General features: G+C 51.5%; 1 protein-coding gene across 2 annotated transcripts; it reads left to right on the forward strand.

The window, feature by feature from the left end:
- Positions 1-24,751: 24,751 nt before the first annotated feature.
- On the forward strand, positions 24,752-111,438 carry EEPD1 (endonuclease/exonuclease/phosphatase family domain containing 1). 2 transcript variants are annotated; one of them, XM_004606956.2, is made up of 8 exons: positions 24,752-25,105; positions 26,089-27,049; positions 84,581-84,632; positions 105,669-105,779; positions 107,196-107,315; positions 107,902-108,040; positions 109,619-109,813; positions 111,036-111,438. In XM_004606956.2, exons 2-8 carry the CDS (start codon positions 26,196-26,198, stop codon positions 111,227-111,229), a joined length of 1,665 nt encoding a protein of 554 aa, XP_004607013.1. In that variant the 5' UTR covers positions 24,752-25,105; positions 26,089-26,195; the 3' UTR covers positions 111,230-111,438. The 2 variants fall into 2 exon arrangements, with proteins under 2 accessions (XP_004607013.1, XP_054979577.1); XM_055123602.1 differs by having other exon boundaries at positions 24,752-25,086.
- Positions 111,439-135,103: the final 23,665 nt, after the last annotated feature.

A 135,103-nucleotide genomic window follows, 5' to 3' on the forward strand; every position in this document is an offset into this window, starting at 1 on the left:
GTGCTATCTCTCCATCCCCTGCTATGCTATCTCTCCATCCCCTGCTGTGCTATCTCTCCATCCCCCTGCTCTGCTATCTCTCCATCCCCTGCTGTGCTATCTCTCCATCCCCCTGCTCTGCTATCTCTCCATCCCCCTGCTGTGCTATCTCTCCATCCCCTGGTGTGCTATCTCTCCATCCCCTGCTGTGCTATCTCTCCATCCCCCTGCTGTGCTATCTCTCCATCCCCTGCTGTGCTATCTCTCCATCCCCCTGCTCTGCTATCTCTCCATCACTTTGCCATGTTATCTCTCCATCCCCCTGCTCTGCTATCTCTCCATCCCCCTGCTCTGCTATCTCTCCATCCCCTGCTGTGCTATCTCTCCATCCCCCTGCTCTGCTATCTCTCCATCACTTTGCCATGCTATCTCTCCATCCCCCTGCTGTGCTATCTCTCCATCCCCCTGCTGTGCTATCTCTCCATCCCCTGCTGTGCTATCTCTCCATCCCCCTGCTGTGCTATCTCTCCATCCCCCTGCTGTGCTATCTCTCCATCCCCTGCTGTGCTATCTCTCCATCCCCTGCTGTGCTATCTCTCCATCCCCTGCTGTGCTATCTCTCCATCCCCTGCTGTGCTATCTCTTTATCCCCTGCTGTGCTATCTCTCCATCCCCTGCTGTGCTATCTCTCCATCCCCCTGCTCTGCTATCTCTCCATCCCCTGCTGTGCTATCTCTCCATCCCCCTGCTCTGCTATCTCTCCATCACTTTGCCATGCTATCTCTCCATCCCCCTGCTCTGCTATCTCTCCATCCTCTGCTGTGATATTCCTGCATCCCCCTGCTGTGCTATCTCTCCATCACTTTGCCGTGCTATCTCTCCATCCCCTGCTGTGCTATCTCTCCATCCCCTGCTGTGCTATCTCTCCATCCCCTGCTGTGCTATCTCTCCATCCCCTGCTGTGCTATCTCTCCATCCCCTGCTGTGCTATCTCTCCATCCCCTGCTGTGCTATCTCTCCATCCCCCTGCTCTGCTATCTCTCCATCACTTTGCCATGCTATCTCTCCATCCCCCTGCTGTGCTATCTCTCCATCCCCCTGCTGTGCTATCTCTCCATCCCCTGCTGTGCTATCTCTCCATCCCCCTGCTGTGCTATCTCTCCATCCCCCTGCTGTGCTATCTCTCCATCCCCTGCTGTGCTATCTCTCCATCCCCTGCTGTGCTATCTCTCCATCCCCTGCTGTGCTATCTCTCCATCCCCTGCTGTGCTATCTCTCCATCCCCTGCTGTGCTATCTCTCCATCCCCTGCTGTGCTATCTCTCCATCCCCCTGCTCTGCTATCTCTCCATCCCCTGCTGTGCTATCTCTCCATCCCCCTGCTCTGCTATCTCTCCATCACTTTGCCATGCTATCTCTCCATCCCCCTGCTCTGCTATCTCTCCATCCTCTGCTGTGATATTCCTGCATCCCCCTGCTGTGCTATCTCTCCATCACTTTGCCGTGCTATCTCTCCATCCCCTGCTGTGCTATCTCTCCATCCCCTGCTGTGCTATCTCTCCATCCCCTGCTGTGCTATCTCTCCATCCCCTGCTGTGCTATCTCTCCATCCCCTGCTGTGCTATCTCTTTATCCCCTGCTGTGCTATCTCTCCATCCTCTGCTGTGCTGTCTCTCCATCCCCTGCTGTGCTATCTCTCCATCCCCTGCTGTGCTATCTCTCCATCCCCTGCTCTGCTATCTCTCCATCCTCTGCTGTGATATTCCTGCATCCCCCTGCTGTGCTATCTCTCCATCACTTTGCCGTGCTATCTCTCCATCACTTTGCCGTGCTATCTCTCCATCCCCTGCTATGCTATCTCTCCATCCCCTGCTGTGCTATCTCTCCATCCCCCTGCTCTGCTATCTCTCCATCCCCTGCTGTGCTATCTCTCCATCCCCCTGCTCTGCTATCTCTCCATCCCCCTGCTGTGCTATCTCTCCATCCCCTGGTGTGCTATCTCTCCATCCCCTGCTGTGCTATCTCTCCATCCCCCTGCTGTGCTATCTCTCCATCCCCTGCTGTGCTATCTCTCCATCCCCCTGCTCTGCTATCTCTCCATCACTTTGCCATGTTATCTCTCCATCCCCCTGCTCTGCTATCTCTCCATCCCCCTGCTCTGCTATCTCTCCATCCCCTGCTGTGCTATCTCTCCATCCCCCTGCTCTGCTATCTCTCCATCACTTTGCCATGCTATCTCTCCATCCCCCTGCTGTGCTATCTCTCCATCCCCCTGCTGTGCTATCTCTCCATCCCCTGCTGTGCTATCTCTCCATCCCCCTGCTGTGCTATCTCTCCATCCCCCTGCTGTGCTATCTCTCCATCCCCTGCTGTGCTATCTCTCCATCCCCTGCTGTGCTATCTCTCCATCCCCTGCTGTGCTATCTCTCCATCCCCTGCTGTGCTATCTCTCCATCCCCTGCTGTGCTATCTCTCCATCCCCCTGCTCTGCTATCTCTCCATCACTTTGCCATGCTATCTCTCCATCCCCCTGCTCTGCTATCTCTCCATCCTCTGCTGTGATATTCCTGCATCCCCCTGCTGTGCTATCTCTCCATCCCCCTGCTCTGCTATCTCTCCATCCCCCTGCCGTGCTATCTCTCCATCCCCTGCTGTGCTATCTCTCCATCCCCTGCTGTGCTATCTCTCCATCCCCTGCTGTGCTATCTCTCCATCCCCCTGCTGTGCTATCTCTCCATCCCCTGCTGTGCTATCTCTCCATCCCCTGCTGTGCTATCTCTCCATCCCCTGCTGTGCTATCTCTCCATCCCCTGCTGTGCTATCTCTCCATCCCCTGCTGTGCTATCTCTCCATCCCCTGCTGTGTTGTCTCTCCATCCCCTTCTGTGGTGTCTCTCCATCCCCTGCTGTGCTATCTCTCCATCCCCTGCTGTGCTGTCTCTCCATCCCCTGCTGTGCTATCTCTCCATCCCCCTGCTGTGCTATCTCTCCATCCCCCTGCTGTGGTATCTCTCCATCCCCCTGCTATGCTATCTCTCCATTCCCCTGTTGTACTATCTCTCCATCACTTTGCTATGCTATCTCTGCATCTCCCTGCTGTGCTACTCCTGCGTCCCTCTGCTTGATTTTGTTTAAAGTCTCCAGGAGCCTGTGATGTGAAGTGACAAGTTACTGCATGATATTTCTGTTCATTGATGCTTTAACAGTAGAGAAAATCTTCAAGGGCATCCTCTCTTTAAGAGAATGGGAGAAGAAGTCACAGACTTTGCTTGGGAGGAAACTATTGGTCAAGAACACCTCTGGTGAAGGATTACTACCCCAAATTTACCCCAAACCCTTGGCACTCAGTAATAAGAAAACATGGGCTGGAGCCATAATATAGCAAGTAGGTGCTTGCCTTGCACACAACTGACCCTGGCTTTACCCCTACTACCCTGTATGGTCCCTGGAGCAGCACCAGGAGTGACCCCTGAGCAGTACCATCGGTGGTCCTCAAACACCCAACAGCAGTAAGGAAACAAAAATAACAATTAAAATTAAGCAATAACCTGAGCAGATACCTCACCAAAGAAGATTCACACGTGGCACATAGCAGATAAAAAGATGTTTGGCAATGTCAGTCAAGAGAAAGTGACAAATTAAAATGACTTTCAGCACTCGGGCTCACTGGGAATGGCAGCTGTCCAGCCACCCCCTGAAGACACCCAGGCCCATGCCAGACTGTGGCAGGAGCCTTTCAGCCATGGGCCTTGCTGTCAGGTTCATCTACTGCTTCCTGCGCTGCCTGATTGGGTCCTGGCCAACCAGGAGAACTGAAAAGAAACGGGAAGGAAGGGAACCATCGTCCCTGACCCCCCCCCCCAGCCCCCACACCCAGGCCTGCCCACTCAGCCACTCCTGCACTCTTCGTTACCTCTCTGGATCATGTCCTCAGTGACAGTGACTTCCTCTGCTATCACGAGCCCTCGGTTTCTTCCTGGTGACACAGATAGATCTACAGCCTCTGCATGGAAGACCCCCCCCCCCTTGTAACACAGTCTCTGTAAACCTGGGAGCTACATAGTGTGCCTATCGGGATGGCCGCAATGCTACAGGCATGCAGAGTCGCAGGACATCTCTGGCAGAGTGCTGCAGCTGCTCGAAGGCGGCGCCGTCACTCACAAACATACTCTTGCCAGGGGCTGAGGACATCGTGCCCTTAGCACTCACACAAAGGCTGACCACAGAATCCCACTTGAAAACATGTCTCTGGATGCTTGTGGGAGTTTTATTCTTAATTGCAATCAAGATACCCTTAAATAGCCGAGTGGGTACACAGGTCACACCAGTCGATGGAGTATCATGCAGCACTGAAAAGAAAATGAGCTACCAAGCTCTGAGGAGAGCAAATTAGGAAGAATTGTAAATGTGTATTACTAAATTGAAGATGCCAGCCTGAGAAAGCTATGTAGAGGGTGATTCCAATTATGCAGCATCTGCGAAAGGAAAAACCATGGAGACAATAAACAGAGCATGTCTGTCGGGGATGATGAAGCATGGCACAGAGGCTTGTGAAGGCACTGGGGCCGCTCTACGATACTCTCTAGTGACACGAATACATGTCATTGCACATTTGTCATATGCCGCAGGACAATCATCTGGAGTGAACCCTGAGGCAACTATACACACGGAAAAACTAATAAGCCAAACAGAACTAAGAGGTAAAAAACCCACGGGAGAGAGACATTATGGGAAACAGGGAAAGGAGATTGGAGTAACTCAACCGCCTTTAAAGTATTAGTGACATCAAAGTTCCTTCAGTGAAAAGTCGTCTTCTGGGAAGAAATGCTGGTGGCTGCTGGCAGCCTGGCACGTGTGCTCAGAAAAGGGAGCGCGTAGAGCTGGGTGTTAGGTGGTGAGAGGCCTGGAGGAGGGGGTGCTGTGGACAGGTGGGTCGTGCTACCACAACCTTGCATTCCTGAAACAGTAACATTAATTAACATCTAAAAAACACTAAACAAACAAACAAACAAACAAACAAGGTGCCTTTCGGGACGGAGAGACAGTAGCAGGTACAGCGCTCGCTGTGCCCATAGCTGACCCAGGTTCAACTCCCAGCACCCCAGATGGTCTCCCAAGTTTTGCCAGGAGTGACCCCTGAGCACCGTCAGGTGTGGCCCCCAAAACTAAACAACAACCAAAAGCTGTCTTCCAGTCAGGAAATGGAGAGGCATTAGAAGCTGCAGGTGAGTGAGAGAATGGGGACTCACTGACCCCATGGAACATTCTAGAAAGCTGGTTTGAGAAGCATGAAAAGGGATGAGAGAATGAGGTGTGGCTGGACTTCTGACTCTGCCCAGAGAAAGATTCCCCATGTGATGGTGGGGAGGACATCCAGAGACCCCAAAGAAGGGTGCCCTTGTCAACCCACTTCTCAAACCTCCGCTGATGTCAGTCCTAGGCAACCCCCTTACATTCTGGCTCCTGTTAGGAGCAGACAGGAAAGGAGGAGTGACAGGTGGCAGACCCCCCAGCTCGGCATGAGAGGAGGCCAGCCCTCGTGCTTCTCTGTGACTCATCACAGATCCTGGAGGGACTTCCTGGGATGTGCAGGGGAGAGAGCAGAGCTTCCTGCCCGGACTGGGTGCCCCTGCAGGAGAGCATCCCGACTGTGCTCTGGGCAGGGGGCCGCATCTCTGCCACTCCTTAAACAGGAAGAGCACGGCCAACAACATGTGGAAAGCAAGGCTTCTAGAAAACGCTGAGGTAAGGTGCTAACTTGCCAAGATGGACCAGGGCTTACACACAAACAAAACAACAGCAAATGAGACCTCTGCTTGGAATGATCGCACGGAGGTTCCTTGAAACATGAAAACCAGAATTCATATAGGATCCAGAAATTCTTCCTACATATACACCTGCCCAGGCTGAAAAGTACAGGACACTTCCCAGATGTTTCCAGCCCTCAAGCACGAATGTGCCAGGGGAGCAGGGTCAGGGGGGCCCTGCGAGGCCACTTGCTCCCCAGCACCAGGGCTGTGACCCTCTCGGCTCCCAGCCACCGTCAGGCCTGCACTGCTGGGAGTGACCCTCAAGTCCCCAGGCATTTCTGTGGAGGGCCTCCCCCCAGTAACAAAATAAATAAACACAGGCTGGGCTGGGGAGGCTGATACACCGCCCAGCACCTGCGTGGGCACCCGTGACCTCTCAGGGCTGGTTCTGGCCCCGAGCCTCGGCCACACACGCTTCTGTTTGTTGCCTGGTGCTCTCCCCAGGACCAATGACCAATGTTCTGGTCTCCCTCTGCTCATCTCCCATCTGATCACAGGCTTGAAGGCCACAGGGGCACGTTCCACAAAGTGGCAACCTCACTGCCAGAAAAAATACACCGCAGTTAAGAGGCTTGGCTTGTACGTGACCCACTCAGGTTCCATCCCCACCACCAGGAGTGATGCTTAGTCACCACTCCCCCTCAAGTAATATTACTCAGTTGTACCGAGGAGGCTAAGCCCCGGCCATGCCATGTGGCCGCAGCCAGGAAAGACTGGACAGACAGCTCTCACCTACGGGAGGCCCTGGGTGCCAGCTGTCCGTCCATCATTCCAGCAGGGCCTTGCGGGAAGCATCAGCTATGATTTGAATGGAGGTGTTGGCAGGGCCAAGTCCTTATGAAGCGTCCTTCCCTGTCTCCTACGGTTTCTGGAGCTCCAGCTATTTCTCACTTTGTGCCAGCCAAACTCCAATAACAGCCTCCATCTTTCATTTTTATAATTGAGTTGCCGTGAGATAGACCCTTACAAAGCTGCTCATAACTGGGTTGCAGCAATACAGTGTTCCAACACTCATTCCTCCACAGTGTACATTTCCCAGCACCAGTGTCCCTAGGTTCCCTGCCACCCCCAGCCTGCCTCTGTAGCAGGCACTTCTCTCTCTCTCTCTCTCTCTCTCTCTCTCTCTCTCTCTCTCTCTCTCTCTCTCTCTCTCTCTCTTGCTCTCGCTCTCTCTCTCTCTCCCCCCCCTCTTTCTCCCCCTCCTTTTGGGTATTGTTGTTTGCATTTTTTTTTTTTTTGCTTTTTGGGTCACACCCAGCGATGCACAGGGGTAACTCCTGGCTCATGCACTCACGAATTACTCTTGGCGGTGCTCAGGGGGACCATATGAGATGTTTGGAATCAAATCCGGTCGGCCACGTGCAAGGCAAACGCCCTACCTGCTGTGTTATCGCTCCAGCCCCTGCATCTTTTTAATATCATTTTCTTTTAAAATTTATTTGATTATTTAATAATGTACAATGGGTTTTAAGGCATACAATATACAAGACATCCAACTCTACCACCTCATGTCGTCATTCTTCAACCACTGACTCGACTCCCTTCCTCCTGCACCCTGAGTCCTTCCTCCCACACCCTGTTCCATTTTTTAGTTATGTTGCATAGTTTGGGACCCATGCTCACAGCAGTGCTAGATCTAGAGTTTTTTATAGTCACAGACACTTTACCTCTGTGCCATAAAAGGGCCCAATACCCTTGCCCATGTGTTACCTCTTGCTCCTGCTCACCATTTCTCTCTTTCCTTGGCATGCTTGTTTCTGTAATGTAGAACTAATACTTTCCCACCTTTGTTAATACCTACCATCCATACACATGTCATTCTACGTACACAGATTAGTAAAACATACCTGGTGTTTGGCCTCGTCCTTCCGACTTACTCCGCTTAACATAAGATCTTCCAGTTCTACCAAGTTGTGTGATTCCATCAGTTCTTGCGGCTGAGCATCATTGCATTGTGTGCATCTACCACAGCTCCTCTGCTCCTCTGCCTGTGGGTATCTGGGCTGCTTCCAAATAAGCTGCAGTAAATGTAGGAGTGCAGATACCCTTTCGACAGAATGTTTTTAGAGCTGGTGGGTAGACACCAACTTCACTGATGATCACTGATGCAAAACACTAAGGATAGAGTTACCAGTTGACCCTGTGATCCCACTCCTTGGTATTTTATTATTATTATCATATTATTGTTAATATTACTATAACTAACATTGCAGTGGAGCAGTATAGAGGTTTCTGATGTTTATAATAGTGAATCAACTTCAAAGGTGAACATTAAGCTCACCTTCAAAAATCTCTCGTCACCATACATTCGACCCATTTTATCACTGTTTCCCAATCTCCTTCTCTCCTCTCTCCTAGTAACCGCTGAATACTGAGTACTGAATTCTATACTTGAAGAGCCCATTGAGCAGTGCTCAGGGACTGTGTCAGGCAGACACAGCCATGCTCCTTACTTGGGCCTGGCCATATGGTACTGCTCTGCCCAGTGCTCTGGGGACCGGCAGGGCCACAGCCCACGGTGGAGGAGGTGGGGAGGGACGTGCCGGGATTGAACGTGAGGCATTGCACGTATCCCACTCCTGAGCTCTCTCCAGCTCCTGTTCTTTTGAAGGTCTATTTCAGTTTGCTTGACTCACGCACTGTTAGGTGCCCTCGGAGTGAAGTCTTACAGTGTTCAGGCCTCCTGCCTCCATCTTTAGGTTCCCAATGTCTCCTCTGCATCTAGACTCAAATATTCCCATTCTTACAAGGATGCAAAAAGTATCTAATGTCCTCTCCTCTCTACTGCAAGAGCACATTCTGGAGTCTTCGTGATGTGGGATTTACAGGCCATCTGGAGTCTGGTTGGAACCTTACCCCCACCCCTGATGGCTCCGAGACTCTGAGCATGATTCTGACCACTCTCAAGTGCAGCTTCCTCCCAGTCTGATGCGGACAACTCCGGGTCCACTCTAGGGACTCATAGACTGGGGGAAGGTCTTGTTCCCCAGAACTATGTGGCAATATCTGCAGATAGTTTTGATGGTCACAGGGAAGAGAATGCTAATGGCAACTGCTAGGCAGAGGCCAAGGAAGTGACTGAATATTCAACAGTGCTGAGAGCCCAGTAATGATCCAACCCCAAATGTTTATAGTTAGTCCTAAGGCTGAGAAGCTCCCGTCTCTCTTTATGGAACTGATAATTAGCTTTGGAAATCAGTTTTACATGTTCCACCATAGACTCAGACCAAGAAAAGGCCCAACTGGGTTTGGAACAAAGCAGAGGAGGACAAGCTGTGACAATTCCAACAAGATGTGTCAACTCATTAAAATGTCCAGAATATGAAAATTAAGGGGAAAAACTCTCAAACCCAATGTCAACCCTGAATGAATACCTGAGAAAATAAACAAATTACTGGTGAATAGTGAGGCATAGAACAGGGCTGAAAATACTAATAAAGCATTTAATATGCCGCATGCTTTTTCACTGACTTCACCTCTTTGAACCCCTTCACTTACGTTCTGTGGTAAGAAACTTTTATTCCTACTTTATAAGTGAAGAAGCTGAAGCTTGTGAAAATTTTCTCCCTGGCCCCCAGATTATTTATATCTAAGTGGTAGATCTGGTATTCGAACCCAGGTCTCTGTCACTTGGCCATGACTCTGACACCCCACCCTGGTTCCTGCTTGATTATTGCCACCAATAAATTCATCAGCCATGAACCCGAAGGTGTGGGTGCTGCAGGAGACCCTGAACCTGGGGGAGTCAAGAAGCAGACACAGGGTTCTCAGGGGTCCGTAAGGCACCCTCTGCCAGATCTCCTCTGCTTCCCTGCACCCGAGTCCAGGTTCCTGAGAGACTCTCCCACTTGCACTGCCAATGTCCAGGCCCGAGTTCCAGGAGCAACGCGAATATTTAAACATGAACCCCTTTGTTCTCCCTCCCTGCCCTCAGGGTCACAGACTACAAAGGAAGAATTGTGATTTTCTCCAAGATGTGACTATAAAAGCACAGAGCCAAAAGGGAAGAAATGGAAGAATTCTTTGTAAGGTTCTTAAATGTGGTTGAAGTGCCATAAAATCACATGAAAAGAGAAGAGTGTTAAATCAAGGACGTACACTCGAAACCCCTGAGTAACTAGTGATGTTTGTGGTGACTAGTACAAAGGAGAGAAGATGGAGTCATAAAAATAATCAGCCCACCAAAGAAGATATATAAGTGGAAGCTCATGAAGAGCTATTCCGCATCATAACACAACAGGAAAATGTAACTCCAAAATCACAAGATGCCACTTTGAACCTACCCAGAGGACTATAAGAAAGTGGTAGATACTAACAATTATTGAACAACATGGAAAAGCAAAAACCCTCGTGCACGTGTGTGGTAATATAAAAGGGGCAGTCTTTGGAGGAGTCTGATGTTGCCTCAAAGACTTAACATGGGGTTGCCACAAGGCCTAGCAATTCTACTCCTAGGTATATAAAGGGGAACAAAATATAGCTATAAAAACTTGCCATAAATGTTGATGGCAACATTATTTAGAATAACCCTAAAGTAGAAATAAGTCAAATGTCCCTCAGCTGATGGATGGATAAACAGATATTTATTTCCTAAAAGATGAGGGAGTATAGATACCCCCAATGTGCATGCATCGTGAAAACGTTATGTGAAATGAAAGGAGTGAGTTACACAAGGCCCATATTTTATGATTCCATTTATATGATGTGTCCAGAATGAGTAAACAGAAACAGGAAGTTAGTGATTGCTTAAAGCTTCAGTATGTGTATATGTTGGGGGCAATGAAGGATTCAGGGGTGATAGCTAAAATACACAGCTTCTGGGGTTGGACTGAAGTAGGGTAGGTAGGGCATGCAGGTGATCCAGATTGGATCCCTAGCACCACATATGGTCCCCTGAGCCCAACAGAAGTTATCCCTGAGCACAGAGCCAGGAGTAAGCCCTGAGCACAGCCAGGGGAGGCCCAAAAACAAAAACAAAAAATGTTGAATTGAGTAACATGTGAATCCATCTCAAAAATCCCATTGCCCAAAAGTGGGTGGAAAGAAGAAAAACTGGAGCAGAGGGGCCAAAGATGAAAAAGAAAAAATAGAACCAGGGAGATGGTCAATTTCAGTCTAATCATATTAGTACTCATACTCAACTTAAATGATTTAAATGCTTCAATTTAGAGATTCAGAGAATGAAAAGAAAAGCAACCAACTCTCTTCCTCCTATAAAATCTCGACACTGAGTGAAAAGACAAATAAGGGGGCTCAAGTGGCTGAGCATAGACCTCACATATGCACTCCCAGCCAGGCTGGGTCCCAGCTCCCATGTGACCCGAAGCACCACCAGTATCCACCGAGCCAGGAGAGTACCCCCCCACTCCTACCAACAGAAAGAGAAAAAGGCATATATAGGTCAGAGGTAGAATGATAGACTAAGATATGCCGTAGTTACTACGGCATATCTTAGTTTTGTTTGTTTGTTTGGGGGCCACACCTGGCAGTGCTCAGGACTTACTCCTGGCTCTGCACCCAGGGATCACTCCTGGCAGTCCTAATTCCATACCACATGGGACACGAGGGATTGAACCTGGGTCAGCCGCCTGTAAGGCAAACACCCTTCCTGCTGTATTATCGCTCCAGCCACACTAACTGTTCTTTAAAACTGATGGATATATTAGTATCAAATAGAATAAATTTTAGCAGACTATTGCCAAGGGAAAGAAAGTCATGTTCATAATGATCAAACAGTTAATTTGTCAAGAGGATATTACAATTGTGAATATTTATGAGGCTGATAACAGAACTTCAACTTATATGAAGTCAAAGCAGACAGAACTCCAAGGAGAAGTCTTTTTGAAATCTCCAATTATATAGGATATTTTCATTTAACCACTTGTCATCCAGTCACTGAGAAGGACATTTGGAAGTTGACTTACCCTGTCCAGTAGAACAAACAGTAACCAGAGAAGTCAGTGGAATCGCTGAAGGCCACTTTACACACTGGTGCCGGAGCCTGGCCCAGCTGTTATGACGACCAGTGTCACCAGGTCTACCAGGTCAGACTTCCCAGTGAACCTGGAGCTGTGCTCAGAGCCAGCACCGTGAGCTAGGAGAGCCACTTTTGTGGGTGGCTTCGTGTGAGTGGCAGAAGAGAGCTGGCTGCCTCTCCACCCGCCTTGGTCTTCGGGCAGTGCCTGAGGAAAGCCTCCACGGATGAGTCTGTATGAGCCCCCTTCAGGCACAGACCTCCTGTCTCGGTAGCCCCAGCAGTGGTCACCAAGCCGCGCCTTGCTCTGCCTACAGTGGGATATTCTCCTTGCTGTGCAGTTTCTCAGAGCACTGTGGGAGTCAGCTGGGGCGAGGGATGCTCTGCAGAGAGGAGTCAGCTCTGAATCCTACCCAGATAGGCTTCCTGGGTCTGTGGCTTCCTTCACGGAAAATAACTTCAGGAGGAGGTAAGCTGTGAAGTGGAACTGGTTTTTTTTAGACATTATGAGGGTGGAAAAGGAGAGAAAAATACCTCCCCCTGGGCTTCTCCTGAGGGCAGAGCAGACAGTACACATCTCGGAACTGGGAAACATCCTCTTGCCTTGGCAGAGTTAGTCCCATGGGGTTTCTCCCCGACTGGACGTGAGTCGTTGCCAAAGCACTGTCAAGGGGCTGAACATGGTCCACCCGGTGTCCTGTCACGGCCATTTGTTCCTGCTGGAGCTTCTCTCCCAAGGTGGGTCCAGACTCAAGGTTAGTTTCAAACTCAGGTTTTGAGAATGCTTAGCAATGCTTAGCTATGCATTCGAGTCATCTGCAAGTTTAACAGATAGCCACACTCTGCTCTCCCCCACCCCAAAATGTATGAGAGCATTGCTCTGGGCATGGGCTCTGAGCTGCCAAGGTTGAGGAGCCACCTCCCAAACCCAGTCTTCACCCCTTAGTCTCGCTTGCACACCTTCCCGCTCTCCTGTCCTGTCTGAGCCCCATCAGGACCAGGGATGCATGTCTGCATAGGAAACTGCTGTGTCTTTGCCACAAATGGAAGACAGCCAAAAAACATAACCTTTCTCCCAGCCAGAGAAAAGCATGAAATTACATTCTGGCTCGATGCTGCTGCCTGCCAAGATTCTGAGTCTGGGGTCAGCTGGTTCTGTATGGGGAGAGAGGAACAAATGTGAGAACATGCTTAGAGCCCAGGGGCTGCAGGCTGAGTTTCTCGCCGACACAATCAGGAGAAATAAAGGGGGGGCAAGGAGAGGGGAGCGAGTCCCACTGAATGGTTTAATCGCACTAATGCTGCCTCTGAGCCTCCGTGTTTCTCCTCTGACCCCACTCGGCACCACGGGAAGCTCTTTAAGGTCTCTCAGGATCTCTCCTTGCTGGGGCCTCTCAGGTGGTTCTCAAGAGGTCTGGGAACCTTCTGGGGATTCTCGGCAACTGGGTCAGGGGCTCAGTGCAAGGCCCCCGAGATGCTGCTTCCCTCCCCCACCCCCCACCCCAGATCTGGGGATGCCCAGCAATGCTGGGAACCTCCAGGGCTGCGCCCAGTGAGGCCAGAGGACCACGGGGGTCCAGAAATTGAACCCAGGCCAGTCATGTGCCAGACATGTGTTCTCACCACTCTCCTCTCTCCTGTTACACCTCAGGCAAGGATGAGCAGTGGTAGGGCAGCTTTGTCACCACCACCAGTTGTGTGGGAGGGCAGTCGGGGCAGGTGAGTGTTACCTGCTCTCTGTGTACTGGATTCTTTCTCCCAGGCTCCGGCCTGACCTGCACCTGGCCAGAGGGTCCTCCCCGCCCCACCTCCAGACACTGTATTGATTTACCACAAGAAGGGAACCACTCCTGCTTCTTCTGCCCCTAGAGTGTCTGCAGACTGACGCGTACAGAGGGCAGACACTTTTTGGCATGCCACTGAGTTAGATCTGCTGCACTCCCAAGGGTCCCCCAAGCACCACCATGGGTCACTCCCGAGCACAGTCAGGAATGGCTCTTGAGCACTGCTGGGTGTGACCCAACAACTTCCCCCAAAGGGGAGAAAAATCAAAGTAACAGGCTCCACCAAGTAATTGAGCTCCACGCTCAAATTCAATAAAGAAAAGTAAACCACTCTCTGGAAAAGTGGGAGTCTAACTGGAAATTTTTCTTCCAAGAAGAAAAATAGAAGCTTGAGTTCCTAAGCGTGATGGCAATAATCACAGCACCTTTAAAGATTAATGAATATCATTTTTCTGTAATAACTATCATTCCTTAGGGAGGCCCCACACCCCTGACGAGAAGCGAGCTCTGTTTTGTTGCAGCCAATGAAGCCATCTCTTCTGTTGGGTCTTGGCCACAATAACCACCGGCCAAATGCACCATTAGAAATACAAATGCATTTATGCTGTCAGGCCTTCAATTCAGTCATGAAAAGAAGCAATGTATCAAGCAAGACTCGAGTCTTCAAGGGGGACTCAAAGCAAGGAACCCCAACCTGGTACTGCCAAAACTTCATTTCTGCCTTATAATCCACTCTCCTGGGAGAAGGCCAAGTTCTCAGAAGGAAGGAGAATGAGTGCTGCGGGTTCCTTGGAAGCCGTGAATGGAGGAGCCTGCTTCGGAGCTCTACTGTGAGGCTGATTTCAGAGACGTTTAGTAAAACTCAAATAGACAGGTTCACAGGTAAGAAAGTTGGGAGTGGTTTCTTCCTTAAAATCTCTATGTCTTGTATCAGAAAAGAGAGGTTTTTCTCAGCAGTGGCCCCTTACCAATATGCAGACACATCTTCAGGCAGACAAATAAAACCTATACAGAGAATTCCCCCCACACCGCCCCACAATTCTTTTTAATTAACTTATTGTCATGGAAATGCTTGAATTATCTTTAAAAACCCCATTTTTAAGGGAAAAAGTATTATACAATAGATAACTTGAATAGGTCTATGCCTATTAAAGGAATTGAAGAATAGCAAAAGCTTTCAAAATAGAATGCACCAGGCCTAGATGAGGTTATTAGAGAACATTACAAAATATTTAAATAAGAGATCATACAAATTATCTATAATTTCAAGCAGAAAAATATTTTTGTCTTCTCCTCTTCCTCTTTCTTTTTTGGATGAAAGGACCAAGAAGATGGTTCAGAGTACTTGAGTGCATGATTTGAAAACTGAGCCCCTAGTCTGATATCTGGTACCATATGGTCCCAAAACCACCATCCTGCTCTCTTCTCCCCATTCAGTATCAAGCCAGGAGTGAATCCCTACACCACTGAATATGGCCAAACACAAGTAAGGGAAGGAAGGAAGGAAGGAAGGAAGGAAGGAAGGAAGGAAGGAAGGAAGGAAGGAAGGAAGGAAGGAAGGAAGGAAGGAAGGAAGGAAGGAAGGAAGGAAGGAAGGAAGGAGGGGAAGGAGGAAAGGTCCTAAACCCAGGCAAAAACTTGACAAGAAAATTACAGACTGGTTACTATGAAAAATATAATTGTAAAACCATCACTGTATCACTGTCATCCCGTTGTTCGTCGATTTACTCAAGCGGGCACCAGTAATGTCTCTATTACACTCAGCCCTGAGATTTTAGCAACCTCTCCTTACTCGTCTTTCCCAAAAATTGGAGGCTTTTTCAGGGTCAGGGGAATGAGACCTATCGTTACTGTTTTTGGCATATTGAATATGCCATGGGTAGCTTGTCAGGCTCTGCTGTGCAGGCAGGATACTCTCGGTAGCTTGCCAAGCTCTCCCAGAGATATGTATATATCTGTTACTGTATTTGGGATATGAATACACCATGGGGAGTTTGCAAGGCTTTCCCATGGGGCAATAGACTCTTGGTAGCTTGTCAGGTTCTCTAGAAGTCGAGCGGCCGGGAAAGGCAACCTGTCCCCGCCCCCCCAGGACCCCAGTGAAGACAGCCAGGTGCGGGGGCAAGAGACTCTGCGTCCCTCTCTTCCAGGAGCTTGGTCTTATAGTCTCTGGATGTTGGCTGTTGGTGGGATTACATGGCGCCAGGGGCAGTTAGTGGGTGTGGCTGCCAAGCTACTGGAAAATGGGGGGTCTGGGTGGAGAAGGCCCAGTCCCAGTCTGAGCAGGTTTGGAGATCTCAGCCCCGGGTCCCGCACACCTGGGTTCCTCTGCCGGTCCCTTCATGTGTGAGGCTCATCTGAATGTGTGGAGAGTGGCCTTGAGAATGGCTGTGGCTGTGTTCCGGAGGTCTTCAACTGTCAGGGCTCTGCTTGGGGTGGAGAGGGAAAGGCAACCCTTAAATAATTGTAAAACCAGTCAATAAAATATTAGCAAGTTAAATCCAACTATGCATAAAAATAACTATGTACATTGATCATATTCTGAGCATGCAAGACTCTTTCAACATTCAAATACCATCTACTCCATCACAGAAACAAGCTAAAGAAGAAATTAAAAGTTGCCAGATTTTATTGTAGTTGCAGAAGCATTTGATAAAATCTGATGTGCATTCAAGACTAAAAATTAAAATTCTTTAGTAAACTTGGAATAGAAGAAAACTTCGTCAAAAATAAAAACTCTTTAGTAAACTTTGAATAGAGGAAAACTTCGCCAACTTGATAAAGAACACATACATGCAACCCCTTGGTAATAGCATGCTGAATGTTGAGGAAGTAGGAGCATTATTTGATAAAAGCAGAAACAAGGCAAAAATGTATCTTCTTGGGGCTGGAGCAATAGCACAGTGGGTAGGGCGTTTGCCTTGTACATGGCTGACCCAGGTTTGATTCCCAGCATCCCATATGGTCCCCCGAGCACTGCCAGGAGTAGTTCCTGAGTGCATGAACCAGGAGTAACCCCTGTGCATCGCCGGAGGTGACCCAAAAATAAAAAACAAACACCAAAAAACAGAGGTGGGTGGCACCGGCCCTCCTGCCGCCGAGATGTGACTCCGCAGCTGCACGAGCGTGAATCCAGACCCAGCTAAACTACTTTCGGCATGGGCAGCTCCTCACAGAATGTCTCCAGCCTGAGAACTAAGCCGCGACCCCATGCCCGCCCAGGAGGGAAAAGGTATTTCTCTCTCTTGCCTCTTCCTTTCCGGGGATGAAGGACTTGGTGCGCCATATTATGATGACCACAGATGGGGTTTACAAGCTTGCAATGATCCAATATCTGGAAGAAATCTCCCTGGACTTAGTTGTTAAAGTATAGAAATCCAAAACCACGAGACCGGTACCGTGACCGTGACCGAGACCTCATTTCTCTTCACAACAGGTCTGACTCTAGTGGGGTACTCCTAACAATAGTAGTGAGGTTTGTGTTGAAATATTGAATGTAACCAAAGTAAACAGAAAGTAAAGCGAAACTTATCAGTTACATGGCGGGGGGAAGGGGTACGCAGGGGGGGGGGGGTGGGATGGGAGGTGTACTGTGTGGGTTTTTTTTTTTTTTTTGGTGGTGGGATTTGGGCACTGGTGAAGGGATGGTTGTTTCAGCATTGTATTACTGAGACTTAAGCCTGAAAGCATTGTAATTTTCCACATGGTGATTCAATAAAATAAAATTCTTAAAAAAAAAAAATGTATCTTCTTACCACTCCTTTCAAAATTGTACTGAGCTTCTGACCAACACAATAAGACAAGAAAAGGCTCTGAAAAGCATATGAATTGGTAAGGAAGAAATAAAATTTCTTTGTTCACAGAAGACATAGTTGTCTATGTAGAAAAATTCAAAACCATGCAAAAATATTTTGGAATTAATAAATGATTAAAGAAAAGTTACAAGACATGAGATTAATATCCAAGTCAATTGATCTTCAATATTCTTTCAAGGAGCAAGTTGGTTTGAAATGAAAAACAAAACTATCTATTTTAGTACCCCAAAATTAAATGCTTAGCTATAAGTTAAACAAAATATGTGTAATATTCATGTAAGGAAAACTACAAATCTCTAATGGAAGAAATATAAGAAAAACTAAATAAAAGGAAAGATAGTCCATGTGCATAAACAAGAAGATTTAGTATTAAACATGTCAATTATTCACAGTTTAAATCTCTAGATTTAATATAACTCCAATGAAAATCCCAGAAAGTTATTTAATAGGTATTGAGAAACAGATTATAAAGTTTATATAAAGAGCCAAAACCCCCAGTCTCACCAACTGAATATTGAATAATGACAAAGTTGAAGAGGCAATGCTATCCTACTCCAAGGCTAATGGTAACCAGGAAAATATGGCATTTATTTTGTGGATGTCACCACTTTAATAATAAAAGGAAAGTGTGATATTAGTGAAAGAATTGAGTGAAAGATCAATAGAGGGGGGCTGGAGCAATAGCACAGTGGGTAGGGCGTTTGCCTTGCACGTGGCCGACCTGGGTTCGATTCCCAGCATCCCATATGGTCCCCTGAGCACCGCCAGCGGTAATTCCTGAGTGCAGAGCCAGGAGTAACCCCTGTGCATTGCCAGGTGTGACCCAAAAAGCAAAAAAATAAAAAAATAAAAAATAAAAGATCAATAGAATTAGAAATAAATCTAAAAAAGGAACTTAACCTATCATAAAAATTAATCAAAATGAATCATAGACCTAAAATAAAATGAAAAACTATAAAACAGAGATAATATAGAAGAGAGTCTATGTGATCTAGGCTTATAGATGAGCTTCTGAGACACCAAAAAGTTGTAATCTGAAAAAAAATTAATTGGGGCCTGAGAGATAGCACAGTGGGTAGGACGTTTGCCCTGCATGCAGCCGACCTGGGTTCAATCCCTGGCATCTCATATGGTCTCTCAAGCATCGCCAGGAGTGATTCTTGAGTGCAGAGCTAGGAGGAATCCCTGAGCATCGCTAGTTGTGACCCAAAAAGCCAAACAAAATAAAACAAAACAAAATTAATTGATTGTGCCTATTATAAATAGTGCTTCAATGAACACTGGAAAATTTTTTTTTAACATAGTGTTTGTCGACTTTTGTAGTAGATTCTGAGAAGTGGAATTGCTGGGTTATACAGAAGCACAATTTTTAGATTTTTGAGAAGTATCCATATTGTTTACCAAAGTGGTTTAACCACTCAACGTTCCCACCAACAGTAAATGAGGGCCTCTGTCCCTTACATTGACCCTAACACTAGTTCTTTTTACTTATTTTTTTAATGTGTACCAATCTCACTGAAAGCTCATTGTTTTTGTTTGTATTTCCCTAACAATAAGTGATGGAGGGCATTCTTTAATCTACTCATTGGCTTTCTGAATTTTTTCTTTAAGGAAGTTTCTATTAATCTCTTCTCCCCTGTTGGTGGGGTTGTTTGTCTTCATGTTAATTTTTACAAGTGTCTCAAATATCTTAAATATTATACCATTGTAAGGTGAATGGTGGACAAATACTTTCTCCCATTCTGTGGAGTGTCTTTCTATTCTAGCTATTGTTTCTTTTGTGGTGCAGAAGGCTCTAAATTTGATGTATTCCCATTTGTTTGTTTGTCTGTTTGTTTGTTTTTGCTTGGCCAATGGCATTGAGTCATTGAGGCTGTCTCCAGATTCAATGTCATGAGGGTTCTTCCTATATTTTCCTCAGTATAATTAGCTTTTTTATAGATTCAGATTTGGAATTGAGGTCTTAAATCTTTTTTTAATTGACTTTTGTGCATAATGTGATCCCTCTTATATGTGGGATATAAAGAAACATAGTATGGTAACAACAAATAGTCAAAGACAACAGAATCTGAGATTGGTTTATAGGACTGAGCTGACTAAGCAGTGGGGGTGGGTAGGAGGGACCCTGAGACAATAGGGAGGGAAGCCGATACTCAGGGCAGGGGGTAGTGCTGGAACGTTGTATACATGGAAATATTTCATTAACAATATTGGAGATCATGGTTGCTCCAAATGAAGTAAATAAAATTTTAAAAGTAATTGATAAGTTGGAATTTATGAGTATTTAAAATGTTTGCTCGACTGGTAAAGGGATGGGTATTCGAGCATTGTATAACTGAGATTTAAACCTGAAAACTTTGTAACTTTCCACATGGTGACTCAATACAAAATTAAAAAATAAATAAATAAAATGTTTGCTCATAAAAAGCACCAAGAAGAGAATTAGTAGCAAAGACAAAACAGGAGAATCTACTTGCACAAGCTATAGCTGATAAAGTCCTGTTATCCAACAGTTATGAAGGGATCTTTCAAACTCAACAAGAAATACAGCCTAATTCAACAATGAGAAAAAGATCTTAAGTTTTCAAATGAGACTTGAAGTTTCTTCAGGTAAGCTCTTCACTCATGGTTGCAGGTGAGAGGAGAGTTGGCACCTTCCAGGCCAGCAAAGCACAGTCTTCAAATGGCAGTGGAGATGAAGGGTTGCCAAGAGCAGGACATTGCGGGTGCCTCAGCTGCAAACCTAGATTTCGGGGTGAACTTCGGTGACTCGGCAGCTTTCCTGGGGCACTTGCCCTGTTCTCTGCGCTTCTCCATCTCATCTTCAGTTGGGGGTGATGGAAGGGCATGACCGTGTCTCCACACAATTACAATTTTTTTCTTGTGTTCAAATTCAGTAGAGTTTGTTGTTTTGGTTTTGGAGCCACATCCAGTGGTACTCAGGGGCTATTTGTTGCTTGGAGGCCACGGCTGGCCAGGACAACATGCAGTTTAGGATCTGATCCAGGCCTCCTAGGGCCAAAGCTTAAGTGACAGCTCTTCAAGCCATCTCTCCTAAACCTGAATGTGATACTGTTTTAAAAACCACCTTGCACTTCTAATATGGTTGTTATAAGATTTCACAACAGGATGCCTGTGAGTTCTTAAAAATTCTGTGATCCTTTTGAAAAACACAAACAAAAAAACAAATCTCAACCTTCCCTCAAGGGCGACAAAGCCTGCAGAGATTGTTCTAAGAAGGGAACACATGTCTGCACACTGTAAATCTGGAAAAGGTGGCCTTGTCTGATCTTGCTAGGAAAAAAGGTCCTGGGCCATATCTACATGACAAATATTGCTGAATCAACCACTTTAGCACTGATAAACTTTAAACAATGACACTGATTCATTCTCAAGATTCCAAGGTGTGGCTGGGCTCAATGGGTTGTTTTTCTGTTCTTTGTAGTTTGCCTAGCTCAGTCTTGCATGTTCATACAGCAGTTGGCTAAACTGGACTGGAAGGTTCTGGAAGGTCCTTGTGCCTGTGAGCTCTAATGCTGATAGTACACAGGGTGCCTTAGTGTATCTCCAGGCGGTCCCTCTCTCACAACAGGAGAGCCAGAGCTTCACCTCAGCATGACATGACAGACAACTCCCCTTTTTTTCTCATTCTAGCTAAAGTCCCACTATGTGAAACATGTCACATGACCAGGCCCATAGCCAATTCGAGATGGAACCTCACAGAACAAGAGTACTGGGGGTTTCATTCACCTGTGAACAGTCTGTCATATAGAGATGAGTGGCAGAATAGATTCCTTTAGAGAACTGCATGAAAGTGCTCCTGGTGGGATTCATGAATGAACATCTGTACACAGGAGAAGCAAAGGAAAAATAATTCCATGCCCCAGTATAGAGGATAGAGCTATGTCTGTTGACACTCTTCATAGTGACTCTTTGTGGTCATTTTATGCTGTCCCATGCTGTAACTCCCAGGGAGACAGGCCCTGGTTTAGAACGTTCAAGTTTATTGTCAATAACTAGGGTTTCATCAGTTTGGGAATACGGGAGACTGGGTAGAAAATAACAAAGCTACTCTGGAAATCACTCCAACAGTTACACTGCTAGCACAGCATCCAGTTTGGTCAATAAAAATGTGCTAGAGTCATCGTAGCTGTGTTGACCAGATGATTGTCAGCATGCCCTAGAATGAGGGGTTGGCAGGTGGGGCTTCATTCTTTACGCATCTTTCCAATATCATCCTAATTCTTACTTCTCATGGAAGTCTCTTGAATTCTGCCTTTTTCATTCATAACTCTAGCCCCTCTCTTTTCCTTTCTATTCTAATGTGCATTACTCTTACTGATTTAATGTCTACATTCTTGCTGGCCTATCATTCTTGCTGGCAAATAGAGGAGCCATGCATCTTGTTCATTGTTGTATTTCCAGTGTCAGCACCATCGGTGTTGATGTTGAAAACGAAACACTGCTTTTCCTTCTTCCCTTCCATGGCCTCTCCTTTCCCCTGGTTGCTATTCACCTTTGAAACTGCTGACTAAGAAGCAGAAGCCACTGACCTCAGTTTCTGTGACCAAAACCAGAGGTGTCAATTCTGGGGTAAGGAGTAGCAGCCACAGGATGTAACAGGGCAGATATGATCTGAAACTTGCCCTGACAGATTCTTGGAACTCCATACCCTCACTTCCTGTCCTGTCAAATGACAACGGCAAATCCCATTCCTAGTGTGATAGATGCCCTAGTCAACTTTTCCGTCTTACTGGGGATTCTTTGTAGAGGTGGATGCCATCAGAGAACAAAGAAAGTAAGATAGACCACCTGATATCTGTAGTCTTCTGATACCTGGTCTCTGAGTACTCCAACCCTGCCAGGAAGTTTCGCTGTTTCTTCTGCCAGCTCCAGATTTAACTTCTTCTTTGTCCCTTTGCTTCTCTTCAGCCCTTGAACTTCCTCATCTTCAATCTGAGTCATCTACTTCTCTTGCCCAACATCTTTCCAAGTTCAAAGAGAAGTCCTTTTTATCTTTTGAATATTTCCCTCCCAACCTTATTGAGGAATAATCGAACACCGGACAATACATATTTCAAGTTTGCATTCTATCAGTTTTGACATACATCCATGAAACTGGCTTGAGAAACATTTCTATCACCTCCTCCCACTCCCCAAGTTTCTCTATGTTCTTGGTTCCTGTTTGTCTGTACTTGGTCCATACCCGGTAGCCACTTCTGGGAGGCTACTCCCAGCTCTATGAGCACACATTGCTGACCCTGTGGGACCACGTGGTGGGGGGGAGGGTGAAACCCGGTTTCCGGCATGCAAAGCATGCTTTCATTCCTTGGAGCTATCTCTTCAGCCCCGCCTCGCCTCCTTTCTAATTCATCTCTTCCTCTATCCCCAGCAATAGTCTCTCTATTATCTCTAGATTAGCTGATTTTTTTAGAGTTTTGTAAAAATGCAATCAAAATTCTCTTTTCTTAGTTTTCTTTTATTCAGTATGATTTGAAGGTTCTTCAATATTAGATATTAGTAGTTTGTCTTTCGAACAAACTACATTTTTCTTTCTTCTTCTTCTTCTTCTTCTTCTTCTTCTTCTTCTTCTTCTTCTTCTTCTTCTTCTTCTTCTTCTTCTTCTTCTTCTTCTTCTTCTTCTTCTTCTTCTTCTTCTCCTTCTTCTCCTTCTTCTCCTCCTCCTCCTCCTCCTCCTCCTCCTCCTCTTCCTCCTCCTCCTCCTTCTCCTCCTCCTCCTTCTTCTTCTTCTTCTTCTTCTTCTTCTTCTTCTGGATAGATTAAGGTTTCCAGTTTTGTGCTATAACAAATAAAGCTACTATGAACATTCACAAACAAATCTTTGGGTTTCATACTTTTGTTACTTTTTGCCAAATACTCAGAGTGGTTGTCTTATGGCAGACGCATGTGTGCTTTACTCTTAAAGAAATGATTAATCTAATTTTTCAAGTGGTTGCACAACAATCTTACAATTCCACCAAACAGTATTTTGTACCCTCACCAACTTTTGGGATGGTCGTTATAAATTTATCCATCTCATTTTGCTTTGATGCTATGTCTAAATGCATAATGGCTTTGCACTTCTTGGCTGCATTTCTGCCAAAGGAAAAATAAACTGAGTTTTATGGGAAATAAAAGCAGCCTGCTCTCGTTGACCCAGGGAGGCCAATACTGCCCATTCTTACCGTCTGACGCATGCTGGTGTGCAGAGTAGAGTAGGTGATTTCTCCTCTTGCAGCCTAACTGACCAGGCCCATCACTTCCAAGTCCTATTGAGAACCTTTGCCTAGTCTTTTCTCTCCTAAAAGCATTTCCATACCGTAGCCAGCTTCCCCCTAAAGACAGTGCTCCAGGAGGGAAGGGGAAGCAGGAAAGGAAGCACCCGAGTGGACAGAAGAGGGAGGTCCTAAGAGGTCTGAGGACATCATCTGAAGCCCACGTAGCATGCTCGAGGCTCTAGAAGCTAGCTAGTCCCCAGTTGTTCTTGCTGACCTCGCCCTGGAAGTTTAAGACAAGAGTGGAAGAGACATTAGATGACACTCGGACTCCATGTCAGGTGAAGCTGTCGGTGGGCAGTGGAGCCCCGCTCGGCTCCTGACCAGCTGGAGCGCACGCACACAGCAGGCTGCGGCGTCAGTGCTGGGTCCAAGGCGGTTACAAGGGCACGCAACTACCTTCCCTTCTACGACGGAATCCTGCGCACTCAGAATCCCTGTGTACAGGTATACAGGGATCCTGAGTGTGCACGTGGGCTGCGGTGCCCACGCCCCAGCTCCTGCACCGGAGCAGGCTGGGCCAGCAGCACGGTCCTGGCACTGCTCTAGGTCCAACTCACAGCGGGAGAGGGGCCCAGGTGCAGTGGGCAGTGACGAAAGATCCCACTAGGGTTCGCTCCTAGGCCCCCTCCACAGTCCCAGATTTGGCTGCAGTGGGCAGCGATGACTCCTCTATCCGCCAGGGACACCAAGGAGTCCCTTATGCCGCCTCCAAAGTCCCCTAAGGAGCTCGACGCGGGCTGGCACGTCCCTGGGGCTCTGCCAGCTGGGAGCAGCTGGGCGGGCTGTCCCCGTGCAGGAATAAACGCAGGGTCAGCCCCAAGTCCTGGGACCCCGCCGGGCTCGAGCACAGCGGCCTCAAGACTCCGCACCGCAGCCTCTTCAGTGCTGACGTCCCATCTCTCGGCTCGCGCGAGGGATCAGCGGCGCCGCACCAGCCGGGTCACGGGCGTCTGTGTCCCGCACTGCAACCCGCGCCGTCAGGCCCGGGCCCCGCCCCACCCGGCCCCGCCCCCAGCACCACCGGCCCCGCCCCTCGACGAAGTCCCGCCTCCAGGGCGGAGGCCCCGCCCCTACCCCGCCCCTCGCCTCCAGGCCCCGCCCCGCGCCCGGGGTTCCGCGCTCCCGCGCCGGGACTTCTCGGGAGGGGCGGGGCGTGGCCGCGGGCTGGCGGCGCGGCAGGACTTGGGCTCTGACACCAGCGGAGATCGGGCGCCCGGGCTGGCTTCTGGGGGCGCCGGCATCCAAGTGGAGCGCAGGACTTTTCGCCGAGGTCCAGAGTTCCGGCGCGGCCGCTGGTCTCCGGCTCCGCCGCCGCCTCCGCTCGGCGCCGCAGCGGCTGCCGGCTCCCAGGGCTACTCGGAGTTTCGCTCCGGGGACGGCGGGCGCGCGGCGTGGCGGGCGGTCGGGGCCGGGGCCGCCCAGCGTCTGCCTGGACTCGGGAGCCGCAGGTGGGCCGGTCCGAGAGAGGTGAGGGTCTGGGAGGGTGCCGGGGACCCACCGTGCTCGCGCGTGACGGCAGCACCCCAGGTCACGGGAGGCCGGGGTGCAGAGGCTGCGCAGGACACCCCCAGCGAGCGGGTGCGGGACCGGGAGGGACGTGCCGGGCGCTGCGGAGTTGGGGCACGGTGCAGAAGGCGGGTTTGATGGGGGCGCAGAAGCCCGCACTAATGATGGGGGGCGCAGAAACCTGGTCTGTTGATGGGGGCTCAGAAGCCCGGTCTGATGGGGGCGCAGAAGCCCTCTCTGATGATGGGGGGAGCAGAAGCCCGGTCTGATGGGGGCGCAGAAGCCCGCTCTGATGATGGGGGACGCAGAAGCCCGCTCTGATGATGGGGGCGCAGAAGCCCGCTCTGATGATGGGGGCGCAGAAGCCCGCTCTGATAATGGGGGCGCAGAACCCGCTCTGATGATGGGGGTGCAGAAGCCCGCACTGATGGGGGTGCAGAATCCCGCTCTGACTATGGGGACGCAGAAGCCCACTCTGATGATGGGGGGCGCAGAAGCCTGGTCTAATGGGGGCGCAGAAGCCCGCTCTGATGATGGGGGCGCAGAAGCCAGGTCTGATGGGGGCGCAGAAGCCCCGTTTGTTGGGGGTGCAGAAGCCCGCTGCTTTGACGGGGGCGCAGAAGCCCGCACTGATGATGGGGGCGCAGAAGCCGGGTCTGATAATGGGGGCGCAGAAGCCCGCTGCTTTGACGGGGGCGCAGAAGCCCGCACTGATGATGGGGGCGCAGAAGCCCGCTCTGATGGGGGCTCTCTTTGCCAGAAGAAGGGGCGGTACAGCCCTTTGACCCTACACACACGTCGGTGGTCTCAGGAGGAAGCCCCTGGGGCCAGCCTTCTGTTCCGTGCCTGTCAAGCAGCGACGGACCTCAGTGGTACCCAGGCTCGGGTGGCGGCGAGGGCGCGGAGGGCGAGCTAGCTATTCATTTGTGTGTTCTGTCTTCCAGGTGGCCGCCGGGCCATGGAGAGCGAATGTCTGCGGTAGCACGCACCTGCCCTCCTCACTACATCCCCAGAAGCGCCTTGCGTGCCTTCCTGGGCCCCCCGGCTGGCCATGGGAAGCACTCTGGGCTGCCACCGCTCCATCCCCAGGGACCCTGCGGATCCGTCCCACAGCCGCAAGTTCAGCGCCGCCTGCAACTTCAGCAACATGCTGGTGAACCAGGAGCGGCTCAACATCAACACGGCCACGGAGGAGGAGCTCATGACTCTGCCCGGGGTGACGCGCGCGGTGGCCCGCAGCATCGTGGAGTACCGTGAGTACATCGGGGGCTTCAAGAAGGTGGAGGACCTGGCACTGGTCAGCGGCGTGGGTGCCACCAAGCTGGAGCAGATCAAGCTTGAGATCTGCGTGAGCAGCAAGGTCAGCTCGGCCCAGCACTCGCCCAGTTCCCTGCCTCCGCCCCCCCTGGCTACCTCCGCACCCCTCACCCCGCGGGTCAACATCAACACGGCCACGCCGGCGCAGCTCATGAGCGTGCGCGGGGTCACGGAGAAGGTGGCGGCCAGCATCGTGGACTGCCGCCGCGAGCACGGCCCCTTCCGCAGTGTGGAGGACCTGGCGAGGCTGGGCGGCATCAGCTCAGCCCTCCTGGACAGGATCCGGCACCAGGTGTTTGCTGAGCGGTCCCGGCCCCCGTCCACCCACACCAATGGGGGCCTGACCTTCACCGCCAAGCCACACCCCAGCCCCACCTCGCTGAGCCTGCAGAGTGAGGACCTGGACCTGCCCCCAGGGGGCCCCACCCAGATCATCTCCACGCGGCCCACTGTGGAAGCCTTTGCAGGCACCAGGGACGGGCGCCCAGTGCTGAGGGCAGCCACCTGGAACCTGCAGGGCTGCTCGCTGGAGAAGGCCAGCAACCCCGGGGTGCGAGAGGTGGTATGCATGACGCTCCTGGAAAACAGGTGAGTCCCCAGCCCCAGGGGCCTCATCTTCACTGGGCCACGGTGGGTGAGAGTAGTTATTAAGAGTTCTTGAGGCTCCCTGACATGTGTCCTGTGTCTTGAATGTGCTGTCACTGAGATGAGTTGGTTGTCAGGGGATACTCGGGACTAGTACTGCATTGGAGAATGCTGACCAGACTAGGTGCTCACAGAGTAGAAACTGTGGAGTATTTGCAAGTGAACATGAGATTTTGGCTCCTCTTGGTTTTGGTGGTGGTGGTGTTCGGGGTCACACCCAGAGGTGCTCAAGGCTTACCCCTGACTCTGCTCAGGATCGTTCCTGGCAGTTTCTCGTGTGGGGGTGGGGTATGCAAGGCAAGGCCCCAACTCCTGTAATATCTCTCTAGGAAGACAGTCAAATTCGTGGTGAAGGATATCACTTTTAGTCCACAAAATATGTTTATTTATGTGCACAAAATCATCTTTAAAAAAACAAGCAGGTATTTGCAAATGTATGCACTGTGTGTATTTACCAAAATCTTGTGAATGAATCACTCTTCTTTCTTTTTCTTTATTTAGCCTGACATTGGTCTTCAGGCCTGCAATTACAGCCCCAAATATATGTAACCTCTCCTGTCCCTTAGCAAGAAAAAAAGTCCAGCTGACCTGTGGTGAATGTTGGCCCGCCTTTCCCCTCTGGAGCCCCTGGAAAGTTGTAGGATGAGCTCTTACTGCAGTGCTTTTCACAGCACTGCTCCCGAGAGCCCCCCAAGACACAGCCGCCTTAGCGAGGTAGCAGCTCCCGCTGTCAGTAAAGCAGCTAGATTAGGTCTCGGCGTGGGAAGGGAAGGATCCCTCCTTGGTCCCTGCCAGGCCCTGGAGCCTGCACCCTGCTCTCAGGCCCGCCCTTCGCCGGCAGGGGTGCTGTGTCTCTGGGGCCCTTTGCTGATGGGTTGATCACTGTGCAGGTGGCAGCGCGTCGGGGTAGGAAGGAGACAGGCAGGTCACTGTCCCATTCGTGCCCATGCAGGATGTTTCCTGAAGAGCTGGTCAGAGCACTGCAGTGGCCCTTAGCCCCCCACCCTCCTGTGGCCCCGGAGCACGGTGTCTTGTGCCACCTTTCTCTCTCTGCAGAATTGCCTGTGTGCCTGAGAGAACTCGGCCATGGGAGGTGTGCGCCAGGGAGGGCGCTGCAGCTCGGATGTCTGTCTGGGAGATGGGGAGCCCCCACTATTGGGTTCCTGAGGCTCCCTTTGCTGAGCCAACAATTCTGCTTGCTGGGGCTCCTGCTGGGGACATCTCTTCACGCCTGCAGCAGCCCCTGATCAGAAATGGGGTTTCTGTTTCATGTGCTCGGGGTTCCACTGAGCCCAGATGCTTGTGGTCCTTGAGCCACATGTCTCAGCAGCTGTCCCCAGAGCTGCTCTCACAGGTGCCTTCTCCCTGGCCGGCTCTGGTCATAGGTCAGGATTATGTGTGGAGCTTTCCAGATCCTTGACTCTCTTGGATTGTCCACGGCCTCCCTTTACACTGCGTTCTTCCACCTCCTGCCTGTACCCCCCGCTCCTGTGTCTCGACCAGCCGCTATAAGCACTGGTCTTGGACTTTTCCACTCGCAGGCCGGTGCTGTCTGTGGTTGTGGTTGTAGCCCTTGCTGGAGCTACTCACCTCAGGGCATTCTTTATGCCTGGACCTCAGGGGCTGGCTCAGCCGGGGCACCGGAGTGCACATCGGAGAGCAGGCGTGTGAGCAGGAGGCCACAGCCTCGTGGGGTGTGTGCTCTGATGCAGGTGGCAGGTGGCCAGGGGCTCTGAGGAAGGGGCAGACCATGCGGTGAAGCAGCGCTGGGGTCGTCCCGGCCTGCTTCTCTCTGGATTTGCTAGAGGAAGGTGGTTGTTGGCAGGCAGTTAAGCGCGGGCTCAGGCGAAAGTGCTGGCAAGGTGTCTCCAGGCTGGGTGAAGGAGAAGGGGCACCTGGGAAGGGGAGCGGTGTCCATCACAGCTGCCACCACACCTCTCTGCTGCCCCTAGGGCCGCAGTGTGCTCAGCCCCCGAGGCTTCTGGAGTGCTCATTCGTGTTGGGTAAACATGAGATAAGAGGCTTAGGGACCGGTGTGGGCCCCTGGCCTGTGTGTCTGTCTGGGACGCAGGCAGAGGGGCAGCTGGTGTGGTTGACGGCCTCGCGCTTTCTCACACCCTTGCGCGTTCCCTGAGAGCTGTGTGTGTTTTTGACTCACAAATATCTCCTGCGTTTCCCCAGCCATCTCACTGGCCAGAGGGAGCAGAGGCGGCTGCAGCAGGGACGGGTGCGGGCGGATTCTCTAGTCTCCCTTCTCGGGCCCCTCCAGCAAGAGTCCCTCGACTCCAGGGCCTGCCGTTGTTTCTCCCAACAGCTATTTTTCTCTCATTTCTCCCCCAACTCTGGGACATCGCCGTACCTGCTTCTGTGAATCTGTCTTCATTTCTGGGCGAGGAAGCAAAAAGCCAGAGGAAGCAAGTGGCTCGCCTGTGCCAGGTCATTAGCCACTCAGCTGGAACTTGGACCCAGAGCTTCAATTCGAGGCTGGGCTCTACAAGTGTACCACCTGGTTCAACCATGTGTCAGGTGTCCATGCTGGGCACGGTTTACTGCTGGGCCCCTGTTTTGTTTTGTTTTTAACCCCTTGTAAAGACATTTTAAGGAAAAACTGGTAGAAACTTTCCATCTCTTCTGGGCTGGTGAATCCCACAAACTCTCCCGGTCTCAGTGCTCCCATCTGCTGAATGTGGGCGATGCAAACAAACAACAGAAACCAAACAGGAGAACAGGAACTGATGTCTGGTATCTGCTCCCGGGCTCTGGCTGGCGGGTGGGTTTCCATTTGGCGAGTTTGCTTTTGCGGGGTCTGCGTCTGGTGGGAATCGGGGTGCCCGCTTCTCCTGAGCTGCTGTGTGTTGGTGAGTTTGCTGGTGGAAGTGTGTGTTGGAGTGCCAGTGTAGTGGCACCCGTAGCCTGAGGTTGGAAGACAGAAAGGTCTCTGATTCTGTCACCTCCAGGACAACGAACTGGGGGATCCTGAACTCCTGGGTGTCATCAGATCCCTTGGCCCCATCTCAGACTTAGACTCAGTACTGACAGAGTGAGACTCAAGAGCAGCGTCTCTGTAACATCCTTGCGATGTTTTGGGGACGGTCTATATAAGGAGTGAAGGTGGCTCCGGCTTTGGGATTTTGCTGAGGTGTTCTGTTTCAAAAGGCGCCTTTGGTTCCTGATGGTATAAATCCTGTGGGAGCTGACAGATAATCTTTACAAGAAATAAGGTTCAGCAGCCCACTCCACCCACCTTCCACGTGGCCTACGTCAGCAGGCCTGTTGAAGGCCTTTGCTTGACAGCGGTCTAGACCTGTTCTTGGCACCTGTCACCTGCAGGACTGGAGCAGAGGTTGGTGCCGCCTGGCAGCCAGTGCTGACTATGAAGAGGAGGTCTGCTGTCTCTGACCGGTTGGTAGGATCCATGTGGGCACAGTCTGCCTATCAGTGGGCTGCATGGATCGAGCGGCCGCTGCAGACACTCCCATGCTCATGTCAGGAGCAAGCTCGGTGACTGGGTCACTCACTGAGTTAAATACCTACAGAGAAGTGGGTTGGCTCCATCTCAAGGAACCTCCATTTGGTATTGTAAGAGAGAGAGAGAGAGAGAGAGAGAGAGAGAGAGAGAGAGAGAGAGAGAGAGAGAGTGTGTGTGTGTGTGTGAACATGCACACATGTGTGTGAGAAAGTGTGTATGCATGTGAGTGTGAGAGAAAGAGAGTGAGAGCAAGAGTGAGAGAGTGAGAGTGAGAGTGAGAGTGAGAGAGTGATAGTGTGTATGTGCTGTGAGTTTGAGAAAGTATGAATAACATGACTGTGTATGTGTGTGTAAGAGAAAGAGAGGGAGAGAGAGGGAGAGAGAGGGAGAGAGGGAGGAAAGTGGAGGGGGGTGGAGAGGAGAGATCCTGTGTGTGGCCGATCTGGTTCGTTTTTCTCATATGAATGATTGGCTCCTCCCTGGGGATCGAGGTTGGTGGACACAGCCTGGTGGGACACTTAGTGACAAGATGCCCATTGTTCTTCCTGGAGTAGAAAGTGTGAGATTATTTTGACAGCTGTGGAAACTGAGGCTCAGACAGATCCATTAGCATCCATGTGCCCTTCAGAACTGTCACTGCTATGAAGCCAGGCCTTTCCCAGGGGGTGGAGGTGCCAGCTCCCAATTCCTTGTCTCTCGGCTGACCCTGTGCCACCTGTGTGGTGCCAGGATCTGTGGTCTCGCCGAGGTGGGCCGGGCCTCAGGGCCACAACAGACCCCAGGTGCTGAGTTTGGCTGCGTTCCGTCCCTGCGTTGTTTTCCCAAAGGATGGGCTTATGTCCAGAGAGTGACAGCACCCACTGCCAGGCAACCAAGACTGGTTGCAAACAGCCTGGCCTTCAGCTCGGGGCCATGGGTTCCTGGAGCCGCAGAAGGCCGGGCTGTTTGCAGAGTCGAGAGCTGTGATGGAAGATGGTGTGAACGGGGCACGGGTCTCTGCAGGGCTTTATCTCTCCTTCAGGCGCTGTTTTCTGTGTTTCGAGAAAGTTGGGCTGGTGTGGGGCCTGCTTGTGTGGGGGGGGTGACACACTGGGTGCTCCCACCAATATTTGTTATTCAGTCTTTCATTCATTTGCTCATTTTGGCAGTCTAGACCCAGTCTGCCTTAGGCCCTGGCAGTCAAGGGAGAAAGTGTCTCTGCTCTTGCGGCCCTTCCAAGTGAGGCAGGGTGGCGGGCCCCATCATAGGCAGGCGTGGGTGACGAGCAGCGGCGGAGGTCGGGAAGCATGGTGGTCAGTGCATGTACTCGAGAAGTGGCTGGGGGAGGGGAGGGGAGGGAGAAGAAGCTGCCGAGAGGCTTGTGGAGCAGCCCCAAGAAGTTTGTCGGGGCTGGCAGGGCAGCGTGTGGGGAGCCCTGGGGGCGCCAGCTCCGGGCAGAGCCGAGCAGCAAGAGGGCTGTGTGCAGTGGGGCCAGAGTCTCGCAGAGTCAGGTGGGGAGAGTGACTGGCAGGCAGGAAGGCAGGGCTCTCAGTGAGAGGGTCACTGGTGGATGTCCAGAAAACAAGCTCTGCGGCATCTCAGAGACCCCAAGCTGGTTCTTTTGTGCCGCATTGTGAACTTCACATGACCTCCTGTGACCTCCACATGACCTCTGTGTGACCTCAATGCGACCTCTGCATGATTCCACGTGTTTAGCTCAGGCTCGCTCCGTCTGCTGCCTCCCTGGGGTCCTGGTCACAAGAGGTGCCGGGTGCCTGGCAGGGGCCAGGAGGGGCCCGCAGGGGGCCGCTTTTGCTCCTTGGAGCCCACTAGGGTAGCTCGGGCATAGGGGGTGTCTGTCAGGGCCCTGTGCTCACTCCATCGAGCCCTGCGAGGGCCCCAAGCTGGCCGGACCCTGCAGTGCTCAGATGGGAACTGAGCAGTCGCAGCACCCCAGGAGCAGGCGTCCCTTTGGAAGGAGCAAGGCGACAGCTGCAGTCGGCTCTGTCTGACATCAGCACACCCTGCCTAAAGGGCCTGGCGTGGACCCCAGGCAGAGCACACGCCATCCACATGCAAGGCCCCAGGTTTGATCCTCAGAACTGAACTGTCGGATGTAGCCGTGGTGTCCCCTGAACACTGCTGGGGAAGTTCTTACAGTTCTTCTGTAAGAAGAATCAGGCGCCCCGCCTTTGAAAGGGTTTTGTTCCAGGGTTCCCTGGCAATTCTTTCCCAATCGCAGCTGCAATGTACGCTTCTCTAAAGTGTGGTGTGTGCTTCACGGAGCAGAAATGCCACGCCAGTGACTGATCGGGCACGACTGGGAGACGCCATCAAAGTGCCCCACGCAGACTTCCAGTTCCGAGCAGATCTCAGGACCCTCGGCAGCTCCCTGGCCAGCCCCCCCGGAGCAGGGCAGGCTGTGGTGTAGATGGCACCTCAGCAGCTGGCGCCCAGGCCCAGGCCCAGGAGAATCTGCCCTGTAGCAGGGCCGGAACCCTCGCACCCTCTCGCATGAAGAAGGTCCAGGCCGGCTTTCCTGAGTCCAGCTCCCAGCTCCGATGCTCGTTTCCCATAAACCCTGTTTCCTGCAGAATCTATTTTGGTCAGGCCATTACCTGATTAAGCTATTAGGCTGGGCCATCAATTGTTTTACCTCGTGGTCACTGTAAACTCCTGAAATGCAGGACATCAGCTGGGAGAACGCTGTTCACTCTGCCAATGTGAGGTTGCTGTGTTTAGGGCTGGGGTCTGCTTTTGCTCGGCCAGAATCAGAGAGTGAACTTGGAACTTTCTTTTTCTTTTTCTTTTTATTCCCCCATTCCCTTCAATTCGGGGTCACACCTGGTAGTGTTCAGGACTTACTCTTGGTCCTGTGGTTGGGGATCATTCCTGGCAGGACTTGGGGGCCATACATGACCATATATGATAGGACCCGGGTCAGCTGCATGCGAGGCAAGCGCCTTCCCTGCTGCATGTCTCTCCAGCCCTGAAGACCCACTGCAGGACTCGGGAGGCGGGGCTGGAGCTTGAGTACAGGGGCATGTCTGCCGTCACGGAGGCTTCTCCACAGTCTCCGAGCTAGACTAGACGCCCACTTTCCCCAGCACGGCTGGAGTTCCGTAGAGCCTCAGTTTCACCAGTGCATTGATATATGTAATAAGTAAATACATGGTATATAATACATATGGTAGCCTGTATATTAGTACGCAACATGACATATAATATGTATCTCCACATCTAGTATTCATTTCCTCAAAGAAGTGAGAGATTTCTTACAAGGCAGTCTGGGTACTGGGTGCTATGTCCTTAGTCCTTTCCAGACTCTCATATTTGTCTCACCCACACTTAGTTAGCAGCTGTTTCTTTGAACAACTTTTTCATGAGTGTTTTCTATGCATCCACTTTGCTTTTCTAAGAAACAATGTATTTTTCTGCTCTTTCTTGTTTTGTCCATGGTGGCAGCTGTCAAGCTCCCAGTGCTACAGCGAGCTGACATTCTGCATGGGCACCAGCCAGGCTGAGTCCAGGCAAGCACATGTTGTGTGTTTGCAGGCTCTTGTATAGCCAAGAGCACCAGTGCCTTGGAAATTGGTCCCTCGGCATATCTCATGAGGGGCGTGGGCTGGGCTGGCGGGGTCTCAGCTAGAGTCCGTAGGAGAACATTTATTGTGTGTATGTTCTGACGCTAGTGGTTGAGCCTCAGCCTGGGCCTAGATGGTACTTGCTGCGTGTATAGGTGTCAGGGATATTGGTGTACCGTTATGTTCTCAGAAGATTGGTGCAGTCGTAAGGTCAAGAGTTTGTTTGGTCAGTCTACTTCACACCCCTGTCCCCCAGGAAGTTTCTAGCAAATTCTAGAAATGAAAAGGACAAATAGAGGCTGGAGTGCAAGGCTTGCATGTATGAGGCTCCGAGTGTAATCCCTGGTCCAGCATCCTCCCCTCCCCCACCCGACACTGGCTGTGGTGCTCCGTCCTCCTAGCACCAGCTCCGTGTCGTTTGACTGAGTCTGAGGACCTGAGCACTGCTGGGGAGACCTCCTGCCCCCTCCCCATATTTCAAATGTGATAGAAGAGATAAGAGGTAATGAGGTTTCAGAGAGTCATGGGCTGGAGCCTTTTCTTCAGTGGCTGCTTTCGAGGGCTGTGACTGGCGTGGGGCTGGAGCAGGCGAACACCTTTGCAAAATCCCCCCAGCAGCGGGCCTGCACCACCTTACTGAAGAACAGACGTGAGCTGAGGTTTCGGGTTTGGTCTTTGAAACGCACTGGTGACCAAACCGTGTGCAAAGTCAGTGACATGCAAGCAGGTCAGTGACCACGTGGTGTTTGCTTTGCGGCAGATGCAGGAGCCGGGGTGCTGCTGGGCGTCAGCTCTGTGGAGCCCTGGGCCACATCCAGCTGCCCTACTCTCTGCCCGCTTCTCCCCCACCGCCTCCGGCCAACTCCCGAAGCGCCTGGTGGCTGGCGCCGTCCCGTGCCAAGGCAGCGGTTCCCCTTCGCCAAGGTCCTTCTTTGCCCTTGGCTGTGGGCACTGTGCACCTGAACGTGTCTACCCTCTAAATCCTGGGCTGCTGCCGAAGGGGACAGGCCGGGGGCCGGCTGCCCCGAGTGGCACGTCCCCTTCCTTGCCCTTCCCTGGAGCTGGTCGTATCCCCCGCACCATGAGCTGCCTGTACCCATGTCTTGGTCACAGTGCTGGTTGCCGTGCCCACATGCTGGGTCTGGCCGTGCTGCCGTTGTGTCTGCACACCCTGGCTGGTGGGGCATTCTCTCCCTCTCATGGCTCGGGGCCCAGGCAGCCATGTTGGCACACAGCTCTGCACGTGCAGGTGGCACCATGGGTAACCCTGGGCTCAGGTTCTCAAGGCGGGTGCTTTAAGCCACTGTGTCCCCTGAATTGAAGCCATTTGTGCAGGGAGGGGCGGCCTGGGAGTGCTTCGGGGTTCTTCCTGGTGCTCAGGAGTGAATGCTGGTGGTGTTGGGGGGCCCCTATGTGGGGTCAGGGAAAGAACTGGGGCCGGCCAGCACCTTAAGCCCTGTACTAGCTCTCCACGCCCCGACCACTGTGTCCACCCGCCCAGCTGGGGCCTCACCCGTAGGTGGCTCCCCTTACAGGAACAGCCCCTCTGCAGTTGGCTCCGGGTGCGGCCCCAGCACCCTTAGACACCCCAGCACACAGGAGTTTGCAGGAAGGAGAAATGACTGCTGCCATCGATCGACTGTTTACTTTGCCCCATGCATGCTTGCTCAGCCCTTCACACTCATTAACCAGCTTAATCACGGACCCTCTCGGAGAGGCAGGCAAAGGTCTGCTCCTTACACAGAGGGGTCCTTATCTTTGGGGATTTAAGCAAACCCGACCCAGGTCCCACGCTCGAGTGTGGCACAGGAGTGCGCGGGCAGGCACGGTCACTTGGAGCAGAGCGGGGAGCCTGGAACGGGGCTGGCACACGGGCTTTCTAACCTGGCGTATCTAGAAAGTGCACAGACATAGTTGTGAGGAAGGTGCCCCATCTTCTTTGGGTACTCCCTGGAATTACGCTTAGCAGGCCTGTAGGAGATCAGTCATTTCTGTGTCCAGTGAGGTCAAGAACATGGAGCCCTCAGCTTGCTCTCTCGAGCCCGTGTTCTGTCTTGGCACATAGCTCTCACCGCTTTTTCACTCTGGCAAAGCCTGTGTTCTCTCTCGAACATGTCTCTCCCCTCACAGCTTTCTCAGCAAATTTTATTCAATAAAAAGAATTTTTATTCACACACACAGAATATTGACTTTGGGGGAGTCCTTGGACTCCTTTAGGACTTTGCATTCTTTAAAAAATTAGGACACAATTTCCCTGCCACGTAAACAGCCCTTTGGAGCACCCGTGCAATGGTCGTTAGTATGCTCACAGAATTCTTTCGTGTGTGTGTGTGTGTGTGTGTGTGTGTGTGTGTGTGTGTGTGTGTGTGAAGCAAGACAGTTTTAATGGAAGCCTATTTAGGAGATCTGAGAGGAGAAAAAGGGAGAAGTTCATATTTGAGAGAGAACACAGGCTTCTGCAGAGTGGAGATAGGCAAGCCAAGAGACAGAGACAAGCCAGCGAGAATGCGGGCTTGAAGAGCAAGCCTGCTTGCAGAATTCCAGAAGCATCTCCACTCCTCCTGGCCCCATGGCCCGATGGGGAAGCTCCCTGCCCGCTAGCACTGGACAGCCACGGTTCATTGATGTTTCCTTGAGGCAGCCCACAGTGTGTCCTGTTGTATCTGCTGCTGTGACTTAGCTTCATGGTTTAAAACTTATGTGTTAGAGAATGTACATTTTTCTCCCTCCCTCCTTTTTATTTTCTGGTGCCAGGTAATTAAGCCAGGGACACATACAAGAAAGACACATGTCTTAGCCCTTTGCATATTCCCTGTGCTTAATTGTTGAATAATATTCCATTATTTTGATATAGCACATCATCTTTATCCAGCCATTATCTGATGGTCATTTGAAGTGCTTCTGTTTGGCTATTATGAATCACAGTACTGTGAACATGTATGTGCTGATATTGTGTGGACATGTGTTTTCCTTTCCCATGGGTTACCCCGTGGAGGGTCAGTGGGTGATTCTGTTGGAGAGGTTGAGGCGTGTCAGACACGTTCAGCAGGGCTACGTGATTTCCCACCCCCTAGAAGTGGATGGGGGCTCCCATTTCCCAGATCCTCTCCAGGTCTTCCTACCATCTGTCTTTTTTTTTTACCATACTGGTGGGCTGGTGGGCATGAAGCAGAAGTCGACTGGGTGCCCAAATCGTGTTTCTCTGATGAATAATGAAACAGAACATCTGAGCTTGCTGCCACGTGTATAAACATCTGCAGTCTGGGGGTGGGCTGCCTTCAAACTGGCTTCCAGGACATCTGTGTGCTCACTCCTCGCTCTTCCTTGCCCCTGGCTCAGGAGTCACTGTATCTGATCAGAGCAGCTACTTAGTAATAGGACAGGGGGATGTGCCCCTGCATCCTATGCCACAGACGCGCCATCCGCAGGATTGCATTGATGCTTTGTGGTTCAGTCGAAGTGGCAAAACTGCAGCTGCGTCCCTGGAACATAGTTCTGTTCTCTGGCTTAAGTTCTTGTTGTGGAGGGAAGTGTTTCACTTCTTGTCTAAACCAAAGGTAGCATACGGTGCTCTGAGATTTGCAAACATGCTGTCTGACATCCTGTCTGGTAGCTGCCCCTCTGCAGGCCTGACTGTGCTCCCAGTCTGGCCGCCGCTGTGGAGTTTGTGGCCCAATTCTCTGATGCTGCAGCGTGAGTCATTCCGTGCTTCCCTTTTTGCGTTCCACGTCAGTCTGTGCAGGGCCTCCTGCTTTCTCACTTTTCTTCAACAAAGTCTTGTGCACCCCATCCTCTTGTATCATGTGGAGGACCTGAGATTTCGGGTGCAGCGTGTCCAGGAGGTCCTCAGCCAGCGCCTAGGAAGACAGTGTTTGAAACCAGTGAACAGGCACGTCTTTACTTTCCAGCTGGTTCTGGGCTCTCAGTCACTGGACACGTAGGAGCATGTGGTGTGGCCTGGCCAGCTTCGTTCCCGCCAACACCCTTCATGGTCACCTCGGCCTCCCTGCTGTTGGCACCAGCCAGGCTGCAGTTCCAGGTCACTTTGGGCTCCCCTTAGGGACCAGTTTTGCCCGTTATGTTAATATTCTGTGCTTTCACTTGAGGCGCTGCTTCTGAAGGGCGTGCAGCTTCACTCATGCAGAAGCCGGGCCCAGTGGCACTCAGCTCCTGCCTGGCTCTGCCTCATGGTCAGTCCGCCCTGCTCCACACACGTTCTTCATCATGATGTTGTGGGATGAGTCGGTTACCCTTGGGGTACCTTGTACACATCCACTGCACCCCCAAGTTAAGCTTCCACTCCCAGTTCCTCTGACTTTTGTTTGCTTCCTCCCAGTTCTAAGAAATCTTGGTTTCTTTATGGCTTTTTTATGTGCCCTGCCCTTCGTCGTGGCTGCCTGGTTGTGAAGGCCGAGGGCAGCACTCACAACTGTTCCCACGGTGGCACCCTGTTAACTGTGGCATTCACACACATGCCCTGGGTGCTAAAGCCAGCATGGCTTGCATTTCCCAGCAAGACTGGGATGGCACATGGGGCATCCCTGGGCCCCAGCCTGTGACCTCATACTTTTGCAAAGCAGCATTCCAAGCCACAGAGCTTTTGCTCTGGGTCTCAACACTTTGAGATCTTCACTGCTCTGAAGTTTATTTTTGCATCTGTATGAGTGAGAGTGGAACTCCCCTGGCCTTCCTCCTTCCCCACCACAGTCCACGAACTCCTGCCTTTGTCTTGCATGTCCCTTGAGTTTAGTGGCCTGCCTGTGTGCTTCTGAGCAGTCCTGCGCTTGTTCTAACACCAGGATAGTGTCTGCTTGGTTGCATTTTCTTTGTCCATCTCCTTTAGGATTTCCCAAGAGCAGCCAGGGATGTCGCTTACGTGGGAGTCTGATCTCTGGCACCCCTGCCCTCTGAGCATCACAGAGAAAAGGGACCCTGTGTGAGCGCCACAGATAGAACTTTCGAGGGTCAGAGACACAGGACAGCGGATGGGGCTCTTGCCTTGCACTGTCGGCCGTGTTCAATGCCCGAAACCCAGATGGTCTCCCAAGCCCTGCCAGGGGAGACCCATGAGTGTAGAGCCCTGAGCACAGCTGGGTATGGCCCCAACAATAAAAACAAATAAACAAAAGACAGAACCTTCTAATTGTTCTATTTCTAACTATCAGATTTCCTGGTCGGTTTCACTTTCTTAGAGCACCCTGGTGGAATTTGGTTTGCAATTGCCATTGACTTTCTGGGTGAGGTCTCAGAGCATTGTTCATTCTGTGTTAGCGGGCATACCCAGGGATGCCGAGGGGCCCAGGCTTGCTCTGGGATCACAGCCCGCAGTGCTGGAAAACAGAACATCTTTACTGCGACCTGTGGCTCTACCTTGGCCTTCCATATTTCTTCACTTATTTACATATTCTTTTGGTTTATGTTTTGTTTTGTTTTGTTTTCATTTGGGGGCCGCTATTGGTTGTCCTCAGGGCTTCCTCCTGGCTCCTCGTTGAGGAAACACTCTTAGCTGGGGTCAGAGGACCATAATTTGATAACAGGAATAGAACCGGCCCCGTGCTAGGCAAACTCCCTTCCCGCTGTCTATCTCTCCAGCCCCCAGAGTATTTGAGGTGTGTGTGTGTGGTGGTGGTGGGGGGTGGAAATCTTATAATAGAACTCAACACATTTTAAAATGTGCTTTCCTAGGAGGGCCCAGTGCGCGCTTTTCATTTAGTGAATCTTCGATGCTTTGATTCTAGTTTTTAGAATCTTTGAAGGATGAAGTTCCAGGCTTTGGTTCTGTTCCACACACAGCCGTTTCACTGTCCTAGTTGGTCCTGGCTTTGCCGGCACTTGCTGACACTCTGTCCTTTGCAGTGAGGCCCTGGCTTTAAACATTCCAATCAAACAGACACACAACAAACATAGTTTTAGTCGTAGGAGCACAACGTAATGGCATGATTGGCATTTGTACCTACTGAAAGATGATCTCCACAATAAGGCTGCATAGCATTCCTCACCATATACAGTTAAGTTTTCTTTTTCCTTGATGAAAACATTAACATAGGCCGATATTTCTGAGTCTTTTCTAGCAGGAGTAAAAGTCTGGAGACCTCAATTCAATTTCGTTTCCTTCTGCCTTATATTCCTGCCCTGAATCCTTCAGTCCATCTTGTCTTTCTCTGTGATTCCCATTCTTCTGAGTAGAAGTGTGTGTCTGGCTGCTCCACTGCACACCTTGCTCCTTTCTGTCAGAACAGGTGTACGAAGTTGAGAACCGCCTGTGGATAAGTCATAATTCATGTCAGTGGCTTAAAACAAACAATCTCTCCCTGATTCAGAGAGCCTAAATTATAGCTATTTCAATTAAAAATTAATTTTATTGGCAGAGAAAGGCTCTAGTGGTGAATCAGGTATTTTCATAGGTTAAGTCTGAGATCACAGGCCTCGGAATGATCTTTGGTAGCACAAACGGCCTCTATTGGGTCTTGTCTTGCTCAGTCTCACACCACTCACACGTTGCCAGGTTCCCATGTGTGTGACCAGAGACATTTGCCTGTACTTGCCTCCGCCCACGGGGTGTCTGGGGCCCTGCGAGTTCTAAATATACCCATCGTTTAAAATAGATCTTTATCGTGCGTGGTAATGACTTCTTTGCTGCCTCCACTTTTTCGGTACCTATGTGGAGTTGGAGAGAGGCGGACCGCGCTCCGCCCTTCGCCTCCTGACTCATTGTCTGCAGGTGCCCCCCATCCTGGGTTTGAGCCCGGCCCAAGGGGGCCTGACACTTGATTTCATCTCAGAGCAACTGAGGCAAAACCAAAAAATTTATTTTTCTTATACAAGTCAGTTTCCAGGTGGCCTGGCCACTGCTAGCATCCCTTAGGCCCCTTCCAGGACTTGTCTCCTTTCTGTAGATCGAGGCCACCCCTTGGCATTCAGGTGGGCCCCTGCTAGTCCATGCGGAGACTGCTGAGAGCCGAGCCCGGATGCCCTTAGCCGTGCCTCCCCCATTGTGACCTAGCTGGGAGCTGCAGGTGCCCACTCTCCTGACACCTCAACAGGAGAGCCGAGCGCCCCAGAGAAGGTCTCTCCTCGTTTCTGACTGGGAACGTCCCATGTGGCCATGCAGGGCTGTGGAACATCCGCTCTATCCTGCAGGTGCTTTCACAGGATGCTCCTTTGGGGGCGACAGTGCAGCTGGAGCCAGTGAGAGGGGCTGGACTGTCCTTCCCGAGGGTCCCTCCCTGGGCCCTTTGTAGCTTTCAGTGAAGCATTTGTCCTGCCTCTGTCAGCGCAGTGGGTCTCTGTCTAACAGTGAGAAGCCAAGGCTGCCTACTCTGTCCTGGACTGGTGGTTTGAAACTCTTCTCTGGGCCAGAGGGGTGGCTTGAGGCCTGGCCTCACATGGTCCCCCGAGCCCCGAGCCAGGGTAACCCCTGAGAATTGCTGGTTTAACATCTGCATGTGTGTGTGTGTCAAACACATGTGCTCATTGGGCCTTCCCTAAACACTGTCTCATGCAGACACACAGCTGTGCAACCAGTGCAAGGGAGACACGCTGGGCTAGGCTGCAGAAAAGTACAGCAGAACCCCCTGGGCATGCATGCACACAGCTGGCCAGAGCTGCCGCAGCCAGCAGTGCTGTCCAGGGCCTCACTGTCCACTCCGCAGAAACCTGGCCTTCTCCTTTCCTCTCACTGCTTTCCCCGGCTGCCCGGTCCATGTGCAAATGCCCATGGGAATGCCCGGCTTGGGGCATTTTTAAAGTGTCTATGAGAGTCTACAATAAAACCTAACTCAGTTTGGGGGGGTAGGGGGCTCCTTCTGGCAAGTTGCTTGGGTTTTGATCCCAAGCCCAGGGAGAGCTGCCCCTCAGCCGTCTCCTCAGCACCCTCCGTCCATTTCCCTCCTTTCGTAGTTTGTTTCAGGGCTGTACCTGGAGGTTCCCAGAGTTCTGTACTCCTGGCTCTGTACTCGAGAATCATCTCTGGCAGAGCTTGAAGGATTATGTCGGATGCCAGGGATAAATCGGGGTCATCCACATGCAAAACAAGTACCTTACCTGCTGTATTATCTCTCCGCCCCCCAAGTCTGTTTTGAAGGTGAGACTGGTAACAGTGACCTGCTAAGGCTGAACTTTGCCTCTCATGCTAGGAAGGAGGTGTTATTAAGGCATGTCTCTCCACCTTAGAATTTGACTTGTAAAACCCGTTTTCCTTTTGAGATTATTATAGACCTATTATAGACCCTCATTCTGCTGACACTGGGGGCTGTTAATTCTGGCTCCGTCCTTGTTGACTGCTCAGTGTGTGCCAGGAGCTCCCTTGGTCCCAGACGGAGCTGCCAGGAGTGTCTCCATCCAGCTCTGAGTGAGTTTTGGAGCCCTACTATCACCTGTTGGAAGTAACTTCTCTGGAGCCTTCGATAAGAACAGCACAAAGAGCAGGGGGATGGGCCCAGCTGGGTGCGAAGAAGTGGGGGTGGGGTCCCCGGGAAACAGGTCCCCTGAGACTGAGAAGGACAGGAGACCCCCTAGAGCAGAAAACCTGGGTCTGCAATGCAGCCAGTGGTCATCTGGGCCAGTAGGTTGGGCAGGACGTGTGACATGAGTGATGATTTGAGCCCAGGGTCCCCTCAGCACCCTGCTCTTCTCCGGGAGCAATGGGATGGGGGGAGGAGGAACTTGGGAACTCCCCATTGAGAGGGTGGGCGCTGATGGGGTGGGAGGGGAAGCCAAGGCCTGTGAGGGGAGGAAGAAGCTTCCAGAATAGTGAACCTGGCAGGAGGCTGCAGTGCAGGGAAAGCACTTGGGGATCAGCCTCGGGGAATCCCATCTCCCTCTGCCCCGGGCGGGGCGGGGTGTGGCTCTGGAGGGACAGAGGTGGTCTAGCCACTCATGCTTGTCCCTGGCTCGTTCCCACACAGAAGCACATCATGCGCCTCCTCTACACGCACCTCCGGGCAGCCGGCTGAGGTGCAAGTGAAGGCATTTCCATCCGGCTGCTGGAGGTGCCACACACGCTGCTGTGGACAGGTGGGCAGGAGCTGGCAGTCTGGGGACACTCAGCCATGGCTGTCTGGCCTCCACGGTGGCCTGTACAATGGGAGCAAGTGCTTTGTGCCAGTAACTTATCAAATGAAGTACCCTGTACTTGACTCGGATCCTGTGGACTTGATATGGGTGTGATTCCATTAAAAATCTGATTTTATGCAAACACAAAAGTTCATAAGTTTGTAACTGTACATCACAGTGATTCTCTAATAAAAAATTTTTTAAATCCATATATATATATATATATATATATATATATATATATATATATATATAAAATCCAAACAGCAGAAGAAGAAATCATTGTCAGCAAGGAAAAGGAGGTAGGAGGGAATTAACATAGGGGATGAAGTTGTACAGCCTAAAAATAAAACTGCCTATTTCCTCCCAAGTAACAGGTACTTTGGGTAACTTCAGTAGAAGGAGAATTAATGCATACAGAAATGATTCCGTGTATCCTGGCTTGAAATCCCTCAGAGATTGTCGGAGCTGGAGAGCAGATCAGCTCCTGGGCCAACAGACGGACATGAGCAGCCTCAGGGAACCTCCAAGTGCTGGAATCTGTGGATTGAGGCACAGAACCCGGCACAGCCCAAGAGTCACTAAAACCTAGGGATTTGGATGCTTGCGATCTTTTTGTGGGGGTAGGGGGGTTTGTGATGCTTGAGCCCACTGGTGCTCAAGGGTTGTTCCTGCCTCAGTGTTCAGGGAGCTGTGAGGTGCCGGGATTGGAACCAGGGCCATGGGCCCCGCAGCAGGGAGTTAGGGCTTCCTTCCTGTACCGTCTCTCCAGCCCATGGGTGGGTCCCAAGGGTGTAAACCTTATGGCACTAAGGCAGCATCTTAGATGGCATCTTGCTTGATTCCTCCACAGTTTTGCTGTTTCTTTGTCTCCCCGCCCTTTTGGCCAGGGTCTGGCGTGAGTCATTCAAACCTCGTCTCCTGGAAAGTCCCCTCTGGCTGTCGAGAAGTGACTGGAGTTGGTCACTGCAAAGCACTCACCCTGGTTCCTAAGGCTGCAGCTATGACAGCCACATTGTTGCTTGTTGTTCGTTTTGCTTTACTTGAGGCCACACCCAGAAGTGCTCAGAGCACCGCATGTGCCAGGAATGAGCCCAGGCCTCCTGCATGCAAAGTGCTCTGTCAGCCGTCCATGCCGTCCCGTGCGGCCTGGCCATGTCCGCTCTCTGGGCCAGGTGCCTCTCTCGGCCTGCACAGCTCTGCAGAGCCCCTTTGCGCCCTCCCTGCACGCTAGTGTGATGTTTCAAAAGGACAGCTTAGGTTCAAGTTTACGGCACTGATGTACAGAGTCACCGCGCCCACCTCCACCTCGTGCTCTCGATGCTCTGCCATGGTCCCTGGGTCACCTCTGGCCTGGTCTTCGTTCCTGGTCTCTGGTCTGTTTGGTAGTTTCAGGTCAAGGGTTTGCCATTGTTTCGTACCACCTTTTATCTCATTCTGTTCAGTCTGTGTCCACAGATGAGTGAAAAACAATACAACAATGGGTAGTTGTTTTCCCGCTGACCAATTTTGCTTCATATGATGGGCTGGAGGTGATAGCACAGCAGGTAGGGCATTTGCCTTGCACGCGGCTGACCCGGGTTCGATTCCTCTGTCACTCTCTGAGAGCTCGGCAAGCTACCGAGAGTATCCTGCCTGCACGGCAGAGCCTGGCAAGCTACCCTTGGTGTATTCGATATGCCAAAAACAGTAACAAGTCTCACAATGGAGACATTACTGGTGCCCTCTCGAGCAAATCAATGAATAGCGGGATGACATTGCTACAGTGCATGATGCCCTCCAGCTCTGAGAATATTGTGAGGAACTGCATGATCTCATCTTTTCTTATAGCTGCATAGTGCTTCATTGTGTGTATATCTCAGTGCTTCATTGTGGGTATATCTCACACTTCTTTATTCTCTGCCTATCCTTGGACACTGGGTTGGAACCAGATGACATTCCCCGACAGAGGCTGAGGGTTCCTTCCTCACCAACTCCCTGCTGATTGTCCTCCCCCTTTTTTATAATGTAGGAGCACTGCTATTTATTCAGCCATTGATCAAGCTGATTGAATTGGCATGAACTCCACATTACTTTTTTTTTTAAATTCTATTCTGAATGTTCATCATCACTGTATCACTGTCATCCCATTGCTCATCGATTTGCCTGAGTGGGCACCAGTAATGTCTCTATTGTGAGACATATGGCTACTGTTTTTGGCATATCGAATACGCCATGAGTAGCTTGCCAAGCTCTGCCATGCGGGCAGGATACTCTCGGTAGCTTGCCAGGCTCTTCGAGAGGGATGATGGAATCGAACCTGGGTCGACCATGTGCAAGGGAAACGCCCTACCCACTGTGCTATTGTTCCAGCCCATTCTGAATGTTAACTTTATTTTATTATTTTATTATTATTTCCCCCCTAGTTTTTGATTCACCATGAAGTACAGCTACAGAGCTTTCATGTTTGAGCTTTGGTCACATAATCATTAAACACCCATCCCTTCACCAGTGCATACTTTCCACCACCATAATTCCCAGTATTCTCTCCCCAGTATTCTCCACCTGCCCCTCCCATTCCAATCCTTCTGCTTGTGTGGCAGACAATTTCCCCCATACTCTTTCTCTATTTGGGTGACATTTGATATTTTGACACAAGTCCTACCATCACTCAAATCTGCTGAAAAGGCAATGCTAGATGATTTGTTTTGTATTGCATGTTATAGATAGAACATAATGTCCAGGAAATTCTGTGTCATTCTCTTCTGGGAGCTTTAGTTTACAGTCTCTGGGCCTTAGACATTGATGAGATTACATGGTGCCAGGGGCAGTTTGTGGGTGTGACTGCCAAGCTTCTAAAAAACTGGGGACTTGGGGGGAGGAGGCACAATTCTGATCTGAGCAGGCTTGGAGATCTCAATCATGAGTTCCCACATATCTGGGTTTTCCTGCCGGTCCGCTCTTTGGTGAAGTTCATCTCGTTTTGGGTGAGGCTCGTGCCCTCTTGGGTGAGGCTCGTCCGAGCATGTGGAGAGTGGCCTCAGGCGTGGCAGGGGTTGGGTTCTGGAGGTTTTCAGCTGCTGGGGTTCTGTTTGGGGCAGGGAGGGAAACTCAACCCGCCCCCCTCTGAGGTGCCCCTGTGAAGACAGCCTGGCGCAGCAGCAGGGCATTCTGTGGCACTCTCTTCCGGGAGCTTTAGTTTATAGTCTCTGGGTCTTGGCCATTGATGAGATTACATGGCACCAGGGCCAGTTTGTGGGTGTGACTGCCAAGCTACTGGAAAACTGGGGACCTGGGGGGAGGAGGCCGAGTCCTGATCCAAGCGAGCCTGGGGCTCTCAGTCACAGGTTTCCACCTATCTCTGCGCTACAGGCCCTAACTGCATCTTTTGATCTCTATCGAGATTTATGGGTCTCTGAAATCAGGCCAATAAATGAGCTTATGTAGCTGAGCCAGAGGTGGTTTGTAGGTCTGTCTCCCACATACCTAACTTTTGACTGTTTAATTCTTGGTAAACTTGGCTCCAAGTTGTTGGGGTCTGGCCAAAGACACAGCAGCAATTTAGGGGTATCTGGAAGTCTGAAGACATTATCAAGCTGCTAATGTACTTGCCCAACAGGTTTACCTGCTGGTGGCACCATATCCCCTGTTTCCCTTTTTTTTATATTATACCACTTCACTGGGCTGGAGTGATAGCACAGCAGGTAGGGCATTTGCCTTGCATGCGGCGATCCATGTTCAATTCCTTTGTCCCTCTTGGAAGGTCCAGCAAGCTACCAAGAGTATCTCGCCCGCACAGGAGACCCTGGCAAGCTACCTGTGGTGTATTCGATATGCCAAAAACAGTAACAACAAGTCTCACAATGAGACGAATGGAGATGTTACTGGTGCCTGCTTGAGCAAATCGATGAGCAACAGGATGACAATGATACAGTGATACAGTGATACCATTTCACTGGTGTGAGATGATAATATGTCATTTTGATTTGCATTTCCCTGATAGTAAATGATAATGGACAGTTTTTCATATTCTTGCAGTCCACCCATAGGTCTTCTTTGGGGAAAGATCTATTCGTCTCCTCTCCTAGTTTTGGATATTTTTGGTTGTTGTTGAACTTCACGAGTGCTTCATCTCTCTTGGACATTATTTTTATCTGAAGTATGGTGCGCAAATATTTTTTTCTCCTATAGAGTAGCTTACCTTTTAGTTTTTGCCCGAGCTTCTTTTGTCGTGCCAACCTCTTTTATTCGATGCATTCCCTTCACTGTGCAGCCCCACCCCCAGTCCTGCTTGGTACCTCAGGTCTGTTGGCAAAGCCTGAGGGTTTGTTTCCCTTGGGCCTGTCTCTTCCTTGCTTTGTTTCCCACATGCTGCTCTTGAGTGAGACCATCCGCCGTTTGTCCTTTTGACTTCTACGGCTTAACCCTCTGGTTCTCTCCAAGCTCTCACGAGAGGCGAGATTTCCTCTGTTCCCACAGCTGAGGAGGGCCGTGGCTTTCTGAGGAGTGACATGCAGTTCCCAGGCCAGAGCCCGGTTGCCTTCTGGGAGTGTGGAGGCTCTGTACCCCCTTCCTGGTCTCCAGACCTCTGGCTCCCCAGCCTCGCACTCCTCAGGCTCCCCCATGTGGCCTGGCCAGACGCTGGGTGCCAGCAGCTCATGGCTTCAGGGAAGCCAGCTCTGAACCCAGGTGAGACCCTCCAGCTGTGAGCCTCTCAGACTCCCACAACCCCCAGTGGCATCATTACTGGCACCCTCGGTGTCCCCAGGGCAGGGCATGGCTTTCTGCTCTTCTACCACATTCCTTAGACACCAGCTGTGACAGTGCCGTGGCCAGTGACTGGAAGAACAGGGTGCTTTGTGGGAAGCCTCAGGTCTTCGGGTCTCGAGCCCTTGCCCTGGTCTCTGTCCAGGGAAGGTGCCTTTTGTCTTCCACTGGCAGAGTAGAACCGAGCCTGCTGATGACACAGGAGGGACAGTGGGCACAAGCCGACTTTGATAGCTCTGAGTCAAAGCTCTTCTTTCTTCTGCATGGAACCAGCATATTACCCTTTCACTGTCTGTTCAGGCCATCGACTTGGCCCCATAGAGACCCTCTGGACTTTCTCTGCTCTTCTGTTCTGGAGAGGTCTTTAAGCTCAGCAGCCTTCCAGGTTCTGTCCGGGATCCGGGAGCAACCTCTCTCCCGGGCCTGTGCTGGCTGGTCCCAGCGCCTCTCTCCAGATGCCTCTCTCCTCCTGCCTTGCGCTGTGCCAGCCGTCTCACAGGGTGATGGGAAGACCACTTCTCACAGAATGTGTCAGTAAGTCCTATGTACATGTGTCCATAGACATTGGGGGGGACTGTGAGCAGGGGCTCGCATGGTGCCATGAGGGGGACTGAGGTGGGGCCTGTGTTCTTAGAGTCAGCAGCAGATTCATAATGACACGATAATGCCTCCCGTGGGCCGCTCCTGTGTGGCCGAGAGCCCCTCCTGGGCCCGGCTCTATTCCTGGCCGCCCCGAGGGGTGCACTGTCCCCACAGAAGACACAGAGATGCAGAGGACTCAGCACAGTCCCTGTCATGTGGCTGGCACAGGCCCAGGGTGGCTTTTCTGCTGTCAGGGGTCGGCCCACTTCTGTGGCTGTGGACTCTTCTGCGGAGAGCCGCCCGTGCCCTGCCTCTCCTGGCACAGCAGGTGGAGCCGCCACAGGGGACTCACCCTCGGCCTGGGCGCTTCAAATATAGATTGATTTTTCTGCTATTAGCTGTTGTCTGAATTATTCCAGTATTGACCAGTGCTTGGATTATTCTGGTATTGACTGTTGCCTGGATTATCCCAGTATTGGCCATATTCTAGATTATTCTGGTCTTGATTGTCACATTGACCTTGAACCTGCAGTCTTTGTGTAGATTGGAAATGTCATTCCATTTTAACCAGGTTATTTCTTACCCTCTTTTAAAAGTTGTATTATGTCGTTTATGATAGATTCTCAACTCATCGGTCCGTTCTGTAATAAGGCTGAATGTAACGAAGAAAAAAGTTTGTGTCTTGGAGTCTTCTACCCCTCACCCAATGAGTTTTTATTGTTTTGTTTTTAAACATTTCTCAAGTACAGGGTCAGCAAGTTTTCCCCGCAAAAGGTCAGATAGTACATTTTTTAGGCCTTCTGGGCCTCGTACTCTGCGGTTACCCCTTTCACTGTTGTTGAGAAGCCGACACTGGCAGCCATCAATGAATAAGGTTTTTGTCCACTATAACTGTGGGGACTGGTATTTGCCTTTCCTCTCATTTCCTCTTGTCATAAAATTTCATTCTTTTGATATTTTTCCACCTTTAGGGAAGAGAGTGTCAGAAGCTTTCTCCATTAGGGCACTGCGAAGCAGACCTTTGCTGACGTCTGCTCGAGGCTCTGCTCTCTCTAGGGTGCTCTGTGCTGAGTGACAGTCACAAAGCCAGGGTTCGTGGGAACCTGCGGAGTGCCAGGCCTGGGGCTGCGCCACACTGTCCCAGGAGTTTGCTCAGTGCCAGGGCCATGCTCAGGGGCACTCCAGAGACAGGACATGCCGCCTTTCCTTGTCCCCGTCCCCTCCTCAGCGGCAGCCCCAGTTGGGCCCTGAGAGAGGATATTCTCCCGCTCTTGATCGCATGCTTTATATTTGCTGACACTTTGGTTTTCTTACTCATTAGTTTCATTCATAGAAACAGAACTTAGTTTCTTTGGTTTGGGTTTGATTTGAGGGCAGTACCCAGGGGCGTTTGTGGGGCTACTCCCTGATCAGTGCTCAGGGGTCCCTCCAGCTGGGGCTGGGAGGGAACTGGGATCTCCTATGTGCAAGGCAGGTGCCCAGCATGTCGAGAATCTCCCACGCCCACAGTTCAGCTTTAATGCTGACCAGAGAAGTATAATTTTCTCTCTCCAACATGACTGCCTGTGTGTGTAGCTGCTGCTCTGTGCAATGTGGCAGCTCTGACTGGGTCATAGTACCGGGTCTTCCCGGTGCAGATGGGGGGCTTTTGGCAACTCTGAGTCCCAGGTTTGCTCACAGTGAATAAAAACTGAAACTTTAGGGCCCCAGAGAGACAGTACATTGGGCAGGGCGCTTGCTTTGCTCATGGCTAACCTTGGTTTGATCCCCAGCACAGTTATGGTCCCGGAGACCACCAGAAGTGACTCCTGAGCTCAGAGCCAGGAGTAAGCCCTGAATGCTGCTGGCTGTGGACCCCAGACTAAAGCCAGCAAAGACACCTGCAAGTTCAGGACCAGAGACATCGTATAGGGTTGAAGGCATCGGCTGGCGCGTAGCCAGTTTAGCTTGGACCCCAGCACTGAATACAGTGCCCCAAGCACTCAGGACTCAGCCCAGTGGGGCCCAAACCAAAAAGAAAACAGTAAACTGGGTTTTCGTTAGTTTGCTTGTTTGTTTTCAGTTTTGGGGTCACACCCAGCAGTATTCGGGGCTTACTCCTGACTTTGCACTCACATCACTCCTGGTAGGCTAGGGGGCCATAATACGATGCTGGGGATTGAACCCGGGCTAGCCAAGCACAAGGCAAGCATCCTACCTGTACTGTCACTCCTGCCCAGAACACACTAAGTTCTACATTCTGATTTCTTTCTTTATGTTTGTCTTGTTTTGATTTGGGGGCCATCCCTGACAATGCTCAGGGTTACTCCTAGCTCTGCACTCAGGAATCACTTCTGGCAGTGCTCACAGGACTATAGGGCATGCTGGGGATCCAGCCGGGGTTAACTGCATGCAAGACAAACGCCCTCCCTGCTGTACTTTCACTTCGGCCCCTGCACTTCTGACCTCCATACTTCTCAGTGCAACACAGAGATCTGGACTTCGGCTATGAAGGGAAGGCAGGAGTGCGCATGCATGGTGAAGAGCGCTGCTTGCGTACCACAAGAAAAGGCGGTGCCCGCCAGCCCAGCTCAGCTACCCTCAGGTGCCAGCCCCGAGGCCGCCGAGCTTCCTCCATGCCGGCAGCCGCCCCTGTGCTTCCCTCCCAGTTAGAAGTGATCTGTGGTCTGAGTTTTGACACAGTCCAGCTGAGTTGCTGTGGGCGTGTCACAGGTTGGATGGATGCCACCTCTGCCATGCACAGCTCCTGCCCTCCCCGTTTAGCAGTGCCCATCACCCCTGGACGTCTGTGCAGGCCCCCCAGCGTGTACAGGATGCGGAAGAGGCACGTTGGCCCATGGGTCCTCCAGCCCGTTCCTCCAAAACCTGCCCAGTCAGCACCAAGGAGTTGGGGCCAGGGTGCCAGGCAGCCCCCACGCCCAGGGCCCGGGACCCCACCAGGAAAGCTGCCATCTCTGCACACGAGTCGCTAGGGTCAGCTCACTGCAGTGCACACAGAAGCAGCAAGGCTCCTCTGAACTGCAGAGTGACATGTGTGTGTGCAGAGCCCACTGCACACACATGTGCTCAGAGCCCATGGCACATGCATGTGCGCATGGCATACACATGTACTCAGAGCCTACAGCGCATGCATGTGTTGAGAGCCCACAGCACACACATGTGCACATAGCATACACATGTGCTCAGAGCCCACAACCAGAGCCCACAGCACATGCATGTACTCAGAATCTATAGCACACGTATGTGCTCATGGCATACGCATGTGCTCAGAGCCTGCGGCACACACATGTGCTCAGGGCCCATGGCACATGCATGTGTTCAGAGCCTACAGTACACACATGTGCTCAGAGCCCATGGCACATGTTGCACCTAGCTGCCATCAGGTGTAAGAGCTGCCGTCTGCTGGCTCGAGGCCAGGCCCCACACCAGGAGAGAGGACGGGCACCTGGTGACCCCGTGCCGGGGCTGGAGCCTCCCCCACAGCTGGTCGCTGGGGCCGCGCCTGCACACACACTGGCTGGCCTGATTCTGTGACTGTCCCTGTCCTCAGAGACAGGTGACAATTTTAGGACAAGTCACTAAGTTGCCCAAGATGATGAGACACAAACCAGTTCTCCCTGATGGCCGTTCCCCTGACAAGACCTTGGGCACCTTGACCCCTGGTGCCACTATGGTCATTGCCCAGTGGCCTCTTCGTCCTCACTGCTTATCTGGGAGCAGGAATCACAAGTGCCGGCGTACCAGCAAGTGTGGATTCAGGCGTTTGCTCATGCACCCGGAGGCCTGTTCCTGAGGAAGCTGTCACTTCCCCAGGGTGAATTCAGGGTCCCCATGCGGAAGCTGAGGCTCAGGTGTGGAGCGTGGTCCCTGAGCCAGTCGGTGGGACAGCTGGGGCAGGAAGCAGCTGTGACTTTGTGACAAACCCGACACACTCCAAGAGGACCCAGGCATAACCCCCGGGCCCCCACGTTCAAGAATGGACTGTTCCTGAGGACCTGAACACGCGGGGTCCTGCTGCACCCACAGAGGAGGATAAGAGCCTCACACAGCCAGAGTCCCCTGCTGCAGACCCAGGAGGCCCACCGGGTTCTGGCTTTGGGCCCAGGGCCCAGGCTGAGGGTGGCACATATATGCTTTGGAAACACCAAAGGCAGGAGCGGCTGCATGCTCGTGGCCTGTGCCCTGGGGCCAGGGAGTGTGGGCAGACACAGCACAGGAGGGCCCTGAGGCCGAAGTGGTTTTCTGGCTGAAGGAGCAGCCCCTGCACTTCTCCTGGGAATCCCAGAGACTGTGGGAACCGTGGCAGAAAGGCCGGCAACCTGCTTATTAACAGGAAGCAAGTCTGTAGATCTCTGTCCTGGAGGGAAAGCCGCTGAGAAAGGCGGGGCAGAGGCACTCCCCTCCCCCGGGCCCTGTGGCCCCTGTATGCCCACCTCGGCCGGGGGGGGGGGGTGCGGGGGGGCAGTCGGGGGAGCAGGCATGCTCTCACTCACAGAGCCTGAGCGGGACAGAACCTGGGTCAGCAGCATGACATCATCCCTCAGCCACGACTATTTCTGTCCATGGAAGCTAAAGAAATATCTTCTATGTACAAAAATAGCTGTAAATGTGGCAGATGGCAGGACATCTGCATATAAATAAGCTGCTAAATTTGATGCTAGAGTATATGTGTATATCTGTGAGGAGTACACAGAACAAATGGACTCACCCTATTAGAGTAGGGGGAAGAAGAATTACTATATCAGTCTCTGGGTCCATACCTCGTCGGATCACTTATTCATACTAAATTATTTTGTACATTATGTTAGCCTCTGAGTACAAAATTACTTTTTTTTTCTTTTTTGGATCACACCTGGCGATGCACAGGGGTCACTCCTGTCTCATGCACTCAGGAATTACTCCTGGCGGTGCTCAGGGGACCATATGGGATGCTGGGAATTGAACCTGGGTCAGCCGTGTGAAAGGCAAATGCCCTACCCACTGTGCTATTGCTCCAGTCCCCAAAATTACTTTTAAATGGTGGAAATTTTAATTCTACCTTGGTGCCCATTTTTCTTTTTTCTTAAATTTTTGCTTGTATTTTTATGATACTAGTTGATTTTTTTTAATCATAGTGGCTCTATATTAGATTGGAGATGATTAGTTCTTCCCAAATTGTTAAGTTTGCAACCTAAGTCAATATTGATTTTATTGAAGGCTCTCTTAGCTTATAATCATGTAAATGTATAATTGCTCTATTAGTGATGAATTATGTGGACAGATTTTTTGCTGTGATTAAACTCATTCTATCTTGCTTTATGTAGAGATGAGTTTGACATGAGTTCAAAAGCAACAGTATATAATTTTATTTGTATTGGCTGTGAATTTTAATTTAAAACTTCTATGTTTTTACATTGTTACCAAAAATGAGCTTAAAATATCAAAAAAATCTGCCTTGAAAATATAATGCAGCAGATACATTTTTAAAAAATAGAAAAATTAATGTCTAAGTTTAAAATGTAATATAGGTATCATCTATCACTGTCACTGTCATTCCGTTGCTCATCGATTTGTTCGAGCGGGCACCAGTAACATCTCTCATGGTGAGATTTATTGTTACTGTTTTTGGCATATCGAATACGCCACAGGGAGCTTGCCAGGCTCTGCTGTGTGGGTGCAATACTTTCGGTAGCTTGCCGGGCTCTCCGAGAGGGGCAGAGGAATTGAACACGGGTCAGCCTCGTGAAAGGCGAAAGCCCTACCGCTGTGCTATCGCTCCAGCACATAGGTATCAAACATTTAATAATATCATTATTATTTCAAGACTAACTAAAACCATGTACTAGGCTTTTTTCCACCCTAGGATGTGGGAGTTTTAAAAATTCCATGTTTTACCACCAGAGGTTCTGTCCTTCATAATTCAGATCAGCATTTACCTTGAACTGGGTTACCAACCTGCAGCATCTTTCTGAGGGTTCCCTGGCAGTCACTGGATAGGACCCTCTTTCCATGCTGCCCACATGGATGGGGAGAGAGCAAGGGTTCTGCTCCCCATACCACACACACATTCACATACACACCACACACACAGCACACACTGCACACTCATACACACACACCACACACACATCACATCACATACATATTGCACATGCATACACACACCACACACACACAAATACCACACACACATCACATCACATACATATTGCACATGCATACACACACCACACACACACAAATACCACACACACCACACACACATCACATCACATACATACCGCACATGCATACACACACCACACACACAAATACCACACACACCACACACACATCACATGCCACACACAAATACCACACACACCACACACAAACACATACCCCACACAAACACACACACCACACACCAACACACACATGTACATTCATCACATGCATATGCAAACACACATAACACACATACACACACCACACATACACACAGGCATACACCCCCACACATACACCCCCCTGCAGAGGCTGGACCATTTCATTGGCACTGGCCACTACGTTAAACTGTTCAAGAGTCACTGTGTCTGTCAAACTCATTGCTGAATGGCACTGCATTTTCCAAGTTTTAAACAGATATTATTTAATGTGTAAATCAACATTGGCTAAGAAAGTGTTATAAAACATTTCCAAATTTGGTATAAGTCCTTGATAACATTTAGCTTTCCCGAAATAAGTCACAAAAAGTAACGAGGGATCCTCATAACCATTTACTCAACAGCCACACATATTTTAAAATAAATTGCTGGTCCAGAGAAATAGTACAGCAGGTAGGGTATTCGCCTTGCAAGCAGCTGACCCAGGTTAGGTCCCTGGCACTCCATACGTCCCTCCCAAGCACCATCAGGTTCAGTTCCTGAGTGTAGAGTCAGAGTAACCCTTGAGCATCACTGGATGTGGCCCCCAAAACAAAGCATTTAAAAATAATAATAATAATATTATTAAATTGCGATTGTTAGACATTTACATAATTTTTTTTGTCTTTTGTGTCCACAGTCAGCACACTCAGGGAGCCTGGAGGGCCCGTAGGTACCATGTGGGGTGCCTGAGACGGAACCCAAATCAGCCACTGCCAGGCAAGCACTTTCCTCTCGGTACTACCCTCCAGCCCCTAGAGCTCAATTTTTTTTAAAAAATGAAAACTACTTATTTCAGGAGACTAGTAGGAACCAGGGCAAAAGAAAAAAAAATAAACTCTACTTGTTGGGAATCTCATAAGCCTTTGAGATTGCTGGGTCTTCCCGCCCCGAGGACCAGGTGCAGCGGCTTGCCTGCCTATCTCTGTTGCATTCTACCTCTCTATAGAGTGTCTCGAGAGCAAACACCATGCTCACACCATCCAGACCGGTCTCTGTGCAGGGTGACAGGGGCCAGGCACACTGAACAGTGCATACAGTGACATCAGTGCAACCCAAAGCCAGGAGGACAGGAAGTGCCTCTCATTCTTGTTTCTGGCCTCACCGGCAGATGCAATCATTATTGCTGTAGTGATTATCAAGGCAAGTACATGCGCTAAAACTCCCGCAGTGAAAATGAGTCAGAAAGAAAGAAATGGGCCATTTAAGGCGGATACAAATTTGTGTCCAGAGAAAGAACACAGAAAGTAACAATTAAATTTTTGTGAATGCCAGCAATTAAAAACAAGTTTGCTCCTAGGAAATAGGAAATCAGAACATGAAGGACTGGACCAGCTGTCTGGACACCCACGATTACTCCCAGCAGCATATTTGCAAAGAGCCAAAACACAGAAACAATTCATGCATCTATGAGTGATGAGCAAAATGAAGCAGGTACAGAAAAGGAATATTACCTGGCCTTGAAAAGTGGGGAAATTCTGGGCCTGGAGAGATAGTACAGGCATTAGGGTGCTTGCCTTGCACATGGCCGACCTGGGTTTGACCCTCAGTGTCCCATCTAGTCTGCCCAGCCCTGCCAGCTGTGATACCCGAGCACAGAGCCAGAAGTAAGACCTGAGCAACACCAGATGCGGCCCCAAAGCCAATTTCAAAAATAAGTAAGCACATTTAGACACATACTGCAGTGTGCATGAATCCAGAGGGTATTATGCTAAGAAATCCAGTAACAAAAAACCAAAAAATGAAGACCGTATGACTCCACCCTGCTGCGGAGAAGTGGAGGTGTGAGGTGAGATCCGAGACGGGTGGTGGTGGGGGCCGTCTAATAGTGAATATATGGCTCATGCTGCTGAACTTGAAACGGTTCAGATGCTGACTTTGGGGCCAGCGTAAGCATTTGGGGGAAAGGCACTTGCCTTGCATATGGTCGACCTTGGTTCGACCCCCTGTACTCCATGTGGTCTCTGCCAGGAGTGCTCCTCGAGCACAGAATCAGGAGTAAACTTTGAGCACAGTCTGGTGTGGCCGCCAAACAAAAATTAAACCTCAAATGAAAAACATGAACAAGTGAAAATGCAAATGTTATGTTTCAGTTTGGGGAGTTCCCCAAGTCGCGCTTGGGAGGCCCTGGGCCGCACTGGCGACTCTCGGCCAACCGGGTGGTTCAGTGGAAGGGTCCGAGGGTGCTCTTGGGGCCTTGCAGTCAGGGTGCTGTGGGCCCGGAGTCACACTCGGTGTGCTCTAACCACTGCACCTCACCCAGCTCTCCTGTTTCAGAGTGGGGAAGAAAGTAAGACCTCACTCTAAGAATTTAGGAAAAATTCCTAGCAGTCAAGCTGACCAGACCGAGGGGAGGAGCTGTGTGTGCTGGGTTCCACGCACAGTGCACAGTTGGTGAGACAACACACAGCCACTTCTGGAACACTGCAGACCCCGGGGTGAGCCAGGAGCACGGAGGGAGAGTCCACCTTCCTCTCCGGCCAGGTCGTGCATGGTTGCAAACTCATGAGAGTCAGGGAGCGCTCAGCTTCCTGCGTGTTGATCCCCCTCCACGAGTCACACCCAGGACGGTGTCCGAGCAGCGCCTGTGGCAGCGTGTGTCTCGGTGAGCAGCCGGCAGCCGCCGTCTCCGGCAAGGCTGGGGGATGGTTTCGGGCCACACTTTCACCAGCCTGAGTTTGCAGAGACCCGAAAGGCCGCCAGGACTGCCCACATCTCCACCCACACTCGTGCATTCTCTTCTTGGCTCTTTTGTTTGTCTTGCTTCACCTTGGGGTAACACCGTAGCCTGCTCAGGGGCTGCTCCTGGCTCTGTGCTGGGGCTGGGATGGGTGGCGGCTCCTGGCAGTGCTCAGGGAATGGTAAGAGATGCCGTGGTGATCAAACCCAGGCCTCCTAATTATGCTCTTAGCCCATGGGACTGTCTCACCGCACCCCCATCTCCCCCACCGTGTTCTTCCCTGTACTTTTACTGCAAATCCCTCTAAGTTGCTTGCCGAGAGTCATTCTATTCCCCTGGGGTCACTGGAAGTTTTTATTTCATCGTGTGGAGAAAATCAGTGGTTCCTGGATGCTGTGGCTGTCTGTTCATACTGTCAGGATGTGTGAGGAGGGTGCCTGGATGGGGGCAGGGGGTGTCCTTGGCCCCACGTAGACCCCCCTGAAGGTCTGGAGTCTCCAAGTCCCACTCAGGACCCAGGCTGATCCCACGTAGGATAAATGTCTGGGTGCAGAAGAGCCAACTGGCTATTCTTGACTTCACTGTGAGCCCTGACAAAGTAGAGCACAGGGAGATACTGGAGGGGTGGGAGGGGAGGGAACAGGCGGAAGGAAGACAGAGACGTCAGGGCAGGAAGGCCCGGCTTGTGCTACAGGGAGGCCTCCAGAGCCAGCAGTCACCGGGCAGAGCCAGGGTCAGAGGCTGTTTCTCGACAGCTGTCAGGAAGAAACCAAGCTACCATGCAGAAGCAGAACTGCAAGAAAGTGAAGGTAAATGCGCCTCAAGTATCTCTGAAGCATCACGGGCGGTTGGACCTGTGCCTATGGCCGAAAGTGGTCTCGGGGGCAGGAGCAGGCTGATCTCTGCTATGCTCTTAGGCCAACGTAAAGGCTTCCAGTGGGTTTTAGAAGGAACTTGATAGGGGACATCTGAGTCCTGCAAAGCCTAACAACACACCAAACAAACATGCCACCAACACAAAGGGTCTGAGTGCAGCATCGAGGCTGCTTAGAAACATGAACAGACACATTGCACTTTGTCCCGCACAGGCCCCACCTCCAAGCCAGGGGGTGTGCATTGTCCTGGTGACTTGCAGCAACACCCTGGGGACCTCGCTGCATCCTCTGGGGGACCTCGCTGAATCACCCTGGGGACCTCACTGCAATAGCCCTGCAACCTTGCTGAGCAGGAAAGGAAGCAGAGAGCTGCTCGACAGCCCAGCCCGGGGATCGTGTATGCACGGAGGAGGGAGGCTAATGTGACCATGTCATAGGATCTATTAGCCGTTCCGCCTCGACTCTACTCCCCAAACAAATTGTTCCCCACGGGTACCAAGACACAGAAAGGATATTGTTGCAGGAAACAAGAACCTGGAAATAATCTAAATGTTCATTCACAGCAGAAAGTCAGTCATAGCAGGCTTGAGCTATAAACACACAGCGGGTGGGGCGTTTGCCTTGCACCCGGGTTCGGCATTTCATCTGGTCCTCTGAGCGCCTCCAGGGGTAATTCCTGAGTGCAGAGCTAGGAGTGAGCCCTGAGCACCACTGGGTGTGGCCCCCAAGTCAAAACAAAACAGAATAGAACTCTCCAGAAAGGCAAGGAGATGATGAGCACCAAGTCAGCCATCACTGTGTGGGTCCTGGGGGTTCCCCCTTTGCTCCTACTCTGTGGTAGGTGGCTGCTGCTCAGTGCATAATTCATATTTCACACATACAGTGTGGGAGGCTTGATAAGTAACACGTTTAATAAAAATGACATTTTTAAAGCTATTTATCCACCAAGGAGAAGAACACAATTCTGCCACCTGCGGCAATGTGGAGAGGGACCTTTAAGTACATTATGCTAAGTGAGATAACCAGAAAGAGAAGGAAAGGAGGCTGGGATTTCTTTTCTATCTGGAGCAAAAGCAAACCCTGAGCTTATGGGTACAGAACAGACCGGTGTGACCAGAGGTGGGTGCCAGGGAGTGACGGGGGTCGGGAAAATGAGTGAAGCCAGCACACAGACCCCAGCTACTAAAGAACCGGGTGTGGCGTGTTGCATAGACAAGCGCTGATGGGGTTGGGCTTGTTGTTAACATTCACCGGTGCTTTGTGTATCTTGACCTGAGCCCTTTGTCACTAAGCTGTGGGCGAATATCCTCTCCCTGTCTGTGGGGTGTCTTTTGGGGAGCAGAAGCTTCTTTGTTTTGGTTTTCGGGCCGCACCAGGTGGTGCTCAGAGATTACATGTGGCTCTGTGCTCAGGGGTCATTCCTAGCAGAGTTCAAGGGAACATGTGGGGTCCCAGGGGTGGAATCCGGGTCAGCTGTGTGACAGGCCAACCAGCGCCCTCCCCGCTGTCCTGTCTCTGAGCCCCAGAGCATGGAAGCAGGGTCTCCCTAAGCCCAGGACATGCTCGGGTCCTTTCTGAACCTGAAGGAGGCCGGCTGGGACCCTCCTAGAGGTGGGTCTCCTGCATGCTGGGCCTGCCCAGGAGAAACCACCACAGCGTCCAGCCCTGCTCTCTCTGCTGGGCCCATGACAGGCAGGGCCCAGGGCCCAGGGCCCAGGGCCGGGCTTGGGCTGGCGGCTGAGTAGTGCCTTCCCAGGGCTGCTGGCCGATGCACACTGTGGCCAGGAAACCAGGCCAGTGGCTGGGTCCGGAGGTGCCAGCAGAATCTGTGGCGTGGCTGTCAGGTCCCCATTCTGCGGTCATGTCCGCTCCTTTGCCCCTCCTTCCTAACAGGTGGCCCCAAACTCTGAGTCCATCCACCCCAGCCCCTTTGGTTTATCCTCCCCCCAGCCCACCATTCTTAAAGCTGCTGGGCCAGTGTTCCAGGATAGGGCACAGGCTCAACACCAGGTAAGGCCCTCCGCCCCCGCCAGGGCCATCCCTGTACACAAGAGCCAGGACTAGCCCTCAGCACCACCAGGTGTGGCCCCAAAGCAAAACAAAGCAAAGGGCCAGAGACGGCACAGGAATGAAGGCGCCCACCTTGCATCAGACCTGGGTCCAGTGCCTGGCACTGCATCGAATCCCTGGAGCCTCCCCAGGGTGGGTCCCTGAGCACAGAGCCAGGGTTTAAGTCCTAAGCACTGCCTGGTGTGGCTCATAAGCCAAACAAGCAAACAATAAAGCTGGTTCTCTGAGACGCGAGAAGCTGCGTGGTAATTAGCCGTTCTGGAGAGACATATCATCACTCTCAAAAGCCTCCTCCGGGGAGTGATCATCGTCTGCAGTGGGGGGGGTGGAGAGGGAACAAAAATAGACCAGGACCCCCACGTGCAGAAACCAGCCAGTTATCGGCGGGGTAATTAGGCCACTGGTCGAAAGTGGCTACTTCTTCAATTTTAATTAGGAAAAAGGGTCATAAAAAAAAGAGCACGTAGAGCTGTGATGATTTAGAGTCAGAAAAGCAAAAATAACTAAGAAAAATCACCCTTAATACCATTGGAAACAACTGCTCTTCATTGCTAGATAAATCGCATTTGCAACCTGCATTTCCTCTGCTCAGGGGTGTTCGTCCTTCTTGTCATCAGGCCATTGCATAGTTTTATAAGATACTATTTTTATTTTAATGAAGATACCCTGACTTAGTTATTCATGACTGAGTTTCAGGCCTAGAGTCCCTTTCCCAGTACCCACTCCCCCAGCCTGCTGCCATGACACAGGAAGCAGACCCCAGGGAGGTAGGGGTAGGGGAGCGTGGACCCCTGGGACAGTGGTGGAGGCCTGCTATTGGGCTGTGTCGGGCATGAAGCCGTGCCCTAACCGCGTGTCCAGGGAGGCAGACGAGCCCCACCTTCCCTTTCCATGCAGTCGCGTGTCGTCTCCTCCTCCCTCCCAGTGCCTCCTCGGGGTGGGTGGATGCCCAGGCCAGGGTGTGTGGATGCCCAGGCAGGGCATCGTCTTCACTGGCACCAGAGAGCGTGGCCACGACGAGCTGTCTGTGTGGGGCGGGGGCCGCTGGCGCCGTTCTAGCCTTCCCTCCCGAGTCTGCAGCCACACAGCCAGTGAGACGGTCTCCGCGCTCCCCTGCCAGCCCGAGCTTCACGCTCACGGTCACCCTTCTCCACCTTTGGTCTGTTTATTTTCATTGTTATGGGCTCGCCCTGTGGTTGGGGGGAGGGGAGAGGGGGAGTCACATGCCATGCAGGACTTGGACTCAGGCCTTGCACACGTGTAAGAAAAAAACACATATGTTCTTCCACTTGTCTTTTTCATTTAAAAAAAAAGGGGGGGACCAGGAAGATAGCTCAGGGATGGGGAGTATAGACCGTGCAAGCACCAGGTTGTGATGTGACCCTGCACTGTATACCTACCTTGGCCAGCCACGGGTGGTCCTGTTGGCCCTCAGACACTGCCCGGCTGGCCCTGGGCCCCCACCATGGCCGGGCCTGAGCAGTGTCCCACGGTGGAACCACAGCGTTGAATTTCCCAGGCAGTTAGCTGAGGGTGGTGCCTGGCTCGGAGCACTGTTCGGAGATCATAGCTTGAGGAGGTCTCCCTGGGCCCAGTCCCCGTGATGCCCCTCACCCCTGCTGTGGTACCGCAATGAGTCTGTGAGTCTTCAGCTTCAGTGCAAGCTCCCGACTGTCCTGGCGTGTCTCCATCCTCAGTTCTCTCACCTGGGGCGGGGACTCCAGGCTGGAGGTGGGAGGCGGTAGCTGGCCAGGATGTCACAGAGTGACCAGCAGTCGGGGCGGGAGCAAGTCTGGCCCTGGACCCAGGTCCCTCCGGAACCCATCACTTGCTTGGCCCTTCCTGTGTTGTTGATGGGCCTTGTTTCTCAACTAGCGTCTCCCAGGTAGAACGAAGATTTCTTGTATGTTGAACCGTTTTTGTGTCTCGTGGTTGCTCATACATGGGGAGTCCTGATGCTTTAAAGCTGCCTGCTGACTGTGTTGGTCAACACCTGCGGGTGGATTTTACAAGAGGCCAAAATAGACTTTGGAGGGACTACAAGCCGATGACCTGGACTCGGGGCCACAGCGAGCAGGCCCTTGCAGAAGGCAGGGGTGGTTTGGGTGTGGGTCCTTTGGCTCCTGTTGTACCCTGCACAGCTTGGTGTGTGTGATGCCACCCCCTTGCTCTTTGCAGCTGTTGGGGTCCTGAGGCTGGCAAGCATTTGGGACCCGCCTGGGGCCCCCCACGTTCTGGGTGCCTCCAAGAGTCCTGAGGTGGCTGGAAATGACCGGGTGGCACTAGTTTAAGAACAGTCGTCACTGGAGAGTCCCCCAGTGACTGGGGACTAGCCTGGTGCCAGGTTCTGTGTGGACGAAGGAGGTGGAAGCGGCCGGGGTGGCCCCTCGGGAACTGGGTCCCTGTTGTGAGACAGGCTCAAGGTCGGCCTGGACACCGCCATTCCTGCCCCTCTCAACCACTGGGAACTCAGGGGGTCTGAGGGTCTCTGAGGGCCCAGGGTGGGGTGGTCAGGGGTGTTTGTCCTTCTTGTCATCAGAAGGTGGGAAGAAAACTGGCGACCAAGCAGACACGCAGACACATGTCTCACATTCCTCGGGAGCAAGGGAGCACTAGGGTGCAATTTCTGTCCCGTGTGTGTGTGTGTGTGTGTGTGTGTGTGTGTGTGTGTGCGCGCGTGCACGCACGTGGGCGCGGGCGCCTGGCATCTCCGCCATTTAGGAAGCTGAGAAGAAGCTCCCTATCTGAATGTAGTGCTGCGTGTTCATCTTCAAGCTCCCCCAACTTTCTCACCTTTCACATCCCTACGTCATCCCCGCCCCCCACCAGCACATGTGTCTGCAGGCAGGAAGGTTGGCCTGTTCCCACGTAGGAGCAGAGAGTGGCTGCAGGATATTTCTGATCTCTCTTGAACTTGGATATGGGTTTTTATTTTTTTATTTATTTGTGGCTGCACCTGGTGGTGCTCAGAGCTTACACTGACTCTACACTCGGGAATCACTCCTGGAAGGGCTCAGGAAACCACACAGGGTACCAGGGATCAAACCTAGGTCAGCCTCATGCAAGGCAGACATCTTAACCCCTGTGCCATCTCTCCAGTCCCCTGGGAAAGGGTTTTCCACTTCATTGCCAAAGCAGCCCACCCATTCGCCCCCGCCCCACCCCTATGCTGTCTGGGGGCCAGAGGGAATGAGAGTGCGTGAGAAGACAGAACTGTAGCTGGAGAGCATGAGACTCTGAAAAGAGCATGGAACTCTTTGCCCCAGATGAAGCAGCATTTGATTGTGAACTGTCCGCTGCACCTTCCAGCATGGTGCCGACTTCCTGAAGGAGCCGCCAGGTCTGGGCTGGTCCTGAAGTCTTAGTGGCTCTGCGCAGGGCAGGCGCGAGGGCAGCAGTGCGGCAGAGACGGCACGAGGAGAACTCGCGCTGACTCTGGGGTCTTGGGCTGCTGACCTGGACCAGGGCAGCAAAGTGCCCTGTAAAGCACCCCAGCGCCCAGCCTCGGGGCAGGCCACAGTACCCGCCCGCCCGTGCGGACACGCTGGCCAGCTAGGCGCTCTGCATTCTCCCTCACGGGCGCTGAGCCCCAAAACCTGGCTGGACAAGGAGCCACAGGGCGGCTCCCCACGCAGATCTGCTCCCTCAGGACCAGAACCACGCCAGGAGCAGCCCACAAGGCGGGGCTGGCTAGCACGCTGGGGTCCACTGGAGACAGCACGAGGCCACACAGACCACCTTGAAAGCTCCAGGGCACAAGTTGAAAAAGCAGATGGCATGAACCCTGCCATTTCCTTCAACACAGTATCTAAAAACTGTCAGTGTTGAGAGACAAGTGTGAGCACGGCCACTATACGGTTACTAATGAAGTGTTTCGCATTCTCTCTTGTGTGCTCTGAACTCAGATGTGAGTTTTGCCCCTGGCACCACGTGATGGCCCTACCTGGTCGTGTCTTCCGGGCTCTCGGCCCTGCGAGACTCGTGGCTGCTGCGCTGCAGACATGCTTTTAGAAACGGATGGTTCCCCATGGTGACAGGTGGCGCCTCCCCGTGTCCGTGGGAACACTTTTTTGCCCCAAGAAGGGAGCTGCAGACCGGGCCCTTCCACTAGAGAATGCCATCCTCTCCCTTCCAGAAGGCCCGGAGCCCATCTTCATCTGGGGGTGGTGGAAGGGACAGTTGGGAGGGAGAGGAGGCGGGGCGGGGGCTGAGAATGACCCCAGCTCTAGGTCCCTTTCCCGCCTGTGTAGTGTTGATTACAAGGCACGCGCCCCAGTGCTGCCTGCTGTGTTCTGCCCAGCTGTGCACATCACGTGCAGATGGAGGCATCGGTGGTGGATTCTCGGGATCTGATGAAGGGACCGCAGAGAAGCACAGGACATTTGAGCCCAGGCTGGAGCCCGAGTGGGGCCGTGCCCCTGGATGGACGCCAGGTCCCCCACACTCAGCGCTTTTATTTCTATCCAATCAGCATGTTCCTCCTTTGACAGCATGAATCCCAGTGACCCGAAAGTGCTGTTGCCTGGGCCAGCAGGACCAGGTCACTCCTGTTCACAGGGGCTCTACCACCGGGTCTTGTGTGACAGGGGTGGGCTAGAGTCAGTCCGGTCAAGGAACAGAAGTGGCTTCCGGCCTGTCAAACTGGGGAAACTTTGACTGAAAGTAACACCCACGCACCCACTCATCTCACCCCATCCTCCCACACACACCCCTAATGCCCTTCAGGGTGCCTTTATGAAGAGCAAGCAGCGCTGACCCTCGGAAACACAGGCCCAGGGCCGGAGCCATGGTACAGTGTGGGTTGGGCTGACCAAGGGTTGATCCGTGGTATCCCATGTGATCCCCCGACGCTACTGCGACCAAGTTCTGAACACAGAGCCAGGAGAAGCTTCTGAGCATCACTAGGTGTGGCCCCAAACAAGCAAACCAACAAACCCAAAGTGCCAGGCTCGGGGCTCATGTGTCTCGGTGTGGACCAAGCTCGGCCCGGGAATGAAGCTGCAGAAACACTGCTGTGAGGACATCGTCATTGTGGGCTCCATCCTGAGCTGGGCGTGGGGGCTGCGTGCACTTTCCCTGCCCGCCCGGCTCCTGGGCAAAGGAGCGGCCGTGTCAGAAGCAAGAGTCACGTGGCCACTGCGTGAGCGTTGGCGGCAGCGCTGTGTGCCCTTCCCCACTGCAGCACGGCTCATAGTCCTGTATGGGCGTGGATCGCATAAGCTGCGTGACTAGACAGCCATGTACGACAATAGAACTACATGACCATATGGTCATCTATGACTTTATAACCACGCATGACCATACAAGACCATTTCACCATATCTGACCATATATGACAACTATATGATCACACATAAATATATGACTATGTAAATATGTGACTATAGAACTATGTGACTGTGATCATATGTGATATATGAGTATGTAACTATGTGACTGTGATCATATATGACTATATAACATCCATACATGATTGATTCTATGGCCAGATGTGACCATCTGTGTCGATGTGACCATATATGGGAACATAAGATCACATGTAACTATATGACCATAGAACTATATGGCCAAATAGCCTGCAACAGTGAGGATCCTGTGACAAGAACTTTCTCTGACTCTCCACAGTCAAGCAGCTTTGACCCCAGGTCTGTCAATGTGTGAAGTTGTTACTCATTTTGTGATTAAACTACCTGCCCTTACAAACCCAATCCATTGCCCTGGGAGGGCGGCATATCCGGCAGAACCCAGGCTGCTCGGACTCCAGGGCCATCCGGACCCGGCACCCCCAGGGCCAGCTCGGAACAAGAGGGGGATTTTATTTCTGTCTGTCCTTATCGAGGTACTGGGATTTGCAGGTCTGCCCCTGACGTGCTGGTGCAGTGTCCTAACAGCACAGCCACACGAGTGCCCGCTTCCTGCAGCAGTGCCCAGGGACCCATTCCGCCCACCCCCACCCCGGATCAGCTCTGTTCTGCAGACCAAGTCCCCAGTATGGGAAGGATTCTACGCCTAGGCTTTGCCACCGGCACTGTGACGGACGCGTGTCCTGTGTCATCTGCTGCTGCTAGCAACCTTCCGTCTCCTCACTGTGTGCTTGCGATTGTTCCCTGCTGCTGGGGACGGGGCTTCTGAAGGGTCACTCAGAGACCCTCTGGGCTGCTGGTGCTCAGTGCAGATGACCAGGGGCAGCGTTGGTGTGTGGGTCACACCTGGGCCAGAGTGAATGTGCCCCTTGATCTGCATGTCCATGCACGTAGGACTCTGTTCTGGAGAAGGTAGCTGTTGGGGTTAAGGATTAAAGGACCCTGAACTGGCAAAGACGTGGCAGCTTCACTTCCCCTGGGTCTAGCACGTTCACTGGAGGGGTCAGATCAGGGGTCAGACCCAGAGGTACAGGGTTTACTTGTGACTCTGTGCTCAGGAATAGCTCTGGCTGGATTCTGGGAACAGATTAGGGGTCATACCCAGAGGTGCAGGGCTTGCTTGTGGCTCTGTGCTCAGGAATCACTCTGGCTGGATTCTGGGGACCAGGTGTGGATCAAGCCTGTGTTGCTCTTATCAGTATGTCTGCTGTGATAGATTTTACCAACCTGTAGCCACCCCATACTGTCATTCTCAGCACACGCTTTGGTTTTGTTTTGTCATTGGGGGGCTTGGGGATCATACCTAGTGGTGTCCAGACTTAATCTTGACTCTGAGCTCAGGAATCACTCCTGAAAGTGCTCTTGGTGCCGCTGATAGAACCTGGGTTGCCTGCTCGCTAGGCAAGTACCTTACCTGTGCTATGTCACCAGCCCCAGAAAATAAATTTATAATCAATTAATTAGGTTTTGATTTGGGGTCATACCCAGGGGAGCTCAGGGCTCACTCCTGGCTGGGTTCTGGGACACTGTGCAAACCTTACCCGCTGCGCCGTGTTCAGGGCCTGCCTCCAGCCCTTCCGATTGTCAGTAGTGCCACAATGAGTAGAGTGCACTGACAAGTTCTTGAGTTAGAGTTTCTGAGTTCCTTGAATAGACAGAAATAGGGTTGCTGCATCCTACATGAGTTCTACCTAGAAATGTTAGAGAAATTTCTGTGTGATCCATAGAGGCTGAACCAGTTTGCATTCCCACCGGCAGGGATGAAGTTTCCCCTCTCTCTGCACTAGCATTCGTGGGTCCTGGGGCTTTGAAACATGCCATTCTCACTGGTGCGAGGTGATATTCGTGATGGTTTTATTTGCATCCACCTGGTAAGCAGTAACATGAGCACTCTCAGGCACACTGGCCAACCGTGTGTTTCTCGAGGGGGAGCCTGGTCAGCAACTTCATTTTTTTATATTATTGGGGTTGTCTTGTGTGTGACTTACAGACATTGGGGGTCAGCTTTGTCAGTTGTAAGCATGTGAATAGTTTCTCCCATGAAGTAGGGTTCTGTTTGTTTTTGTGGTAGTTTCTTCCACAGTGTAGAGGTTTTCTCTGCACGTGATGCAAGCCCAAATGTGTTTGGTTTTATTTCCTTCCCAATATAGTTGATCAGCAAAGACACCACTGGAGCTAATATCATGGTGTATTTTGCCAACTTTTCCTAGGAATTCTATGGATTCAGGCTAACATCTGAGCCATTAGTCTATTCCCGTTAACCTTGGTGCCTGGTGTGAGATATTGGTTTAATTTCATTCTTTTGCATGTGACTATTCAGGTTTTCCAGCTCTGTTTGCTGAAGAGGCTTTCCTTCTTCTGTTTTACACTCTGCTCCTTTGTCATACATTAGCTGTCCTTTTATATTTATTTAGGAATCTCAATTCTGTTCCATTGGTTTGAGTATCTGCTTTGATTCTAATACCCCACAGTTCTGATTATATTAGCTTTATTAGTATGGGGCAAAGTAAGGAAATAAATGCCTCCCATCTTCTTTTACCTCATCATTGCTTTGGTTATTCTGGGAGTTTTCTGGTTCCATAAAAACATCAGCAGTATTTGTTCTAAGTCCTTGCAGACTATCAATGGAATTTTGATGGGGATTGCATTGAATCTATATAATGATTCTCATGATTATTTTAATATAAGTGATGCTTCTAAGCCATGGACATAGAATATTTTTTCACTTTTCCTGTATCACTTAATTCTTTCTTCTTTTTTTAGTAATGACTTAGAGTTTTCTTTTTCTTTTGCAATTTTTATATATTTTATTTCCATAAAGTTATTCACAATAGTTCATCACAGATAATATTTAAACACCAATTCCACCACCAAGCACCTTCTCATCACAATAAGAGGGGAGTGTGTGAAGATTATTGTATTTCATTCTGGAGCCATTTAAGCCCATATATAAGAGAATGCAAGCAAGTATGTTAAAACCGAACAGATGTGTGCTACTTTTAGTTGTAGACTAGAGTATAAGAGGTCGGGCAGCCACAAATTCGGCCATGCGCTCCAGGAAATTCTGAGTTGCTCTCTTCCCGGAGCTTTAGTTTATGGTCTCTGGATCTTGGCCGTTGAGATTACATGGTGCTCCAGGGACAGCTTGTGGGTGTGACTGCCAAGCTACAGGAAAACTGGAGAACTGGGGGGGAGGAGGCCCAGTCCCGATCTGATGAGCAGGCTTGGAGATCTCAGTCATGGGCCTCGCATATCTGGGTTTTTCTGTCACTTCCCTCTTGGATGAGGCTCATCCAAGCGTGTGGAGAGTGGCCTTGACCACGGCTGTGACTGGGTTCTGGAGGTTTTTGGCTGCCCTGGTGCTGCTTGGGGCTGGGAGGGAAACTCAACTCACCCCCCTCCAAGGTGCCCCGGTGAGGACAGCCTGGAGGAGGGTCAGGACATTCTGCCTAGAGTTTTCAATGAGAAGTCTCTTACATCCTTTGTTAAATTGATTCTATACCACTTTATATTTGGGAACACAAGCATCAGTGTCCTTTTTTTTAAAAAAAACATTTTTCTTCTAGTCCATTGTTTCCACATAAAAATGCACTAATTTTTATATATTTATTTTGTAGCTTGCCACTTTATTGGTTTGTTTCTAATATTTTTTATAGTTGACTCTTTAGTTTCAATGCTTATTATGAGTGATCATGCAAGGCATACCAAGGCAGGGTGTTTGCTTTGCACGCAACCAACCCAGGCTTGATCCACAGCATCCCATATGGTCCCCTGGGCACCACCAGAGTAAATCCTGAGTGCAGAGCCAGGAATAAGCCCTGAGCATTGCTGGGTGTGACCCCCCCAAAAAAAAACAAATAAAAAAATTATCTTTTAAACACATATGAGATCTCATCTAATCCTGTTAGCCTGTCACTCTTAGGATAAAACCTCTATTATTTCCCAGAACCTTTAATCTGGTGACTGTCCTACAGTACCTCATCCTGTGTTCTTTCTCACTGTGATGGTGACATTGGTCCTTTGTCTGCCAAGAAAACTCTGAGCATGCTTATCTTCGCATTCTGCTGCTCTGTAGAGAGCCTGCTGCTTGGGGCCTACATTCCCACGTGAGTCCTGTTCTCGCACCCCAGGGGCTCCCTCAGAGAGGACTTCCCTGGCCCCCTAATTTCCTGCCATTTCCTCACCTCTGCACTGATCAGATCTACATTCATTCACGGCTTAGACCCACAGTGCTTGTGTCCATGTTGGGTTGCACACAACCTTGCTGGGTCCTTTGGGCATTGATTTAATCATCTATGAAATGGAAATGTTAGTAGGAACATTTTCACAGTGGGGAGGAGTGGGAGCGCCTCGCTCTTAACAGGAAAAGAATTATGTGACAGAACTGGGCACTCGAGCTGCTTTTACTTTTCCAAGCTAAGAGGAACTTTGATGTTCCAATGGAGAAACCAGGATCATTGGCTCGGATGCTGCCAGGCTTCTCACAGTGGCAGCCCAAAGGCCTTGGCAACTGCTGGTGTGGGGTTGGTGCAGAGATGATGGAGGGCTTTGGCTTGGCCCCTTGTCCTGGGGATGAGTGAGGGAAGGCAAGAAAACCATGGGCAGGTATGTCGTGGGCCCGTTTCCTCCCTGTGTGCTGGGCCTGTGCAGAAGAGGGAACCCCAAAGAGACTCGTCCTGCCACTTCCGGTGTGCAGGCACCGCCAAGAGCAGCTGCAGCTGGGCCTCCAGGGGCCCCCCACACAGACGCCTAACAAGTGACAAGGGATAACAAGTGCACGAAGGATGATTCTGTAATAAAACACTGACAGAGTCATCATGCCTGAGTCATGGATGGCTGAGAGGATTGACATGAAGTGCCTGTGGGCGCCTGGAGCACTGAGCACTGAGCACACATGTTGTCACTTCATGCTCGACTCCAGCCCCTTCTTGGGCAAGGAGACTGACATTCGCTCCGTCTGGTTCATCACTGTCTTCAGTGCCTACCCTGTGCCTACAGCTTGAGGGACTTGGTAAATACTTGTTGAGTGACGACATGAAAGCAGGTCGACATTATAATTAAAATAACAATTGAGTTGGTTTGAGTAGAGATGCGGATTAAAGGAACCAAGTGGCATCTCCAAAGCTAGCCCTAGAATTATGAGAATTTAATAAATGATCACAGAGGATTATAAGTCATTAGGCAGAAGGGATGGATAATTAAGGAAATGACCAATGCGAAATCCTTACATTCTCTCTTTATGATCTATTCTAATCAAAGCTTCCATTAAAACCATAAAAAAAAAATAAGAAAAATGTATGGGAGCATTTTCTTTTCCAGGGGAAATAAAAAGGTTTTCTAAGCACAAACAAAGTAAAAATAGAAAAATAAAAAACTTATTTATTTATTAATGAGTTACTAAATAAAGTCCCATATCCCTGGCTCCCAGAGGTTCATTTTTTTCTTTGAAAACTGAGCCCCTGGGAGCCAGGGACGTGGCCCAGTGATGAGAGTGTCTTATGTACATGAGACCTTCAACCTCATCCCCCCAGCCCCAGCATCACACACACAAATAATAAATAATAATTAACTCATATGTCACAGTCATTAGAAACAAAATTTAAAGTCAGTATAGAAAAATCAACATATATACTAGGAAGAAATTAAAAATCTAATATGTATTTTGGGTGGAGCGATAGCACAGCGGGTAGGGCGTTTGCCTTGCATGTGGCCGACCCAGGTTCGATTCCTCCATTCCTCTCGGAGAGCCCGGCAAGCTGCAGAGAGTATCCCACCCACACGGAAGAGCCTGGCAAGCTCCCTGTGGCATATTCGATATGCCAAAAACAGTAACAAGTCTCACAGTGGAGACATTGCTGGTGCCCACTCGAGCAAATCGATGAGCAACGGGACGACAGTGCTACAGTGCTACAATATGTATGTTACATAAAATGGGAGGGAAAAGCATCAATATCTCAATAGGAAAATATAGTCAGAGTGAATATATAAATCATGCTTTGAAAAAAGGCAAAGGCCCACAACAAGCCAGAGTGTCTGCCTCTGGCAGGGTCTGAGCAGGACACACAATGATACACACGCACGGTTCATCACTGTCTTCAGTGCCTACCCTGTGCCTACAGCTTGAGGGACTTGGGTCCACACTGACTATGTAAATATGTGACTATAGAACTATGTGACTGTGATCATGTGCGATATATGAGTATCAGCGTGTGCCACAGGCTCTTTCCTATCTATTCTTTGTCTTTCCGTGTTTTCATATGATGAAACATGTATTTTATCAGCAGAGACAAAAAAAATACCTGAAATTAAGTTATGGGCCAGAGAGACACAGCACAGCAGGCAGATTGCTTGCTGTGTGTGAAGCCAACCATAGGTTAATCTCAGCATCCCTTAAGGTGCCCTGAGCACTTCCAGGTGTGACCCCTGGTACAAAGTCAGGAGTAAGCCCTGAGCACCACTAGGTATGGCCCAACAACAAACAGAAACAGAAATAACCCCTCCCCCACAACAAAAGGAAAGCGGGGATATGGGTTTGGAGAGTGGGGCAGGAGACAGGTGGGTGGGTGGGGTCAAAAGGTACTGGTGGCTTTTAAGTGCTGGGTAAGTGGGTTCAAGAATAAGCTGCTGGAGCGATAGCAGGTGGGATGTTTGCCTTTCATGTGGCATACCCTGATTTGATTCCTCGCATCCCATATGTCTCCAGCCCCGCCAGGAGTGACCCCTAAGCCAGGCGTAAGCCCTGAGCACTGCTGGGTGTGGCCCAAACCCGCTCTCCCCAACAGAAAAGAATAATCTCACACTTGGTTGGATGGTGTTCAAGATGGATGGAGGGGTGAGAACAAGTGTGTGGAGAGGTCTCATTTCACATGTTGCCTGTCAGATTCCTGTGAAGCATTCTAGCTAGAAACCAGCCCCTTAGAAATTCTGATCTGGGCAGAGGTGGGGCTGGTGACTTGAATCAGGCCTGCCAGTCGAGGCTGGAGTCCAGGGGGAAACTGAGTGATCATCGTGAGACAGAAACAGATCGGACCCTCTATTGCCAGTACTTACGGCTCAAGCAAAGAAGTGCCAGTCGGTTCTGTTCCGGACCCTTGCTTGTGAGTGGTACCTTCTAATGCTTTCTCTGCTCGCCTCAGACTGGACCAGCCCCCTCCGTGCCTCCATCCTGTGCAGTCCCAGCCCTGCTGTTTGAATACTGGTGCACATGGCACCACCCACTTGTGAGACCCTGCTGAGACAAGGTGGGGTCTGCCCTGTCTGTGGGCGGCTGGCTGTGAGTCACTGTCATCCCACCTGGTGCTTCGCAAGAGTTTCCTGCGTTTCTTGGGAGGGCAGTAAAGGACAGGCCATTGCAATCTAGAGCCAGGAGAAGGCTGGGCTGAGGAGGACTTGGGAAAGGTGCTGACTTCCCCAGAGTGGAGCAGAGAACAGGCAGCCGTGCCTGCCAGTCGAGGCTGGAGTCCAGGGGGAAACAGAGAGCAGCTGGAGAGCGGCCACAGGCGGAGGGAGATGAAGGGGCTGCAGTTCCCAGGCCCAGCGAGTAGGGCTGCTGGGCTGGGGAGTCAGAAGAAGTTGGGAGAGACTCTTCAGGAGCAAACCGGGCATCAAGTTTGCCTCCGTGCCAAGTGGTGGCCTGAACATGTGCTGGGGTGGCATCTCCACCTAGGAGAGCTGGGCCCGCTTGCCCTGCGGGGCGCTCGCTCCTCCTGAGCTTGCCCTGGGCATCGGGACTGTTTCTAGGAGGAGACCAGTGAGGTGAGTCCTTCCCTCCTGTGGAATGGGGCGTCCCCTGTGTTCGGTGGGATTCGGTTCTTTTGCCTTTTGGGCCCCTCTCAGGTGAATCTTCCTCCGCTGCTATGAGGACACAGGAAGAGCCCTCTGGGCCAAGTTTGCCCGTTAATCCGAGCCAGTGACCAGTGCTCCCTGAACCCCCGTCTCCTTCTCCGGAGAAAGGACCAGCTGTTCTTCTTCCAGGAGATGAGCCCTCATGGCATACTTTGGGGATAACACGCAGAGAATGGTTGTTTTCAGGAATATTTGACTCGAGGGCTGGAGAGGGAGCAGTAAGTAGGGCGCTCCTCTTGCAGCTGCGCCCCCAGTGCCACACAGGGTTCCTCGAACGCTTTCAGGACACCGGCTTGCTCAGTGCACTGATGAAAGCAAAATTGAAAACAAATAGTTTCAATCAAATAGTTTCTCTACCTCCAGTGAAGCGGCAGAGCAGTGTCTTTGCCGCGTTTGGGGTTAGGGATATTTGGAAATTTCACTAGTGCTAAGCAGGAGATGTACAACAGCTGGCAGAAAGGCAAGTTGGGGGCTGGAGAGATGGTACAGTGGTTCAGGCACTTGTCTTGCACACAGCAGATCAGGGTTCTGGTACCATGTATGGTCCCCTGAACCGATCAGGAGTGACCCCTGAGCACAGAGCCAGGAGCAAGCCCTGAGCATCTCTAGCTGTGGCCCAAAAGCAAACAGAGAAAAGGAAATCCAAATCTGCAAAGCAGTTTTGCAAAAGTTATTTAAAATATTAATGAAGTTACTTGGGAGATGGTTCAGTTTTTCATAGTGATATTCAGATTAGTAAAGAAACTAATAGCCTCAATGAGGATTATTATTATAGTGTGTAGATATGCATATATATCTTCACTGAAATTATGTCAAATTATCTCAGTGGCTTGGAATCATCAATTAACAATCTGAAAACAATCTATAATGATGGTAATGTAAAATACTAGATAGATGTACAATATGATCCTAATTTTATAAAACATTGACTTTCAATTTAAAAGTCTTGAAGAATAAAAAATATTGCTAATGATTCCTAGGGAGTAGGATTATGGTTAATGTTTATTTTATTTCTCTATTTAGTGTATATTTTCTAAACTTTCTGCAAAACCTGTGCTTCAAAATCACCTCTTCAGGGAAGTAAAAAGATCCCTGTGAAATGTGCTCTGGTGATAATGGCTGCTTTAAACAACTGCCCTGCCAGAGCGTCTCTCTGGCTGGTTTGCCTTACCAGGAGGGAAGAAAGTTTGCTTTTTGCTGATTAACGAGGCCACTGCATCTGACAAAACCCAGAGGTGAATGTCATCTGGCCTAAAAGGAAGTGAAGCCGAGCTGAGAGGTAAAAGGTCAGCATTGAAAGCCAGATGAAGAATTTTGGCTGGAGATTCCAGCTGGACCCGTCACAGACCCTGTATTGTATGAGGTGAACGTCTGGTTTCCAGTCTCTTCAGAAAACGGACATTGTTTTCCTCCAGTGCATTCACTGAAGTGCTCTCTCACGCTTTCCCAGGAAAAGAAAATAGGGAACTAAGTTCCTCAGGTGCTGGCAATGAATTTTTGAGTTGTACCCAGAGGAATTATTTACACCAAGTATGGTGATGAAACATCCCCCAACGGGAGATCGTGTGAAGTTGTGCCGTATGCATTCAGTGATGGACTTGGAACAGAATCATCAGGGGTGGAAATACTAGAGGTGATTGCATCGGAGTAGAGAGGGGTTCTCAGCAGAGTCTGGGGATGGGTGGGAGCATGAAGGACAGCTCAGAGACACTCAGAGTCAGGCCTTTGTGTTAAGTACAAGTGAAATCAGGAAGCTACAACTGACTTTGAGATGTTTGCCCACCACCCTGTCCCCACTAAAACAAAGTGAAATAGTGACTGGCTAGAGGGCAGATGTAGGGTAAAGCAAATCAAATGTAGTGCTAATAATTGTACAGTTCTCTCGACTCCCTTTAAGGTTTGAAAAATGTCATGAATAAAAGCGGGAGGATCAAAATAGCAACTGGATGACAAAACCTAAGCTCGTGGGTGTGTCCAGGAGGAAGTATGTATCAGAAGTACCTCTCACCCCAATGAACCCTAAGCATCAATTGGTAGCAACTAAAAAAGCTCAGAGGCCTGCCCCATCCGCCTCTTCAGGGGTGCCCCAGGGCCCCCAGGACACCCAGCATCAGGTCCCTCTGAGCATGGAATCACTGGGCCAAGTGGCAGTGGGCACAGCCCCAAGCCCCTGGGCCCCACTGGGGCGGCCCCTGTATGAAAGAAAATCTATGCAGTCATGAAAAATCAAGTGTGAGCAGGCAGGAGGTGTTGTGAACGGAGAGGCGAGAAGGTCATGGTGTCCGGAGGTTATGCAGACCCCTCCAGTGGGGGAGCCGAGGAACCACCTTTCCTTTTTTTTTTTTATATGGTTTTTAAAATTTTTTTTTAAATGTTGATTTTATTGAATCACCGAAAGATAGTTACAAGCTCTCATGTTTGGGTTACAAACACCCATCCCTCCATCAGTGCACATTCCCCACCACCAATATCCCGGGTATATCCCCCCTTTCCCACCCTCCCCCTGCCTCCATGGCAGACAATATTCCCAAGACTCTCTCTCTACTTTTGGGCATTATGGCTTGCAACATAGACACTGAGAAGTCAACATGTTTGGTCCATTATCTACTTTCAGCATGCATCTCCCATCCCAACTGGTCCCACCAGTCATCATTTTCTTAGTGATCCCTTCTCTATTCCATCTGACTTCTTCCCTCCGCTCATGAAGCAGTCTTCCAGCTATGGGACAATCCTCCTGGCCCTTGTATCTACTGCCCTTGGGTGTCAGTCTCATGTGATGTTCTTCTATACTCCACAAATGAGTGCAGTCCCTCTATGTCTGTCTCTCTCCTTCTGACTCATTTCACTTAGCATGATACTCTCCATGTTTATCCACTTATAAGCAAATTTCTTGACTTCATCTCTCCTAACAGCTGCATAGTATTCCATTGTGTAGATGTACCAAAGTTTCTTTAACCAGTTGTCTGTTTTAGGGCACTCGGGTTGTTTCCATATTTTGGCTATTGTGAACAGTGCTGCATGAATATATAGGTACAGATGTCATTTTTACTGTGCTCTTTTGCATCCTCGGGATATATTCCCAGAAGTGGGAACCACCTTTCTCCAGGCAGGGGCTGATCACCCAGTTCCTGCTGGTGCTGGGCAGAGTGCTCCTTCGAGGTGGAGACTTCCTGAAAACAATTGAAGGAGGAGCTGAGGTGGTAAGAAGTCTCCAGCTCCCCTGGGTCAGGTGAACACTACCTGTCAGAGAACCCCAAGTGGGGACGGCGGGGCCTGATTATGGCCACAGAAATGGCCACAAGAATGTCATGGAACTGAGCCTTTATCTCTCCCCTGTCCAATGGGATGGCAGGAAGTAGGTTTGGGGTGAAATTAAGAATGAAGCTTCAACCCCGATTTGATACCCTTTTATTTTGTTTTATTTTTTGTGCTCAGGGATCACTCCTGGAGGGGCTTGGGGGACCATCTGAGATGGGATCAGCCCATGCAAGGCAGATTACCTTATCCTCTGCACTTTGTCTCCAGCCTCTGGGCCCAAATTTGAGTGGTGGCTTTACTCTTGCTATAGAATATGACCGCTATGACCGCATGGTGTCCTGGGTTCAAGAACTGATAATCTGATGATGCTGAGCAGAGAAGATCAGGATGTCTGCACAGGTCAAGAAAAGGCGTTCTCACCTCCTGTGCACCTGCTGTAATAATGAACCTACCTCAATATCTAAATTCTTATAGAAATCGGAAAAGTAGGCGATACTTTTTCTCAATTTGAGGAAAGGGCCTCACTCATTTAAAATAGCCTGATACCTAAATTTCAATATCTACAACCTCATCTATGAGGATTTTCATCCTCATATTTTGGTAATGGGACTTGAATTTTGAGTAAATGTTACAGCTTTGAACTTATCTAAGAACCAGTTATGTAGTATATCTTGTACTTATTCTAGTAAATTTTGTTTTCAGTTTTAAAGGATGAGGAAGAACAGAATAGTGCTGGCTGTTCAACACCAGAAATGTTATAATAGTCTGTGTAGTGACTTGAGGGAGTGTAGCTTGAATTGAACTGGAACTGTTGAAGAATATAATCAAATTATTCATTATTTGATTGGGGTGTTGTTAAGTCCCAACTTCACTATTAATAGAACTGACATCAGAAAATCTGAATTCAGTTACTCTACTGTTACAGAAGCATTTTAAATCCTCTGATTAGTCATTTAGATCCTACTTAAGTGGCTGAAAGACAAATTTGGTTTTTAGGAATAAGACAAAATATTTAGAAATGAAAGCTCTGTATTCTTTTTTAAATTTTTTTTGTTGTTTTATTTTTGTTTGGAAGCCACACTCAGTGGTGCTGAGTACTTTCTCCTAGTTCTGCACTCAGGGATCTCTCTGGTGGGGTTCGGTGGCCCCTATGGTGGCAAGTACCCTACCTGCTCTACTATCTCTGTGCCCCCCAAACTTTATATTCTTGTCTGTTTCTAAGAAAAAAATTATGCAGCAAGGTATATACATATCAATTTAAATAAAGCCCAGTGACTCTTTCTTACTGGCACACTAGTATAGCCTAGAAAGCAGTATCTTACAGGAAGTGCCATTTCATGGGATTTTCACAATAACCTTTTTAACTAGAACCATAATCCTGATTTTATAGGTGAGAAAACCCAATATTTGATGACTTTTGAGATAAGACCTCCCTGACTTTCCTGTGTCACACCCGCCACTCCTGTGTACACACAAACACACACACACACATACACACATCACCACCACCACTCCTGGTCACTCTTTTCCCCTGTTTTGATTTGTATACACTCATTACCTCTAAAAACATTTATGCTAATTATTGTGTGCCTATCACTGACTGTATATCTAATTTATAGCCTATATAGTAGAAAATTGCATGTTCTGTATCCACCACATCACATCATCTGACTGAGCTGGCCTAGACACCTACTCCCAGTAGGGTGCTCGACTTGGACCAAATGGGTCATGAGTACCAGAGCCCCGATCTTTCTGTCTCTGAAGGAGGCATAGGGGGTTGTCACACCAGGGGTGTCAGCAAATACTCCAGCTCCTCTCAGAAATATACTGTCTGACCTCTGCTCCCTCCCGTGCTTAGCTGCATCAAAGGAAAGGTTTTGTTTGGTCCCTTCCTCTCCCTGGTTCTGGGCACATAGTAAATGCTCAATAAATATTTGTTGAATAAATATAAAGTGGTAAGTACTTTTAAATCACAGATTGGGCGTGATCCTTGTCTTGCATGAACTTTGCATAAGCAACTTAATATCTTGCAAGCTGTACCGTCAGAGTTTAAATTCCTGACGGTCAATGAGGGTAAAATGTCTCTAAGTTAGGAGTAAGAAAAATGAAAACTGCAAGATACAAACCATAAGCAAGATGCAAACCCAGTGCAAGCTGCACTACTGGCCTTGTTCCAGAGACTCGTAAATAAATCTCGAAAGAGATCAACTAGCTGCAAAAAGTTCTCTGCTATCCTAGCCCAGCTGAACCTCTAGGGCAGTCTCAGGAGGGGCATGGGCCAGCACCCGCCCTGCCGGAGCCCTCGGAGCATCACTCACACCCCAACGCTGCCTCCGTGCCTCCATCCAGCCTACCCAGTCAAATGTTCTGGATTTTCTGGAGAGATATCGCCAAACTCCACAGCATTCACATCCCAATAGGAGCACACCGGGTTGTGTGGAACATTCATGTAGAAGCCAACCAATCTTGGCTAACAAAAGCGTTAACACAGAAGCTTAACTTGCAACAATAGCTCAGTAAACCCTCAGACAAGGACTAAATGTCCCCACGTGAGATACAACAATTTTCACAAATTTTCTTCTACGGCAATATTTTTTGATCATTCCATTAACTATTAAGTAGTAACAAACAATGTAAAATAAATTATTGAGAGCCTGCTAGAGGGATAGGCTTGAAGAGTGGTTGGGAAAATGGAGATGATGATGAAGGGAAGGTGACAGTGGTGGTGCATTGGGTAGGAATATTGAATGCCTGTGATAAATCATCACGAACAACTATGTAAACCACAATGTTTAAATAAAGTGTGGTAGAGAGAGGAACAAATCCAGCTGAGTCCTAATAGTGTTTTCCACACATTTTTGTTATGCATGCCTCTTGTTCATTTTGGGCTTATCTCCATATAAATACCTCTCAGATTATAATAATAATAATAAGTAAACCATCCCAGGGCGCCACTGTAAGGATGGCGCATTCTTCACCTCTGAAGGGTCTTCTCAGCTGGCTTTTGGTTCATCCCACATTCTGGAGATACAAGTGTCAGGGTCTCAGGATGTGAGGGGTGAGCACTCTCTGGAGTGGAAAGACCCCCGCCCAAGATCAGGTCCAGGATTGCTTCTTGTCTCATACCCTAAGATGCTGGAATTAGCATCAGCCCCCTGTGACCTGAGTTAAATAACGGGGTGGAAAATACATGACTGGGGTATTTATTTAGAAGATTGGTGTGTTTGTTTAGGAGGAAGCAGAAAAGTAGCAGCTTGAATCTTGTTGATATCAGTTCGTTTATGGGCACATTCATTTCGCAGGAGGTAGTAAGTGCGTACGACTCACTACTAAGCTTGCTTACAGCTTGGACCTCAGAAAACCAAGTCAGAGCCTTTCCTGTACACCAATTTAAAATATTGAAGGGACCCGCAGGGAGATCAAAAATCAAATGCTGTACTAAAGGAGCAGAACTCAGAAAATTAACCAAAGAGAGTAGAATCGATTGTTTTTTAAATCAGGAAACGTGCAGGTAATTTCTCTGCCCACAGATGCTGGAATTGCCAAAAGTTCCAAATCATGACATGAAAGTCTCAGTGACTACGGAGAGCTGATGAGCCGCGGTGGGGAGCAATCAGGGATACCCCACAAAGGGCTGGTCCTCGTCCAAAGGGACCCAGCAGCCCTGCAGGCACCCTCCATGCCCAGAGCCATGGGGCACAGGGACCCCTGCACGACAGCACCCACAGCACACAGCACACACAGCACACAGCACACACAGCACACAGCACACAGCACCCACAGCACACAGCACCCACAGCACACACAACACACACACACAACACACACAGCGCATACAGCACACACAGCACACAGCACACACAGCACACAGCACACAGCACCCACAGCACACAGCACACACAGCACACACAGCACACAGCACACAGCACCCACAGCACACAGCACCCACAGCACACACAGCACACAGCACTCACAGCACACACACATAGCACACACAGCACATAACACACACAACACACACAGCGCATACAGCACACACAGCACACGGTACATAGAACACACAATACATGGTACATGCATACACGGTACAGACATCACACGCAGCACACACAATACACGTAGCACATACAGTAACACAGCATATACGGCACACACACACCCTGGCAATGAAGTTCAAGTAATTGTGGACACCCAAACTTGAAACTTCCAACAAAATTTGAAGCAAAACAAACATTTGCTTAGAGGATACAATAAATCACTTAGACAAATTCAATTAAAGGTGGTGCTAGTAAAACAAATGCTGACCTTAATCAACTAGGAGACATTGTTAAGTTGGTGCTCATTCTTTTTCAGGAGACTGACAAAATAGAGTGATTCCTCACAAACCGAATGTTTCTAAATGAAACGTGAGGGTGAAGGACGTGGAAAGGCGTGCCAGCACAGAGCACTCTGGCAGACGAGGTGTGGGTGCCGGGTCAGGAAGCTTCCTGGGGGTGGGGCTGGGCGGCAGCCTGATCGCCCTGGCTCTGAACTCTCCTGAGCACCGTGCAGTTGTGAGAACAACTACGTCCCACCAGCCTCGGACCTTCCTCAGTCCCCAAGGTCGACAAGATTCCGTGTTCATTCAGAACCTGCAACTCTCAGTCGTTTTATCATAGTTAGATGTAGAGTATTTGCCAACAGGGAGAGGAGCCCAGGGCACGGTGTTAGCAGTGTTGGGCCTCTTCTCTAGCCTGCTCCGTGATCCATGAGCTGAAGTCGGACTTTATGACGGTGGTGAGGGAAGGAATGAGATACTATTAAAAAGTTCCTCCTGTCTAAATATTTTCCAATGGTTATTTCAGAAGCAGTTCAAGTTTCTGAAACCTGAGCTGCAATTGGAAACTCCCAACTTAGCATCTCCGCGGTTGGAGTCTGGATTCCTGTGCTGGAGATCAGAATGTGCTGAGGGGTGGCTGGTGACCCTGTCCGCTCTGCAGACACATCCCGGGAAAGGTGGTGATCTCCACCCTGAGGGTGCCGAGCCAGGAGCCGGAGCCAGTGAGAGCCTGTGACTGCAGGGGCCGAGGCAGCACGTGGGTTGGTTTTTTTTGTTTCTTTCCTGAAAAGGAGGTGGTAGGCCAGGTAATTCCTAGAACCACGGGCTACTGCAGGCCTGTCCACAGATGGGCACAGCCAACTGTGATGGTCCCTCGCTGGGCGCCTTAGGGGTGGTGTGCAGGCCTGCAGAGGCTCCACGGCTTCCTTGAGTGTCTTCCACGTGTCCCTCAGAGACTGCAGGTAGTGGGGAGAGGCCCCCTAGCCCGGCCCCTTGCAATGCCTTTTGAGACGTGTGGAAGCACCTCGACCCCAAAATTAAGGTACCAGCAAACGTGCTGGTGAAAACAGAGTGTGGGAGCCAGGCACGCTGCTCAGAGGAGCCACACGTAGACGGAGGCGGGAGGGCGTGCCAGCAGGCGGGGTCCCTGGGGCGGGGATCTGACAAGAACCTTCTGCCCCAGAACAGCCATGAAAGCAGGCATAGCCAAGAGACTAGAGGAAGTCCCCGTGGTCCGGCGGAGGGGTCAGCTCGTGCCCCCGTGGTCGGGCAGAGGGGTCAGCTCGTGTCCCCGTGGTCGGGCAGAGGGGTCAGCTCGTGCCCCCGTGGTCGGGCAGAGGGGTCAGCTCGTGTCCCCGTGGTCGGGCAGAGGGGTCAGCTCGTGCCCCCGTGGTCCGGCAGAGGGGTCAGCTCGTGTCCCCGTGGTCGGGCAGAGGGGTCAGCTCGTGCCCCCGTGGTCCGGCAGAGGGGTCAGCTCATGTCCCCGTGGTCAGGCGGAGGGGTCAGTTCCTGTCCGTTAGCTTCTCTGGACACCAAAAGGCAGCATTGGCAGAGTCTCTAAGCCTTTAAAATGCTGAGTGAGAGGCTGGAGAGATAGTTTGGAGGGAAGGGGCTTGCCTGGCACTTGGCCAATCACGGCTCGATCCCAGACACCCAGAATGGACCCCTGAGCCTTGACATGCGTGACCCATGAGCAAAGAACCAGGGGAAGCCCTGAGCATCACCGGGCGTGGCCCAGAACCAAATGCAAATACCGGAAATACTGATCCCTGGAGGTGTGCTCAGTGAGAGCTCTCGCCTTGGGCTGGACGGTGCTGGCTTCACTGTGCAGAGGGTGGCAGGCACGGTAAGGGGAAGCCCATCCTGGCACAGAAGGAAGCATGTGCTGTGGTGGCCTGCCCCACCCCCCGCCCGCTGCCCAGTCCAGCCTCAGTAGCCCACGACTGTATCTCAGACGCTTCCAGAGCACCGGCAGCCCCTCGCCTGCTCTCAGCTCTGCCCCGCGCCGCTGCCTCCAGCCTGGGTCTTGCTCTTCCTGAGAGTGTGGGGCCCACCCCCGGGATGCTTGGGGCTTGTCCCAGCTCTGCACTCAGGAGTCACTCCTCGTGGTGCTTGGGGACCACACGGAATGCCTGGGGTTGAACTGGGGGTCAGCTGTCCGCCAGGCCAGCAAGGGGTCAGCAAGCGCCCTCCTTGCTCTACTATCGCTCAGGGTCTGGATCTTCTGAAGCCAGAGGGGGCGTGCTGGGCCCACCTTTCCTTCTCCCGCCGCTTTCCCACTTCCTCTGTGGGCCTGGGGCCGGCCCTCCGTAGTGCTCCCGACACAGGGCGGACGTGTCTGCCCAGCCCGCACCCCTGTGAGCTCCTGGGTCTTCATGCCAGCATCCCAGGTGGGGGCAGCAGAGCAGCGACGGCCAGGGAAGAACCCTTCTTTCCCTCTGGTTATTTGTGTATTTCCATGCAGCTGCTGCCAGTCGCTTGGGGCATGTGTGCGTGGCACGCTGACCCTGGCAGCAAACGTCACCGCACAGGTCAGGATACCAAGAACAGCCACATGGTGGACAGCGTTCGGCTCTCTCCATGCCCGCACTCTTCCTGGTCAGAGTAGCCCTGCCTCCACCTCTGGGGAGCCACCTCTGCTTTCATCTACTTCACTGTGACCACGCCAGGGGCCACATGGACATGGGGTCAGACAATCCCCACAGCATGGTCTGGCTTTCTTCACTTAGTGTCATACAAAGATTCATTTGGGTTTGGGGACCACACCCAGCAGTGCTCAAGGTTTATTCCTGGCTCGGTGCTCAGGGACCATTGCTGGACCATGCCAGAGATGGAACCCTGGTCAGCCGTGTGCAAGGCAAGTGTCCCACTGTACTGTCTCTCTGGCCCTGTGACTCTGCCATCTGACAGCATGGGTCAGAACTGCCTTCTTTTACGCGTGAGCAGTATTCCATCGTATCTGTGTCTTGCATTCATTTGTTCATCTGTTGTGGAAATTCCTGACTCTTGTGAATCGTGTTGCTGTGACATGGATCTCTCTGGTTTCAGACTCTTGAGGGGACCCGCCCAGAAGCAGAATTGTCCAAGCCTGTGTGAAATCAGGGGTGTGACTTAGGGATAGTCTTTATCATTCTGAAAGGCTCATTTCCATCTGAGCCCAGAGAAGGGAGGTGACAGATACAGGCTCAAATTTCAGACTTCTTGTTCTTGTTCTGGTGACCTGAAGCGAGTGGTTTTCAAGTGTGGTTTAATTTTCTTTTTCTTTCAGCATCAAGCTTCTAGCTGTGCAAGAACTACTTGACCGAGAGGCCCTGGAAAAGGTAAACATTTTGCTTTCCCTACCCCACATTTGCAAAGAGCACAAAGTGCCACACAGGAAAAATTCCATTTCCTGTTGCCCCAAACAGCACTCCATGCCCTGTGGGTTTGTGCTTGTGTATTCTGAGTGGTGGCGGTTCCAGTCACAGCTCCTGTGCTGGCCAGTGGGTCAGCACCCACCAAGTCCCTTCTGCCTTGCTTTCTCAGGGTAGTTGGAAGGCACCAGCGACCCCTGCTGTACGCTGTTCTCTCTGCGCCTCAAAACACTAGCCTGAGAGAGGACCCCGAGAAAGGCACTTGCCTTCACGGGGGCAGACCCAGGTTCCATCCCTGGCACCCCATGTGGTCCCTGAGCCTAGCAGAGCGACCCTTGAACATAGAGCCAGGAGCAAGGCCTGAGCACTGTGGGCGTGGCTTCAGTACCAAAACAAAACAAGACAGCCCCCCTCCCCCCCGCCCCCTACCCACCGTGGCCTGCGCTGTGCTGGTGGCGTTGGTCCCCTCGCTCCTTCTCTGCACCGAGTGTGGATGAGGGGCAACTGGACGGTAGAGCTGGGTTCAGTAGGGTCAGGTGACTGGAGGGGAAACTGGTGGGTGGGAACTGAGGACCTGAGGCCTGCGTGGGTCTCTGGGGCCAGCGCTTCCTCTGTTGAAATAAACAGGCCCATGAGCTTGCGCCCCCATGGGGAGAGGGCCTCCCAGGTGGGGTTCAGGAGACCCTCCTGCTGACCCCTGACCAGCTGGACGTGCTTGTTCCACCCAGGGCCCAGGGCTGTGGTGCTCGAGTGCTCCCAACTACACCGGCAGTGCAGGGATCAAAGGGGGTCAGCCCCATCCACAGCAAGGCTCTGGCCTTTCCCCCTGACCCTGGCAATTATAAGCTCCTTCTAAGGACAGAAGAGTCTCTCACCAAAATTAAATAAAATAGAACAGATCAGTGTGCCACTGGGCCCCAAGAGGGCCTATCCCGCTGTGCCCGCCAGAGCCGACCCACTGCAGCCGTGTCGGTGCCGTGTGGCACAGCTGCTGCCCAGAAGCTCCCCTCCCCCCGCACCAGCATGCCCCCCCTGGGCGGCCGTCAACACCCGCTTCAGAAGGCAGCTCAAGAGGCAAACGCCGAAGGAGAGTGCTTCAGTCGTAGGGTTTAGTGTTTGGAAGAGTCTACTAAGATCTCGGCACTTAGACAAATAAATTATTTAAAAGAGAGCACAGGAGGCAGGATGGGGTGAACATGTGTGCCTTGCATGAGGCCAACTCAGTACCACACCACGCAGGCCAGGGACACCTGGAGGCCGCTCCACGGAGCCCTGCATCCACGTGCCCTGCTGGCCAGAAGCCTCTGGGAGACACACGCCAGGCTAGGCACCAGCTGCTTCCTCCACCACCAAAACTAAATAAAATAGAACCCCAGCGGGTAAGGTGAGGGGGAGGAGGGCCTGAGCAGTGTCTCTGAGCACCGTCCCTCCTCGCTTCCCCTCTTGGGGTCACACTGACTGCGAGGGACAGCTTGAGAACCCACTCAGATAGGGGAGCAGAAGGCTCTCTAAATGCCAAAGCACTCGGCAACTATGAATTCCTAATTGCTTTTATTAATTCTTCATCCATGTCCAGCCACTCAGAGTCCCTAAGTCCAGCCCAGCGGGCGTCAGGCGAAGGCTGGTCCTGAGTGTGGATAGTAGAGGAAGCATCCCATCAGTACTGACTTTGCCTGAAATAACTGAGTGACTTTGCGTGTGAGAAAATGGCCTTGTCCTTAGCAGTTCTGCAGTGCCCAGCAGGCGTGTACGGGTGTGGCATTGATGGTTTCTTCACCCAGGACTTAGGGATTGAGGCAGTGAGTCCTTAAGAGAGGTCAAGGTTCTTGGAACCTGCGCCTCTGGCAAACGCAGGGAGGCCCTTCCATCTCAATGGGGCAGGAAAGTGCCAGCTTCCTGAGCTCCATGGCTCTGCTTGTGTGGATGGAGCAAAGGGAAGACAAACACAACGACAGGAGGCAGGGGGGAAACAGACACAGACTTTCGACTGTCCTTGGACCTTGCTCAGAGCGACCCCTCCCAAAGTATTTTTGGGAGTTCCTGGTGGCCTCTGCAGGTCGATGTGGCATCCTTCTCAGGGGTGAAGGATGCCCAGGTGCATCCCTGTAACGGAAACACGGGTGCCAGGAACATCACCAGGGTCTTGCGGACATGGTACTGTCCGACGTGCAGGGGGCACACAGCCAAGCAGGTTTGGGTGGCCTGAGCGTGTGGAATCCAGCAGAGAGGCGTGGGGCGCTGGCCGGGAGGATGCTGAGGCTGCTGTCACGTGGGATGTGGACGGGCCCCGCCTGCCCTGCCTAAGAGGGTCTTGGGTAACTCACCCTCCCCGTTTTAGCGTCTTGATCAGTAAGTGCAAATCTATTCGAAGGGATTTCTAGATGAAGTCATCACCATTTCCCAGGAGTCTTGTGCCCTCCCCCCACCAGGGGTATTCCAAGGAGCCACAGGTGAAAATCACATAAATGGGGGTGGGAGAGTCAGGGCATGACAGGAGGGGTCGCCAGTAGGCTGGGGGCACAGGAAAGAAGCAGGGCCAGAAGGAGCCACACTGTGGGGGAGGCAATCAGGGGAATGCTGACGTAAAGCCGGTGTGAAGGGCCAAACGCAGTTCCTGGCTCTCGGTGACCCCGGGAACTGCCAATGCTCCTGATGCTTCTCCCTCCCCCCCTCCCTAAGGCTGAGACGGTTCCTTCTGTTCCCCTCTCCCTTCAAAGCCAGCGGCTGGCTTTCCGGAGTTCACCCTCGCTGGAAATGGCCAGGAGCCTTGTTCCCGGGTCACCCCTTTGCTCATTCCTTCATCTGTTCGTTCGTGCGTGGCCTCAGAGAGGTGTCCATGTGCCAGGCAAGCACCAGGCCGTCTGGGGCAGTGTCCAGGCCCTCTGTTGCCCTGAACTTGGTGGCCAATGACATTTTGCATCTCCCCCGAGACTTCCTCCTTGCAATGCTGTTTTTCTGCAGCGAGACTGGCCAGTTCGCACAGCAGAGTTCGCTCCGTCCCCACTGGCCCCTGACTTCCCAATTCCTCCCTGATCAGGAGTCAGGAGATGAGCACGCGTTTCCTCGGCTGGCTCTCAGCCCTGTGGGGTTGAGGGATCTCAGGTCTCCCCCACCCACTGGCTCCATCTGTGTCCCACAGGCCCTGGGGACTGAGGTGGACTGAACCCAGGTTCTGAACCCAGAGTGGACTGTGCCAAGCCTGAGACCCCCACTCAGTGCCCACTCAGGGCCCCTGAACACTGCTGGGTCAATGCCAGGCCCTGCTTCCCCATGCAACAGTGCAGCCTGGGGACTTCACATCCGACTATCCAGCCAGGTCTGCTGGGCTCCGGAAACAGCCGTTCCCAGCAGCGCCCGAGACGCCACCCCACTAAAGGGGAGTTCCGTGCTTATCACTGGCCCTCACACGGCCACGGCTGATGGTGTCTCAGGAGGAAACTGTGGCGGCGAAGTGCCTGGTGTCGGCTTGCTGCTGCTGTGGCCAATCGGTTCCTTGGTTATTCTTCCCTCATGGCATAGAAGTCTACAATAGCCGCCTCGCTGGGGGCCCTTAGGGTGGGGCTTCCCAAACTTTCCTCTGGAGACACCTGGGACCCCCACGTTGCTGGGGTTGATTCCCAGTGGATTCTGGGCTGCTGCGAGTTCACAAACCTTTCTCTGTGGCCAGGCCATTCGCACAGTTGAAGCTTCGAGAATAAGCGCATGCGCTCAGCCTCCTCGCCCTGATAAAGGCAGCGTTGGGGCCTTCATGGCACCTGAAGTAGCAGCTGCGTGCCTGCTTGGGGGTGGTGTGGACGTGCGCTCTGCTTGCTGCTTGCAGGCCGCCCCCTCAGGGTCCTTCTCAAGGTTTCCGGCCTCGACTTGCTTTCTTTTCTTGTTTTTTGGGGCCATACTCAAAGGTGCTCAGGGCTTACTCCTGGCTCTGCACTCAGGGGTCACTTCCGGCCGTGCTTGGGGACCCTCTGGGATCCTGGGGATCGAGCCCTGGTTGGCCCTCTGCATCACCAGGCCCTCCCCACTGTCCGTGGCTCCCCGGCCCCTCTGCGCCCTGCCCTGCTCTCGTGCTTCTCCAGCCTGAGGCTCAGCACACGGCTGCTCATGCCAGCCTTCTCTCTTCCCTGGCCTGTCTCGTGTGCCGGCTTCTTGGGTGCGGGGAGCTCCAGGGTTTATTTATCTTCTCCCTCACAGCAAGTGTTCGTGAAGACGAAAGGGTGAGCACAGGCCGGGCCCCCTCCGGCCATCGGGGCCCCCCAGGTTTGATTCCATGTTACAGATGGGGGCAGGGGTGACACCCCCCATGGCCATTCTCTGAGCTTCTCTTTTCCGCTAACACCAGGCATGTGACTGCTCATTGCTCCCAAAGTCATCTCTGAAGCATGGGGCTGGTCGTCGAGCTTCTTTCACCGCAACTCTCGTGTAAAGCCATGGCCAGGATCGCGAGCAGAGGCTGTGATTGGTGTCAGCTTCAGGGCAGGTCCTGTTGCTACGAGGATTTTCTGGGCGTGGATGAGCTTTGGGCTCCAGCCACCCTGGGCCAGCAGGAAGGGGCGGGCCTTAGATGGTTTCCCACCCCGGCCTTGCAGGCTGTCTGTGGCCAGGCTGGGATGCTTCTGATTTTCGGCACCTAAGTCAGCTTGTTTCCCAGTGTTGAAAAGCAGACTCGTAAAATGCCTTTAGATGTGGCATTCATGGAAGGAAATGAAAATGTTGGTGCAGCTTGACTTAGAAAGATCATTTTTCAATGACCCTTTCAAACGGCTTCCTGCAAAGCTGCAAACAATCACTTGGCTGTCCGGTCCGGGAGGCCTTGGTCTTGCAGACCCAGCAACCCCCCCCCTCACCCCACCGGAGGCCCACGCTCCCCCGCAGCTGCCTGTGTGAGCAGACCCAGCTCGAGCACAGCTCCTGGCACCCCGCTCCCAGCTCCAGACCTCGGTGCCAGCCCGCACGGGCGGCTCAAGGCCCCTCTGCCCTGTGGAGCCCAGGGTCCTCTGGGGCAAGTCACTTACCACTTGAGCTTCTTCTCACTGGTTTGTTTCCTGGGACCCCACATCCAAGTAGTGCTTGGAGGCTACTCCTTACTCCATGCTCAGGGGTAGCTCTGAGTGGTGCTAAGGACCATGCAGTGCTGGGGGGTGACCCCAGGCCTCTCACATGTGGAGCCTGCACTCAGCCCTCTTGAGGCCTCTTTCTGTCCCCTTACTTCTTTCTGACATGGATGAGGGAGTCACAGTTGTGCCTACCTCCCCGGGGACGTTGGTGATAGTCAGGAGATGAAAGATATGTGACTAGTGAGCACAGGGCAATGGGAGCTGATGCCATCCCACCGCTGCACTCATGGTCTTCCCCATTGATTCATCTTCATCATCACCGCCTTCTTCATCCTCACCATCTTCCTCTTCATCATCATTTTCCTTCTTCTTGAGAAGTCCAATGTGAGATTGTTCTGTTGTCAGGAAAGGGTGTTAAAGGAAGGGATTGTCCATTGCCACCCACCAGCCAGGTTGGCAGGAATGAAGTGCCTGCCCGGGTTCTACCCGCTGTTGCTCTGAGTGAGCTCTCAGTCTGGTTTCCTACCACAGAGTCCGCAAGGCCCGGGAGTGGCCTGGTGTGGGGTGGAGCACGCACACATGTCACCAGTCCGCACCGAGATCACAGAAGCGGCTGAGTAACTGGAGGCCGCTGGGTCTCTTTTGGTGATGGTGCTATCTGAACACACACACACACACACACACACGCGCGCGCACATGTGCACCTTGAGCTCTGTTATTCTGGCGTTGGCATGTTCACTATGATCTGGTTCATTTGTTTATGTGTCTCTAGGCAGAGGTTGCACTATGTGCCAAAGACTTTTGAATGGCAAATGTGGAGTCCCAGAATGTTGGAGCTGAGGGAAACTTCCTAAACAACCTCATGCTACTGGTCGTTTCCTGCCAGTGTGCAGGACCAGAGCAGGGAGTTGGGCGTGTCCCATTCTGGGGGGTCCCTCCTGTCATCCCTGTGTCCCTAGCAGGGGAGAGGCCCATGGGCTCGGTCCCTGGCTCATGTGCTGGAGAACAGTGACAACCCTCAAACAGTGGAACTGGTAGCAAGACTGACGTGGGCACGTGATGGCCGACAGACCCCCAGGAGAAGCAGGGGGCCGGAGACTGGGTGGGGTGCAGCGCTCCAGATGTGGACATAGTTGGGGGAACTGAAGACCGTGGGTGGTGGCCCTGCACGGGAGCCCCAGGAACGCATGAGGAGGAGTTGCTACCCCTCTCCCCCATTTGGGAGGCCTGGGTCAGTCTCTGAGCACCCTGGGAGGGAACCCTGTGTGCCGAGACCTCAAAGAATACATGTATACATATACATACACACGTGAACATGTACATAGATACATACACACATACACATGTGTTTATGTATACATGTATGTTCATACCCGTGTCTGTGCACATACACATACATATGCACATGTACATATGCACACATACACACATACACATGTAAACATATACATATACACATGTACACATATACAAACTTTTTTTTTATTTAAAGAATGGCCTTCTGTATCCATTCCTATTTGAATTCTATCTCCTGGTCAGGATGAGACTGTTGCACCCTTGATTACCTCCCCCCGTGCATGTGCCTTCATGTAGACTGGTCAGTCATGTGGCTGCTGGATTTCTTTTCTAACAGCCTGACCCAGATCCGTGTGTAATTGTGATGAATTGCATCATAACTTGGTGCCCACCTGCACCTGCCAGGGAAAGCTCTCTGCCTTGCTCAGACGGCCAGTGGGTAGAGCAAGACCCCCTTTGGAGCCCAGACACTGGCAGGGCTCTGGGCTGGGGCCCCCCGAAAGTGGAGCGTCTTGAAATGACTTGGGGGCCAGCTCTCCTAGTTTGTTTCCTTGAAGATGATGAATTTTCTTCTTATTCCTTTCAGATTGCCGTGAGATATCTTGTATATTTAGGGGCTCCCCTCACCCTTCTCTTTATGAAAAGTTTTCATCTGAAGTGAGCAAAAGGTCAGTCCCCAAATAGGACTTTCTCATTCCCCTTAGCTTTGCCGACTGTCAAAGAGAAACAGATCCATGTCGGGTTATTTGGGACTGGTGGTATTAGCAGCAGTTTGGAAACGCTCCTGGCCATGCTGGAGCCGAGAAACCGCCTGTATCCCACTCCCGGCGGGAGGGATGCCCAGGAGCTCGGGCAGCCTGGCCCTCAGCCGGGACACTCCCTCCAGAGACCCCACTCCTGAGAGCATGCTTAAGGCAGCAGCCCAATCAAGCAGGAGAATAAGGAGCATGTCCGAACAAGCTTTCTTTGTTTTTGTTTTTGTTTTTCATCATCATTTTTCTTCTTTGGATTTTAGTTCACAGCCAGCAGGGCTTAGGATTTATCCTGTGATGTTAGAGAGCCAGACCACCCTGACCTGAGTGGTCCTGACACTCGCAGAGATGTTCTACTTTGCTCTTGCTGCTGTCCTAAGTTTCTTTTTTTCATGGACTGATTGTTTCCTTGCAAGTAAATCCTTACCCTGAAGGCACCATCCTTCCCTCCCCTGCTCACCTAGCTCAGAGAAGCCTGCCCCAGCTCAGTTAGTCTGATAAATCATAGCTTCTCTTTTCCAACTTCCAGTTTCACCCAAAATATTTCTGTTTAAGAAAAAAAAAATCTTGAAACTTTGTTGTCTAGCCAACTTCAGCGCTAGAACTGTATCAACAGTAAAGCAAATTTAAATTTAAAAAATATTTGTTCTGTATTATCAAAAGTTATCCTGGGGCTGGAGAGATAGCACAGCGGGTAGGGCGTTTGCCTTGCACGCGGCCGACCCGGGTTCAAATCCCAGCATCCCATATGGTCCCCTGAGCACGGCCAGGGGTAATTCCTGAGTGCAGAGCCAGGAGTGACCCCTGTGCATCGCCAGGTGTGACCCAAAAAGCAAAAAAAAAAAAAAAAAAAAAAAAAAAAAAAAAAAAAAAAAAGTTATCCTGTAGGAATTTTGTACATTTTTGTTGTTGGGATTTTGTTTGTTTGTTTATTTGGTTTTGATTTGGGGGCCACACCCAGTAGTGTTCAGGGTTTATTCCTGGCTCTGTGCTCATGGCTCTCTCCTGGTGGTCTCAGGGGGCCATGTGGGGTGTCAGGCATCAAACCCAGATCAGACGTATGCAAGGCAAATGCCTTATTACTCTACTGTCACTCCAGTGCAACATTTTTAAATAGAGTATGCAATTGCTGTCTTCGTTATAAACATAGAATGATTTTACATTGAAAAAATATTTTTAAATTGTGAAGTAATTTAGGAGCCAGAGTGATAATATAGGAATAGGGTATGTATAGGGCCCCCAACCCATGTTTGATCCCCAACACCATATAAGCCCTCTGATCCCTACCAGGAGTGACCTCTGAGCACAGAACCAGGTGTGGCCCCAAAAGAAGAAGAAAAAGATGGTGACATCATTGAGAGACAGGGATGTGCAGCGAGGCTGTGGCCAGAGCTCGCCTTGTATGGGTGCACCGAGTGCTGTGCAGGTCTTTCCCCAGCTCCCCCTCTCCCTAATGGCCCTAATATCTCATCTTCATGCACTATGCCCTTCACTGCTTCTTAGCTTAATTGATTGTAGATGTAGAGATGAAAAGGAGAGAAAAATTTAACATTCATTTGAGTGTGAACTCAGGGCCGAAAGGTCCCCCTTCAGGCTTTAAGGCCAAGAGACCTGAGCAAACCAGAGATGTCCAGTGACAGAGTTCCGGTCCCGGGGATGAATTGCTGCATGGCCACTCTGCCAGATCACAAAGGGTGGACTGGTTTTGGGGACGGTCAGCTCACAGCTGAAGCCTCATGTGCTCCTGTGGCTGCTTTCCCTGTGCTGACAGCCACCCCCTCAAGAGACTCCCCGGGCTTCCGGCTCTCGCTCTGTCAGAATAGCACTCACGAGGGTAGCAGTAACCAACTTTGAAGCCGCGTGGGAGTGACGAAGCTAGGTGACACAGGAGGTGTCTGTCTTTCGAAGGGCGCAGTGCTGGGTGAGGCTGGCAAAGACCCTGTCCCCCTCAGTAAGTCTGAGCAGGCTTACTGGACTCCACACTGGACTCTGCCATGTCATGGGTCTTTTTGATCCTCCTGGTCAATATAAAGACTTCTGTCTTGTTGACATAGTCAAAGAACTTTGGTCTCACTGATACCTTTATTATGTTTTTAATCCCTTACTTCACTTCGTTTGCTCAGCTGTTCTTATTTCTTTCACTTTGATCTCATTTGCTCTTCTTTTCCACCGTCTTGTGGAGAAAGTGCAGATTATTGGTGTGAATTTTTTACTCTTTCCTGATGAAAGCATTTCTACCAGTAAATATCACCTTGCTGAATTCCAGAAGCATTTGCATGTTGAATCTCTCTGCTCGTCTCAATGCATTCGTAGACTTCCTTTTTGCCCAATGGGCTATTGTGTGGTTTCATCTCCTCCCAAATGTGGGTTTCCCCCAAATTCTTCCTGCTGCTGAGTTCTAACTTCATTCCTTTTAGAATGAATACACTTTGAGAATACACTTTGCTTGAGTTCAATTAAAGTGCATTGAGGTTGACTCTATGGCCTGCCACGTGGGCTCTTCTGAAACGTGCTCCACGTGCACTCAGAAAGCGTGTTTGCTGGGGCTGGAGAAATGGTACAGTAGGTAGGGCCCTTTCCTTGCACATGGCTGACCCACGTTCAATCCCTAGCATCCCGTATGGTCTCCCAAGCACCACCAGGAGAAGCCCCGAAACATTGCCTGGTGTGGTCCCAATCAATCAATCAATAATAGCGTGTTTGTCGTTGCTGGGCAGCATGTTCTGTGGCATCTGTAGGTCTGTTTGGGACATACATTCACTGACACTGAGCCTTGTTTCCTGCCAAATGTCTATCTTGTTCTCCTGTTTCTTCTTGAAAGTGGAGTTTTGAAATCCTCAAGTATTGTTGAATTGCCTGGTTCTCGGTTTAGTTTTGTCAGAGTTCTGTCGTGTATCTGAGGCTCTGGACTAAGGGTGTGACTCAGTGTTAGAGAATGTGCCTATCCTCTGTGAGACCCTGGCTTCCGTCCCTGATGCTTCAAAAAGAAAAAAAAAAACTCTAAAAACAACAACAAAAACCAGCATTAATCCTCATGTTTGGACACCATGTAATTGCATGCATATGGGGGGGGCACATCCCAAGGGCTTCCTCCTGGACTCAGGGGGGTTCCTGGTGGTATTTGGCCCAACACGTTGGCCCTGGTGGACAGAGGCCAGCACTGTGCTGCTCGGCCTGGGCACTACCCTGTGAGAGTCACAGTTCATGGTGAATTTGAGCTCCAACTCCTGGGAAAACGTTCCGGAGATTTTTCTGTCTTTGTAGAAATAAACCTGACATCCCTGTGAGCCTCTAGGCCCTGGGCTTACTTTCCCCTGCACCAGTGCTGCCATTCCCACCCTCCCCCTGCCCTGGGCTGCCCCCTAACTCTGGTCTGTGAAATACAGACTCATTTCAACCAGCGGAGTATGACTTGGATTGGAAAACAGGGTGCAGAGAAAACAAAGCAGTGCCAGTCTGAGTTACTTTAAAATGACTTGCTCTTCCACGATATGAAATAAATGTGTTATAAGCCAACCAAGGAGGAGGCTGGGGGTAGGAAGGAACCTGAGGACACTGTGGGAGGGAAGCCACTCTAGTGGCGGTACTGCTGTTGGAACATGGTATGCCTGAAACAGCCCTTTATGAACAACTTTGTAAATCATAGGGTCTTAATACAAATTAATAAAGTGACTTGCTCTTGGGCTGGAAAGGCAATACAGGCTAAGGTGCTTGCCCTGTTCGATCCCTAACACCACATACGGTCCTCTGAGCCCCGCCAGCGGTCCTCCTGCATCAGAGCCTGGAATAAGCCCAGAGCACTGCCTACTCCGATCCTCAATCTCTTCCCCCCCACAAAGTATCTGCTGTCCCAGAGATAAACCAGACAACAGTCCATCTATGACAAAGGAGACAGGCACATGCAGAGGGTGGAGCAAGGAAAGCCTCTTACAGTTGGCGGTGGGAAAACTAGATAGCCACAGGCAAAAAGGAAAACTGGACCCATTTCCCAAATCATAAACAAAGGTTAATTCACAGTGGATTGAAGACCTCAAGATTAGTCTAGAATCTATAAAATGCATCAAGGAAGACATAGGCAGAACACTTCAGGGTATAGAATTCAGAGATATCATCAATGATTTGACTCCATTGGCAAAAAAAAAAAATAAAACCAAAAATAAACAAATAGGATTGCATCAACTAAAAGGTTTTGTATGGCAAGTTAAAATAAAAAGACACCTATCGGATGAGAGAACATATTTGAACACCATATGTCAGATAAAGGGCTAACTATCCCAGATATATACTCACAAAGCACAACAACAAAATAAAAATAAACAACAACCCCACCTCAAAATGGGGAGGAGATGAATAGATGCTTTTCTGAAGAAGACATGTATGTGGGCAACCAGTAGGCATGTGAACAAATGTCCATCCTCATTCATTATCAGAGCAATGCAAATCCAAGAACACTGAAATGCCATCTTGCACCCATGAGAATGGCATGTATCAGAAAGGCCACTGGTGCAGATGTAGTGAAAGAGCCGTCATCCCTATTGGAATGTTGTTTAGTTAAGCCTTCATGAAAATAGTATGGAGAAATCTAAACAGAGCAAGAACGGAGGTTCCATATGACCCAGCCATTCTACTTCTTGGCATCTACCCCGAGAACACAAAAATATTTATTCAAAAAGATACATACACAATAAAGTGTGTCCATTGTAGCACTTACTAGAATACTCAAGACATGGGGAAAAAAGCCTAAGTGTCCAACAATAAATGGACCAAAAGAATTATGAAAGTTTGTAGTTTGCTGCTTGGATAAAAGCAGAAGTGTCGTATCACTGTATCACTGTCATCACTGTCAGTTTGCTCGAGCGGGCGCCAGTAATGTCTCCATCGTGAGACTTTTTGTTACTATTTTTGGCATATCGAATACACCATGGGTAGCTAGCCAGGCTCTGCCATGCAGGCGAGATACTCTTGGTAGCTTGCCAGGCTCTCTCTGAGGGGCAGAGGAATCGAACCCAGGTCAGCCGCGTGCAAGGGAAACGCCCTACTCGCTGTGCTATCACTCCAGCCCCAGAAGATAAATCGCACATAAATCTTTCATATAAATCTTTCGCCAAAAGTGTCATGTGTAGTGAAATAAGCCCAAAAGAGAAGAGCCAATACTGGGTGATCTCACTCATCATGGAGTTTGCTTCATCAAGCATACCTAGTCTCAGGGCAAAAAAGAAAGATTTACTAGTGTGGATGAAATTGTAGCTAAGCAACCTGCTAACGCTGCAGCTGAGATCAGGAACACAGGAGCATTTGTCAAGGAAGATTCCTGGCAGCACAGCAGAACTGTGGGACAAAGAGAAGAAGGGCAAAAGAATGGCGTACGACTGGCCGCACCCAGCGCTGACTCCAGGCGGGGGCACATCAAGGTGCTCAGTGAGAGCTTGTTGCTGGGAATGCGGTTGGTGCACTCCATGCTCCGTAGACGTTTACCGAGATTCTGTGGCCTCGTCACAGCTCTCTCCTGCCCGGGCAGCCAGGTCTGTCTGGCTCTTCTGCTCTGTCCTCGTCAGACTTTCTGATCGATGGCCTGTTCGCTCTGCCCAGCTCCCAGAGTGGGTCACTCCGAGGGCCTTCCTCTCGTGGCTGCGTGGCCACCTGCTGATGCCCCTAACTGCCTCACGACATTCGAACGGTGGTGGCCTCAGATCAACAGTGCATCAAGATAAGGCATTTCTCAAGCCAGAGAATTTTGCTGGTGCAGGGAAATTCACAGAGTTCACAACAAACCCAAAAGTAGGTGTGGAGAGCAAAACTGCAAACTAAACTTTGCACATCGCAACATAGAGAGAACAAGGTGATAGAGTTTCTGGTGATGGCAACCCTTTGGCCTTAATTGCAGCGGAGGCTACCAGATAGTGTGTGTGTTGGGGCAGGGTGGGGGATTAGAAGTGCTGTAAGGAGAGTGATGGGGCTCTTGCTGATGTGATGGGGCAATAACTGTACATGAATCCTGACAGTCAACACTGTCATAGCCATGTTACTAAATTACAATAATGATTTTTTTAATATTAAGTACAAAAGGGGCTGGAGAGATGGTACAGTGGGTAAAGCATTTGCCTTGCATGTGCCAATCCAGGTTCGATCCCCAGCATTGCATATGGTACCCTGAGCCCTGCCAGGAGTGATTCTTGTGTCCAGAGCCAGGAGTAGCCCCTGGGCACTTCCAGGTGTGGCCAAACGCCACCCTCCATAAAAAAATTTTAACTAAAAAAATAAAATAGTAAGGTCATTAACTGACCTCTCTGTTGCTTTTCTGCCAGCGATTTAGCTTGTAAGCAGCCATCCCAAGATTCCCTTAGCCCCACAGAAGCCCATGTGAGTCACCGCTGACTGCCCAGACCAAAGCCAGGGCCTCCACATTTCCAGGCCGAAGGGGCTGCACAGTGGCTAAGTGAAGGGTTTGCCTGAGCCTCCACCTTGCACAGTTCCCGAGGGAACAGTACGCGCCCCCGCTCCTTGGTCACGACCCTGATTCCGGATCACTGCCTTCCACCAGGCTAGCTGCTCCTTCCCTTCTGCCCTCCAGAGTTGGCCGTGGTGTCATGTACTTTCAGCATCTTTCAGGATGTGGCAGGAACATTTCCTTACATTGTCTTGGAGCTTAGTTAGGACCATGCCATAAGTATTTTTTAATGAATATATGGGATATATTTGTGCCCACATATGTGCATTTCTTTCATTGGGGGGGCAGTGGTGCTGATCCACTTAATTGTCATTTAAATTATTTAAAGTGTGACTTGAAAGCAAAAAGAACACAGAGGGAAGCTGCTCTCCGGTCGCTGAGCTCTGTGCCTTTTGGTCCTGGTTTAGGGTATAATCAGAGGAGCCTTTCCAAAGCACAGCCTGGATCTGTTTGCGCAGATGCTTTATGGGGAGCGGAGGGGAGCCTGGGGTATCATGGAACCGCCGGATAGCTGTATATTCGGTAAGGCCCGGCCTGGCCCCTTGCCTTTCAGGCACTCTTCACCCCTGTAAGCCCGTGTGCCTCATCTCTACAGCCAGGAGCCTTGGTGTGATGGGGCCCCGTGGAGCGAGTGACATGCCGGAGGTGTCAGTGCGGGCCAAGCTTCTCGAGCCTGAGTGCTCTGGAATGAAGGGCCGCCCTGTAGACAGATGGAGGCGTCGGCAGGGCCCACTGGTGGCCTTGCACACGAGCCTTCCCAAAGCCCCTCCTGCTCCCTGGGGGTTGCCGACAAAAGGACAGTGAGAGATGAGCACCGGGCAGTGGGCAGTCAGGGCAAGCAGAGGAGGGCTGGGGGAGTCTCTCTTCATCTCTCCCAGTAGCGGACCTGGGTCAGGACGCTGCCGGGGACATGCTGCTCTGCCCGCTGACACTGCCGTGTCCTGCTCATGGCTGGACGTGACCGGGCTGCCAATGGGTGTCTCTCCCCCTGCCCCTGAAACCACGTCTCTGTGTCTGCTCTGCGGCCACAGGCTTAAAGACCAGGGACGTGGCCTCATGCAATTCAAAGTGGAATAGGCCGGAGTCGGCCATGCTCCCCTTGGCCTTCTGAGGAGGGGCCAGGAGAGCTGGCAGCACCCTGCCCCAGAGAAGAGCAGCCCCGGCATTTCCCTGAGGGTCCAAAAGTACGAATTCTGCTTCATGTGGCGGTTCTTAGGTGACCGGGCCCTTCATTCACCCCAGGACTCGGTTCCTCGTGGGAAGCTCTGAGCCCTGCAGCGGGCGGGCTGGACTGGTACCCACTGAGAAGGGGACCCCGAGGGCTGCAGGCAGGGCATGTGAGAGTCCCGACTTGGCGCTGCCTTTGATCTCTCCTGAGTTGTTTTCTTGCGTTTTAGTAGCTAATATTCTTGCCCTACCCAGGCATATGTTTTTCTTTTAGTTTCTTTCTTGGTTTTTGTTTTGTTTTTGAGTCATACCCTGTGGAGCCCGGCAAGCTACCGAGAGTATCCCGCCCGCACGTCAGAGCCTGGAAGCTACCCGATATGCCAAAAACAGTAACACGTCTCACAATGGAGACTTTACTGGTGCCCGCTCGAGCAAATCGATGAACAACAGGATGACAGTGCAGTGCAATGCTACCCTGTGGTGCTCAGGGATCACCCCTGGCAGGGCTTTGGGGACCATGTTGGGTGCTGGGGGTTGAGTTGGGTGCAAGGTGAGTGCCCTGCCCTCTGTGCTGTTGCTTGGCCTCAAGTGTGTTTTCCTTCTCTCTTCACCATCTTCCATCCCTTTCAGCCACACATCTGAAATCTCAGAGGTGAAAAAATGCTGACTGGGACCGGAGCAATAGTACAGCAGATAGCGCCTTTGCGATGCATTTAGCTAACCCCCTGGGTCCAATCCCTGGCATTCCATGGTCCCCTGAACACTGCCAGGAGTTATTCTGAGTGCAGAGCCAGGAGTAACCCCCAATCATTACCGGGTGTGGCCCAGAAACAAAACAAAGCAGAATGTTCTGGCTAATAAATTATACTGCTCAGGAGGGCTAGTTGGGATTAGCTGTGCTTTCCCCATCCATTTCATCTTACCCATTTGGGGGTCTGTCTACCTGAAGACCTCAGCGAGGGAAGGAGACTAAGAGAGAATTGTGTATGGCTAACTCAGCCTGATGTGTCCAGGAAATGTTGGTCAATGGGTGTCCATCCCTGTGCCTGTACAGAGCACGGAGCACCCCTGGTGGCTGTCAGAGCACCCCGTCAGCAGGAGGCTGCTAAGGAAGTTGCCCCGTCAGCCTTCTGTTTGCTCCTGTCTCCAAGACGTCAAACCCTCCATCTGTGTGGGATGGTGGAGCGACGGGCTCCCTGTGTTACCCGCCCTCTCCTAAAGGACCCACAGAGTCCCCTGCACCCTCACCACCGATCGGCTGCCTGCAGCCATCCCCAATGACTGCTCCAACCGCTGCTCACAGCTCAGTGCCCCATCGGGCAGGGAGTGCTGTGTGCCCTGACTCTGGCGTGGTTGAGCGGCAGAGTCTGTTTTTCAAAGAATTTCTGGGCTCCGCTCTCCTCTCCCGTCTGGGTGCTCGGGGCAGCTGTCACCCAGAATAGCACCTGGTTAGGTGGCAAGAGGGGTCCCTTTACTCTTCGCAAAACTTCAGACCTATTAACCCATTTGCATAAAATGCATATGCTACAGAATTCATGTTCAGGTCATCGATCGCTAGCCTAGCACCCACATCTCCTTATGTTGATACTGTTATTATTGAAAACTAGATGTATGTGAAAATCAGAATGAACATCCAGTGAGAATTTGTAGGGTCACTCTAAAGTGGCCCGTTCCGTGGCTTTCGTACACTCTCAGCATGGAGCAACCACCAGCCATCCAAGAGTCCCCGAACTCTTCCTCGCCCAGAAAGGCAGGGCTGCCCTCTCTCCTACCCCCAGTTTGCTTTCTGCCTCTGTGGGTCTGCCTCTTCCGAGGTTTCCTGGCTGGGAATCACAGTCATTGGCGGCCTATTGTGTGACTCTCCCACTCGGTGTGTTTCCTGTGTGGCCTGCAGCTGCTGGGCTGATGACACGCCCCGCCCTGCGCGGCCGTGCTCCAGTGAACAGGTGGCTGTCCGGCAGCCGTGCAGGGAAGTCTCCGCGCATGCCCAGACCCCAGGTGCCCGCCCACCCAGCAGGGAGTGCAGTGCTCCCCTCCCACATGACCAAGCCCACTGACCCCTTGGCCAAGGGCTTTGAAGCCCAGCTCCCCTCTTTGCTGCTGACCAGTCTGTCCACTGCTCCCCCTCGCCTAACCTCAGCCCAGCACCATGGCCCCATGGCCTGCCCACAGCCCACCGCTATCGTTTGTGCCCTGTGGATGTGGGACAAACTCCTCTGGGCCCTGCGTGCCAGCCTAACTTTCCCTGAACCATCTCCTGGCCCCACAAGTGCCACATCTGCTCCAACCACAGGCCCTTTGCACCAACTGTTTCTATGGCCTGGAATGTTCTCCAGCCTCTTTGCCCAATTAACTCCTTTTGTCCTTTTTGTCTGCCGAAGTATCCCCTCTTTGGAGAAACAACCCCACCCTGCGTCCCTTTCACCCTTTCCCCGACCATTGATGTGACGAGCTCCTCTACCCTCTCCTTGCAGCACGCAGTGGAGCCACACGTCTGTGTGTCCGTGCTCGTCTGGCTGATCCCAGAGCCAGGAGCACGTGGACCTGGAGCTTCCCGGGCGCCGCTGCCGCCCTGGCCCTGGCCAGGCCCTGGATTCCGTGCTCCTCCATCTCCTCTCCTGGGGAGTAGGTCGGGGCAGGCCAGGGCAGCTGGGGCGAGGATGGGGTGGGTGCGTGGTCGGGGCCTGCTCCAGGCTGCTCTCATGTGGATCTGGGGCCTGTCGTGTTTCCAGAGACTGTGGGGTCCAGCCTCATCCCTCACCCTGGACCGGGAGGGGGCCAGCACAGCCCAGGGCTGCTCCCGACCCCGACAGCTGGTGCCCGGGAGTCTGCTCAGGGCTCGGTCTTGCGGGCTGGGGACGACACTAGAGCTCTCACAGTCCATCTTGAGCCCAGCCCTGTCCCTGCTTATTGATTATCTGAACTATTTGGCGGGGAGGGCAGGGTTTAGCCACACCTCGCAGTACTCAGGGTCACTCCTGGCAGTGCTCAGGGCACCATACGGGATACTGGGGACCCGGGCCAGCCATGTGCGAGCCAGCACCTCCCAGCTGCAGTATCACTGCAGCCCCTCATTACTGTGGGCTTTACTCATTACAGAGTCTGCCTGCAGACAAGCTCGGGGGAGCCACGGGGGAGTCAGGGGTGGGCTGCCAGCACCTGGGCCGCCATCGAGGCCTTGCAGGACAGACTCCACGTGGCCTCACCAAGGCCACACATGGGCCTGTCACTCCGGCTCCCTCTCCTGCTCCTGGCCCATCACCCCAGAGGATGCTGACCCTGTCAGCCACCGCTCTCCGTCTGCCCTGTCCCTCCCCATCTGCCCTGTCCCTCCCAGTCCCTCCCTGTCTCTCCCAGTCCCTCCCTGTCTCTCCCTGGCCCTCCCTGTCCATCCAGTTCCTCCCCCCCCACACCCCACCTGCCCTTCAGTGCCTGCTTCTGGCGCTTCCTGGCTGCATTGTGTCCCCTCTCTGCTCTCACCCCAGCCCTGCCCATGCCTCAGTCGTGTGGCTTAGGAATCCCACTGCCCCGATGGACACTCGGGGCTGGGTCCCAGACTCCGTGAATGCCATGCTTGGGCTCCCCCAGTACCCAGTCCGTGGGCTCGGCTCGGCTCCGGGCCATCCCTACAGGGCGAGGAAACTGAGGTGTGGGACAAATGGTGGCCTTGCACCCAAATCCTGGTGGCCATCAGTGGGGGCAGGGTCTGAGTTGTGGCATGACCGGGCCGCAGTGGGTGTCCCAGAAGACCCTCTACTTCCCGTCGCCCTCTGTGCTGGCGAGTCACTTTTATTAGGGGCTGATTATTTCTCTGGTATGTGGGCGAGGCTGAGAACCTGGGAACCAACTGTCCTGAGGAAAATAGTTTTCAGATGTCTCCCATCACGGCCGGGGAGCTTGCGTCTCCCTGCGGGATATCTGGGAGAGCAGGGCTCAGAGGCGGGACAGGTGGGCACAGGAGCTGCGCCATCCACGGACACTGCATTTGGGCCTGGCCTTCCCCCTGACCTTCACCCTTCAGGCCGGGGAGTGTGCTGACCTCGGGCCGTGGCACATGCTGTGAGGGTGTCTGTGTGCCCCAGGCACCTATGGAGGTGTGGGTCTGGGTGGGCTATACGTGTCTTCCGGCCTTGCTGGTGGATCTCGAGCTCCTTGCCTTGGCCACAGTGGCCGCCCGAGCCGGTTTATACCCACACGCATCCACTGCCCGAGATGCAGGGGACGACGCCGTGTTTTCTGCTGACTGGCCTCACTCCTGGGGCTACACAGGCACCAGGCTTGAGGAGGCCCAACTGTGAGAGAGGCACGAGCTGGCGGCTTGGGCCTACAAGGAGGCTGTCACGGGGGCAGAGAGGACAGGTCGGGGAAGGGACCCCTGTGACGATGCTAGTGGGACGTGGTCACTGTGGACCTGGACTGGGTGCTGGGCGGAGGGAAAGTGACGTGCATTTAGCCCGACCAGTGACTCTTGTAAGCCACATGCCTGAGGGGCAGGAAGAAAAAGAAAAAGAAAAATATGCCTAAAGGCAGGCTGGGGAGTGGGGCGGGAACATGGGCGGAGGGAGTGGACACAGGTGAAGGGACTGTGTTGGAACACATAAGCCTGAAACTCAACCACGAATCACTTTGTAATTCATCGTGATTAAATGTGAAAACAAAAGCAAACACCCCTCTCCAGAGACTCAGACCCTGCAATGTCCGTGGGTACCGTTTCGCAGCTGACAGGGTGAGGTGCCGTGCACAGGGCTGACGGGAGTGCTGGCGGCCCAGGCCAGGGCCCGGCGTCTGAACAGGCCGCAGCAGCAGACATGGCACGCGGGAAGGGCGAGGAGCCTGTTGGGACCCCACAGATGGAGCTGAGAGGGAAGGGCATGTGCGTGGGTTTGGGGGTCTCTCTCCTGGGTCTTTGTGGCCACCACCTGCCTGGGACGTGTGAGGCTAACGGCCAACAGGCCCCACTCCTGCAAACGGTGTTAGTGGACATGGTGGGACCCAGGGAGCAGAGGGCGTCTGGGCGGTGCCCGGTGCCTCCCACCGGCACTCCTGCCGAGGAGGGTGGCTGGCCTCGGACCAGACTGGACAGCGTGGCCACTCAGAGCTCTGCGCTGCCAGCCCCAGGGTCTCCAGGGTTCCGTGTAAGGCAAACACGTGAAAAACCCGAGACTCCTCCATCCTGTGATGCCACCTGGAACCCGAGTCCACAGGCAGGGGCGTCAGATGCAGATGGCCACGCCCGGCCTCAAGCGTCATCGGTGCGGGAAGCCTGGGAGTTTGTTGGGCTGTTTTTCCTCTTGAAGGAAGTTTTCTTTGTTTATTTGGGAGCTACTCCTGACAGTGCTCAGGGCTGACTCCTGGCTCTGTGCTCAAGGATCACCACCTGGGGTGCTGGCAATGGAACCAGACTGGCCATGTGCAAGCAAAGGGCCGTCTGCCCCAGCCATAATATTGTGGACCAGCCCGTGTTCCTTACCGGCCTTTGCAGTGGACACCGCTGGCTCCTGTGGCCACCAGGGCCCTGCCCTCTCGTCCAGGGCTCATGCCCAGCCGCTGAGTGGCTGGACATGAGGCGCGAGGCCGCCTCTGGGGGGGAAGGCCCAGCTCCCAGCCCCACCACCACGGAATGTGCCCACATGGGGCCCCAGAGAACGTGCAGGGGCGGCAGGGGGAGGCCCGTGAGGCCAGCACTGAGGCGCCTGCTGAAGGGGCTTTTCACAGACACCTCCCTGGCTCCAACAGGGCGCAGTGGGCACAGTGATGCCCCGGCGCAGACAAGCCGAGATACCGCCTCGGGCCTTTCTACGGGGACTCTGGCTCTGACAACCACCGACTCTGCTGCAGAGTTCATCCATGTGAACAGAGGCCTCCACAGTAACCTGGTGCACCTGACAGTGCTCTGGAGTAATGCCTGACAGTGCTCAGGATCCATACTTCACAGTTCTCAGAAGTCACACCTGATAGTGCTCAGGAGTCATATCCAACAGTGCTCTGGAGTCACATGTGACAGTTTTGGTTGTCCCACCCAATAGTGCTCAGGAGTCACACCTGACAGGCCTTGGACTCACCCCAACAGTGCTCTGGAGCCCTGCAGTACCAGCCAGAGTCCCCACCACTACCCATGGTTTTCTCTTTAACGTGTGATGCTCATACAGTGCCTGGGTCTTCTCCAGCCCTGACTTGGAGGTCATGGGATGCAGACGAGGCTGGTGGGTCCTGATCCACTGCTTGCTCCGGGTGGCACCAGGCCCAGCCTGAGGGCGCACACCACTGACTCTCCCCCATCTGTCCCCAGTTCTGCGCAGAGCTGAACCAGCCCATCCTGCCCAACATCCGCAAGTGGAGGGGCCCGAGGGGCAGCTGGAGGGCCGTGGTGGCCGAGACGCCGTCCTGCCAGCTGCAGAAGGTGGGTGCTGCGCCCTCTCGGCCCTGTCCTCGGGTGCTGTGGGGACCACGCCCTGTCCTACACAGCCGGGCAGCCCTGCCACACCAGTCCCCCTCACCGCAGGTCTCGCGGGTCTAGAGCCACAGTCCCTTTGCCCAGCAGCGGTGCTGGGAGCTGCTGGCGCCTGCAGCTGCGGCTTCCCGTGTCCCTGTCCCGTGCGTGTTCTGCAGCCGAGCCTAGGCCCACATCAGAGGAGACGCCCGGCTCACCGCACCCTTTCCCGGAAAACTCAGACGGTGCGGTTTTCTGTGCGCTACGCCCCTGGGAGCCGGGCCTGAGCCGAGCCTCTCCCGCACCCGTGCCACCCGCACCACACTCCCTCCAGCTGCTGCAAGTCTCCAGTGAGACTCCCACAGGGGCCCGCAGCTGCGCTGGGCCCCTGCTGAACTTTAACTGTGCCCCTCCGCCTCAGCCAGGGCTGGGATGCTCTCCGCTCCCTTCCCCTCACCCTCCCTCCCTCCTCTTCCTCCCTACCTGTCTCCCTCCCTTCCCCTCTCCCCCTCTTGCCCTCCCTCTGCCCTCCCTCACTCTCTCCCTCTCTCTTCTCTCCCTCCCTCTGGCCCTCCCTACCTTTCTTTCTCTCCCACCCTCTGTCCATTCCTCTCTCTTTCTGTCTCTCTCTCTCTGTCTCTCTCTCTCTCTGTCTTTCTCTCTCTCCTCCCGTTCCCTCCCTCCATCCTGTCTCTCTCTGTGCATCTGTGTCTGTGTATCTCTATATATCTGTGTGTGCCTCCTCTGTGTGCCTGTGGTGTGTGTGTATGTGGTGTGTCTGTGTGTCTGTGTACCTATGTGTGTCTCTGTGGTGTCTGTGTGTCTGTGTGTGTCTCTGTGGTGTATCTGTGTGTGTGGTGTGTGTCTGTGTGTCTGTGTGTGGTGTGTGTGTCTGTGTGTGTCTCTGTGGTGTGTCTGTGTGCTTGGTGTGTGTCTGTGTGTGTTTCTGTGGTGTGTCTGTGTGTGGTGTGTGTGTCTGTGTGGTATGTCTGTGGTGTGTGTGTCTGTGTGGTGTGTCTGTGTGTGTCTTGAGTGTGGTGTCAGTCCTGGGGCCGCCTGGGGCACCGTGTGGTGTGGGTTGGACCCTGGCCTCCCGCATGCACACTGCAGCCCGTGCCCCTGCCCCAGGCTCCTCCCGCTGACCGGCCGCAGCCCTGCGGTGTCCAGCCCGGCCCTGCGGCCGATTGGCCGCACACGGACTGGCCCTGCCTTGGGCCCTCGGCGCTCTGGGCGGCCACACTGGACACCCGGCCACGGTGCCAGCTGCCCCCGCGGTCAGCGCCGAGCCTCAGTTTCCCCGGCCCAGCTCCCGCGAGGACGCGTCCTTGGGCTGCAGCCCAGGCCCGCCCCCGCCCAGAGCCGCCCCCGCTGACCCGGGCCCCACAGGGGGGCGCCTTCTCCTTCTCAGGCTTCCTGTGGGACGCTGCGGCAGGGGTGGAGCTGCGGGACGCCGCGCTGCAGGGGAGCAACGGGCACGTGGGCGGCCCCTGCCTGGCCCGCTTCAAGGTACCGCCCCCCGCCCCGCCCTGGGGACGCCCTGGGGGTCCGGGGCCCAGGCAGGTCCCTCGCGGGGGCCCTTGCGGGGGACAGACGGGGTCCCGTGTGCGGGGGGACAGGCGGGGTCCCGTGTGTGAGGGACAGGCGGGGGCCCGTGTGCGGGGGGACAGGCGGGGGCCCGTGTGTGAGGGACAGGCGGGGGCCCGTGTGCGGGGGGACAGGCGGGGACCCGTGTGTGGGGGGGAGAGAGGCGGGGTCCCGTGTGGGGGGAGCAGACGGAGGCCCGTGCGGGGGGGGACAGGCGGGGGCCCGTGCGGGGAAGGACAGGCGGGGGCCCGTGCGGGGGTGACAGGAGGGGGCCCGTGCGGGGAAACAGGCGGGGTCCCGTGGGGGGGGGGACAGGCGGGGTCCCGTGGGGGGGACAGGCGGGGTCCCGTGTGCGGGGGGACAGGCGGGGTCCCGTGGGGGGGACAGGCGGGGGCCCGTGTGCGGGGGGACAGGCGGGGGCCCGTGTGGTGGTCCCCTCCCAGGCCGCCCACGGAGGGCGGGACTCGGGCCGGCGGGACGGCCTGACCCTCCGCTCCTGCCGCGCCAGGTGGGCAGCCACGACGTGACGCTGGTGAACCTGCACCTGCCGGCCCCCGCACCCGCGGGCAGCGACCACCCCGGGGGGAGCCACGGCGACAGCGCCCGCCTGGCGAGCGTCGCGCAGGCCTTGCAGGAGACGCTGAAAGGTGAGCCCACCGCGACCCCTGGCGGGCGCAGCGGCAATCACCGCACACCTGTCCAGTGCTGTCCCGGGTCTGCCTCACCCGGGCATTGTGCGCGCACGGCAGTCACAACCGCAGGTCACAGCCCTCTCCTGGCAGCTGTGCCTCTGGGAGGGCAGCGTAGGTGCTGACAGGAGCTCGGGGTCTTGCAACCTCTTTGACCGGAGCAGAGCCGACAGGCCGCGAGAGCCGCAGCCCAGGGCCTTCCTTAGGGGACAGAGGTGCTGCCGGGCGGGAAGCCCCCAGAGAGCAGGCTGCAGCCAGGCGCCTCCCCCTCAAGCCAGAGCAGCCCCACCCCGGGTGACTGCAGGACCCTAGGCTCAGGGCAGGGCGTGGGGCAGGAGCCCACGTGGTGAGTTGACTTGGCAAAGCCCAGAGACACTGAGTGAGCACTGAGTGCTGGAGTCTGCATGGACAGCGACGTTGGCACACTCTGCACACAGGCTTCTCCATCCAGCTTTTCGGCACTGACTGCAGGCAAGGCTGTAGGCGCTGGGATTTGCCCCCATATTCTGATCCCCGGACCAGTACTCTTGCACTTCCCAAGCCTTTTCCTTGTGAAGCCACAGCTATACATCTTGAAAGAGGCTGTATTATAGTAAAATGCATAAGGTCAGTTTTCCAATACCCCATTGGAAACGTGCAGTCCATAGTTCTGTTTGCGTTGACATTGCTGTTTTATTACCGTCATCCATCTCCAGAACATTTTTCTCGTCCCAAACTGGAAACTCTTGCCAGCCCCCCATTTTCCCCCACTCCTGCCCTTGCAGTCTCCATTCTGTGTTCTGTCTCTGCAGAGCTGGCCATTCTAGAACATTCTAAAACATAAGCTTCCTCTAGGTGGGATCAGCCTTGTCCTTCTGTGTCTGGCTTATGTCACTTACGTTATGCCTTCATGGTTCACATTATAAGATATGTCAGAATTTCTTTCCTTCTAAGGGAAAATACTATTTCATTATATTTACACACACACACAGAGACCGTCCATTTTATGCATCCATTCGTCAGCCTGACAGACACTTGCTTTGTCTCTATCTTTCAGCTCCTGTGAGTAATGCTGCTGTAGGAGCTGATTTCTTTGTTTTCTGTGTATCAGTGAGATGCACAGTTACAGAATTGCGCATGTGTTCAGTCAACCAGCTGATTTCTTAAAGCAGGGCTTGCTATAACCAACATTTTATTACATGGACATACTTCAGGGTTTAAAACAGTCGGAGGGTGCAGGGTGCTTGTGTAGAGTGTTTCCATCCAAGAGCGGCTGGATGGAAACATTTGCCCATGGTCTCAGCGGCTGGACAGGAAGACATCACAGCTTTTAAAGTCTGTGCCCATTTCTATTGTTCCTTCTCAGCTTTCCCTGAACATGCAAACAGGAAGGGACAGTGCCCATTCATGACTTCTTTAACAGCCCTAGCATGAACAGAGGATTAAAGGGTGGAGCAGGAGGGCCGAGGGGCAGGCCTGGCCTCGGGCCCACCTCAGTGCACAGATCTTGACCTCTGCTGCCACATCTCTGAACCCAGTCTTCTTCTTTGCTTCCAGGAGAAAAGGATGTGATTGTTCTGGGGGACTTTGGGCAGGGGCCGGACAGCAGCGACCATGACATTCTAAGGAAAGAGAAGTGCCAGCCCCTGGTGCCCGCACACACCTTCACCAACATCAGCACCAAGAACCCACAAGGCTCAAGGTCTCTGGACAACATCTGGATCAGTAAAAGCTTGAAGAAGGTTTTCACAGGTGAAGAAGCCCTCCTCGCCCTTTCTCCTGCTCTGATCTGCGGAGAAGCCACAGCAGCTGGTGGCTCCCAGTGGTCAGGAGCGATCTGCGGTGTCCTGTCCATGGCACTTTCTCACTCTCCCCAGAAAGTGGCCAATGGAAATGGGGGGGGTGGAAATAACTGAAAGACGTTCTCAGATCCACAGCACAGGCAATCTGAGATGGTGCAGGCAAACGAGAGTGTGAGGGCAAGGGAGAGCGTGAGGGAAGCGAGAGCGTGAGGGAATCGAGAGCGTGAGGGCAGGCTGAAAGTGTGCCATCAAGTGAGAGTGTGTAGGCAAACGAGTGTGTGAGCAAACCTGGACAGGGCTGCAGGTTGCAAACAGAGATAAGTGTCTGGGAGTCACTCAGCAAACACTGCTCCAGCCCTGTCCCTTCGGGTGGGGCATGAAGTTCACCCAGCAGAGCTGCCCTAGGAGCAGCGGTCAGGAGTGAATGGACACGTCCCAAAGGGCCACTAGTACAGGGACTGTCTTTTCTTTAGCCATCTCACGCTCCCACTTGGAGGTGCTCAGGGACCACCCCCAGCTTTTGCTCGGGACAGTGCTCGGGGATTTTACACGTTGCCAGGGCCTCTTACTTGCAGGGTCTGCTGCAACTGAGCTCCCCCATGCCACCCTCAGCCCAGAAGCAGAGCCCACCCACACCACCACCTGAGGGGCACTTTAGTCAGGACTCGAGTGCGGGCCAGAGCCATCGCAAGGCGGGTAGAGCACCTGCCTTGCACACAGAGGCCCGGCTCCCAACCCCTCCCCTGAGAAAGAGCCAGGAGGAAGCCCCGCACACTGCCAGGCCTGGCACATAACCCATCTTAAATAAATAATCTAGAAAGGAAAGGGACGTGAACATGACCACAGACCCAGCACGGGTGACCCCAACACAGAGTTGGTGTGTTCTGTGTTGGGGTCACCCAGGGTCACCAGGCTTGCTCCTGGCTGGGGGAGCACATGTGGTGCTGGAATGGCCTCCCGGTGGCCAGAGCGAGGCAAGCACCCTCCCCGCTGTCCTGGCTCCTTTGCTGGTGGCGGCTCACGTTGCCGTGGCAACGCTGGCCCTGGGTCCCTGAGCCCTTTGCGCAGTGTCCCTGAGGGCCCCACACTTGGGCGTGGTAGGGGGGCAGCGCTCATTGGCTGGGCGCTGGCCTGGCTCCGTGGCGCACTGACTGCCCTGTCCCGGCCCGCAGGTCACTGGGCCGTGGTTCGAGAAGGACTCACAAACCCCTGGATCCCCGACAGCTGGGCATGGGGCGGCGTGGCCTCGGAGCACTGCCCGGTGCTGGCTGAGTTCTACAGTGACCAGGACTGGAGCGGGAAGGAAGGTCCACGCAGCGGCGTGGCGGTGGAGCGGCCCGAGGGGCTCGGCCGGCAGGAGCGGTGACCGCAGGCGGCGGCCAGACCCGCAGTGGCCCCTCCGCCCAGGAAGCCCCCGGCCTGGGCGCTGAAGTGTGAGCCCGACGCTTCTGGACCGTCCCAGCTGGGGGGTGTGGCTTGTTGGGAGGAAATAAACGCATGCACCTGGCCGGCCGCAGGGCTGTGGAAACGGGCGAGGTGCCCAGTGCAGAGCTGACCATGGGGCTCTGCAGAATCTCTTCTGTGTCCAGCCTGCTTCTTACAGGGTCTGTCGTACCGTTTCTCTCAGGACAGCCCACGCTCTGGCCTCAGCCCCACACAGCTGCTGGCCGAGAGCCCCGTCCCGTCATTCCAGAAAACCCCATTGATGGGGACCCAGCCTGGGCGGTGTGTGTGTGTGTGTGTGTGTGTGTGTGTGTGTGTGTGCGCGCGCGCGCGTGTGTGTGTTCCTTTGCAGGGTGGCCTCTCCTTTAGGGGCCCCACCAGGACCCTGGGGCCACATGCAGCTGCAGAGACCAGACTTGGGAAGGGACCCTGAACGGCTCCAGACAGCCCGGCTGCCCACGCGTGTGGGGCAGCGACCAGGTGAGCCACACTGCCCGGTGCCTTCCATCACCAGCAGGGCTGGGGTCCTCTCGCCCTCCACTCAGGTGTACCCTGTAGCCTGTGTGCTGGGGAAGCCAGGCCAGGGTGTGGACAGGCTCTGAAGGCTGGACTCAGGCTGACCCCAGCCAGAGCCCCTCCCTTGCTCTCACCTGGGCCGCTGAGGCGATGGACCCTCAGGCCAAGGGGAGAGCTTCCCGGCCGGCACGCTCAGCTGATGCCCTGACCTTCCAGCCAGGGCTGCCCTGCTCGGCCTGGGGGCAGGATCAGGCAGAGGGGCGGCCCCTGCTTTCCGGTCACTTTGGGAGGCCAGGGGTCTGCACTCCAGGCTGGTGACCCTCCTCTCTCCCTCCAACACTGACCTGTCCTCTCCCTCCTGACCATCCTCTCCCCACTGCCTGTCCCCACACCCCTGGCCCACCCCCCTCACTGGCCTGGCCTGCCCTGTCCACAGCTCCAGAGCTCACTGTGCTTCTGTTGTCTTCACTGTGTAGCAGTCACAGGCGGTCACTTCACAAATGGCCCAGAGGGACCAGAGCCATAGTACAGCAGGTTTGCCTTGCATGGGGTTGGCCCAGTTTGATCCCCAGCACCCCATATGGTCCCTGAGCCGGTCAGGAGTCAGCCCTGAGCACAGAGCCAGGAGTCAGCCTGAGCACTGCTGGGTGAACTCCAGAAAGCAGTGACCGACAGAGTCCGGTTGAGGAGGTCTGGTTCCACTGGTAGTGAGTCACACAGCGCTTAGGCCAGGCCGGAGCACAGGAAGGCGCTTAACTTGCACATGGCCGACCTGGGGACAAAATACATTTCTCCGAGCACCACCAGAAGCGATTTCTGAGTGCCAGGAGTCAGCCCTGAGCACACCAAGTGTGAGCCCAAACAAAACCAAAGCCCAAAGCCTTTGGGCCGGCGCTTGGGCGGCCCTCGGCCTGGACATCCCAGGAAGGCCAGCCCGCGCCAGAGCTCCCAGCCTGTGCATGGACGGGGGGCGGGGGGGGCTGCATTTGGTAGGAATGGAAGCCGAGGCTGGGAGGGCAGCATCATGCCCAGGAGCGGAGGGGCAGGACCACGCCCGGCCTTCAGGGAGCCTGGCCTGGCACGGCCACAGGAAGGTGTTGGCAGAGCGGCATGGGGGGGTCAGCATTCGGGGTGGGGGGCTTTCTGGGGCAAAGTGGCACTTGCAGTGTGCCCGGGAGACCAGTGGAACCCAAGTCGAGTCCGAGAGAGCAGCAGAGTCCGGGGAACAGGCAGGATACGTGCCAGAGCAAACGTGCGGGGGCACAGCCAGTGGCACATAGTGGCTCCTGGGGGCATCGAGCGGGAAGCAGGAATGGGGGGGTCACCCTGCCTCTGCTTCCCCGGCCAGTACTGCTGGAGAGAGGGGTGGGGCCGGGGTGGAGAGGCCAGGCGCCTGAGAGGACTCTGGGGTCATGTGGGCGCAGGGAAGGGGGCCCACCTGCTGGGCCCTGCTGCTCCCCGTCACAGAGATACTGATCATTGACCCAGCCCAGATCCTATGGGCCCAGCACAGATGTGACCCCTGACCCCGTTTCTATCCAAGGGTAACTTTGAGGTGTCTGAGAGGGAAGAGTAGGAGACCCTGGGTTGACCAGATGGCTCATCAGCTCCCGTATGGGCTCCTCCCAAAGCCTCCCATGCCTCTGTGTTTAGCAGCACCAGCCTTGGGGGCAGGCCCCAGATTGGAACCTGATGGATGTGTTTGGCCACCACCGTCTTCACCGCCCCAGTGGCCGAGTTGCACCCCTTCTAGGGAGGACATGAGGCTGCAGGTGGATGGAAGGCATTGGGGAGGTCGCAAGGACATCTCATGGCATTGGTGGCAGGAAGCAGGGGGTGTGACACTGAGAAATGACAGTTGTCCTGGCCTGTCCGGGCCTGAACGGTGGGGCAACATTCCCCAGCCCAGCAGCAGGGGGCGCTCTGTGAGTCCATGCTGTGACCATGGACACTGCCTCAAATGCCAGAGCTCAAGCCATCTCTGGGGTGGCAGGAGAGCCGCAGAGAATCAGGCCTGGTGGGGGTGGGGGCTGTGCGTCAGACCGGGGGCTGCAGAGCCAGCACTTCCCAGCAGTAGTCTGCCGGACGATGCAGCAGCCAGGCGCCAGGCCAGCGTCCAGGGCGACTGTGAGGCAGCGGGGAGTGTGGAGGTTGGATTCTCTCTGCCGGGCTGTGGGTTCGCCTGTCAGGGCAGCCCCCAGGAGGCTGAGGGAACAGGACGCCTCGACAAAGGCTGCAGGGCGAGTGCCAGAGACGGGCCTGGCATTGCCTGCCGTGTCCCTGCTCTGGAAACAGCCACAGAGCCTGGCAAGCGACAGCAGCCCGCCCGGGTGGCCAGACCGGGGGCCCTGTGCAAGGGGAGGAGAAGCTGACCAGCCAACTTGGCCTGGGACTCCCGAGTCCTGGGACTCAGCTGCCCCCTTCCCTCCTGGGGCGAGAGGACCCCGGCTCTCGACCTAAGGCCGGTAGTGGTGGAAATGCAGGTGTGCAGAGGGGGCAGCGGGAGCAGCGGCCCTGTCTCCTGAGCCCCAGGCCCGTCGCCAGCCTGTGTTCTCCTTCCGGCAGCCTAGCAGGAGGGAGACGGCCACGCTGCCGCAGACACTTCAGCCCACCTCAGAGCAGGGCCTCTCGGCGCTGGTTTGGGCGTGTGTTGGTGTGACCTTCGCCAGCCAAGCGCCAGTCCACAGGGAGGGCCCAGCCTGCTTCACAGGAGCCATGTCACCCAAAGCAGGTGCTGGGGGGATGGAAGGAAGGGCTGGGTCTGCTGCTGAGGGGCAGTGCTGCCGCTAAGACCAGCGCGTGGACAGAGCCCAGGCTCCAGCTGCCCCAGGGCAGGATGAGGTGGGGAGGTTGTTGTGAGTAGGAGCTGCCCAAGGGCACCATGAGACCAGACGCTGGCAAAGGCCCCTTGGCCGGTAGGCACCATCCCTGCGCTGTGCTCCCTGGAACCTGCAGGCTCCGGAGGGAAGTCAGGATCCACAGGGAGGCGTGCAGGGCGAGCTGGGTGGGCTCTCCCCAACCCGCCTCCTGCCTGCAGCCCCGTTGCTGATGGCCCCGGGACCTGATGCAGACCCACAGGGCCATGCCTGTGCCCGTCTGGACAGACCCTCAGGGCCATTCTTGTGCCCTCTGGACTGACCACTGTGTCCTGAGACTCCCGCTCTGACAAATACAGGTTGGAGGGACTTGGCGGGCGCCTCGGACCCTGGCAGGAAGTGCTGTAGGAGCAGCACTCAGAGGCTGTGCAGGCAGCACCAGAGGGAAAGTGGCCGTTTTTTCGAGTTGGAGTTCAGCTTTCACTCCAAGAGGGACGGGCCAGGAGCTCCCGGCTGTGGGGGGGAGTGAGCTGAGGACTCTGGCTGGCGGGTCCCGTGGCTCGTCGTCTGCAGGTGCCCTGCTGAAAGAACAGAGCCAGGGGAATTCACTCATCACGCTCTGCAGCTCAGACACCAGGTCTGCTCACGTCTGGGCTGGAACACATGGCCTGGGCCTAGGGCCTCTGGCCTCTGCGCAGACCCAAGCCCCACCACCAGCCTTCCAGTGTCAGACCACAGACCCGCTCAGCCCCTGGTCCCTCACGCCAGTCTCTTAGCAGCCTTTTCTCATACACTCTTGGTTTGCTTCCCGGCAGATCCAAACAACTAAAAATAGTGTTTTCATTCCTGTGCTCGCTGGATGCAAGGCCCTGTTCAATGATGATGTCAAATAAATTCTTTTTATTCATTTATTGGTTTGGGGGCCACACTCGGCTGTGCTCAGGGCTTCCTCCTGGCTCTGCACTCAGGAATCACTCCTGACAGACTTGGGGAACCATGTGGGATGCCAGGAACACCCAGGCCAGCCATTACAAGGTGAGTGCTCTACCTGCTGTACTATTGCTCTGGCGCCAGAGTAAGTTCTTAGCACAGCTACAATAAGCAACAAGAGTTCTGGGGATGTGTCTGAACTTCTGAGTTCTTTTCTGCACACCATTCTTCACCGTTTCCTTATCCGAGTTGAAATGACCAGGAGCAATTGCAAGTTTGATCACTGGTCTTTGACTCCTTGTGGTCTCAGACACCTGTGGGTGGGCTGATGTGGCCCGTCCCAAGTTGGTGCTGAGGTGGAGGGTGGCAGACCTGGCTGTCCACCAGGCAGGGACTGGGTGGGACAGTTAAACTGCTCACAGGACACTTCCACATGGATCCTGATTCTCCTCACCACTGTGTTCATGGGCTCAAAGTCTAGAATGAGCCCCGAGAGAGCAGCTACATGCCTGTCCCTAAACACCTGAAACGTTTGACCTTGAGAGTCCCAGCTTAGGGGAGGCCTCTTTGCCAGGGAGTAGGGGGAGAGGAACAGAGGTCACCTTGTCATTTCCAGGGTATTATTTGCCAACAGTCCAGAAGCTTAAAGGATCTGAAGACTGCCTGTGTCCAGGTTTCTTGGATCTGAGATAAGAGACCTACAGATCCCCCAGAACTATCGTGTGTCCAATCAAGACAGGGTTTGAGATCAGAGATGAAGAATTTACCATCTCTGCCCAGGGTACAAGAGCAGTAGACAAACAGTGGCACGCCCACTTGGGGGCCACTCTTGGCTGCTGGACCTGGTCTTTTTCCTCAATGGCTCCTTCTCTTCACTTATCTCAAAGAAACACAAGGGCTGCAGAGATAGCACAGTGGGTAGTACCTTTGCTTTATAAGCAGCCAACCCAAGTTTGATCCCCACCATCCCATATGGCCTCCTGAGCAACACCAGAAGGGATTCCTAAGCGTAGAGCTAGGAGTGACCCCTGAGCATCACTGGGTGTGGCCCCCCAAAATAAAGAAATGCAGCTTTTACTGAGAAAACGGTGTCCCTGCATTTCAAATGGCCTGTATCCAGAAATTGCACATTTCAAGAAGACATAGTGAAATGCGATTGGAACATGTCAAGACCATCTAGTAGGGGCTGGAGCAATAGCAAAGTGGGTAGGGCATTTGCCTTGCACGCGGCCGACCCGGGTTTGATCCCCAGCATCCCATATGGTCCCTTGAGCACCGCCAGGAGTAATTCCTGAGTGTATGAGCCAGGAGTAACCCCTGTGCATTGCCAGCTGTGACCCAAAAAAGCAAAAAAAAGACCATCTAATAATATACACTATATTCATACACCGTCTGCACACCACTGTCACCCTGAGAAAGTTATGACAAACTGGTCAGTGAGAGGCTTAGAAAGAAGAAACGAATACTAGAAATAGGAAGTTCTCCTCTCTTTGAAGTGATATAGAAACATTTCCTAAAAGATTCATGCTTAAAATCAGATTTTAGGTTTGGATTTAGCTCTCGGGGTGAACAGAGCAGACTAATCATCACTGTGGCTCGGGACCTAGGGAGCACAGTGCAGGCGGGGAGGAAGAGGCAGACAGAGCCGGGAGCCCTCTAGTGGAGACATCTAAAGTGGCACCCAGATCTCCCAGGTGCTCATCGTGAAGACAAAGTTGAAAATCCAGAAAAATCTGCCTACCTTAGACCCAAGCCACCTAGCTTCCTTGGAGATAACGCCAAATTAAAACTCCTTTGAAAAAGAAACCACTCTAGTAGCCTTAACTTCTTTATATAGTATATGCCCCATGTTTATCGCATCGTGACAGAACCAAGCCCTGGAAACAACCCAAGGGCCTGTCTGTGGGGGAAGGATAAAGATGCCACAGACAGTCAAGCCTCCCATAATGGCAAAGTGGATTCTAAAGGACTAAATCAGGTGATTTCATCACCATGTGGACTGCTCAGCGTGTAAGTAGATTCAAGTGTTGATGCATTTGCCCATGGAAGTTCCAGGCTACACGCTACAGCCACTGCCACATGTGCACAAGTGTCCATAACTGACCAGAACACGGGCCTGCACGTCCACAGTGGGGCAGTAAAGAGAGGGCGGGAGAGAGTACAGAGGGAAGGCACTTCCCAGCATGCGGCTGTGGCCACACACCTGGTTTGAGCCCTGAGCACTGTCGGGTGTGGCCCTGAGCACTGCTGAGTGTGACCCCAAACAAAAAGTTTAAAAGATGGAAATTTTTGCTGTATGAAATTATGTGGAAAAAGTCTTTTTTTTTTTTTTTGCTTTTTGGGTCACACCTGGCGATGCACAGGGGTTACTCCTGGCTCTGCACTCAGGAATTACCCCTGGCCGTGCTCAGGGGACCATATGGGATGCTGGGATTTGAACCTGGGTCGGCCGCGTGCAAGGCAAACGCCCTACCCGCTGTGCTATCTCTCCAGCCCCAGTGTGGAAAAAGTCTTATAAGATTTTTTTCATACAAGTTAGATGGATAAAGACCAAGACTATACTGCATCAGTGCCTTTTTTTCAAGAAAGAGTTTTTAAAAAAGAGTAAGCTCTTATGAGTGCGATCTTTCTAACACCCAAGAATAGTAGTATATAACACAAGGAGGTTGGCTCCATAGCTTGGAAGCTGGCCTCACATGCTGGGGGAAAGGCAGCCCGGATAGAGAAGGGAACACCAAGTAAAATGTGGTTGGAGATCCCACACGGGAAGGGAGATGCGTGCTGAAAGTAGACTAGAGACTGAACATGATGGCCACTCAATACCCCTATCACAAACCACAACACCCAAAAGGAGAGAGAGAACAAAATGGAATGCCCTGCCACAGAGGCGGGGTGGGTTGGGGTGGGGACGGGATTGGAGGGTGGGAGGGATACTGGGTTCATTGGTGGTGGAGAATGGACACTGGTGGAGGGATGGGTTCTCGAATATTGTATGAGGGAAACACAAGCACAAAGATGGGTAAATTTGTAACTGTACCTTCACGGTGACTCACTAATTAAAAGAATAAATTAATTAAAAAAAGAGTAAGCTCTTAGATTATAAGAACAAAACAGGGAGCTGGAATGATAGCAGAGCAGGTAGGACATTTGCCTTACACGCGGCCAACCCGGGTTCGATTCCCAGCATCCCATATGGTCCCCTGAGCACCGCCAGGAGTAGTTCCTGAGTGCAGAGCCAGGTGTGACCCTAAATGCAGAGCCTGTGCATTGCCAGGTATGACCCAAAAAGCAAAAAAAAAAAAATAGGAAAGGAAGAGAGTTTAAGGGGGTCAATTGGAAACTAGACTTTTGGATGTGATTATAAGATGTTAAAGGCTAATGCCATATGCCAAAAACATATAAACCAATGCCACTAATGAAAAATTTAATTTAAATTAATAACAAATAAAATTAAAAATAGAAATGAAAGATTATCTCCAAGCTATACACCACAGGAGAATAAGACAAAGCACATAAATATATGTGTGGAAACCTATCATTTGTACTAAGAAAAAAACAGTATCAGTTCTGTTACTGTTAGTTACTGATACTGATACTGATAGGGCGTGGCCGAGTGGCCAGTAGTGTGGGGCCGTGGACTGAGGGACTAGCACAGAATCACCCCAGGGTGCTTAGTGAGCACCTCCATCGCTTCAGTTTCCATTTCCTTTGTAGGGCAAGAGCACTTAAGGTTCATTCTCAGCAAGCCTTAACCTGGTGCCATCCTCTAGGCCTTCCAGAAGGAACCAGAAGCTTGTTCCCTTGGGCCAGCCCCTCCCACACCCCTCCTTCCCGGCAGCCGCCATTCTACACTATTTCTGTCTGGCTGTTTCCGATCCCACATCTGTGTACAATCACACAGTACTTGTCTCCCTCCGGCTCCTTCCTTGTTCCCTCAAGGCCCATCCTGTTGTCACAACTCCCGTCTCCTCCTCCCTCAGACCCCTAGTGCTCTCTGCACGTCTTCTCAGCTCTTCTCACCAATGATGTGGCCTCTGTGATTGTTGTCACGAGAGCAGGCGCAGGTGTCTTTCTGAGATCTTAGCCTCTGTGAGCTCTACCTTTAAGCATCAGCCCCCAGGCCCTGCTCACCACACTTCACAGCAGTAGCGTCTCTGGGATGTCTCTCATGACCCCTGAACATCCAGAACCCGGCACTGACGGCCCCACTTGGGGCATCAAGTGATGAGGGATGAAAGCAATTAAAAGCGAGCACAGGCTGGCCCAAGGCTGTGGTCCAAGTGCTGAAACACAGACTCACATCTGCAAGGTCCCAAGTTGCATCCCTGGCCACAGTGCTCAGGTGTGGCCCTTGTGGCCCCCAAGCAGTGTGGGGTGGAATCACCACATCACTGGGCATTGACTCATCAGGCCTGTGCTGAGGGGCCCAGGGAGCTGAATTGCCAGGGCTCTCCTGAGCACTGCTGGAATGCCCCTGTAAGAAAGAATCTGAATGACCAAAATCCTGCCATGAAACTATATATTGAACAGTGCATTTATTTCTTAGTGGTATTTTTAGTTTGCATAAACAATTTTCATTCTATTGCAATTTAACACATCAAGTGTCAAGTGGAAAGATAAAGATATGATGCCTACATGGTGGGGGGGAATAAAAGATTGATTAACTACAAAAGCAGAATCTGGAGTTGGGGAGATAGCTGCACGCAAGGCTTGTGCCGAGACCTGGGTTGAACCCTAAGTACTGTATGCCCCCAAGTGCCACTAGGTATAGACCTGGAGCCCCCTGAACACTGTGGGCGTGACCAGGCCTGTGCTTAGACCCATGGGGCACTAGGGTGGTCTCCAGGATCCCTGAATATACGTGGGAGGCAAATAAAACCTAAATAGAAAGTCAGAGGGGGAAGTGCCTGCCACAGAGGCGGGCTGGGGCGGAAAGAGGGCTGAGAACGTCGTGGAGGGACTAGTGTTCAAACACTGTGTGCCTGAAACTCCTGGATATTTCTGTGGTTCATGGCAGTTCAATTGAAAAGAGGAAAAGCAGAATGCTAGTGAGGGCCAGTGAGGGCCAGTGTCGTGCCAACATTCCACAGTTGCTTAGTTGAATGAGAAGATCTAGGTGCTGCAGGACCTGCTTCCCTGGGAGCAATCAGGTGACCAAGAGTTCAAGGTCGGTATTAGCACCAGAGACGAGTTAGATGACCAGGGGGGAGGGCTAGGCAGGGGTGCATCCCCCCATGCCCAAAGAGCATTACGTTCGTCTTGTTGGAAAGACTGGGCCGGACTGTCCTGTTGGCGTCACGGACAGCTCCTGGTGTTGGGAATCACCCGAGCTTGGTACTTGTCACAGAGTATCTTCTAGCTCTGGCAAAGAAAGAGCTGGGAAAGTGTTGGGAGCTTGTGAAGCTGATTCTAGAGGGAAATTTCTCACAGAGCTAACCTTCAACGTGGAAGAAACGCCCCTCTCCTGGAAACACATCTGAGAGGACTTTCAGTAGCTGAGGTGGCAAGATACTTTCACCCTGGGATGCTTTCCCCCCCCCTGCTTTTTTTGGGTCACACCAGGTGACGCTCAGGGGTAACTCCTGATTCTGCACTCAGGAATTACTCCTAGCAGAGCCTGGGGGACCATATGGGATGCCGGGGATAGAAGCCGGGTTGGCCGTGTGCAAGGCAAATGCCCTACCCGCTGTGCTATCGCTCCGGCCCCTGGGATGCCTCTTGAGGTGGTGTGGAGAGGTTGAGGTTGTTGGAGCTGGAACAGGAACGCAGTGCAGAAGAGGCCAGAGAACAGAAGTTGCCAGAGACAGAAACCCAAATCAGGTTCACAGGGATGGGCTTAGGCAGAAGGTCTCTGCAGATTCCAACACACTCCTTGAAATGAAAAGCTTGGAAACCTCAAGTATGATGCCAAAATGGTTTCACTAATACAAAGTGTTTGGGGTGCGTGATGTGTTTACAAGAAAATCTACAATTAAGCAGACACAGAATGCAAACCTAGCAAGTGGCCACAGACAATCAGAAGGCGACGTCCTGACAGGAGGTGACGGTCCCACCAGTCCTGTGCTGAGCCCCTCAGTGGGATGAGACAAGGCTGATCCAGCCTGAGAGGCAGAGCTGTTGCGTGCATGTCTGTATTTGCTTAATTTTCCTTTGGCTGGTGTTGCTTTTGGGACATGCCTGGCGCTGCTCAGGGATCACTTCTTGTTTTGTGTTCAGAGATCACTGTTGGTGGGTTTAGGAGACCCTGTGGGGTGCTAGGGATCAACTCAGGTCAACTACATGCAAGAACGCAAGTTCCCTCCCCACTTCCACCCTGGTTTGTCTTCATTTTAACAGCAGCAGCAGCAACAACAAAAGTTTTAAAGTAAAAACGTTCAAATTTTTTTAACGGCAGAAAGCTTATAAGGATATAAAGTCCTTTTTAACAGTTGTACGATATATTTGTGTTATAAGCTAAGTAACACTGCAAAGGAACCAAGGTCTATTTATTTAGTTTTTTGGCCCACACCTGCTCAGAGTTTCCTCCTGATTCTCTCGGGATCACTCCTGGCTGTGCTCTGGGGACTATATGCAGTGTTGGGATTCAAATTGGGCCAGCCATATGCAAGGCAAGCGCCCTTCTCTGGCTCCCAGGTGTAAAGCATGTTTACACAGTTAAGCTGCCATATCGAAGGTTAATTCACTACTGAGGACAGAAGGTTTAGGAGCTCAGTGTGGCTCTGGCACTGTGCTCAGGGAGTGAACAGTGGTGGAAGGGGCTGTGTCTTGGGGTCTCACGCTCATGCAGACACACTGGTCGGCCAGCAAACGCCCACTCAGGCAAGTCCCCTAGAAACTGCAAGCCTGTGCTTGAGAACTCCACTCAGTTCCCTTTTTCTCAGCCTCACTAGAGCTTTGCCCATTTTATCTTTTCTCTCTTTCTCAGCTTGAGAGACACATTGCAGTGATCAAGGGCTTACTTCCCGCTTGGTGTTCAGGGGTTGCCTGGGAGGTACTTCAGGGGACCATGTGTACTGGGGACTGAACCCAGGGTCTCACACATGCAAGCAAGTGCTCTACCATTGAGCCCTTTTCTTTTTAAAAATAGTTCCAAGGGGCTGGAGCAATAGCACAGTGGGTAGGGCATTTGCCTTGCACGTGGCCAACCCGGGTTCAATTGCCAGTATCCCATATGGTCCCCTGGGCACTGCCAGGAGTAATTCCTGAATGCAGAGCCAGGAGTAACCCCTGTGCATTGCCGGGTGTGATCCACTTGTATCACTTGTATCATTTGTCATCCCATTGATCTTTGATTTGCTCGAGCGGGTGCCAGTAATGTCTCCATTTGTCCTTGTCGCGTGCTAGTATAGCCCAATGGTAGCTGCTCCCTCCAGGAATAGGAAGAGCCTCAAACTATTCATTCAGGGTTTTGATGAAGAAGTCTGACCATCTCGTAGGTGGGTGGCCATATGGTCTTTTGACATCCCATGGAATCCAGTCAGTAACAGCTCTAGTCTAGCTGGACACATTATGTGTCCAGCCCATCTGAGTTTTGACGCCTTGGCAAATGAGACAACATCCCTGATTCTTGATCGCTGATGGAGATCAGAACTCCGGATTCCTTCTCTCACTTGAGTGAAACGTGATACTCCAAGCAGAGCTCTTTCAATTCCTCTTTGGGATACCCGAATAGCGTTTTCATCCTGTTTGCCTAGGGCCCAGGTCTCTGAGGCGTATGTTAGTGCAGGAAGAACGGTGGAGTCGAAAAGATCTGCCCGGAACCGGAGGTTCTTTGTCCTCTTAACCACTTCTTCGACGCTCTTGAAAGTGTTCCATGCTGCTCTCTTCCTCCTGCGCAGTTCTGGTGCCAAGTCATTCCTCATGTTGAGTTCTTGACCCATGTACATATAGCTGCTGCATTCGGAGATGTTCGTTCCGTTGAGAGCAAATGGAATGTCAGGGACTAGTTCGTTTTTCATGAGCATTGTTTTGCTGAGATTCAGCTGCAGTCCGACCTGTCCTCACTTGCGGTCGAAGTTGGCCAGCATTTGTGCCACTTGGCTAATGTTTGGTGTTATTAGAACAATATCATCAGCAAAGCGGAGAGGGTGTAGTTGCCGACTGTCTATCTTCACTCTCATTCCTTCCCATTCTAGTCATCGCATGATGTTCTCGAGGGTGACCCTGAAGAGTTTCGATGAAATGGTATTGCCCTGCTGAACCCCTCTCTTTACGTCAAGGATCACTTCCTTGTAGAATGGTGAGATCCTGGTGGTGAATCCATAATACAGCTCATGGAGGATCTTGATGTACTAAGTTTGAACGCCCTGTTTGGCTAGGACTTCAATGACCGCTTCAGTCTCAACAGAATCCAAGGCCTTCTTTAAGTCAATGAATATTAGACAGAGTGGCATCTTGAACTCTCATAAAACTTCAATGAGTTTGCTCACTGTGTGCATATGGTCGATCATGCTGAATCCTTTTTGGAACCCGGATTGCTAGCATGGTTATCCTTTATCTAGTGTTCTGCCTATTCTATTCAGGATGACTTGAGTGAACAATTTGTAGACGGACAAGAGGCAGATTGGGAGATAGTTGCCGATATTGTGGATGTCTCCCTTCTTGTACAAAAGAATGGTCCTGCTGGTTTTCCATTGGAAAAGAACCTTGCTTTTGGACAGGTAGCATAGTAGAGCCGAGCCAGTAGTATTGAAGAGTACTGGTGGCAGATTCTTCAGGTGTTCAGGTCTGGCCTTGTCTGGACTGGGTGCTGTAAGTGTCTTTACCTACAAAATAGCGTATCGAATTTCAGAAGGGAGGAGCTTGGGAACAACATATCCACCCTGTGGAATTTGGTATGTGGGCAGGTGGACGTGATTGTCAAAGAGATCTGAGTAGAAGTCATGTAATCCTCTCCATTGCCCTTCTGGAAGATGTGATAGATCCATCATCACATGGATCTATCCATGTGATGGATATCACATGGATAGATCACAAGGATGTCACAAGGACGTCAGAGAGCAGTCATCTTGGTCTTGTAGTTAGCAAAGGACAGGCAAGCGTTGCAAATACTTTTCCCGGCTTCTGCTGCATCGGCCAACACTGCTGCTCTTCTCTCTTTGAGGTCTTCCTTTATCGCTTCTCTGCACAGCTTTGCAAGCTCAGATGTTAGTTTGTGGTTGCCTGAGGCTCGTGCCAAACCACGTTGGCTAATGAGCTTAAGAGTTTCTGAAGACAGTTCTGTTTGTGGCTTTCCCACTCTCGGCATTCTTTGCACAGTCATGGAGGTGCTGAACCAGTTCATTGTATTCCTCATTGATGTTGTCGACGATGGCATCTTCCCACGCTGCCACAATAATGCCAAAGAGCTCCTAGTTGGTGGTCATTCTGGGAGTTCTCTTCTTTTATTTTTTTAAAATTCTTTTATTAATTCACCATGTGGAAAGTTACAAAGCTTTCAGGTTAAAGTCTCAGTTATACAATGCTCAAACACCCAAGGGAGTTCTCTTCTTAAACTTAAACTTTGCAAACCTTTCTCCCCACTCTGTGAAGTAGAATTTTTCATGAAGGAGATGGTGGTCCGATCCCATTTGGAATTTTGGGAAAACAGCGACATTGGTCAGGCAAAACCTTCGATTATATATGATGTGGTCAGTTTAGTTGTGGAACTGTTCACCGGGAGACTCTCATATCTAATGTTCAGATTCGGCCTTCTGGAATTGTGAGTTACCATGGATGGTCTTGGTTGACATGATGAACTCAGACAGACTCTCACCATTCTAGGCCATGGGTCCCAATGTGGAGTTCTTTGTGTGACCTTCTTGGTCCTATCTTGGCATTAAAATCACCAACAATGATCTTGTAGAAGGTGTGATCTTCATTATAGAATTTCTTCAGCTCCTTGTAGAACTTCTCGATTTCTTCATCATAGTTGGATATTGGTGCTTAGACAATGAAAATAGAAACTGAGACAGTAAGCCACATCTATTCAAGCATAATCATCTGATTCGGGTTGTTAGGCATTCGAATGAATCAATGCTCATGGCCAAGTTCGTGTTGACAGGACACCGATGCCACCAATACCTCTGTTGTCACATGTTCCGAGGAACAGTTCTTTTCCAGTGTTGAAAATGGCGTCATGTGATTGATGCCTTCTCCTTTTGGTCAGACCAATGATGTACTTGATCTTCTGTGCTTGCACCATCAGGTCGTCGATGGAAGCTTCTAATGCCAGTGTATGTGCATTGAAAGTACAGACAGTCATTTTAGTCTTTCTTCGTTTTGGCAGTCTAGTTTGTCCCTGAGATTTTATCAGTCTTTCCTTGCTCATCCTTCTTAATGCTGCCATATTGGGGACTCTTTCGGTGTCAGGTGGATGAGGCCCATTGTTGTTACTATTTTTGGCATATTGAATACGCCACGGGTAGCTATCCAGGCTCTGCCGTGTGGGCGGGGTACTCTTTTTTTTTTGCATTTTCCTGATTTCTTTTTAATCTTGACTTCTAATTTCTGGTTTTGTACATATAATTAAATAATAGTCTGAATAAAGAATAATATAAGGATCACAGTATAATCATTATTTTCAATCTTATACACACATCAATTTTCTGATTTATTGAACCAATCATAAAGACATTAATTAAAATTGTGTTAAGAAAACAAGTGCAGAAAGACATTGTGCTATAGATTTTGATCCCTTGATTTGGTAGCTTAATGGCTAACATGGTTCCTTAGTTCTCAAATAAGAGGAGCAGTTACTGCTAATGCAGTTCCTGTCCAGTCAAGGTTAAGAAAGCAGCTTTGCCCGTTTAGTAACTTCTTTTTGTATATCATCAGCTTCAAAGTCAATGATCAAGTGTCGTTGAACATAAATTAACATGAATCTCCAGCTATCTGGCATGGTTATAGATGACAAGGAGATAGAGACATAGAGATTCCATCAGGCGGGGTACTCTTGATAGCTTGCCGGGCTCTCCAAGAGGGATGGAGGCTTTTAGAGCGGCCTCCACTCTCCCTTACAGGTGTTCCCATGGTTCAAACCATATTTGAAACCCCATCAAATATGGTGCAAAAATTATGGAAAATGAGTATTAAGTGTCTTATGGCCACAAAGCAGCCACATGGTGGCCTGGAGTGTGATGGTGGCTGGGTAGTAGAGGTAGTGGAGGTCTGCTGGTGAGGTATTGATCTGGCTCCGGTAGGGTGAGGCGTCTGGGTTGGATCCTGGAGAGCCCTAGATTGGAGGAGGCAGATAGAGGATTGTTTCCGGGTCTCATTGAGCCTGGAGTCCATGATTGCAATGTTCTGCTTTACCTGGTTCTGTGGGGCTTCACTCATGTGTGAGGTTTGGCCCAAGTGTCCGGAAAGTGGCCTGAACCTCATGGATGAGTGAAGCCCCACAGAACCAGGTAAAGCAGAACTTTGTGACCTTGGACTCCAGGCTCAACAAGACCCGGAAACAAAATCCTGTCTGCCTCCTCCAATCTCCGGTGCTCTGGGGATCAAACCCAGATGCTCCCCCTTTTTGGGTGTGACCCAAAAAGAAAAAAAAAGTTCTGAGCACTGCAGAGTTAACACAACAGATGTTTGCCTTGCACATGACCAAACCGGGTTTGACCATAGCACCCACCCCGTGAGCCTCAGGAGTGATCCCTGAGCACAGAGCCAGGAGTAAGCCCTGAGCAGAGCTGGGTGTGGCCCTCCAAAAGCCTCCTTAGTTTCATGTTATTCTTCTGGTCTCTATTTATTTGCTGCTTATCTCTATTTATCTGCTCTTTGCTATTTTCTTTCTGTTTTGGGATTAGCCTCTATAGTTCTTTGCATTAGGCTATTTCAGATATTTTCTATCCTGTTTTTAGGAAACTATTTTATGGTATTTGCGTCTTCTGATGCAATGGGTTTGCTTTATTAATTTCTTCTTACTCATCATTTTAATAAAAAAATGCAACAGATTTTTGCAAATAGGCTTTGTAACCACTTACTTTGCTGTTCTCATTTATTGCCTTTTATTTTTTAAAATTTATTCATTTTTAATTAGTGAATCACCGTGAGGGTACAGTTACAGATTTATACATTTTTGTGCTCATGTTTCCCTCATAAAAGTTCGAGAACCCATCCTGTCACCAGTGCCCATTCTCCACGACAAATAAACCCAGCATCCCTCACACCCTCCCCAATCCCATCTCCCCCCACCCGACCATGCCACTGTGGCAGGGTATTCCATTTTGTTCTCTCTAATTAGGTGTTGTGGTTTGCAATAAAGGTGTTGAGTGGCCATTGTGTTCAGTTTCTAGTCTACATTCAGCACACATCACCCTTTCCCCGCGTGGCCTCCAACCACATTTTACTTGGTGTTCCCTTCTCTATCTGAGTTGCCCTCTCCCCAGAATGTGAGGCCAGCTTCCAAGCCATGGAGTCAACCTCCTGGTACTTATTTCTACTATTCTTGGGTGTTAGTCTCCTACTCTGTTATTCTATATTCCACAGATGAGTGCAATCTTTCTATGCCCGTCTCTTTCTTTCTGACTCATTTCACTTAGCATGATACTTTCCATGCTGATCCACTTTTATGCAAAGTTCATGACCTCACTTTTTCTAACAGCTGCATAGTATTCCATTGTATAGATGTACCAAAGTTTCTTCAAGCAGTCATCTGTTCTAGGGCACTCGGGTTTTTTCCAGATTCTATTGTAAATAGTGCTGCGATGAACATATAAGTGCAGATGTCATTTCGACTATACTTTTTTGCTTCTCTGGGATATATTCCCAGCAGTGGTATTGCTGGGTCATATGAGAGCTCAATTTCTAATTTTTTTAAAATCGCCCATATTGTTTTCCAAAAGGGCTGAACCAGTTGACATTCCCACCAGCAGTGTAGAAGGGTCCCTTTCTCCCCACATCCTCTCCAACAGTGGTTGCTTTTGTTCTTTTGGATGTGTGCCAGTCTCTGTGGTGTGAGGTGGTATCTCATGGTTGTTTTTATCTGCATCTCCCTTATGATTAGTGATGTAGAGCACTTTTTCATGTGCCTTTTGGCCATTCGTATCTCTTCCTTGGGAAAGTTTCTGTTCATTTCTTCGCCCCATTTTCTGATGGGGTTGGATGCTTTCTTCTTGTAGAGTTCAACCTGTGCTTTATATACCCTTGATATCAACCCCTTATCTGATGGGTAATGGGTAAATATCCTTTCCCATTCTGTAGATAGTCTTTGTATACTGGTCGTTGTGTCTTTTTCAGTGCAGAAGCTTTTTAGTTTAATGTAGTCCCATTTGTTGATCTCTGTTTCCATTTGGTTGGCCAGTTGCATGTCATCTTTGAATATACCTTTATCTTCAATATCGTGGAGGGTTTTGCCGACCTTGTCTGCAATGTACCTTATGGTCTGTGGTCTGATGTTGAGGTCTTTAATCCATTTTGATCTGACTTTTGTGCATGGTATCATGTCGAGGTCTAAGCCCATTCTTTTGCATGTCATTGTCCAGTTGTGCCAGCACCATTTGTTAAAGAGGCTTTCCTTGCTCCACTTCACATCTCTTGCTCCCTTATCAAAGATTAGATGATCATACATTTGAGGTTGTGTGTAGGGATATTCCACCCTGTTCCATTGGTCTACGGCTCTGCCTTTGTTCCAGTACCATGCTGTTTTAATTGTTACCGCTTTGTAGTAGAGTTTGAGGTTGGGGCACCCTTGATGCCTCCCATCATCTTTTTCCCAAGAATTGTTTTAGCTATCCGTGGGCATTTGTTGTTCCATATGAATTTTAGGATTGCTTGATCCGTTTCTTTGAAGAATGTCATGGGTATCCTTATAGGGATTGTGCTGAATCTGTATAATGCTTTGGGGAGTATTGCCATTTTTATAATATTGATTCTCCCTATCCATAAGCATGGTATATGTTTCCATTTCCCCATGTTTTCTTTTATTTCATGGAGTAGCGTTTTATAGTTTTCTTTGTAGAGGTCTTTTACTTCCTTGGTTAAGCTGATTCCAAAGTACTTGATTTTCTGGGGCACTATTGTGAGTGGGATTGCTTTTTTCATGTCCCTTTCCTCTGCCTCATTGTTTGTATATAGGAAGGCCATGGATTTTGGGGTATTGATTTTGTAGCCTGCAACTTTACTGTATAAGTCTATTGTTTCTAAGAGTTTCTTAGTAGAGGCCTTAGGCTTCTCTAGATATAGTATCATATCATCTGCAAATAGTGAGAGTTTGATTTCTTCCTTTCCTATCTGGATGCCCTTAATCTCTTTTTCTTGTCTAACAGCTATCGCGATTACTTCCAGTACGATATTGAAGAGAAGTGGTCAGAGTGGGCATCCTTGTCTTGTGCCTGATCTTAGAGGAAAGGCCCTTAGTTTTTCCCCATTGAGGATAATGCTTGCCATAGGCTTGTGGTAGATGGCTTCGACTACCTTGAGGAAAGTTCCTCCAAAACCCATTTTGGTGAGGGTTTTCATCATGAACGGATGTTGGATCTTGTCAAATGCTTTATCTGTATCTATTGATATGATCATATGGTTTTTATCTTTACTTTTGTTGATATTATGGATTATGTTGATTGATTTCCGAATGTTAAACCATCCTTGCATCCCTGGGATGAATCCCACTTGGTCATGATGTATGATCTTTCTGATGAGTTGTTGGATCCTATTTGCTAATACTTTGTTTAGGATCTTCGCATTGGTGTTCATCAGGGATATTGGTCTATAATTTTCTTTCTTAGTGGTGTCTTTGTTTGCTTTTGGTATTAGGGAGATGTGTGCTTCATAGAAACTGTTTGGGAGAGTTCCCGTTTTTTCAATTTCCTGGAAGAGCTTGAGGAGAACTGGCAACAGGTCTTCTTTAAATGTTTGGAAGAATTCGCCAGTGAATCAATCTGGACCTGGGCTTTTGTTTTGGGGGAGATTTTTGATTACAGTTTCAATTTCCTTAATATTAATGGGTCTATTCAGGTATTACAAGTCTTCTTTGTTCAGTCTTGGGAGATTGTAGGAATCAAGGAATTCATCCATTTCTTTTAGGTTCTCTTGTTTCGTGGCATACAGGCTTTCGAAGTAGTCTCTGATGATCTTTTGAATTTCGTTGGTTTCTGTTGTGATGTCCCCCGTTTCATTCCTGATTTGGTTTATTAGGGTTCTCTCTCTCTCTCTTTCTTTGTGAGTCTTGCTAGTGGTGTTTCAATTTTGTTTATTTTCTCAAAGAAACAGCTCTTGGTTTCATTGACCTTTCGGATTGTTTTCTGGGTTTCCATGTCGTTAATTTCTGCTCTAATTTTTATCATTTCTTTCCTTCGGTCTGGTTTTGGTTCCTTTTTCTGGTCCATTTCTAGGGCCTTGAGTGTGAAGTCAAGCTATCTATGTAGGCCCTTTCTTCCTTCCTAAGGAATGCTTGCAGAGCTATAATTTTCCCCTAGGTTTTACCTTAGGTTTGTGTCTTCATTCTCATTTGTTTCGAGGTATCTCTTGATTTCTTCCTTGATTTCCTTCCTGACCCACTTATTGTTCAACACTGAGCTCTTTAATTTCCAGGTGTTTGTTTTGATTCTTTGTATCTGTGTGCGATTAGCTTCTATCTTCAGTGCATCATGGTCTGAGAAGATAGTTGATACAATTTCTATTTTTCTGATTTTATTGAAGTATGTTTTGCGGCCCAGTACATGGTCTATTTTGGAGAATGTTCCATGTGCACTGGAAAAGAATGTGTATTCTTTCTTTTTGGGGTGTGAAGCCCTGTATAGGTCTATTAGTCCTCTCTCTTCTATTTCTTCCTTCAGAGTCTGTGTTTCCTTGATGAGTTTTGTTCTTGTCAATCTATCCAGAGGTGATAGGGCAGTGTTGAAATCTCCGACTACTATTGTGCTGTTAGCGATGTCCTCCTTAAAGTCTGTTAGTTGTTTTAAGTATTTAGCCGGTCTCTCATTAGGTGCTTATACGTTTAAGAGTGTGACTTCTTCCTGTTGCACATATCCCTTGATAAATAGGAAGTGAGCTTCGTTGTCCCTCCTAATCTTTTCAACCTGAAGTCTATGTTGTCAGATACTAGTATTGCCACCCCAGCTTTTTTGAGGGAGTTGTTTGCTTGCAGGATTGTTTTCCACCCTTTGAATTTGAGTCTGTTTGCCCTGACTGTTCAGGTGTGTTTCTTGCAGGCAGCAGAATGTTGGGTTTAGTTTCCAAATCCATTTTGCCACTCTATGTCTCTTAATTGGTGCATTTAGGCCATTGACATTGAGAGAGATTATTGTCATGGCGTTTTATTTATTTATTTTTTTGCTTTTTGGGTCACACCCGGTGATGCACAGGGGTTACTCCTGGCTCTACACTCAGGAATTACTCCTGGCAGTGCTCAGGGGACCATATGGGAAGCTGGGATTCAAACCCGGGTCGGCCGCGTGCAAGGCAAACGCCCTACCTGCTGTGCTATCGCTCCAGCCGCCTGTCATGGCGTTTTATGTCATATTTCTGTGGGGTTTGTTGTTCTTGTGGGGTTCTTCCTTGACTTACAATAGCCCCTTTAGTTCTTTTAAGCTTGGCTTTGAGTCTATGAAGTTCCTGAGTTGTTGTTTATCTGAGAAATAGTGTATGGTTCCTTCGAGTTTGAGTGAGAGTTTAGCCGGATAAAGTATTCTTGGTGAGGCGTTCATTTCATTGAGTTTTTTTCACTATGTCCCACCATTGTCTTCGGGCTCGGAGGGTTTCCTCTGATAGGTCTGCTGTAAATCTGAGGGGTGCTCCTTTGTATGTGATTTCCTTCTTTGACCTTGCTGCTTGCATAATTGTGTCTCTATCCACCGCATCCGTCATTCTGACTATAATATGCCTTGGAGTCTTTTTATTCTGGTCTCTTTTTGCTGGTACTCTTCAGACTCCTGGATCTGGATGCCTGCCTTCTCCAGCTCTGGGAATTTCTTAGCAATGATGTGTTTCACTGTGTTTTTTTTTTTTTTTCATTTGGATTACTTCCCTGTGGTTCTGGTACTCCAATGATTCTTAGTTGTTCCTCTTGAAGTCATCCCCAAGGACTCTGATTCGCTTTATAGCCATTTTGAGGTCTTTTGCCATTATTTGTTGTTGTCTGTGAGCTTTCTGCAGCTCATCTTCAAGCTCACTGATTCTATCTTTGGCTGTAGTCATTCTACTGTTGAGGGCACCTACTGAGATTTTTAATTTTTCTACCGACTCCTTTATTTGTGTGACTTCTGTTCACAGCTCATTTATTGCTTTTTAAAACCATTAACTTCTGGTGCTAATGATTGAACACCAAACCTCAAAATGCCACTTAATAAATTACTATTTCAAATAGTTGTGCGTATGCATGCATGTAGTCCAAGGATAAAGCCCAGGCCTCACACCTGCTAGGATTCGCTCTATCACAGCTCTACCCCCTGCATTTTGGCTATTGTTCTTGGACCTCTCCAACCATGCATGGAGGCCCAGGCTTCCTCCCTGCAATACTCGGCCACCCCATGGGGCCAGTGGCTCAGTGTGAGAGTCCAACTGTGAATTATTGCTCGGAGCCTATGCTTGGGGCCCGCAAGCAGCAGTACCCGGGGGCCCTTAAGACCACACCAGGTGATGTCCTGGGTACCAGATGGATCTGGTGATGGAAGTGGGATTGGCCATATGCAAGGCATATACCTTCACCCCTGTTCTATCCTCTGGCCCCTCACATAGCTTGTTAATGGATACTTAAGGTTTTGCTATCTATACTATCTATACTTTCATATCGTCTGCAAATAATGATCATCTGACTTCTTTCCCCATCTGGGTTCCTTTTATTTCTTGTTATCTGAGTATTCAGTTAAGAATTCTAATACAAAAATTACAGAGGTGTGGTGGTAGGGGCAATCTTGTTCCTATCTTAAAGAAAAAGCTTCCAGGTTTCATCATTGTGTATATTTGCTGTGGGTGCATGGCTTTTATTAGACTGGGAAGTTCCTTCCATCCTTGTTTTATTGAGTTATAAATGGGTGCTAAAACCCGCATCTGTTTTTTTAAATCACTTTTTATATATTGTGACTGTAGACATTTATCTTTCAGTTTCCTGAGGTTTATGCACAGGTTTTGGAACAGTCACAGTCTATGTTGCTAAGGACTTTACATACAAAAACAAACTTTTTACTTCCTCCATTTTTGCATTTTTATGACAAATTTATCTTTCCATTGCAGCTATTAATTTGGGGGGTTCTTTTTTCTTCTTGCCTTTTTCTATGAAGCATTACCTTTTTCTTGGTAATGCTTCATGATAAAATTGGTACATCATGCTTCAGTATCTGAGTTTTCTAAACTTGACTGCTTACCCACCTCTACCAGTGTGCAGTTTTCTCATGCTTTAATGTTACTAATTGGCATCCTTTCATTTCAACTTGAATTTTTATATCTTGCGAGGCAGAGCTGGTGATGAACACTCAGCTCTAGCTTTGTCTGGGAAAGTCTCCATTTCTCTTTGTTGGGGGCCACACCGAGCACTGTGTAGGGGCCACTCCTATTTGTGCTTGGACAAGGGCTTGGTCCTGGCAGTGCTGGGGACCCTGAGGTGCAGGTGATGGACCCTGGGCCTCCAGCTGTCAGTCCGCCCATGAGCGTGTCCTCTGGGCCCCTGCACTTCTGATGGGCCGTGCTGCCAGCTGCTTCCTTTCCTTCCACTCCTGGAGCGCCGCCTTCCTGCTCTGGCCTGACTCTCGGGGTTTCTGATAGAGCTGTTTTCGGCTAGGGTTTCCCTTCTGCTTTATGGCTTTTTTTCACTCTAGGGGGCTGGAGCGTGGGCAGGGAGGGGTCATAACCAGCTGTGCTCAGGGTCCACATGGTGCTATCACTGTTTCGAGCTATCTCGCAGGCCCAGTGGCCTTTTTCAATTATAAACAGGTTTTCTCGTAACTTTTGAGCTGGTCTTTGATTTTTGACAGTTTTAGCATGTTGTTGCGAGCTTCATGATGTTGGATACACACCTCTCTCCAGATCTGGGATGTTCTCAGCCACTGTTGCTTAACACCAGCTCCACACTCCCCCACAGGAATTCCAGTCAATAGCAATTTTAAAAATGTATCTCAAGACCAGGTAGGCTTTCTTCATTCTTTTTTGCCATGTTCTCCCTGACTCAGAGATAATTTGTTTCCATCTTCCTCTCAGTTTTAAGATTCCTCTGCTTTAGTGTTGATTCTGCTGTATTTTTCATTTCAGTTATTGTGATCTTCAGTTGCAGACTTTGGACCTTGATTGTTAAAATGCTCCTTTGGTTGACATGCTGTTGTTTATCTGCTTTCAATGAATCATTTAATTTGCATGTTTGTAGCTCACTGGGCATCAGTGTTCAAAATCTTTTTCATTTTTAGAGGCACCATGATTTACCAAGTCATTCATGATTGAGTTTCAAGTGTAAATGTCCCAATACCTTCCCTTCGCCAATGTCCACCTCACTCCACCAGTGTCCCCACTGTCAGCCTGCCTCTGTGGCAGCAACAGTTTTCTTTTAGGTGGTAGTTTACAACACTGTTACAGATGCCGTTCCAGGGAAACCCTTTACCACACCCCAGCACCTCATCCTCCCCAAGTGACAA

Source organism: Sorex araneus, chromosome 1, assembly GCF_027595985.1.
Source record: "Sorex araneus isolate mSorAra2 chromosome 1, mSorAra2.pri, whole genome shotgun sequence".
Classification (NCBI taxonomy): domain Eukaryota; kingdom Metazoa; phylum Chordata; class Mammalia; order Eulipotyphla; family Soricidae; genus Sorex; species Sorex araneus.

Coding starts and splice junctions, on each gene's coding strand:
- EEPD1 (XM_004606956.2), top strand. CDS start 26,196: ATGGGAAGCACTCTGGGCTGCCACCGCTCCATCCCCAGGGACCCTGCG. Junction 27,050..84,580: donor ATGACGCTCCTGGAAAACAG/GTGAGTCCCCAG, acceptor TTTTTCTTTCAG/CATCAAGCTTCTAGCTGTGC. Junction 107,316..107,901: donor CCTGCCTGGCCCGCTTCAAG/GTACCGCCCCCC, acceptor CTGCCGCGCCAG/GTGGGCAGCCACGACGTGAC.